General features: G+C 35.1%; 1 protein-coding gene across 6 annotated transcripts; it reads right to left on the reverse strand.

The window, feature by feature from the left end:
• Positions 1–1467: 1467 nt before the first annotated feature.
• Positions 1468–104104, reverse strand: TFPI (tissue factor pathway inhibitor). 6 transcript variants are annotated; one of them, XM_037849518.1, is made up of 10 exons: positions 103876–104104; positions 66451–66585; positions 54204–54329; positions 46137–46334; positions 35204–35242; positions 25288–25437; positions 17457–17633; positions 16046–16141; positions 2332–2511; positions 1468–1645 (listed from the first exon to the last, which is right to left on the reverse strand). In XM_037849518.1, exons 3-10 carry the CDS (start codon positions 54325–54327, stop codon positions 1533–1535), a joined length of 1077 nt encoding a protein of 358 aa, XP_037705446.1. In that variant the 5' UTR covers positions 54328–54329; positions 66451–66585; positions 103876–104104; the 3' UTR covers positions 1468–1532. The 6 variants fall into 6 exon arrangements, with proteins under 6 accessions (XP_037705446.1, XP_037705445.1, XP_037705451.1 ...); XM_037849517.1 differs by lacking the exon at positions 66451–66585; XM_037849523.1 differs by lacking the exons at positions 46137–46334; positions 66451–66585.
• Positions 104105–144179: the final 40075 nt, after the last annotated feature.

Genomic DNA, 144179 nt, shown 5'->3' on the forward strand with positions numbered 1-144179 from the left:
CTAAATTGAAGTATTCATGAAAGATAGTGGTGTGGGCAAGTCCAAAAATACATATCAAAATTAAATTCCAGGACAGGGGAGGATTTGAATACCTAGTAAAGAGTTCTTTAAAGATTTTGAATGGTGGAGAGATTTACTGAATTAATTCTGAGGAACTGACACAATACTGATGTGAAGGATAGCTTAGAGGGTAAAAAGCCTGGAAAAAAAGAAGCAGCAAGGTTTGGAGACTGATTAGATGTGGTACATGAGGGAAAACAAGCATTCAAAATCAAGTTCAACCTTTCAAGCCTAGGGGACAGGTGGAATTATAATACTATTGCTAGAGAGAAATCATGAAGGCAAACCAAATAAATGAGATAGTTTGTTGTTTTTAGATGACAAGTTCAGATTTTAATGTGAAATTTGAGGTAACCTCTAAAGAAACCGAAATGTCTGTTGAGATGCCAGACTGTACATGGCTCAACACGGAAGGAAAGATACAGATCTGAACAGAGAACTAACTCCAGGGAAATGTTAGCTGTAGCCCAAAGGGTAAATAGTGCATGCATTTTCTTGTCTACAAGAAACTATCTTGCTGATAATTTTCTCTTCTACAGAAATAATATACGTTTTTTTAAAGTATGAATCACTGATTACATTGTGTGCAAAGCTGAATGAGAAATGACTATCTTTCAGCATGTTTAAATAATCTTGCTATATTAAGTAATAGAAAATTTCATCAATCAAATTAGGAAGTACATAAACAGAATTTCCTTTTGATTGTCACTAAAAACTTCTCTTTTCCACAGATTTCTAAATTTCTTCTTATCACGGTCTCTATTTAATGCATAATAATTCAACCATCTTGACTGATATAATGGACTATAGTCAAACAAAGTAAAAGTCAAATCAGTCAAAGTCAGGCAGGTCCATCAGAGTTGACTGTTCTTTGTTCAGATGCAGCTTAACTCAAGACTGGTTGAGGCGCTGGTTAGTACAAAAGGAAAAACCTACATGGAGAAAAAAGCATATGATAGGATTGTATCATTACCACTCTTTCAAATGTAGAATTGAATGACCTTTAACAGAAGCAGATATTTGTCACCATTTTAGATGTGAAAGTAAATACTTGTTCTTTGTAAACTGTATTTCCTAATCTGGTCACAGGCTTAAAAGGAGATCATTGTATACACGATCAAAACAAAGAAATAAAATATCTCAAATACATGTTCACCAAATGGACAAAAGGACCAATTTGATGTAGCTAGTAGTGTGTATTTCGTAGTTAATAGCAGATAGTTATAAAGGAAAGGAAAGAATGACAAAATTCATAGTAGCTAGTTAAAAAATTACTGATTTGAATAGCAGTTTGATCATACTAGAAAAGGAAATCTGATGTAAATATTTTAATAGTGGTGTAACATTGATAGAAAATTACTTCCTGAAAATATTCATTAAAAGAATTCTAGAAAAGGAAAAAAAGAATAAAAATCAGAGTGAAAGCTTTATTCAAAATATTTAGGAGAAATAATTTTTCTAAAGTAACAAGTTTATATCTTTTCAACAAAAATGTCTTCTAGTACTATCTTCACTGGCTGCTTCTTTCTTTTTCTTCTGGTTTTAATTAATCCTCCTTTTGATAAAATCCTTCTTGGGATGAAACCTACAAGGGGAAGAACAACAGATTTATGTATGATAAAGTAAAATGATAGGAGACTATCAAATGTTCTCAACTTATCTTTTAGTGTTGACACCAAAGGATGTGATTGGCTTAAAAACCTTTAATTTGTCTCTTTGTGTAGAACAATCTATTTCTAAGGAAGTCACTTTGCACATACCGTGTTTGCAAAAATCGAGCGTTTTGTTGATTTTTATTATTAGTTCCTCTTCCATTAGAAATTCATGCTCATGTTATTTAAAATGTGGAAAATATGATCATATATGGTTGATGGAATTACAGATAACTTTTATTTACAATTTCATACTCTCTCTATTCTATTCATGCATCACTTTTATATTAAGAAAAATAATAAATATGTTTAAAATTTTGTACATTAAAGATATTTTAGTATACTTTAAGATGAATGCTCAGTATTTAAATATTCAAAGAATCAAATGTTTGATTTGTTTCAAGTTTATTCTTTTTTATATGAAGACACATTAAGTGTAATACAAAAAATATTATCTAAATGTAATAAATGGTATATTTTAGTAGCTAAATCATAATACTCTTTCTTATAATAAAGAGAACTAGTTTTGTATTTTCCATACATAAAAATCAATTCATAATTTCAATAACAACCATTATCCTAAAAACTAATGAATTAATCTGAAGAATATCTTCTGTACCTTTTTTACATGTTCTGTGACACGCTTTTTTAGAAGTAAAATTGTTTTCATTTCCCCCACATCCACTGTACTTAAATGGACGGCATTTCCCAATGATTGAATTGAAGTAGAATCTGTTCTCATTGGCATGACACAATCCTCTGTCTGCTGGAGTCAGACACCATGAGGGGCCATGAAATTCTAAGAAAATCAAGAGAACATGATAAACCATATATGATAGTGAATCATATTATATATTACATATTATTTATAGATTAGTCTTGTTCATGTCTATTTAAAACAGTAATCTGAATAAATTAGTATTACTTAAAAAATGAATGTATTTCAATTCCAGAAAAATGCTTAACCAATATCCAAGTATTGATTGTAATGCTCCCCTTTCTCCAATGAATAAAAAGATAACATTTGTTACAGGGAAGTGCTATGATTACTCTTTATATGAACATCATTCAACAATTTAGCTTCTAAAAATTTGTAATCATTTTTTTAAAAATTATCAAGTTGTATATATCATTTGTTCATGAAAGTTCAACTTTGGGGAAAAAAAATCCTGTTGAACAGACTTGATGAAGCTGAGGGTGTTTCTTCTTTTGATTAAAAAATAGTTCTGAATAATGTATTACAATCACAATTGAAAAAGTAGGAATTCAGGTTGTAGCAAGTTCTAACTTTAAGCTTCAGGGGACGAGCCCAGAAGAGATGGTTCGATATAGTAGTAATGTTTTATTCTTATGAAATGAAGCATCAGTTCTAGATGAGTTAGATTTTTGGCAAAGGAAGCAGTATCATTAAAGCCAGTAAAAAACAAAAAAACAAAAAACTCATCACTGGAAACAACTGCTTTTAAAAACACAAGGGAAAAAATGCAAGGTATAAAAACAATGATTCCCTAAAGGCAAAGCAGAGAAATAGTTTCAGTCTAATGGTAATTTTTAGCTCCTGTGAGAAGTCCTGTCAGTGAAGGGACGCTGGTACTCTTCAGTAGCACAGCTAGATCGCTTGATATTAATAAACTAGTGTTGCAGGTAAGTTGGTGAAATGGTGAGGAATCAATTTAAGAAAACTTTGGTGGCTTTGCAAGATGGTGAAGTGTAGCACAGCAAATGCAGACGAAGAGGATTTTGCTAAAATTTTCAACATTGGAAGAAAATAGACTGAGGAATCCAGTAGCCAAAAAATGCAAATGAGTTGTGTAGAAAGCAAGAGGCAGTCTGGTAGCAAGCAAATGCCAGGTGCATAGGCTGTAAAAGAAAGAAAGAAAAAATTAAACAATTTGAGAAAAAAAGAAACAATTCTTAAATTGATATACACATTTTACTACCGCCTGCCTTCTATACATGTAAATAAAGATTATAGTGTCTTGATATAATAGCTCATGTAATATCCAAAGTATTTCTGGAAAACATGAGAGGGAATGAATAGTATAGAAAAAATATATGAGAGGAAATTTTGGAAAGGTAATATTCTTCTGTGCCAAAATTAAAGAACTGTATTTGCATAAAGAATATCATTTTATTTAGGTCCTTGATTAGGTCTATAAACCTTGTGATGCGAAAAGAAACTCATAGGTTCTGTAAAACTAAAACATTATTGAAAATTATATAATTTCATTTGTGTTTTATCCCATCCCATGTCATGGATTATAGTGCACCATTATATGCCATCATAAATCATAATTAAAATGTATAAGGTGAAGAATGTGTGTTGACCTTTCTGGAAATTTTTGAAACCTCTTGTTACTAAGAATGGTTTATGTGAGAGGAATTTTCTAACAGTTCAGGATATGTGTGTGGCAATTGAGCCCTACTGTTGTGCAAAATTTCTAGTATGTGTGCTGTGTATTCTCATTATGCATTGCCTAGAATATGAGACGGTTATAACCACTTCCACCTCTATCTCCTTGAGCTTCCAAAGATATCACCTTTGTTCAGAACCAAAAGGAATAGACTGGAAACAATTAGCCTGATATAAGATACAGAGAAAAAGAAGGAAAACACTATTTTTTGTTTGTCTGTCTTCAGTAAATCCCTATAGATGCTTCATGGTAGATGTGTAAGATGACTTATACATCATTTTCACTTTGGCATTTTGTACACAAGATGTACTAACCCACAGTAAGTTGCAGTTCATATATTTGAATTTCACACTTTACAAATGTTAGTTATTGTGTCTTAACTGCAGTGTCCCAAGTTAAGCCTCTTGTGCTAGGATGCAAAGAGTTTTCTGATGATAGGGAGCAAACCCATCCATCTTTTTTTCTAACAAACAACTTCAGTAAACCCCTTAACAAAATCAAATATATTTCAAGGAGGGCAAGCTAGCCTGGTGCATCTGGGGCTGCACTCCCAAGTCAGGAGGAACAAAGGGAAGAGGCTATGATATCAGAAACCAGGAGCCTGGAACACCAGGGAAAATCTAGACCATAAAATCCCTCTCCAGTAGGAGCTGAAACCATGGCAGGTACGTTACAAATTTGGTGGGGAAGATGTACCCTGGCTTCCTTCTTTCTTTAGCCATCCAATCCTACACCAGCATTTGCCACTGACCATAACTACTCAAAAGCCAGAGGGAAAGTGTTCCCCATAATACTGGTCAGGGCAGGAGAAGGGCAGGGGATAGATCTGTGAGAAAAAGACAGTTAACCAGCACAGGTGCCATGTCAGAGTTTCAGTAGGTATTAAATTATTAAAGTCTTCAGATTGCCTCCACCTGAAACTCTGTAAATTATGAACCAGAACTGTTCTGGCATGCTGTCTCTGACAGCCTGGGATCTGGTGTCCAGACCTGACTTGCCCTTGGTATTAGATCTTATTCCTACTCAGGTAGTAGCTGCCCAAGACTAACCCCTTGTTAGCTGTTCGTCTGTATCATTTTGCTTGCTCTGAATGCAATAACTACCTAAACAGATAATAAAAAACAACTCAGCTTGGACCAGAATCTCTAGAGAAGTTCCTAACACAGAAACAGGAATATTTTGAGAGTGGATTAAAATTAGAAATTTGTCAGTAAGGGTGTTATATCAGATATTTAGCTTTTAAAAGTTTTTTAAAAATGCAATAAATTACCATCATTTGGGAAATCTTTATAAGGCTATTAAGAATCACAGCATGAATTATACCTACTATGGAAACTAATCCATTTCTCCTAAAACCATCTTAACCCTGATCAGTAAGACTAATATTGGACTACTATAGCATGAACCCCAGTAGAATTAAAGTAACAAAGCAGATGGTTTCTTAAGGCCAATTTTAGTAGCAAGATTTTTTGAATCCTTGATTATCGTCTAGTTAAATCTCCAAAGGGGAGGAAATGGAAATTGTTTTGAACCCTATGAGGAGATAAGCTTGACTGTTTTCAAATAAATTTATTTTAGATAAAATAGACACTCACCTACTCAAAATCTGGAATTTGGTATCTACAATGAAAAAAATACAAAGGTTTTGAAATAGTTGCACAATGTGACTTTTGTGTAGATTACAATTATTCACAGAAATTTAAGATAGATTAAAAAAGGTACTAACCTGATTTTTGCTCATTTCTGAAGTGAATTTAGCAGTCAAATTCATTCTGTCTTGACCCCATCATTAATAACAAGTTGTATAGCTTCCATCTAGAGGGTCTATAATAGGTTTCAGAATTCCGGATCCACGTTCTTTCTTACAGGAACTGCCATAATCTAGTATGACTGCTAAATTTTTAGTTAGTTCCACATGTAAGGTGGTTTATGTACATTTCCTTTGAAATCTATACAGTAATATTTGAATGTTATGAGCATGTTGATTCTTTGCTGTGATGTCTTTCTTATTCTCATTTGGCATGCTTATTTTAGACTTTCATTTTACCAACTATATTTGCTTTTATGAACCATTTCATAACTCATTGAGTAATTTTTTTGCCTTGTTATTTGGAAATTGAATAACAAATCATTCTTTTTTCCACAAAAAAATGTATTTTATTTTTTGATGAAAAATTATAGTTTTAAAACTTTGAAATAATACAAAAATATAACAAATATAAGACAGAAGTTCTTCATAATATGACTCTTCTCCCTTTTTAACTGCTATCATTTGTTTGGTGTACATCTTTCCCAAAATTGTTTGCTTAGATAAACCTATATTAGTATACTGCCCTGCCCCTTATTACTCTACTTGATAATATTTTATGGATTTTTTTCCATATTTTTTCATATAGTTATACCTTCTTTTTAATGAATATATTATATTTCATTGTATAAACTAACTCTAGTATAGTCAATCCATTATTTATAGATATTTAGATTATTTCAATTTATTTTTTATCAATTCCAAACAATAGTTCATGAAAATCCTTGTACATTTTTTCAGAAATTTCTAGGGGATATACTTTTAAAATTAGAATTGTGCAAAAGCCATATTCAGTTTATAATTTGTAGATGTTGTTGAATTTTCCACTAAAAGTTTATATAAATGAATGTTCCTACAATGGTATTTAAAAAGTGCCTAAACATTATTTAACAATAGACAATAACAACAAATGTTAAACACCATTTAACAATAACATTAATTATCTCTATGCATTTATTTACTATTCATCACTTTTCTCTCTTCTCACACCAACAAATTAGAAGGGTACTATGTGGGACAAGAAATTGCTTGTAGCTCCTCAAATGTTTAGCAAAATATCATTTATTTTAGAATCTAAGATGCCATTGATTTTAAGATGTACCTTTAGTTTATGTATTATTTATAAAGAAAGAAAAAACAATTACATTTTTTACATTATCTGTTACAAGCTTCATCATTACAACCATATAAAAATGTGAAAAATATGCATATTAGAACCAATGAAATAAGTTAATTTATCTTCTGTAATCAATATACCAAACTCATATGCATACATACATATTCAAATACACACAAATGGGAATAGAAATTATGTACTTTCCTTTGGGTAAGAAGTTGAGAGATTGTGCAGTCATTGGGGAAGATTATTACCATAAAGATAGTGTTATCAGGTAGTGAGCTTTGCTGTTTACTAAGTTGCAATTCTATAGAATAGATTCTTTTATACTGAGTTTATTCTATATATTCTATATGATATATATTCTATGTATTCTATATAATATTATTCTATAACATTATATATAAATGGCTCCTCAAGTAGTCATTTCCTGTCATACTTAATATACTTCAGGATGAGTGCGGAAGCAAAAATATCAAAGAACTATTGAAAGGAAATATGCTAGAATATTGACAGTAATTACCTCTAAGTAATGTGAATATGGCTCATTTTTATTTTTTCATTTTTTTCAAATTACCTATAATTATAACACTCAAATTATGTAAAGAATTTTTTTTTTTAGAGCAATCCTAGGGTCCTGGGGTCATAAATAAAGGGATGGAGAGTGGAATCTGTTTCTGATTAGGAGTGGATAGTAAATCTAACCTTCTCTATACTACAGGAAAAGCATGTATCTCCATTCATTAAGAAGGGAGAAGTGGTGTTGATTTAAATTGGCAGAAACTGACACTAATTATATATTAAAATAGCAAAAGAAATGGAGTTAATGTGTATTGACAGTAAGAAACCTTGCTGAGACAGGGAAGCTTCTGAAGCTTAAAAAGGAACAGAAATTGGGTAGAAGTTTGTTGGTCTGGAATTCTTTTCCTAGATACTGCCTAATCCATGGCTATAGTTCACAAAGTCAGGGATTTTTCTAAGTAAAGCCACAAAGATAGAAAATGAGAAAGTATGAGAATATTATGAGTATTGTTTATTTTGAGGTATTTTAAGATAATTATAATTCATAATACATTAGAAGAACTTTCTTCATGACATGCAAAATTCGAAATCCTAATAAATTTAATAAGAGGTGAAATTTTAATTTTTTTTAGCCTTTTGATCAGCTTTCAAGGAAGCATGGGATTTTAATAAGCAGAGAAGAAACAGGAGAGCCTTATGGGTGAAGAAAATTAAGGACACAAAGGATGGAATATTCCTAATTTTTTGGGTACTTTGAAAACTCCAGCCTATCTGAAGAATAAGAATATATAGAAGAGTACAAGATGCAAGCCTGAAAAAGTAGACTTAGTCAAATTAAGAAGATCCTTGAATACTAATATATTTGGATTTTATGATGTGCATGTTAATGAACCCCTGAAAGTATTAAAGGATGAAAGAGACAGGCTCTGATCTTTCTTGGTACAGGAAGCAAACTCAATCAGATATGTGTAGAAAGAATCCAGTAGGAGACTTTCAATAGTCCACAGAAGAGAAGATAAAATGACTGAATAAAGCAGTTAGTTGGAACAGCTAAAATGAAGCACCAGAATGAATGTGGGCCAGGAGAGAGTCTGATGTTTCTTATGTCTCTAGACTGGATGACTTGGAAGAAGGAAGGTTTTTCTAAAGTGTTATGAAACATTATTATCTTAAAATAAATTATATAATGGTTTCATAATTTATAACTTTACCATGGCTTTTTTTCACTTGGCTTTACCTAGAAAAATCAATGAAGATGGATTTGTGGACTATGCCTGTGGATTAGGCAGCATTTAGCCAAACAAATCCAAGATGGAAGGCAGAACCTAGGTTTTAAGGAGAAGACAGCACATTTTAATTTAGACATCATGTAACAGAAGTGCTTGTAGAATAGCCCATGTTGTGACTATGTCCTCCGATAACACTTTGTGTGGATCTCTGTCTTAGCCTGCAGACTTCTCCTGCCTCTCACTTGTCAGTCATGCCTATAAGGGATAAAATCACCCTCCTATTTATTATCCTCATTCTCCCAGTCCCCATGACATCTCCCACCAAGTAGGAGGCATTCGGTGTTTGTTGAAATGAACTGCTGTAATTAAAAAGTAAAACAGATATGTACCTTTGGTTATAAATTGAGGGTGGAAACACAGATTTTCAAACCCAAACACAGATTTTCAAACCCTTTGCTTAGATACACGAGTCAAAGGCACAAAAAACATATTTGCAATGTACAATTATGTTTCAGTTTTACAAGTTCTATATATTATTCCACATAATCAGGGTATAAGATACAACAAATGAAGAAACTTTGGCTCAAGGTTAGCGGCTTTAGTTATATTGTAAAAAATATCAATAAGAATAAAAAGTATATAAATTATACTTCTGATTATTTTAGTTTTTTTCCTGCTATAAACTGCAATTAATACTGGATAATCAACATCATTTTAATAATAAACAACTCTGAAATTAATATTTTTGAGTTTTTATCTTGTGCTAATCACTGGGTTAAAAATGTTATTCATAATTATAATCTTCACAAAAATTCTATGAAATATTACTCTGCACATGAAACAAATGGGGAACCTGAGGCCAAGAGAATATATGTGATTATTTTCAAGGCTACACAGAAAATGGCAGAACTGGAATTTAAACCCACATCTTTAAGTCCATAAAGCCAATCCTCTTCTATGATATGTCATTCTGAAAACTACCTAGAAGATACATGAAATAACTGGGCAAAGATAGTTTAATAATTTTATCAGAAATAAAGAGAAAGTTGTCACAACTTCTTTATATCTGATCCCCAGTTTTCCTCTTTTCTGAAGCAAATGTTCAAAATATGTCAGATGCTTCTTACCCACAGTTAAATCCATGGAGTTGAAGTTTATTAAGTTTGAAAGGAGAAAGATATCTAATCAAAATGGGTCACCAATTAAAGAGGCTTGAATCAAGTCTTGGAAGCAACAGTGCTGAGTTAAATAGCTTTCAGAGAGATACGTTTGAAGGCAAGGATTATTGGGTTGCTTTGTTCAACCTGGACTGATTCTAGAAATGACAGACCAAAGTCTGAAGCTTTTATGAGACCCTCAGTCAAATTTGCATGGGTTAATCATATTTATTTAACAGTGTTTGGATGTGATAGAGAACTAGAAACCTCACTTATCTGTGTCCCTAGAAATGGTAAACTGGAATTTTCTTAACCAACACATTTTATATCAATGCTTTTAATATTAATTTCTGCAAAGATCATGCAGTATCCAAAAAGAAAAATAGCAATCAGGGAATTTTACACAACATAGAGTAGCGCAGGCTTTTCTAACCTATTCCTACCTCATTCCTAACCAGCCCTATAACAAATACCAAATCCACATCACATTAGGGATATTTCTTTCTTTCTTTCTTTTTTTTAGCAAAACACATGTGTGTTAGAAAATTAGTGTTAATTTATTGGTTTGTTGATTCCTTTATGTTAACTTGTAAATTTGATTTGGTTACAGTTGTATAATGGTCATAAGCATTAGGAGTTTATATCTAATATTTTACTTGTCCATATGAAAGTAATGACTTTTGAATAATTTTGTTTACAACTTGGAAGTTTGATTTTTCCCTTTTCTAGGTATCTGATATTATCCAAGTTTGAAAAACACTGCTCTGGAGAACTCATGACTGGGCAGAATTTAGCTTTTTTAAGAGCAGAGATGGTCTAGGAAGAAAGGGATTAACAAAAGTAGGCAGTAGTCACCTAGGGTGACTGCTCTGGATGGCAGTAGTCTTGGCAGAAATGAAGTGCCACATTTTTTTCTTTCTCACTAGGGCTCCTGCCAGGAAATAGGAGGCCTGATGGATCTTTTCCATAAGTTATCTATTTTTGGAAAGCTAGCTTGCCATAAAATCAGCATAGGTAGTACAAGATTTACCATGCAGAAGTATTTGCATTATGAAAGAAGTTTCTATGCTTCTTGGCTGAGAACAGATTCTGAGAGAAGCTAGACTTCTTTGGGATGATGGAGTGGACTGCAGGTGAGGTGGGTTTCTTCAGAAATGTCCATAGTGCCAGTGATTGAACTGTGGTCTGCAGCTGAAAGTGTAGCTCTTTAGTTGATAGCAGGATATAGTCTTCCCAGAAAATTCCCATGGTTATGGCATTCCTTTATATATAGTCACATCTTCAACAAGAGAGCAAATGGGTGAGAACATTTTCTTACAGATCTGTGAGTCGGCTGTATCAGTGATGGTGTTGGGCTGTTGATCAGGTATTCGTGAGCATAATGCATTTTCCAGAAGGCCAATGATAACCCTCATTAAAAAAAAAATGTATGCTTTTATTTTACTCCCAGATTTTCACATATATATTGGATCTGGCTACTAGGCCATAAATTGAAGAGGTCAAGAGAGAGATAAAGGTTCAAGTAGCCAAATGGTCTTGAGGATTTTAACCCATTATTTGCCCTCGACCTGAAGGCTGGCAGAAATCAATCTGGGACTGGGTCAGTTATGTAGGTGTTCCTTTTATCCATCGGAAAGCAAGTCGCAGATTGGGTTGGCAGTAGGTTTTAAAAGTCTACCCGAAGATTATTTTTTTCAAAATATCATAAATGTGATGTAGTTCCAAGGAAGCTGTTAAAAATTGATGTACATAAGCAAAGGAGGCCATGAGAAGTGGGAAAATACCTGATTTTTCGCATGAATGGTTAAGATCCACTCAAAAGCCCCACAACCATTACAGACACTTAAGAACATTAGATTTACACTGCTGCTCAGACATTAGACTGTGAGATATAGTAAAGGAAATATATTCACTGAATGTGTGTAAATATTCAAACTTTATTAATAATATGCTATCAAATATATCACATCTATCATATCAATATTAAAGAAATGTCAAACAACTATTAACATATGCATAACACACTACCCAATCCTAAAATGAATATGGATGCATGAATGCAGAAGGCGTTGAGAAATACTTGGCAAGTATGATCAGCATTCTTCCAACCATCATTTGTTCTGTCTTTTGTAACTGTGGATCACAAAATTAATAAATTAAAAATGTGAGTCATCTGCCATGTGCTTAACACTGGGGCAAAAAGCTGGGAAAGGGGGTAGTCTACAAAATATATAATACTTGGTCTTTTCCATCAAAAAACTTGTAATCTAGTCAGTGAGGCAGAGCTAATAAGACATCAAATAATAAAGTCTTAAATTAATTATCAGAAACCAGGGAAAAGGGAGAGGAAGAAGGCTTCTTTATGAAAAACAGCTTAGATAAGAAGATGAGATGGACCAATTTTAGAAATAAAAATCATGTGGAATGAGAGTGGTTACTTTGTATTTATTGACAATGAAGAGAGCAGTCAGAATGGGTAGAAAAATTTCATGTTTTAGGGATATCTAGACATACTTCAGAATATGTAGAGGAGTAACTGATAATGTAGACAACTTCAACCCATGTGGATGAGGCTAAATTAATACAGAGAAAGAATGCACCCATTTAGGGTTTTTAATTTTTTTATTTTTCTATAATAGAGGAGATACATATCATACACCTGGTTAATTAAAGATAGCCTGACATAATGAAATGTATATATAGAAGTAATACAGTGATATAAAAAGATCATGTATAATTCATGTTATTTATGACTATAGATATATATACATATATTCATACATATATAGGTTCTATTTGATTGTATCTGATATCTTACCTCATATGTATGTATATATAATGTACAAACTTATAAATATATGTATTTGATCTTTCTCTCTCTCTCTCTCATCTATCGATCATGTCTATACAGCCTGGTTTGCCTGAGCCAGTACAAATAACAAGCTTATTGTTTCAGTATATCATGTGATTTTAGAAAAATGAAAATACTTTTTGAATAAAACAAATTTATAGATCTGCCAGTATGCTAAACCCAATTTTCTGTAAGGGACATGTTTACAAAACTTTAAAAAAATATCTCTGTAGGGACCAGTAAGTCTCAATATTTAATGTGATCTGCATTGCTTGTTAATACTGAAATATGAAACTAAAAACAGAAAAATAAAACCTCAATTGTACTTAATAAGTATTCAAATATCTTGAGGTATTGCCACACTAGAAAAAAATATATTCTTAAACCCATTTATAATATTCTGGTAGTTAAGAATGAATAACAATTTTAAGAAGAATTCACCAAGCCATTTTCTTGTAACACTGAGCAAAACTTTAAAAATGTTTTTCAAAACTTTAAGAATGTTTTTCTAATATAATCATGAAGAAAATATTAAAATTATATTCACTAATATTCTACTTCATGATAAAAATAATAGTCTAGCTAAATTTGTAGAATTTACAAATATCCTACATAATGACTGTTGTTCAATGCAAGCAATTCAGAAAGAATGTTATTCCATCTATGGTGTAGAGCAGATCATTAAACCTGTACACTGAATTATAACTTAAAGGATTTACATCATTCGGAAGAATCTGATACCCACAGAGAAGCTTACACCCTTGCTAAAGCCTTGAAAAACAAGTTTTTACATAAACATAGAATTGTAGTTTATTAAACTGCAATAGAATTTATTAATATAGTCACAAGCAATGACAAATGGAACTAGTTTTGAACTGGAATATCAAGGGGTGTCTTTATAGACTCAGCAACCCTCTTGGATGGGGCAAGGACAGTGTCGGGTAGCGTTCAGAAGGCTGGAGGCACAGCTGCGTTCCCACCCTGTGCATGGTAAAGCTCCCTTTAGTACCAAGTTTCTCATAAATTACTGAATATTGCTGCATGTTTTAAATTAGGAAGGTTACAAAATAAAAGAAAAAGAAAAGAATATTTTATGTTCCTATAAAAAGAGAGAAAAGGGTCAAATTTGTTAGAGGAATATAGATTTTGAGGCAAGTATATATACATAAAATAAAAAATAAAAGAAATTCTCCAGATGAATAAAGCAGACATTTGCCTGAATTTAAAATGCAGTTACTATCAAAACATTATCCCTTAAATATCTACTAAACAAAATCCTCTTATTGTTTTCTATCTTATAAGTCCATGTTGTCAATTTTTACAGTGACCTTAATCATTTATTCATAACAATTTATTTGTTACACTTTTCAATATGCATCTGCATAAAGACTAAAGAGGACATATTTTTGTACTTAAAATTCATTAATATTACTTTCTCACTTATTTTCTTTATTTCCTCCTTTCTAACTTTGTGGTATGCCTGCTGAAAATCATGAATAATATATTTCATAATACTTTAAGGCAAAATCCTCCCTTAAACTACTGTACTCATTTTAAAAACAAATGACTAAAGATCTCCATTTGAGTTGGTATCCAAACAAAACATAATGAAAACTGTTTTCCACGCATTCCTTTTATCTGTAGATATATTGTTTCACATGTGCCTTTAAACCTGTTAAGTTTGTCATTCAAAACTTTCACGTTTTCAACAGCAATAATACTTAATATGCCATTTAGCATGAGATATTTAACCGGATAAAACAAAATGCCATTGAAATACATACAGCTGGAAGGTCATAAATAAATTGTGTAACAAAACTACTTAATTTTACAGACGAAAAATCAGAACCACAAAGATGCTTATGTTACCCTTATTACAAAGAATTATTTAAACATTAGATTGAAATTCATCTGGCATTGAATTCATTGCTCTAAATATCAAATCTAAGGACCTTTAGGCATTTTGAATATACCATATTGTCCATCTCCACTGAAAGTTTGCATCCCTTTTATTACATCAAAAAGTGCTTTTAGAACACAGCTTGAATGCCTGCAATTCGGGGAACTCACTAATCCCTGAGGCAGTCACCCAGGTTTTGAAGATCTCAAATTAAAACAAAAACATGTTACAGAATGATTTTGCTCATTAATTCTGATGCTTAGACTGGGCCAAGGGTGGTAAAGAAGGGTGGGGATGTGGGGATTGAAATGAGGGGAGGCCTGAAGAGTGAAGCATATACAGAATTCAACCCTCCTTTTGTATGATAATGTTTCAAATACTGAGAAGATGCAATCTTCCCTCTAGTGTTCAGGTCTCTTTATACTTTCAAGTCCTGTAAAAATGTAAATATGTTTCCTACTCTTTTTGATATTTCTTAGGTGTGGCGCTCAGGGCTGAAGCAAGTCACACAGAATATGGTCAGGTCAGTGTGGGACTGGGCTGGACTTTCACATCCCTCATTGTAGATTAAGTCACAGTAACGTTTGCCATGCTTCAGATCCATCCGGGGGAGAGTTGCTTTCTGCCAGCTTGATAGTTTCTTGCTTTCTATAAAGAGAGATGCTCAAGGACATTCTGATTCTGAATCCCATTTGATTCTGAAACATAGCCAGGGTAGTGAACTCCTGGCCCAGACACTGTTTCCTTTTATCCTGAGGCTGCAATTTTAATAGCTACAGCACTCTCAACTCATGCCAAATTGAAACACTTTTGACACAGACTGTTTCTAAGTAAAATCTCCAATTCCTGTATGAGCACATATGATTTTTAAAGTTCAGGTAGGGCCTCACTTTTATCCTGTTAAAATCCAATGTTTCAGATTCTTTCTAACTGCCCAGTATTTGTGATTTCTGATTGTTTTCCAGTGTTTTCACTGTTTTTCTCAACTCTGCATTTTTGTAGGCATATCCTGGGTATATTTATTTAAATCTGATAAATCAGTTGACAGGATAGAATTATAAGATAAAGTTAGCAGAGAGTTAAATTTCATATAAAAGTTTTTCATGTGATTTGTAATCAAAACCCTCCTGCAAAGTGTACCTTAAAATAAATTATGAAAATTATCATTTTAATGGGATTGGATATCTCAAACACTTTGAACCTCAGTATTTTGCCACACCCATTATTAAATAACAAAACAACTACATATAATATAGCATACATGTAACATAAATTTCTGTTTTACTGCTGCCATGATACTATTTTTCTGACAGCAATAAAAAAATAAGATTCTTACCCCAAAAACTGGAACTTTTGGTAGGTTGGGGAGTCAGGGAGTTATTATTCATATCAACAAGCTGGGTTTTATAATCATCCACCTGGAATTCATTCACTGAAAAAAAAAACAGTCAATTAAAGTAGGAGAACATTGTCATAATCTCATATTTGTACATGTGAAGCAAAGCACAATTGTATTAAGATAAGTAGACTCCTAACAATTCTATCCAGATTGTGATGTTAAATTGGTGAGTACTGAATACCAAAATTAAATAATAAATAAATACCACAAGGAAATGATTCCATGAATAACCTGGTTATTCTTGATCAAAAATCATAACAATGTTTAATCATTCCCTTAGTGAATTTTATGTACAGATAAAACAGATTGATTTAGAGAGTAGGTTCCAAATAGTTATAGGCTCTCAAACTGTTATAAACAGTATCACCCCTGTGACAACATTATACTGTATTATTCTCAGAAAGGAAAATTAAATAATATAACCTAATATCTACATACAGTCAGATCTATGGAAACAGGTTCCACTATAGTTAAATTTCTTAATTGTCTATAATTTTCTTGGTTTTTAACAGTGACTAATTTCTTTCAGACCTAGTGAATGCAGATATATCTTCATTTGCATGACTTGAACAAAGTGTGGGTAAACCTGAACTTCATGTAAGGTGTCTTATTATCTATTTATTTATTTATTTTTATTAGAGAAGTTGTGGGTTTACAGAATAATCATGCATAAAATATGAGATTCCCATATATCACCCTAGTATTCACACTTTGCATCCATATGGTACATTTTTTGCAATTGATGAAAGCACATTTTTACAATTGCACTATTAATTAAATTCTGTGGTTTAATTTAGGACTCACTGTTTGTATACTGTACTCCCCTGGATTTTTTAAAATTTTTATTCTGTTACCATGTATACAACCTAACATTTCCTCTTTAAATACTCACATTCAGATATATATATATCTGATATCAGTGCTATTAATTATGTTCACAGTGCTGTGCCACTATCACCCCCATTTGTTACCAAAAACATTTCCATTGCTCCAAATAGAAACTCTGTACATTTTAAACCTAAAATCCCTATTCCCTTATCCTCATCTTGTCCCGTTAAACTACATTCTAGACTCTGACTCTGAGTGTGCTTATTCTAATTATTTCACATCAATGAGATCATACAATATCTATCCTTCTGTGTCTCCCTTATTTCACTCAACATAATGTCTTCAAGGTTCATTGATCTTGTTGCATGTATCAGAACTTCATTCCATTTTACTACTGAATAATCTTCCACTGTATGTATATACCACGTTTTGTTTGCCCACTCATTGGTTGATGGACAAATGACTTATTTTTCAAAGGCTGCTTACAAATGAAGTAAAATGAGGTGAAAGACAAACTTACATGTATCCTCACACGTGTTCTTGCATTCTTCCAATGAATCAAAGTTATTTAAATTGCCTAGGCACCCACCGTACTTGAAACGTTCACACTGTTTTGACTGATTGTAGTAGAAATATCTGGTAATGTAACCTCGACAAGGTCCAGCATCTTCTTCCAAAAAACAGAATTCTGGCTTTTCTAGAAATTAAAGTGTCAGAAAGCAATATTATTTTTTAAAAATGTTTAGTAATTTAAATTACCTTTATAAATACCTGGTTAATTTGAAGATATTTAAGGAGTACAAATGAGAAATTAAAGAGAAAAGGTTAAAATTTAACTTTATTAAAGCTATAGAATATTGAAATTATCTCCTATTTTTACGGTCATATTTACAATTAGGAAGATACTACTATTGTTATACATATTTTGTGATCAAAATTTCAAGCTCTAAGTATCTCATAGTTAATTAATAGAACATTAACTATCAGTTTCTTCATGAATGGAGAAAATAAAAGATACTGGGTTTTTCTGCCATGTACCACCAGTGCTTTGGAAGTTAAAAAAATGTATGGCAAAATTTTGATTTAATTATTTTCTTCTTGCTTTATTAGGCCTATGTCACTTCAATATTAGGCAAGGTACATTAATATTTCATGTTTTTGAGTTGTGGGTGTCTCATTAGGGAAAGCAGTATAGTGTTTTGCTTCACTAATGGTTTTAATAAAGATAAAATTTGAAGACTAAGTTTTGAGGGGACATGGAAGCTTCCATGGCTATTCTTAGAGGTTCCTGAATTCTTATGGTGGAATTAATATCTGTATATGATACGACTTCCTCCACTGCTATATGCTATGTTTTTTTGTTTGTTTGTTTTGTTTATTTTGTTTCAGGCATTGGAATGACCCCAAAAGTACACAGGCAGAAAGGAAATACATGTTCAGATATTAGAGAGGATTTGAACAGGTTTAATACCCATTCTTTGATGGTGCTCCAAACCAAGCTAAACACAGCTGCCCCCAGAGTTGTGGCACTGCAAGGAGCTCCATTCACATGTATACTCTGTGAAGAAGGGAACTGAGCTAATTTTCACAATCATTATGATCCCGACATTTTGAGCTTGAATTTGTGGGGGTGAAAGCTCTAATTTCCCCACTTTTTTTTTCTTTTTCTGTAAGTATATTACTACAGTGGCAAAACTTTACTCTTGTATCCTTTTACATTTCAAAGCAAATTGTTCTTCTGTATCAGGGAAGCAATACGAGTATATTACTATAAAAAGAATAAGTATGAATGATGTTAATGGGTTTCTGCAACAGCCAAAGATCTGCAGATCTCCTAGTATAAAAACTTCCCATTTTAAGTAGTTTTTAAAAATCTGTTTTCTATAACTTCTCAAAATTCCAGTGTGAGAGTTATTTTGTTTCTTGCCTCTTGTGTTTTCAAAGTGCTTGTTACCATGTTTTCACAGTAACAATTTGTAGTTAAGTGTAATATACAAGGAAAAAAAAAAACAATTCTTTTGAATTTTCATAATACCTTTTTTAAGGTTAAGAAAAATAACATTAAATTATGATCATTTTGTTTTTAGTCTTAATATGTAGTTCTTATAAAACTTTAAATAATCTTAAAAGTGGGTAGGAGAATTTTATAACAAAAGAGGGTGGGTAAAAAATGGTGAGTATAAAGAGCAGAAAACTATAACATAAATTATGCTGATAATCATGATTAAGAAATTGTACAACTGGAAATTACTATATGAGGCTCTATTCTAGGACAAAAATTTATTTAAGGACAAAGTAAAAAAACTGCACACATGTAAAATAATTCTTAAGCCTACAGTACAAAATATTTACAGTGTTATAAACTAAGAAATTAATGGCCCATATTCCTCATATAAATAAAGAAACCTTCTTATTGAGTCTGCATACACAATTCTTGCTCTAAATTTGTGCTCAGATAAAATTGAATAACATAGAAGGCAGACTTTTGGCTATATATCCACTTCCATATGCTTTAAGATTTTTACTATTAACTCTAGTTTGCAACTGCATACTTGGGGCTTGTCTTAGACCAAACTTTGTTTTACAGGTATCACAATGAATCTACACTGTCTTTGTAACTTTTTTGATGCTAGGGAGTATATCACAAAATTAACTTCAAAATGATATGTTTAGGAGGTGGGGCAGCACAGAGTGGTGAGGTGTAGGTTTTAGCTACTCCTCCAGGGCAGTAGGTAGAAAGCCAGGAACTGCGTGGACCAGACACCGCAGAGCAATTTGACTTTGGGCTTACAACACTCATGAATGCGTGGAACAGCTGAGATCAGCAAAACCTGTTAAGTTTTCGCGGCCAGGAGACCTGTACCTCTCCCTGCCAGGCTCAGGAGGAGGGGCCATCAGTGCTGGGAACAAGGAGGGAGAACTGCAGTTGTGGATCTCATTGAAAACTCATTCTACTGATCCAAACTCCAAACATAGATAGACCAGACTCTGGAGAATCCGGGAGCAGTCAGCCCAGCAGAGAGGAGATAGGGCTAGCAAAAACAGCAAGGAAAACCCAAAAATAAAAGTGGAGACTTTTTGGAGTTCTGGTGAACATAGAAGGGGGAAGGGCAGGGCTCCGGCAGAGTCAGGATCATATGCAAATCCAGAAGGCGAGTTTCTATGTCTGAAGAGCTGGTTTCTCTGCTCCCTTGATTATTCCTTAATGGCCCTAATCTCCTTGTCTCTTAGCATTTCAATAGCCCATTAGATCTGCAAGGAGGGCCCCTCCTTTTTTTTTTTTTTTTTTATCTTTTTCTAAAGCAATTACTTTAAGAAGCCCATTACAGAAAGCCTCAAAGACTTGTAATTTGGGCCCAGACAAAAGCAGAACTAAGAGAACTCAGACACAAGGCAATAAGTCCAGCGGCTGAGAAAATTCGCTAAACACTACAACTTCCCAAGAAAAGGGGGGTGTACCCTTACAGCCATCTTCCTGGTGGGCAGGGAATGCTCCTGCCCAGTGCCAGTTCCACAGCCCAGAGCTGCCTCAGACAATCCAGTGTGACAGGAAGTGTTTCCAACAACAAACGAACACACCACAAAATCAGGAGTGGACATGAGCCTTTCCCGCACCCTCAGCTAACTGTCCCAGAGTGGGGAAGGCAGAGCTGTGTGAAAAGGGGGAAATTAACACACCCTATTCAGCCATCCTTTCAGCAGACTGGGAATGCCCCTACATGGCCCAGCAGCCCAGAACTGCCCTGGGGGCACGGTGCTTACCTGTGACATAGCACAGTCATCCCTCAACAGAGGACCTAGGAGTGCACGGCTTGGAAGAGGAACCCACTCGCAAGTACCAGGGACCATATGCCAATACCAAGGACTTGTGGGTCAGAGGCAGAGACAAACTATGGCAAAACTGAACTGAAGGATTAGACTATTAAAACAGCTTTAAATCTCCAGGAACACCTGGGAGATTGGATTATTAAAGCCGCCCTCCCTCCCTAACCGCTCAGACACATGCCCCATATACAGGGCGGGCAACATCAACTATACACGCAAGCTTGGTGCACCAGTTGGACCCCACAAGACTCACACCCACACTCAACACAAAGACAAAGTGGGGGAGAACTGGCTTCAGGGGAATAGGTGGCTCGTAGATGCCACCTGCTGGTTAGTTAGAGAACGTGTACTCCACAAAGCTCTAGATCTGACAAATTAGAGATAAGGGTTTTAATTAGTCTACAAATCCTAAAAGAACCCAATCAAGTTAAGCAAATGCCAAGAGGCCAAAAGTGACAGACAAATTTAAAGCATGTGAAAAAATCAGATGATATGGATAACCCAAGCCCAAGCACCCAAATCAAAAACTCAGAGGAGACACAGTACTTGGAGAAATTAATCAAAGAACTGAAGATGAACAGCAAGAGCATGGCACAGGATATAAAGGACATGAAGAAGAGCATGGCACAGGATATAAAGGACATGAAAAAGACCGTAGAAGAGCATAAAGAAGAAATTGCAAGAGTAAATAAAAAAATAGGTGATCTTATGGAAATAAAAGAAACTGTAGACCAAATTAAAAAGATTCTGGACACCACAGTGACCTGGAGGATGACAGAATGGAAAATGAAAGAACAAAAGAAAGAGGGGAAAAAATTGAAAAAATTGAAATGGACCTCAGGGATATGATGGATATTATATAATGTCCAAATATAAGACTCATTGGTGTTCCAGAAGGGGAAGAAAAGGGTAAAGGTCTAGGAAGAGTATTCAAAGAAATTGCTGGGGAAAACTTCCCAAATCTTCTAAACACCATAAATACACAAATCATAAATGCCCAGCAAACTCCAAATAGAATAAATCCAAATAAACCCACTCTGAAGCATATTCTGATCACACTGTCAAATATGGTAGAGAAGGAGCAAGTTCTGAAAGCAGCAAGAGAAAAGCAATTCACAACATACAAAGAAAACAGCATAAGACTAAGTAATGACTACTCAGCAGCCACCATGGAGGCGAGAAGGCAGTGGCATGATGTATTTAAAATTCTGAGAGAGGAAAATTGCCAACCAAGAATTCTTTATTCAGCAAAGCTCTCCTTCAAATTTGAGGGAGAGCTTAAATTTTTTACAGACAAACAAATGCTGAGAGAATTTGCTAACAAGAGACCTGCCCTACTTGAGATAATAAATGGAGCCCTACAGACAGAGAAACAAAGAAAGGAGAGAGAGATACGGAGAAAGGTTCAGTACTAAAGAGATTCAGTATTGAGTACATTAAAGGACATTAAGAGAGAGGGGGCAAAAATATATCTGACAAACATGAACCAAAGGATAGGATGGCTGATTCAAGAAAGGCCTTCACAGTAATAACATTGAATGTAAATGGATTAAACTCCCCAATTAAAAGATATAGATTGGCAGAATGGATAAAAAAAAATGAACCATCAGTATGTTGCATGCAAGAGACTCATCTTAGACACAGGCACACAAAGAAATTGAAAGTGAAAGGATGGAAAAAATATTTCATGCAAGCTACAGCCAAAAGAAAGCAGGAGTAGCAATATTAATTTCAGATAAAATAGACATTAAATGCAAGGATGTTATGAGAGACAAAGAAGGCTGCTTCATACTAATAAAAGGGGCAAATCAACAAAAAGAAATAACAATCATAAATGTTTATGCACCGAATCAAGGTGCCACAAAATACATGAGACAAACACTGGCAAAACTAAAGGAAGCAATTGATATTTCCACAATAACTGTGGGAGACTTCAACACATCACTCTCTCCTATAGATAGATCAAACAGACAGAAGAACAATAAAGAAATTTAAAACCTAAATATGATAAATGAATTGGATTTAACAGACATATATAGAACATTACATCCCAAATCACCAGGATACACATTCTTCTCTAGTGCTCACAGAACTTTCCCCAGAATAGATCATATACTGGGACATAAAACAAGCCTCAATAAATTTAAAAAAATTGAAATTATTCAAAGCACATTCTCTAACCACAATGGGATAAATTAGAAGTCAATATCCATCAGAGACTTAGAAAATTCACAAATACCTGGAGGTTAAACAACATGCTCCTAAACAATCAGTGGGTTAAAGAAGAAATAGCAAGAGAAAGTGCTAAATATAAAGAGACAAATGAAAATGAAAACACAACATACCAAAACCTATGGGATGCAGCAAAAGTGGTACTGGGGGGGAAATTTATAGCACTAAATGCATATATTAAAAAGGAACAAAAAGAGCCCAAATCAAAGAACTAATGGATCAACTGAAGAAGCTAGAAAATGAACAGCAAACCAATCCTAAACCAAGTAGAAGAAAAGAAATAACAAGGATTAAAGCGGAAATAAATGACATAGAGTGTGGAGAGCCGCTTCCCGGGTTGGGGCCTAGTGGACAGGCCGCGACCTGCTCTAGAGTTAGGGCCTGTTGGACACGCCGAGACCTGCTCTCGAGTTACCCCCGCCCATCGAGTGAGCCAAGATGGCGCCTGCATCCCGTTTCCGCATATGACGCTTAGGGCGGCGGTTGCCTGCTAGCCTATTGTACACGCTTACGTAGTGCCTGCACATTGGTTGTAACTATCGTATATAAGAAAGTGCCCGCGCTAGCCTCGGAGAGACAGCCCACAGGGAGCCGTGCCTGACGGCCGCATAGAGGTTGTTCTCCCACGGGGTGTAAGGCCTCGCGTGGAATATGTAACAGAGAAAGTTTTCTTCCTGGCTCCAGTAAAAGGCTTGCATTTACTACCGCTGTGTGCCTCAAGTGTTGGTTTGTCTGTGTCTCTCCCTCTTTCCCTCTGTTCTCCTCGCCGGCCGGGGACAGGGCGTGTGGGACCGAGCGAGAGGGCGCCGGACAAGTGGTGGCCCGTACGGGGATTCGAACACTCGACCAAGCTCTGACCAGCTGAGCTGGTGGTGGACAGCGGACTTCCTGCGCCCGGCCAGCGCGAGAAGGTGAGTGCTCCTTTTACGTGAGAGTCAGGGCCCGTGGATTCTCAGGCGGTCCCGGGGACTCGGAAGAGCTCTCCGAGTGGTTGAAAGTACAGTGCCGACTGCAAGCATGGGGCAGTCTGAAAGTTTACCCTTGTTAGCTCCTTTAAAAGCCCTCCTGAAGCAGAGGGGTATTTCAGTTAGGAAAAGCTCCCTACAGAAGTTTCTTAATGATGTTGAAATTTTTGCCCCCTGGTTTCCCTCCTCCGGCAGCCTCGGTCTGCCTTCTTGGCTGAAGTTTGGTCACGATATAGATTGGGCGCGCCGGACTAACGTTTGTCTGAATCCACCTTTAGTCCCTATATGGGAGACCGTTCGCGCGATCCTTGAACTGGGGGTTGGCCGCGAGCCACCCGGGAGGCGGGATGGCGCTGCGCCATGCCAAGATGGCGAACTTCCTCCTTCTTCTCTCAAGGAAAGGAAATGCTCCGGCGATGACGTCAACCTTAAGCTGAGTCAGAAGCCGCATGCGCTTTACCCCGTCCTTTCGCAGGGCGGAGCTAGTCCGCCACCTTGTGGAGCTAGTCCGTCATCTTGTGTTTTAGACCCCACCCTTTCATAGGGCGGAGATGGTCCGCCATTTTGTATCTTGGCCACACCTACCGCGCCGCCATCTTAAGAACCCTTTTTTTTTGTATGCCAGGAATGCCCTGTTCCACTGAAGTTACAGCTCAATTGGGATTGCCGGAGAATTTTAACTTTACACTCAAATAACTTGGGTTAACACCATTATTCACTACCTAATATAGATCTCAGTTAGAATGGCAGTTCAATCACTTTAAAGTCCTGTTAAATGCTAAATTCTGCGTGGTAGAAATAGTTCAATTTCTGTATCATATATAAATATAAAGATACCAACTCTAACAAAAGGCAAAAATCTCTTACAATTTATTTAAAATATGGTAGTATTACTGAACAACAGAGAGTGAATCCATGAAAAGGTTAAATACTCTAAATTTATAGGCTTATTGGGGATGAGGTAGAGGAGAGCAAGATATTTTAGCAGCTGGGAAAACAGCTTGGGATAGAGATGACAGCTTGGTGCTGCATAACATCTAGTACAGTGCCTAGAGTAAAGGTTAGCAAAAATATATCTGGATGGTTATGGGATTTCGAGAGATCAAGGCATAGCCATATTCTTAATGAATAGAGAAAAAATAACTTGGGAAAGTAAGTGCTGGTGACCGTCAGCCGGTGGCAGGTGATGTTTGGTTTAGATTGTGAAAGATGTTCAGACCAGGATGGGCTGCGGGAAGGGGAGGCGAGAGTGTGTGCAGCGGTCCAAGCACTTAGAGGAAGAGAGAGCCGGCGAGAAAGGGTGGACTGGATGCAGATGGGAGCTCCCACCTGGGCAATGTTTCCTTGACATTGAGAGCACACTGCTGGGGGCAGCCACGTTCTTGGAGTTGTGTTCCGTGTGTTGCTTGGGAAACTCTCCTTTCTTACGGTGGGCATTTCGATGCTGTTGACTGGAATGGATGCATTCATGTTGTGGTGCTGCTTTGAGGAAAGACTACATAATTTTATTCTCAGGGAAACATAGTTCATGATGACAACCATATAGAAGAGGTGCTGAGTATATAAATTATATAAACAAAAATTTGATCTGGACAAAGGAGCCACGTCTTTCAGTTTGCTGTTGAATTGTACTATTAAGAAAATTTCCTATACTAGTAAATAAAACAGTATTTGTCTGCTCATACTTTTGACTCCATGTAAGACTGGTCGGGTGCGGTGGTGAGAAGGGGGGAGGGAGTGGAGCAGGGAGATCGGTCTGTGGCTGACTGTGAACAATCGATTGAGATAACTCACTGCCTTCGGACTGTCTATTTGCATAAGAGAAGGAAATGTCCTGATAAAGAGTTTGAGGTCTTGCTTTCCAGAGAGATGATTTAGAATTGTCTTTAAAACATAACATAAAACAAAACAAAAACCTCATTTTACTATCACAGTGTAAATCATTTCCATAACATGCACTGGAAAGTTTTTCCCTGATGGATTGTCTTTAGAGTTTAAAGGAATCTTATCATATAGCTGCATGCACTCTGTACTAAAATGGTGAACTCTTTTAATTTACAGATCTTTGTTTGCTGATAATTTTATTTTGCAGCGGCATAAAAATTTAAGATTGTGGATTAAAAGAAACTCTATAAGGTGGAAAAGGAAAAATTTGCTCTGAAATAATATTAATTTGATTTAGAAGCATTTAAAATCTTTAGGAGACATAACAATTCGAATCAGGGCTCTGGTTCAAATATGATTTTGATATAAAGCACATGGTGAGCTTTCTGTTTGAAAACAACCCTGTGTTGCTCCACCATTACTTAGGTTTTAAAGCTATAATTAAAGGCCTTAGCCATGCCCCAGATTTTACGCTGGCCATCTTGTAATTTCACAAGTATCCAAAATTAAGCTCCCCTTAATAATAACCTTTCCAGGGTAGAAGTCTCTCCCTGAGAAAAATGTTTTTCTTTTCTCTTCCAGCGCATCAATAACTCGTGCTATAACCCATCCGGAGACATCCAGTCCGCACACAACCGGAAGTGGAAAGCAGTCCTGCTTACAGGTTTATTCTATCACTAATCGTATGGAGTACCACTTAAATTACTTTTGGCTTTTCTTGATTGGTCTTCTGGCTTCGCTGTTTGCAGCCGGATTAGCAACAGTTGCCCCAAAAGATTGGAATCTGTTAGAAAGATCCCTGCTTGCTATAACATATTTGAGCATTGTAGGGCTTTTCACTTGGCTAGCTTGTCTCCCTTAACAGGGAAGAACCTATAGCCTCTAGTATGGCCTTGTTGTACCTACTGCCATTTAAAGTTGCCACCTTACATTTTCTCCTGCAAAGTATGCTTAGTGAGCCAAGTATCGCTATCTTTGATCCTAATCCCCACCAACCTTGGAAATGGACCTTGGCGCGGTGGGAGGATTCCACAGTTGTACAAACCCAAGTTACGGCAGGACGACCTTCCTTTCTTGTCAACGCAACTGATCTGTTTCCCACTCCTTCCGTACGCCCCACTGGTTGGAATCAAGCCCAATATTACATGTGCCCATCCTCACACTCTGGAAGATCTTACTGTAATTCTCCCAACCAATATTACTGTGCATACTGGGGATGTGAAACATTATCCACTCATTGGAAGCCCTCCGTCACTGATCATTACCTAACTCTAAAATGGGCCCCCTTGAACTGCAAACCACCTGAAGAACCCATTACCTGGGGTATCTATGGAGGCCATCACCACATTGCACCTACAGGTACCTGCTCACATTTAAATCTCAGTGTGCAACTTCCTAATGATCCCTCCTGGTTACTCGGTCGAACCTGGGGCTTTAGGATTTATTGGAAAGGAGTCGACCCAGGTTCCCTTATTCTTGTAAAAAAGGAGGCTGTACTAAAAAACCCCTCTGCCATTGGTCCCAATAAGGTCATTAACCAAAATTCACAGCCAACCACCCGCACCTCAGCTCCAACCACCCGTACCTCAGCTCGAGCCAGCCACGCCTCAGCCGCAAGCAACGCGACGCCAAAACCACCACCCAAACCTTTTCTGCCCCCCTCTCATTACTCCTCTCCCCTCTTCAGCCTTATCCAAGCAACCTTCACCTCGCTAAATGTCTCCTACCCCAATTTTACTTCCTCCTGTTGGCTCTGCCTCTCCACCACTTCCTCACTGTATGAGCCCATCGCCTCCAACTTCTCCTTTTCAGAAAGTGCAGAAGACAACCCCTCGGAATGCAATTGGAATACCTCAGTTATCCCCCTAACCTTTCATTCAGTCTCCTTTACAGGAAAGTGCATCCGCCCTCGTTCAAGTAACTCTCCCAATCTCACAGCCTGTGCCAGCTATTCGTCTCCCAGTAGCTCTGCCAAGTTTCTTATTCCCCACAACTCCTCCCAATGGCTCTGCTCCTCTACAGGACTTACCCCCTGTCTCAGCACGAATGTCATCAATGAATATAATGAAACTTGCCTCCTGATTGTCCTTATCCCTAGGGTCCTATACCACAGTGAGGAAGACTTCTTCCTCCGCCTGGAAACAACTGCAGTTCCTGCCAAGCTGCAAAAGCGAGAACCCATCACCGCCCTCACGGTTGCCACCCTCCTAGGTCTTGCAGGCGCTGGTACCGGGATTGCTGCATTAGCCAGTCACAGTCTCGCCCTAACTCATCTCCGGGCTGCTGTCGACGAAGACATCCGTCACCTACAAGACGCTATTTCCCATCTTAAAAATTCTATTAATTCCCTCTCTGAGGTGGTGCTCCAAAACCGCCGAGGCCTCGATCTTCTGCTCCTCAAAGAGGGAGGCCTCTGTGCCGCCCTAGGGGAAGAGTGTTGTGTGTATGCCAATACCACAGGTCTTGCAGAGAACAGTCTAAAGAAGGTCCGGGAAGGACTGGAAAAACGTAAAAGAGATCGTGAGGCTGCCAGTTATTGGTCCAGTTTCTTCGCTCTCGTCCTCCCATATATCCTTCCCTTTCTTGGCCCCCTAATAATAATTATTCTAGCTCTTGCTTTAGGACCATACATCATTCGCAGAATCGTCCAACTTGTGAGGAAGCAGACCGGTGCTATCTTTTACCAGCAACTCGCCACCTCTGATGACCACTGCTCCGGAGGACCAGCCAATCCTCCGCGACCCCGTCGCCATCGGTCGGCTCGACGGCCACGAGGCTTTTCTCGGTCGCAAAAGCATCGCACCGACGCCGCGCTCCGGCTTCTCTGAACTGTTGGACTTTGAACCTCCCTCCGCCTGTGACTCCTTCACCTAGCCCGCAGCAGCTAAGCCATCGACAATCGACAAAACGCCTTGTCACTGCTGAGCCCCCGACTCGCTGAACTATCGTTGATTCCCTTTACTCCTCCCTCATATTGAACAGCAGGCTCTCGACTGATCGATCCCCTTCGGGGTGGGGCACTCTGGGGCAGGGTTCGCGGCAGAGTCCATAGCCATATCCCGGATTTAGCTGATAGTTCCAGCAGTCTCAAATTTTGTCTCAGGCGAGTCTCGTAGGCGGGAGCCCGGTGACGGCCGCACGGGGCTCTGGCCATTGCACAGAGACGCCTAGTGACGCCTTTGACGCTGGATGCCACTCTCCTGTCCCAACTATCACTACCCAGTTACAAGGCAAAGTCCGGTAGGGAGAGTCACGTCGTTTCCAGCTCACGGGCTCTCCGGTCTCTATATGAGGTAAGCATTCTGGTCGGTGCCAGAGGTTCTGCCGTGAAATGGCAGGGGCCTAGTCCAGACTCCCCAAAGCACCAAAACATGTAGTGGGTCACTCAAGCCCACGGGAGTACACTCATCAATGGAGACACTGGGTGAAATATATAAAAAAGGGGGAGATGTGGAGAGCCGCTTCCCGGGTTGGGGCCTAGTGGACAGGCCGCGACCTGCTCTAGAGTTAGGGCCTGTTGGACACGCCGAGACCTGCTCTCGAGTTACCCCCGCCCATCGAGTGAGCCAAGATGGCGCCTGCATCCCGTTTCCGCATATGACGCTTAGGGCGGCGGTTGCCTGCTAGCCTATTGTACACGCTTACGTAGTGCCTGCACATTGGTTGTAACTATCGTATATAAGAAAGTGCCCGCGCTAGCCTCGGAGAGACAGCCCACAGGGAGCCGTGCCTGACGGCCGCATAGAGGTTGTTCTCCCACGGGGTGTAAGGCCTCGCGTGGAATATGTAACAGAGAAAGTTTTCTTCCTGGCTCCAGTAAAAGGCTTGCATTTACTACCGCTGTGTGCCTCAAGTGTTGGTTTGTCTGTGTCTCTCCCTCTTTCCCTCTGTTCTCCTCGCCGGCCGGGGACAGGGCGTGTGGGACCGAGCGAGAGGGCGCCGGACAATAGAGAACAAAAAAAAACAATAGAGAGGATAAATAACACCAAAAGTTGGTTCTTTGAGAAGATCAACAAGATTGACAAGCCCCTAGCTAGTATGACAAAATCAAAAAGAGAGAAGACTCATATAAACAAAATGAATGAGAAAGGTGAAATTACTGTGGCTCCCAAAGAAATTAAAAAAATTATAAGACAATACTATGGACAACTGTATGCCAACAAACTGGATAATGCAGAGGAAATGGACAATTTCTTGGAAACATATGAACAACCCGGACTGACCAGAGAAGAAACAGAAGACCTCAACCAACCCATCACAAGCAAAGAGATACAATCAGTCATCAAAAAGCTTCCCACAAATAAATGCCCAGGGCCAGATGGCTTCACAGGGGAATTCTACCAAACTTTCTAAAAAGAACTGACACCAATCTTATTTAAACTCTTTCAAAACACTGAAGAAAATGGAACACTACCTAACTCATTTTATGAAGCTAACATCAATCTAATAGCAAAACCTGGCAAAGATGCTACAAAAAATGAAAACTACAGGCCTATCTCCCTAATGAATATAGATGCAAAAATTCTCAACAAAATACTTGCAAATCAAATCCAAAGACATATTAAAAAAATCATACACCATGACCAAGTGGGGTTCTTCCAGGCATGCAAGGATGGTTCAACATAAGAAAATCAATGTATTGCAACACATTAAGAAATCAAAAGAGAAAAATCAAATGATCATCTCAATAGATGCTGAAAAAGCATTCGACAAAATCCAACATCACTTTGTGATAAAAAAAACTTCAAAAGGTAGGAATTGAGGGAAAATTCCTCAATATGATAAAGAGCATATATGAAAAACCCACAGCCAGCATAGTACTCAATGGTGAGAGACTGAAAGCCTTCCCTATAAGATCAGGAACAAGACAAGGATCCTGCTGTCACCACTGTTATTCAACATTGTGCTGGAAGTGCTAGCCAGGGCAGTCTGGCAAGACAAAGAAATAAAAGGCATCCAAATTGGAAAGGAAGAAGTAAAACTGTCACTGTTTGCAGATGATATGATCTTATATCTGGAAAACCCGGAGAAATCGATGACGCAGCTACTAGAGCTAATAAACAAATTTAGCAAAGTAACGGGATACAAGATTAATGCGCATAGGTCAGTAATGTTTCTATATGCTAGAAATTAAAAAACTTAAGAGACACTCAAGAAAAAGATACCATTTTCAATAGGAACTGAAAAAATCAAGTATCTAGGAATAAACTTAATGAAAGATGTAAAAGATCTATACAAAGAAAACTACATAACTCTACTAAAAGAAATAGAAGTGGACCTTAAAAGATGGAAAAATATTCCATGTTTATGAATAGGAAGACTAAAAGTTATTAAGATGTCAGTTCTACCCAAACTCATCTACAGATTCAATGCAATCCCAATCAAAATTCCAACAACCTACTTTGCAGACTTGGAAAAGATAGTAATCAAATTTATTTGGAAAGGGAAGATGCCTCCAATTGCTAAAGACACTCTAAAAAAGAAAAACAAAGTGGGAGGACTTGTACTCCCTGACTTTGAAGCTTATTCTAAAGCCACAGTTGTCAAAACAGCATGGTACTGGCACAAAGATAGACCTATAGATCAATGGAATCGAATTGAGAATTCGGAGATAGACCCCCAGATGTATAGCCAACTGATCTTTGATAAGGCCCCCAAAGTCACTGAACTGGGTCATAATGGTCTTTTCAACAAATGGGGCTGGGAGAGTTGGATATCCATATCCAAAAGAATGAAACAGGACCCCTACCTCACACCCTACACAAAAATTAACTCAAACTGGACCAAAGATCTCAATATAAAACTCCTAGAAGATAATGTAGGAAAACATCTTCAAGACCTTGTATTAGGCGGACACTTCCTAGACTTTATACCCAAAGCACAAGCAACAAAAGAAAAAATAGATAAATGGGAACTCCTCAAGCTTAGAAGTTTCTGTACCTCAAAGGAATTTGCCAAAAAGGTAAAGAGGCAGCCAACTCAATGGGAAAAAATTTTTGGAAACCATGTATCTGACAAAAGACTGATACCTTGCATATATGAAGAAATCCTACAACTCAATGACAGTAGTACAGACAGCCCAATTATAAAATGGGCAAAAGATATGAAAAGACAGTTCTCTGAAGAAGAAATACAAATGGCCAAGAAACACATGAAAAAATGTTCAGCTTCACTAGCTATTAGAGAGATGCAAATTAAGACCACAATGAGCTACCATCTCACATCAATTAGAATGGCTGCCATTAAACAAACAGGAAACTACAAATGCTGGAGGGGATGTGGAGAAATTGGAATTCTTATTCATTGTTGATGGAACTGTATAATGGTTCAGCCACTCTGGAAGTCAGTCTGGCAGTTCCTTAGAAAACTAGATATAGAGTTACCGTTCGATCCAGCGATTGCACTTCTCGGTATACACCCGGAAGATCGGAAAGCAGTGACACGAACAGATATCTGCACGCCAATGTTCATAGCAGCATTATTCACAATTGCCAAGAGATGGAAACAACCCAAATGTCCTTCAACAGATGAGTGGATAAATAAAATGTGGTATATACACACAATGGAATACTACATGGCCGTAAGAAGGAACGATCTCGTGAAACATATGACAACATGGATGAACCTTGAAGACATAATGCTGAGCGAAATAAGCCAGGTACAAAAAGAGAAATATTATATGCTACCACTAATGTGAACTTTGAAAAATGTAAAGCAAATGGTTTATAATTTAGAATGTAGGGGAACTATCAATTGAGAGCAATTAAGGAAGGGGGAACGATAATCCAAGAAGAACAGATAAGCTATCATGGGTAAATTTAACGTTCTGGGAATGCCCAGGAATGACTATGGTCTGTTAATTTCTGATGGGTATAGTAGGAACAAGTTCACAGAAATGTTGCTATATTAGGTAACTTTCTTGGGGTAGAGTAGGAACATGTTGGAAGTAAAGTAGTTATCTTAGGTTAGTTGTCTTTTTCTTACTCCCTTGTTATGGTCTCTTTGAAATGTTCTTTTATTGTATGTTTTTTTTTTAAATTATTTTTTTCATTTTTTTATTTTTCATACAGTTGATTTAAAAAAAAAAAAACAAGGAAAAAAATATGTAAAGCCCCCTTGAGGAGCCTGTGGAGAATGCAGGGGTATTGGCCTACCCCACCTCGATGGTTGCTAACATGACCACAGACATAGGGGACTGGTGGTTTGATGGGTTGAGTTCTCTACCACAGGATTTACCCTTGGGAAGACTGTTGCTGCAAAGGAGAGGCTAGGCCTCCCTATAACTGTGCCTAAGAGCCTCCTCCCAGATGCCTCTTTGTTGCTCAGATGCAGCCCTTTCTCTCTAGCTAAGCCAACTTGGCAGGTGAAATCACTGCCCTCCCCACTGCATAGGATCAGACACCCAGGGTAGTGAATCTCCCTGGCAACGTGGAATATGACTCCCACGGAGGAATCTAGACCCAGCATCGTGGGATGGAGAACATCTTCTTGACCAAAATGGGGAAATGAAAGGAAATGAAATAAGCTTCAGTAGCAGAGATTCCAAAAGGAGCTGAGAGGTCACGCTGGTGGGCACTCTTACATACAATATAGACAACCCTTTTTAGGTTCTAGTGAATTGGAGTAGCTAGCAGTAAATATCTGAAACTATCAAACTACAACCCAGAACCCCTGAATCTTGAAGACGATTGTATAAAAATGTAGCTTATGAGGGGTGACAATGTGATTGGGAAAGCCATATGGACCACACTCCCCTTTGTCTAGTTTATGGATGGATGAGTAGAAAAATGGGGGAAGGAAACAAACAAGCAAACAAACAAACAAACAAGGCATCCAGTGTTCTTTTTTACATTAATTGCTCTTTTTCACTTTAATTTTTATTCTTGTTATTTTTGTGTCTGTGGTAATGAAGGTGTCAGGGATTGACTTTGGTGATGAATGCATAACTATGTGGGGGTACTGTGAACAATTGAATGTATGCTTTGTTTTGTATGACTGCATGGTATGTGAACATATCTCAATAAAATGAATTAAAAAAATGGTATGTTTAGAGGTCTTCATTATGGATTGCTTTTAGCATCTAAACATTACTTGTGAATTGTATCAATATGTTTTTTCTCTAACTTTCACATATATATTAATTCAGAATGATTGAAATTTGAATCATTAAATATATATTTTATAAAATGGCATATTATTTGCATATAAAATTTTCTTTAATCCTACATTCTTGAAAAAAATGCTCTAGCATATTTATCTAGTAATATTTAAATGTTGCTCTTTTCTTTCATAAGAATATCAGTTTCCACTTAGTGGATCAAAAACTCTATTCATAAATATGCCATATTGTTTGTTGTTACAGATATTGAGAATTTCATTTAACTGAAGAATGGAACAATTTAGTAAGGATTGATTTAACGTTTACAGGGAGCTTTAAAAGAATTGTGAATTAATACATAAATTTAGTTTATGTTGTTTGTACAAACTTTGCCTTTGAATTTATTTTATAAATTTTGAATCAAATTTTGGTTAGTGAATTAAGTTTGAAGCTTATCATTGAGTTGTAGAAATTTTCAACCCTTTTCTACATAATTAAAATAAAGTCAGTAAATAAAATGCAATTTGAATTTTCTAGATCTTTCATGACCTGAATTAAAGATTTGATCTCTTTGTTAAAGATTTTCTCATTCAAATGCAAGTACCAAAAATGGTAATTGGACCAAATCCGTTTCTAGGCCTTTATCAAGTGTTACTTCCATGATCTAAGAACATTTATTCTTGTGTTGATAAAATATATAAACAAGAAGTGATAATATTTTATAATAAAAAATAAAATAATCGAAATCACAAAATCAAATATGTGTACATACATACTAACTTGTTGACAAAAGTACTTATTTATCATTAAATATCTCCACTTTGTTTTGCATATAAAACTGCTGACAACTCAAAGATACATCCATTCAAGGGACCATTAGATGAGCCTTGCTAAAGGCACACCATGTTGACATTATTAAGGGATTAGAGATTGGAGAACTAAAGTAAGACCAGCAACAACTAACTCACTATCGGTGAGATGTTAAAATAGCATGAGTGACTCTGGATTGTGAAAGATCTAATAATAAAGTATTATGCTGCATTAGAATGATATTAAATATGGTATTTAGGACCTACCCCCATAATCGTATATTGTTTCTAATTTTTCATTTATCCACTGAATAAAAAGAACAGAGAACATTGAATTGTTTTATTCCAAGGTTCTGTAATTTAGTGAAAGAGCCCCATATCAGAGAAACCTAAGAATTAAATTTCTAGGGGCCTTACATAAATGCTGCCAACTGGTACACAAATGAATGCTCACCTTTTTGCAATGTCTCTTTTGTAAACTTCTTTGGATAATCTGCAAGGAAAACAATGCATGTGTCAATTATTAAAATTCATAATATAATTATAGAAATTTCAACCCCACCTGCAAATAAGTTAGGAGAATTTATTCATTACCATTAAAATTATTCCTAAACAGAATGCTTTAGTTACTTACTTTATTTATTTATTTATTTATTTATTTATTTATTTATTTATTTATTTTCTCTGAAGATTAATCTAATGTTTGTAACTATGAACTCATCTGCATTTTAATATAAAATTAGATCTCAAAAACTATATTAAGTTTCTAACATATTTACAAATATAGAATTCATAGTGACTAAAGCGTTTTCTGTTCAACTTATTTGATTAAAATGATATTTGTTAGAATAAAGTAAAATATGAAAGTAATTCATACAGCCTAATTGGCATATAAAAACAGATCATTTCTACAGAGGTTTGGGAATAAAGGTAGAAAGGAGCCAGAATTGTCACCTTTCCTGATTCCTTCCCTTGCCTCATTGCCTCAACTCAATTACAAATTTCATTTTTATCAGATGCAAAGGAGAAATGAAGCAAAAGACACCTGGGAAATACTATCTGGTTTAATCTCATATAATTAATGTATTTACTGTCCTCAAGAGATAAAATGCTACTTATCTTTGGATTACCATACTTCAAGTATGAATTCTAAGTTCTGCATTAAATGAGAGATAATGAAATTCAAATTGATATGATAAACATGTGAAGTTTTAATTTGCTCAAGTAAACATTAGGAAGGTTGAAAGAAAGTATTTTTTTTGTTGTATGGTAATTTGTTTTCCAGGGAAAATCTTGGTTAGGGCAGTTTATAATTATTTCAATGTCCAGAGATAGAAGTAGAGATAGAGATAGAGAGCCAGGGAGTGAGGGACCTAGGGAGCCAGGGAACCAGGGGGCCAGGGAGCTAGATAGAGAGATAGATATGAGTTGGATCATCCTTTCTTCTTAAAGCAGTCAGGTTAACCACTGGAGGGCAAAATTTCCATGAAAAATAAGGCACTAAGGCAATCTCCTTTCTGAGTTTTACTATATTTTATTCAATGTTTTTTTCTTCCCCAGAGTTTAATGTATATAAATTTATTATCATTTTAATTATATGTTAAATATTTAAGGAAACCGGATATATTTTTGCAATGTGACTAATCAGCCCCTAATTAACTTTGTAAAAAAATTGGATAGTTGTCATAATCATTCAACTTTAAAATATTGTTATGTACAATTAATATATTTTTGTTTTAATTTCTAAGAGCATAGGGGAAATATGCACATTTTAATGATACATAATCCTAGTGTACAAAACAGTCATCTTACTCTGGTTTGCCTATTGACAATAGCCATACCATGGGAACATAGAAATGCTTGATTTTGATGTTCATATGATATTAAAGAAGGTGTCTACTGTGTTTGTCTCTGGTTTCAAACCAAGTTACATGAAATCAGCTGGTAAACACCCAAATTAACTGATAAAGTGTGTTTTAGTACATTGGAACTTTTAAGTGTATTTGTTATCAATGATTATCTTTGATAATCTTCTGGAAGTAACAACCAGGAACACCTTATTTTATTCCTTTTTATGCCAATAAAAGTGTGAAAGAATACATATTTAGATAAAGTTTGCAGCAAATTATTTTATTTTTAGTTTTAAAAAGAACATACCTTTCATTAATGATATCTTAGGGAATAATAAAGAGGATGTTTTATTACTTATTTCAGTAATTCACTGAACCCCAACTTTTGTGAGTTCACATTTTTTATATTTCATTATAACTATAACCTAATTAATAATAAACAAGTTGAATTTAACAAACTATTTTTATGACTCACTCGTGATCTAATGATTTATCATTTAGTTGAATAAAAAAGTTTTATTTCCTATTTATGTAATCATTCAAAATATTAGGATAAAGTACTAGGAAAACAAATTTTGTGTCACAGTTCAAGACAAGGTTTCTGATTTCATAAATCCCTGTGTTAACACAAAGCACAGTTAACACAAGATTGACAAATGAAAATAAATCTCAAAGTTCACATGATTCATAAATATTTGCAACTGATATTTGTTCCTCAAACCACCTTGCTGATTTTAGTTTCCAAATCCATCCAAATCTATACTTCACATAAATAAGGACATGTTCACCTGGTGTGCTAGGAGGAAGATAAATAAATTTTTTTAGCTTTCAATTTCTCATGGAAGCTATGCCATAGGATTAGTTAACCATTTGTCTCAACTACTATGTCCCTCAATTCTTTACAGAGTCAAAACAGAGCATCAATGATGTAGTAAATTTTTTATGAAAGACAAAATCAGAAATATTCTAAGAAAATGTATTCCACAAACAAGGAAGGCAAAAGCAGCTTAAGAGTTAGAATGTGATCATTTTTAGAAAAGGATTTCAAGGAAATAGCAAACTGATTTTAGTCCTTAAAAGACTTAAGATTCTGAAAATATGTCCCCAGTGAACTCAATTTAATCAATCATTCATAACTATCTGATGTATTTTGTTAATTGGAATCGTTCTTTTTCATCCTTGTTTAAAATCTTCTTTTGCCAATTTTTAATGTTTCTTATTTGCCAAAGTCAGCCTAGAAAAGAACTAAGCAGGTAGAAAACTGACTCATTAAGTAGAAGATTCTACTTAGTGAATAGGTCTCCACAATTCCAAACAAATAATCATAGCAGGAAATGACAAAGTGAAAAATAAAGAGAATGAAAAATATTTGAATGTTCTTTGATCCTCTGTAGAGATGAATTTGCTTATTCTAATGATTTCATATCAGTGGGAAGATACAGTATTTTTTCTTTTGTGTCTGACTTATTTCACTCAACATTATGTCTTTAAGGCTCATCCATATTGTCACAGGTATTAGAACTTCACTCCCTTTTGCAGCTGCATAATATCCCATTGTAAGTATTGCCACATTCTGTTCATGGACTCTTGGATGAACAAGAGTGATTATGAGTAATGTCATGAAGAACAGTGGTGTATGCATCCCTGCCTTCAGTTCTTTTGGGTATATACTTAGAAGTGAGATTGCCAGGTCATATGATCTATACTTTCTGATGAACTGCCAAAATGTTTTCCAGCATGCCTTCACCATTTTACATTCTCACCAGCAGTGAATGAGTGTTCCTATTTCTCCACATCCTCTTCAACCCTTGTTATTTTCCATTTTTTAAAAATAGTAGTGATTCTAGTAGTATGAAATGGTAACACATTATGGTTTGATTTGCATTTGCCCAATGGCTAATGATGTTGACCATCTTTTCATGTGCTTATTGGTCGTTTGTGTATCTTTTCAGAAAGGTCTACCAAGTCTTTTGCTCATCTGTTAATTGGGTTCTTTGTCTTTTTGCCGCTGAGTTGTAGAATTTCTTTGTATATTTTGGATATTAAATGATTATCAGATATGTGGTTTCCAAAACTCTCCATCATTCTGTAGGCTTTTTTACATTCCTGATGAAGTCCTTTGATGCATAAAAGCTTTTAATTTCAATGAGGTGTCATTTAACTACTTTTTCTTTTGTTAGCCATACTTTTGGTGTAAAGTCTAAGAAAACACTGTCTAACCTAAAGTCCTGAAGATATTTCCCTATGTTTTTTTATAGGAGTTTATACTAGTTTTGGTTCTTATATTTAAGTTTTTGATCCATTTGATTCCATTGGTCTATATTTCTGTCTTTGTGCCAGTATCATGCTGTTTTGATTACCGTAGCTTTGTAATAAGTTTTAAAATTTGGAAGTGTGAGTCCTCCAACTTTGTTCTTCATTTTCAAATGTTTTTGGATATTTATGGTCCTTATTCTTTGTGCCAGTTTGAATGTATTATGTCCCCCAAAACGCCATTATCTTTGATGTAATCTTGTGTGGGCAGATGTATCAGTGTTGATTAGATTGTAATTCTTTGAGTGTTTCCATGGAGATGCAACCCACTCAACTGTGGGTGCTGACTCTAATTGGATAGTTTCCTTGGAGGTGTGGCCCCGCCCATTCAGCATGGGCCTTGATCAGTTTACTATAGCACTATATAAGCTCAGACAGAAGGAGCGAGCTTGCTACAGCCAAGAGGGACACTTTGAGGAATGCACAGGAGATGAGAGAGGAGCTGCAGATGAGAGACAGCTTGAAGACAGCTGTTGAAAGCAGACTTTTGCTCCAGAGAAGCAAAGAGAGGACACACGCCCCAAGAGCAACTAAGAGTGACATTTTGGAGAGAAGCTGAAGCCTAGAGAGGAACATCCTGGGAGAAAGCCATTCTGAAACCAGAACTCTGGAGCAGATGCCAGCCACGTGCCTTAACAGCTAACAGAGGTTTTCCGGACACCATTGGCCACCCTCCAGTGAAGGTACCTGATTATTGATGCATTATCTTGGACACTTTATGGCCTTAAGACTGTAACTGTGTAACCAAATAACCCCCCTTTATAAAAGCCAATCCATTTCTGGTGTTTGGCATTCTGGCAGCATTAGCAAACTAGAACACTATTCCATATAAACTTGATGATTGATTTTTCCATTTCTGCAAAGAAGGCTGTTGGAATTTTGATTTTAGATTGCATTAAATCTGTGCATCATTTTGGGTAGAACTGACAGTTTAAGAATAGGCTTCTAATCCATGAACATGTAATATTCTTCCATTTATTTAGGTCTTCTTTGATTTCTTTTATCGATGTTTTGTAGTTTTCCATGTACAAATCCTTTATATCATTGTTAAATTTATTCCTAGATATTTGATTCTTTTAGTTGCTATTGTAAATGGAATTTTTTTCTGGATTATCTCCTAAGATTGTTCATTACTAGTGTATAGGCACATTATTGATTTTGCATGTTATTATTTTACTCCACAACTTTGCTAAATTTGTTTAATAGTTCTAGTAGCTTTGTTGTAGATATTTCAGTATCTTTTGTATATAGGAGCTTGACATCTGGAAATAGTGAAATTTTATTCTTCCTTTCCAATTTGGATGGCTTTTATTTCTTTTTCTTGCTTAGTTGCTCTGGAAAGAACAACCAGTACAATGTTGAATTTCAGTGGTGACAATGGCATGAATATCTTTTTCCTGATATAGGGGAGGCTTTCCGGCTTTCATCATTGAGTATGATATTACCTGTGGATTTCTTATATATGCCCTTTATCATGTTGAGGAAATTTCCTTCCATTTCTAGTTTTCTGAATGTTTTTATCAAGAAGGGGTGCTGGATTTTTCAAATGCCTTTTCTGTGACATTTGAGATGATCTTGTGTTTTTTTTCCACCTTTGTTCTTTAAATGTGTATTACATTAATTGATTTTCTTATCTTGCATGCTACTTGCATACCTGGGATAAATCCCACTTGATTGTAGTGTACAATTCCTTTAATTTCCTGTTGGATTCATTTTGCTAGTATTTTATCAAGGATTGTTGTATCTATATTCATAAGGTATATTGGCCTATAATTGGTAAATGGTCTATAATTTTCTTGTTTTATATTTATGTGGCTTTGGCATTAGGGTGATGTTGGCCTCATTGAATGAGTTAGGAAGTGTTCCCTCCTCTTCAATTTTTTGGAAGAATTTGAGCAAGATTGTTGTTGATTCTTCTTGGAATGTTTGAAAAAATTCATGATTGAAGCCATCTGATTCTGGGATTTTCTTTTTAGGTTTGTAAATTACTATTCAGTCTCTTTAGTTGTTATTGTTCTGTTGAGCTCTATTTCTTCATGAGTCAGTGTAGGTTGTTTGTTTCTAAGAATTTGTTCATTTTATGTAGTTTATCTAGTTTTTGGCATTCTCTTTTTTATAGTACCATATTATAATCCTTTTTATTTCTTAGGGTCAGTGATAATGCCCCCCCTTCATTTCTGATTTTAGTGATTTGTGTCCTTTCTTTTTTTCTTTGTTAGTCTAGCTAAAGGTCTGTTGATTTAATTGATTTTTTTGAAAGAACTTGGGGTTTTGTTGATTCTCTCTCTTGTATTTTTATTCTTTATTTTATTTATCTTCACTCAAATCTTTATTATTTCCTTCTGCTCATTTTGAATTTAGTTTGCCATTTTTTCGCTAGATCATCTGGTTATGAGGTTAGGTCTCTGATATGATGTATTTCTTCTCTTTTACTGTAAGCTTTTAGAGCTATAAATTTCCCTTCAGCACTACATTTGCCTTTGATATGTTTTCTATTTCATTCTTGTCAAGATATTTCCTAATTTCCCTTGTGATTTCTTTTTTGACCCATTTTTAAGAGTGTGTTGTTTAATTTCCATATATTTGTGAATTTTTCTTCCACTGTGGTCAGAGAAAATACATTGCATGACTTCAATATTCTACAATGCATTTAACCTACTTTTGTGATCTAAAATATAGGCAATCTGAAGAATGACTGATATGCTCTAGAGAAGAATGTGTTTTCTGATACTGTTGAGGGAAGTGTTCTATATATGTCTGTTAGGTCTAGGTGATTTATAATATTGTTCAGGTCTTCTGTTTCCTTACTGATCTTCCGTCTAGATGTTCTGTCCATTATTGAAAGAGATATCTTGAACTTGCCTCTTTATGCAGAACCATCTTTTCTCCCTTCAAATCTGATAATATTTACTTTATTTATTTTGTGACTGTGACATTAGGTATATATATATATTTATAATCTTTGTGTGTTCTTATTGTATTGATCCTTTTGTCAGCATATAGTGAACTTCTTTGTCCCTAGTAGGTGTTTTTGACTTAGAGTCTATTTTGTATGATATTAATATAGCAACCCCAGCTCTCCTTTGATAATTATCTTCATGGTATACATTTTTTCTCTTCCTTTCACTTTTGACTTACTTGTGTCTTTGAATTTACAGTGAATCTCTTATAAACAGGATATAGTTCAGGCATATTTTCTTAGCCAGTCTTCCAGTCTCTGTCTTTTGTCTGGAGAATTTAATCCATTTACATTTAAAGTAATTAGTGATAATGGAATACTTTCTTTAGCCATTTTTCTATTTGGTCTTTATTAGTCTTAAACTTTTGTGAATCTCAATTCTTCCATTAATGCCTACTTTCATATTTATTTGGTTTTTTGTAGTGTATCATTTTGAGCCACTTCTCACTTCTTTCTGCATGTATTTTTCAGTTATTTTCTTTGGGGCTTACTGTGGGACTTGAAGTTAGCACCCTAAATCTATAATAGTCATATTATAGCAATCATAGTTCTTTCTTCCATACTGTCACTTTTAAACTGTCTGTTCTTTATTTTCAAAGTACATTTCTGATGGGCAACATGTAGTTTTCATTTAAAAAAATATACAAATGATAATCTCTGCCCTTTAACTGGAGTAATTAGACCATTAAACTTTAATAAAATTACCATTATGGTTGAATATAAATATCCTTAGCTATTTTCTTTCTACTTTTTCATCTGTTCTTTGTTTCTATTTCCCTCTTCCTCTGCCTATTTTGTAGGATTAATTGAATATTTTATGACAATTTCATCTTCATGATTTGCCTGTTTGTTATATCTCTGTTTTGTTTTTTATTGGTTGTTCCAGGATTTATAATATGCATGTTTAATTTAGGGTGGTCTAGCCTCAAATAATTTATACCACTTTATCCTACAGTATTAGAACCTTATAATAATAAACTTTTATCTCCCTTTCTTGTCCTGAGTGCTCTAGTTTAAATTTTTAAATATTTCTTGCAGTGCATATCCATTAACAATAAACATTCTCACATTTTGTTTATATGAAATAGTGTTTATTTCACCCCCATATTTGAAGATTATTTTTATGACATATAGATTCCATGTGATAGTGTTTTCCATTCAGCTCTTTAAATAAGGTATTCCATTTTCTTTGGTCTTACATTGTTTCTGACAAAAAAAATTATGATTTGTTTTATCTCTCTTCCCAGATATATAATTTATCTTTCCCCAACTACTTTTAAGATTTACTTTTTATCTATGGTTTTCAGCAACAGTAGTTTCCTTTCTGTTGTGTTTACTGTTTGAAGTTTTTCAAGGTTCTTGAATCTATAAGTTATAGTTTAAATTTAGTGTGGTTAATTTTTGACCATTATTTCTTCACATATTTCTTCTGCCTCCATTCCCAGGACTCTAATCCACATTTTTTCAACCTCTTTGTGTGTCACAGGTTACTTCAGTTTTGTTCTTATTTTGTTTGTTTAACCTTTTGTTGTTCACTGCCCATCATTTTATACAGTTTTTATTTAAGTTCACTGGTCTTTTCTTTTGTAGAGTCAAATCTTCTGTCAAGTCCATCTTGTCAATTTTTAGTCTTAGGTAATATACTTTTCAGGTCTAGAAGTTCCACGTGATTCTCTTTTACAAACTATTTCATCTATCTCCTTATTATGTAGTTGGTTTCCTTTAAATTCTTTAGCACATTTATGATACCTATATGAAAGTCCTTGTCTGCTAATCCCATCCCTTTACCTTTCTACATCTGTTTTAATTGAATAAATTTCCTTCCAGCTGTCGATCCTTCTCCTATGTTTAATTTTTTAGGGTGAAAAGTTGTATGTATTTTTGAATATCATGCTGTCGGGTGCTGAATTGTATTGTTTTCCTTTAAAGAATGTTGAAAATTCTTTTAGCAAATAGATACTTGTGGATCAGCTGAATCTTTTAAGGTCTGTTTTTAAGCTTTTTTAGTGCAAGTCTAGAAAAGTTTTACTCTAGGACTAAGTTTGCCCTGGTGCTAAGGCCAAATGGAACTCAAATATTTCACAGTCATGTGGGAAATCTGGGAATTGTTCAGCTTATAAATCCTGATAAATAATTTTTCAAATGCATGGAATTTCACCAAATGTATCGAGTCTTATTATTCAGTGAAAAACTCAAAGGGATCTATATCCATATTTCTGAACTTTTTCATGGCATAAGTCCATCCTGTGCCATACACTGTTCCACAAACCCCAACAACCTCAGCATCCCTGATCTCCAATCTCCATCTCACTCAGTGAGACATCTGTGCTGTGCTTGACTTTTCCTCCTTCCTTGTGGTCCAGAAATGACTCTCTGCAGAAAGCTGGAAAAATTTTAAGGCTCACCTCATATGTTTCCTTTCTTTCAAAGATCACAATCCTATACAGCATCTTAGTCAATGTCTGTCAACAGATCTTCATATATTGTGTCCAGTTTTCTATTTGTTTATGTTGGGAGAGAAGTCCAGTTCCACAACTCTGTCATTGCTAAAGATGGATTTTTCTCCTTAGATTATATTTTAAAAGTCTAGTAGTACTTTTCTATATGTTATATCTTTTACAGTAACCTATTATATATATGTTCAGACATTCATGCAGTAATATCAAGTGGCTTTTGATGGATAATGAGATGAAGGCAAGAGGCATCTATATGCTAGTCAGTATTGATATTTTAGAAGATGCTATATTTCAAAGAACTAAAGATTAGTGTATCTCATGTACAATGTGAAATTGTGATTATAAAAATGAATGGAGTAGGTATTTCAGGGTCAAGACCAGTTGTTGAAAATCAGTAGGTTGCTAAATGAAAAAGTGAGGACTTGCAAAGAATGAGGCAGCCAAGCCCCTAGCCAAGGTTCCAAAGACTGAGAGTAATTTTCAACTCCACACAAAAGGATACTTGGCCCAACATGTATGGAAGAGTATGGGTATAGAAATCTGTGAAGAATAGAAAATGACCAGGCAATCCTACAAACCAAAGGCACCACTAGGGACTACTGAGCTGCCTAATCTGTGTTAGTAACATTTTTAGCACATCTATGGAAAGGAAAGAGGGGAACAAGATCTCTGAGCATGAATAAAATACATTCACATCAGTTCTTTTCTGTCAACTCTGAAGCGTACAACAAAGCATCTCACAGAGTCATGGAAGAGAGAAGTTCTCTCTTTTCACCACAGGCCAAGAGTTTCAAGACTGCCAAGGCTGTTTTGTAAAAGCTGTTTTGGAAAGCTTTAACAGGGTGAGAATGCAGAGCTGCCAAGCTTTACAAAAAAACAAGACACCTAGTGTTACTAACAAATGATATCATTTCCATAGCACTTCAATTAAATTCAAACAGCCCTGAGAACATGCTATGGAGAAAATATTGGGCCAGAAACTGGGGAGATAAAGATGACTCAGATTCTTCTATCCTTCAAGTTGCTCACAATTCAGAGGAACAAAACTGAGATTAAAACATTTAATATATTTAACCAGTAATTATTAGGAATTTATCACAATGATAATTCAGGAGAAGAGATTAAACTGCATGCAACATTGTAATGTTATTTTTAACAAGATTTAAGCAGAATAAAATTGTACAATAAAGTTTAATAACACCGTATATTATGAAACACTTTCAAATCTTGTAACAATACAATTAATACAGAAAGAAAAGTTGGATTCAATAAAGCCTACATGTGTCAGCAAAGAAGATGTTTTCTTTTCTCTAGTATTTTAAAGTTCTAAGGAGACTGACTTAAATTTCATATATTATCTTTCTACTCTTTGATGCAGCATAGAGTTTTCCAATTAGTAGCTACTGAGAGCTTCAAAGTGAATTCTCAGATCCATCATCTTAACAGAGGACTGCTATGAGACCATTTTGTTGAAAAAGGGAAGACAAAGTTGATGTGACTAACAATTTGTTTCCTGCCTACTGATAGCTTCCCAGGTAGACTGAATTACATTCAATTCATTGCAGGTACAAAACTTGTTCTGAAGACATGAGGTCCCCTCCCTGCCACCAACTTCATTATGGAAAAGAGCACAGGACAATAAATAAGGCTTAATATTTTTTATAATGACTGCTATGAAAAATGATAGTTGAACATAAAAGCTGAAAAATCTGAAAAACTTATTTCTTAGGATGTTAAAACAGTATTAAATTACTTTTTTCTCAAAATTGACAAATCTTTGATTAGACCTAAGAGTTTCCAGAAACCTACCTCTTACACATTTTTCTTTGCACTCTTCCAGACTTTCAAATCGATTCTGATTCCCTTTACATCCCCCATATATAAATTCTTCACACTGTTGAGTGTGAATATTGAAAAAAAATCTTTTTATCATTGCTTTACATGGGCCATCATCTGCCTTCAGTGCACAAAATGAATTTAGAAGTTTCAATGGTGGCAACTCAGTATCTACAAGGTAAAAAATAAAAGATATAACATGTAATCATTTATCAACACTGTAATAATGTTCTTTATTTCCTTTTTAATATATCCTAATTTTTAGAAACCATGAAAAATTATTCAGTTATCAAAAAGGTAGATAAAATAAATAAATTTGCCAAATGAGACATCTTAATACTAATGAACTATTGAAGGGAAAATGTAGAATAACTGTTCTAGAGTCTTGTTGATGGCATTGCTTAAATCTGCACAAGCTGACTGACATGGAATTGGTCAGTATTATCTGTTAAGCAATGCCATTCAAATGGATGTGTTGATGTTATAAATGGAGGCCTCTTCTATTAAATAAGCAGGTTTTACGAGCAGATGTCAAGGATAATTCTTTGAGTTCCTTTCCCTAATCCACAGTTGTGTCACTTTTTATACATAAAATAACTCCTTAAAAGCAATGGTATATTAGCATTCATTTGGCCACATAATGGTGAAACTACAATCAAAAGATTTCTAATTTGCTACTGTAACAGAAATATGCTTATTGGGATTTACCTGCGCATCAGAGACTGATAATTTCTGCTACCACTAATTGCAACTCCACTTACACTCTTTAAATTGTCAAAATGTTGTATGAGTTACATTTACATGTTTCAACAGTCAAAACTACATAAAATTCTACACACAGAGAAGTCTTACTTTCACCTGTGATCTCCGAAGCTGTTCTTCCTTCCTTATAGGTAAACATTTTTATTAGTTCTTATTTATCTTCCACTATTTCTTTATGCAAGTATATAAAGCACATGCAAAAATACATGTACGCACCCCCTTTCTTAAATAAAAAGTAACACACTATATACACTTGTACACTTTGCTCTTTCACTTAAAAAAATCCTAGTCATTTCTGCATGTGAGTAAATAGAGCTTTTCCCCATTATTTTGTAAACCAAGTTTATTCCAGAATGACCTCTTATTTGCAATCTTCTGTTATGACAAATAATGCTACTGTGAATAACACTGTCTATATGTCATTTCTTACTTTTGCAGGGGTATCTGTAGGTTAGATCCTTGGAAGATGGTTTGCTGGGTTAAAGGATAAGTCATCTGTGGTGGCACTGCTAAATTCTCCTCCATAGGAAAACTCCCATCCACACTGTAGGACTGCCTATTTCTCCATGGCTTCAATGTCTTTTTTATATGAGTTAAGGGTGTTTAGTACTTATTTTGCTGAGAATTGTCAATCATTGACCTTGGCTCATTTTTTTCTTGGTTTGTTGGTCTTTTTGTTTTCAATCTCTATTGGCTCCTTATATATTTTAGAAATGTACTTATTTTCTGTATTATGGGCTACAGATGGTTTTTCCAGTTTATCATTTGTCTTTTGACTTTATCTTTCATGTTCTTCTGCTACAGTTATTTTGTTTGCTTTTTTCTTTTTTGTTTAGAGAGACAATTTTATCTATTTTTCTTTTATGCTTCCAGATTTTCAGTTATTGTTAAAAAAAAACTTCTTCCTTATTCCAAGGTTATAGGGGAATTCACCCATGTGTGAAAAATTAATAATTATCAATTTATATATAAATACAATTTTTATTTTTTTAAAAAAGTACTTGCTTAACATTTTATGCCAATGAACTCAGAAATATGATTTTTGACATTAAAAGATTTAAGGTCTATTAAGATTTTTTGATACCAGAATATATGGATATTTTAGAGTAAAACTCAGAACTGTCATTTTCTTTAGATATATTTTAAATTTTTTCAGTTTTCCTAAGTTATGTACACAAGTAGTTTTTTTCTGTTTAAATTCATAAACTAAATGTAATAAGACTTTAGAGGGTTGCTGAAAATATTTTTCATTGGTAAATATTATCCGTAAACAAAAAATGACATGAAAAACTTGATTTCTTCCTACACTGAAGTTGTAATTGTTAATTTGGATTAAAAAATAACTGAAAGCATTTTCTGAGTGGTAAGTTATGAATAATTTTAAATGCAGTTTAGAGTCTCTTTTCTTAAGGATTTTAGAATGTCATTACTGACATTTTGAGTTGTTAAAAAGTTGTTAGAAGTTAGAAAGCTTTGCACAAAAGACCCTGTGGTTTAGAGCAGGCTTACATTATGTGTCATTGAATCAGCCTATGAGTTTGCACATTCTAGACATGTTTTCCTGGGACAGATAAAAATTTGACCTGTCATTCCTATAAATATCTAAGGGCACATCTCAGAATTCACATAAACAGTTGTGAGGAATGATTTAGGAATTAAAAATATTCTAACAGTTTGAATTATATTGCAGTACACCGTTATCTCTGAATTTCCCATGGCACTTTTCAAATAATATGATGGCCCTTATTGCCAAGTTAATGTTGCTTTAAAACTTTAGAGATGCCAAATGATGGAAATGATGCTTCAGATAAGTATCTTTAATGTAGATCTGTATCTGTAGAACACATGGTACTTGACATAAAACTACCTGAAACTCACCCTTGATTGGGCATATATATTCAGAAAAACTTTCTTATAAATCGATCATTTGCATCAAATTCTTGCTTATTGAAGATTCGTCTACCTTTTACTCTTAATATACTCAATAGTCCTTGTCATCACCCCCATTCTTTTATATTTTCATATTAGGAAGTTCAACTTCCTATTTAGCATCTTTGCCACCAGGTGGTGGTAGTACACCACAAAAATGAAAGATGGTAAGCAATATAGTAGTAGTCAATGCAGCATTGCCGTAGTAATGATAATAGTAATAATAAACAGACAATGTTGTTTACTGATTAATTACAATGCTCCAAAAACTTTATAATTAACCATTTAATTAACACAGCAACTCTCTGACTTAGGCATTATTATTATTCACATATTACAAATTAGTAAATGGTATTGCAGAGAGTCAAAAGAGATGGGTTTAGAATTGACCATCACATAGTTTTAAACCAGATCTTTCTGACATTCTTAATAATTGAGCAATATTGTCACAGATCTGTGTGACTGAGATTGCTCATTTGGTATTTGACTCATGCACAGATTTAATTATACAGTTTCCACTCAATTAAATTTTTTTCTAAAATTCACTTTATAAAAACTAAACATGGTTTCAATGATGAAAGTAGATGCTAATTTTAGAGCAGTTTTCTAAGGAGAATACTAAGTGTAAGTTTTATTACTTTTATTATTTAATTATTAACTTTTCTATTCACATTTTAACATATTTCTAATATGAATCCTCTATTAGAATAATCTTTTGTGCAGTGAGCTTTTGACCTGTGCCCACTCAAAGCCTCCCTAAAATGGGGATGTGGTCAGATGTGTTTTCACACACTCAGTGCCATGTCCTTCCACTCAACAGTGATTGGAGTTTGTCTTGGTTTCCATTTCGTGCTTTAGATAAACCTTATTGAATCTTAGCAATCATTTGTTGACTGTGTTAGCCATTGTGCTGCCACAGCAGATATGATAGTTAGGCAGCAGCAGCCTCTTTTTCATTCCAGCTAAAGAGCAGACATTAAAGAGTATTTATGTAAATAAATACTCAGGAAGTTCAGGATGCTGTGTGAGTGTACAATAAGGGCAGGGATTAAATTTCCTGAGACTTGAAATGAGACTCAAAAAAATGTGTTGACAGTGACAAGGATTAACTGCTTAAGGCCATGAGACTAGAAAACACATGCAGGGCAATATAACAGGAATTAAACCCGATGCAGCCAGAGAACTAGAACTATGGCTCATATTTATCATTTTTGCAATCCATTTCATGTATTTTATGTCTCAGTCTGAGAGTTACCATCTCACCTTCTCTTTGTCCTATCCTGAAGTGTTAGAGAGAATGCTCACTATAATATTTGGTGCCTGGGGACACATCATGCCCCTTGATTTTTAGGATCCTTATTCTCCTGGGCATCGTTTGTGGATCTAGTAACTTACTTTCCTGCTGCTCACCTTCCTGACTGAAGGATTTGATTTCTGTGCCAGGGAAAGTGTCAGATACTTTTATGAGGTCCACAAAACAACCATGTGAAAGTAGGTATTTTTATCACTTATTTACAGATTAGTATACTGAGAGTTTGAATAGCTCATTTAATTTCCAAAAGCCACTATCCAAACATGTAAACTTAGCTCTGCATGATTCCAAATTTAATGAAAGTTACCTGCCTTTCTATAAATGTCCCTGCTAATCTTCTCTCTCCCAGCTTAAAGGAATTAAACAAAACTTATCACCACTGTTTTCTTAATCTTCTTTTTTCTTGTCAGGAAGTTTCTTATATTTCAGCTCCCTGCTGCTTGGACTGATCAAAAATAGTCTACTACTGACTTGTGAAAAGAGCTATAAAGTCCTGTAGGTTTCTCCATAAAATTTCTTCAATGAAATGATACGTTTCTATAAAATGATGGCATGACCGTGGCATAATGTGATACATGGTATCTCCAAAATTGAATTGGTTTACATGTGGGAGCACACTGTTATATGATTACACAAATAAAAAACAAAAACAAAAGTAGGCAGGAGCATCGCAGGCTTTGCAGCCAGGACTTTGGCGATGGCTGCGGCTCCTTAGACACTAGGTTATATTTCGGGCTGCTATGAATATGACTGCCATGAACATCCCGATACAACTCACTGCGTGAACATAAAGTTTCAAATCTCCTGGCTAGAGTGGAGTAGGTGGGACATATGTTGTCTTTTTCTTTTTTCTTTTTCTTTTTCTTTCTCTCTTTTTTTTTTTCTCCTCTTCCTCTTTGTGGAAGATATGGAAATGTTCTCATGTAGATTGTGTTGGTGAATGCATAAATATGTGATTATACTGGGAACCTTTGATTGTTTACTTAGGAGGGAATGTATGGTATGTGAATAAAACTATTTTAAAAATAAACAGAAGGATATAAGTGCTGGAGAAAATGTGGAGAGAGGGATGTACCTAATTACTGTTGGTGGGTGTAGAATGTGCAGCCCACTGGAGGGCAGTGTGGTGGTTCCACAAGAAGCTGGGAATGAAGTTGCCATATGGTCCTGCAGCCTGTTATTGGGTATATACTTGGAAGGACTGAGGACGGGGACATGAATGGACATTTGCCCAGTGGGGTTGATTGTGTCAGTACTCACAATTTGCAGTGGTTGGAGGTGGTGCTAAAGGTACATCAGCTGATGAACAGAATGGCAAACTGGTATATACAAACAATGGAATATTGAGCAACTACAAGAAGGAATGAAGTTGTGAGGTATACAACCAGGTGAATGAACATGGAAGATAGTATGTTGAGTGAAATAAACCAGAAATGAAAAGACAAACAATATAACGCCTCACTAATATGGACTAACTGTAACGTGCAAACTCTGAGAATTGACTCTGAGAGCATAGGTTATCAGGGGAAGGGTTAGTGTGAAGCTTCCTAGATTGAAGCTCTTAAAGCAGTTACATCAATTCCTAAGTTGTAATGGATAATTCTACTGAGATGCTGAGCTGTTTGTGTATAACCTGGTCAGTCCCTGGAACTTCGGGTATCTTTGTGGCATGACACATGAGACTCAGAGCCCGGATTCGGCAGCTGTGAATGTTAGCATTACTCCATACAACAAATGTTTAAAAAGCTGAAAAAGAGTTCAGACTTCAGTTAGAGATATGACCAAAATGGACTTAGTTAAGACTGAGGTAAACCAGACTAAAGGGTAAAGGGCAATATTGATGATGTTTTAAAACTTAAACTTCTGTGTGACACCAAAGGAAGAGATTTTTATTTGGTGAAAAATCTGTATTTTCTGTAGCACACTATATAATTTAACTTGTATGGTCAGTTTATTCAAATACCACCATTACATGGAACTTTGACTAGGGAGTGAGATCTGGTTGGTTTGTGCAGGTTATTGTGAAGCCCTGATATATCCCAGAGTAATATGGGCAGAGAATAAAAATTTATTTGCAAAACCCCCGTGAGGGACTAGGGAAAAATGTGGAAATATTAAACATCCCCCCTGGAGAATTACTGATATTCTCACAAGCACTGGGGACTACCAATTTAGAAGGCTGAGATCCTTGGTCTTCGGGCTTGCCCTTATGAAGCTTGTTACTGCAAAGGAGAGGCTACGCCTACACTGTGTAACTATGTGATTGTGAAAACCTTGTGGCTCACCCTCCCTTTAGTCAGTGCATGGACAGATGAGTAGAAAAATGGGGACAAAAAGTAAATGAATAATAGGGAGGGATGGGGGGATGGGATGTTTTTGGTGTTCTTTTTTACTTTAATTTTTATTCTTATTCTTATTTTTTGCAATAATGAAAATGTTCAAAAATTAATTGTGAATGCAGAACTATATAATGGTACTGTGAACAATTGCTTGTACACTTTGGATGATTGTATGGTGAGTGAAAATATCTCAGTATAATTGAATTTTAAAAAGAAGTAGGCAAATCTGTGTAGGTAGTCAGCCAACAGATCTTTGAGTTCAGCCTTAAGAACAAAGTTCTTCCTTATCCAGCTAGGTATAAGAGCAAGCTGATAGTGATTTTAAATTATGGCTTAATTATTGATGGGATTATTTCTAGTTTCATGGTTGACTGGAGCAGCAGCAACAATTTCTTGTACCTCATGGTTAATTGGCTTGCATTGCCTCAGTCCAATTGAGGGGGACTGTACTGGGAGGATACTGGGAACACATACACCCATTCTTCATCTACTTCCGAAATTGAGGTTGCCTGCTTTTCCCCTGCTGGGCCTTACTTTATCTTTCATATCCCTTTTCTCCCCCACACCTTAGAAGTTTAGATATTTGGCCAACTCCATTTTGAGAAAAGAGCCAAATAAGGGACTTTTCATAGGGCACATTACAGTTTTTACTTTACTAAATAACAGTCCATCTCCAGGAAACTTTTCTTAACACCACTTCCCTATGCCAAGTTATCAGATCACCAAGATGAATGAGTCCCCTTCCTCTTTGCTCCAACAGCCATGCTCTGTGTGTGCCTCCATCACCTCATTTACCATATTATTCTGAAATAAACTGTCTATCCTTCAGTCTCCTCAATGAATCTGTGAAATTCTTGAGAGCCAGGTCTCAGTCAACCCTGCTTCCCCAGCACTACCACACTTTCAGACATATAAGATGTATTCATGAAATCTTTGTCAAAGGCAATTATACTGAACAAAATCACTTTAAAGTGTTGTTGGAGATAGTAAAAAAAGATATATTTTGGAAATCCTTTTTAAACCATAAACTGCTATACAAATAGAAGCTATCACTTTGTTAATATTCTCTTACTGTTATCGAAGACTTGAGATTTCTATCAATAACTTGCCAGAAAATGTAACTTTTAAGAAAGGTATCAATCTATAATAACAGCTTTCTCCTCTTACTATCTTTTTACTGTTAATGTCTTCATATCTAGATACAGAGTTTATGGCATTGGAACTAACTTCTGTTACCCAGATCCTTTAGTGCCCTACTTGTCTGGATCCTTACATCAGACCCATGGGAAGGTTCCTATTTCTGAACTACGATGGGAAGACTCTTGCTGAGGCCCAGAAGTTTCTAGTTCCCTTTTCCTTCTCACACTTCTCTGAGTCAGTGTAGTCTCAAGGTTCACAGAGATTTATTAGTTTAAAAGAGGGCTAAGGGATTTCTACAGAATTTTGCTCCTTGCTGTATGATATGCCCAGAGCTATTACAGTGTTTAATATTATATCCTAAAAAAAAAAAAGTCTTTCTTCATAATGTGACTTTTTTGGATTAATTTTTAGTACATCACATGTAAGAAGTTTCTTAAGGAAAAAGTAATTTCTAAGAAAATTAAATTTCCTACCCACTGGAGAAAAATATGTTAAATATTTGGATTTAAAATTAAGAGATATGAATAGTTTAAAAAATAAATGCTTCCAACATTTTACCTGGAATGCTTGTGTGCTCTTCTTCTCTGTCATCAGAAGCAGCGTTAAGAAGGGCAGGGGCACCAGTAAGCAGCAAACATATGGAAACACAAAAAATGTGTTTTTTCTTCATTGTATGAATCATCTCTGAAATACAGAACGCATAAATATATAATAAATAAAGTATTTATGTGGAATCATCCATAGACCAATAGGGATCTTACACATATTTCCAAATGCAAATTTCTATGACATTTAATATGCATTCTCATATAATTTTCCACATATTCCATGATTCATATTTAAACCATATGTGTGCAACATCCAAAATTATTGACAAACACAATAATGCATATATTCAAGTCCACAGGTCATATTATAACCTTCAAAATAGAAATTGAGAGGAGAAATTGAGAGACATGGGAAAATACTGATCAACATGGTTGCATGTGTATTAAGATCCATTTTCATATGCAACTCTATGTTCCAATCTTTATCTTGGCTATTCTTCTTTCTTAATTGGAACTAATTGCTATTTAATTTTTCTTGCATTTTCTATTATTTCTTTAATGTTACATTCCTGATTTCTCCTCCTCTTTGTTCTAATACTTTGTATTTTTGCTTTTTTTTCCCAAAAGGAACACATTTTCAGAATTTTCTTCTTTGTTTCTTTTAAAATATATTTTGGTTCTTGTATCCAGTTTCCTAACCAGGTTTTCTATGAGATAACAAGCAGGCAGAACTGCTGACAAAAGAAATGCCTAACATTCCTGCTAGTCCCTTTCCCCAGTTTTTCCTCCATCAACTTAGGGAGTTATCTGATTCAAAAGTATTTAAGAGGAAAGTGACTTTGGGTCATAAACCACCACTTCTGTGTATGAAGGGAAACATATTTCAGTGGCAGAATAAGAAACTTCCTGTTTCAAAGTGAGTTAAAAATCTGCAGCAAAAAATAATGGAAAAGTACATCTAAATTAAAAAAAAAAGATTTCTCCTTTGGATCCAATGAAGGAGGAAATGTGTAATGTTCAGGCAGCACAGGAAGAGAAAAAGAAGGGAACATAGGCTCATGTTCAGCCACTAATGCTTTAGAGACAGGAAGGCAAGTTGAATCTTATCAGTAAAAACTCTCAAATGCAGATGCAGATATTTAATCAAAAACTATATACATATATGTGTGTATGTGTATATATATATGTGTGTGTGTATGTGTGTATGTATATATATATGATTTTGAAGAGTCTATTAACCAAATATCTAGTTTTTATCTTATTTTGAAAGCTTATTGTGCTGTTTTGTGTCCCCCAAAACTCCATGTTCTTTGATGCAGTCTTGTGAGGACAGATGTATTTAGTCTTGATTAGGTTGGAAACTTTGGATTGGGTTGTTTCCTTGGAGATGTGACCTATCCAACTGTGCGTGACACCTTTGGTTAGGGTGTGACTTCTGATTGAATGTTTCCATGGAGGTGGGGCCCTGCGTGGGCCTTGATTGAGTGTTTCCATGGAGATGTGACTCACCCAACTGTGGGTGAGACCTTTGATTAAATTATTTCCATGGAGATGTGAAATAGATGCTGGATGGATCTTAATTATATCTGGAATCCTTTAAGAGAGCTCACAGAAATAAGGAACTCAGAGAAGCTAGAGAGACATTTTGGAGAGAAGCTAAGATATGTAATCCAGAGTTTTCCCCCAGGAGAAACTAAGAGCTGACACAGACCCAGACACCTGGAGATGAAGACAGAAAGATACTTGGAGATGGTAAGCTAAGAGATGAAGCCCAGAATTTGTCCGGGAGAAGCTAACAGAGGACCTCCAGATGCTTAGATGCACAGGAGCTGAAGAAGCTAAGAGAGACAGATGCCCAGAGACATTTTGGAGAAAGACATTTTGAAACACAACTCAGGAGTGAAGGACCAGCAGATGAGTCACATGCCTTCCCAGCTAACAGAGGTGTTCTGGACGCCATCGGCCATTCTTCAATGAAGTTTCCTCTTGCTGATGCCTTAGTTTGGACACTTTTACAGCCTTAGAACTGTAAATTTATAACTTAATAAATCCCCTTCATAAAAACCAATCCATTTTTGGTATTTTGCATAATGGCAGATTTCGCAAACCAGAACACTAAGTATTGACAATTCCTGGCAATATCATTGTTGGCGGGTTTAGAAATTAAGACAATCACTTTGGTTCTGTTTGCCATTATCTATTAAATCAAAACATATTTCTAGCCTATATCCGTGATTCCACTTCTGCTTATATATTTAAAAAATAGTGTCATTTCCATGAAAAGATATGTACAGGGATGCTCATAGAAACTTTATTCATGATAGCCAGAAACTGGAAACAACTCAGATGGCTATTGACATTGGAATGGATAAATAAGTTAATACTCATGCATTGAGGAAATATCTCTTTACATTATTTTAAAGCCAGACTCAGAAGTATATATACTGTATAGTTCCATGATAGATGTTAGATTAGTGGTTACTTCTGGGGTGATACATTGGCTGGGAAGGACTATAGGGAAATTTTCTGGGGTGCTGAAATGTTCTCTATTTTTAACTGGGTGAGCTACACAGTGATATACACATATTTCATCAGGCTGTACACTGAGATTTGTGAACAACTACTTTGTATAGATTGTATTTCAGTTTAACAAATATATGAGTACCATAGTAACAAAATAGAAATGTGTCAACTAGGAAAAACAAACATATGTATGTATGTGTGTGTGTGTGTGTGTGTGTGTGTGTGTGTGTGTATATATATATATACACATGTAATTTTAAAACTTAAGAAAATAAACTAAAGGCAAATAAAGGACAAATATTACAAGAGGAGTCAAATGTTCAAGGAAGCAGAGGAAACACTCATACAAATGTAATCGAAAAATTACAAACCACATGATTTACTTTTTAAAAAAGTGCTCAAGGGGGAGCTACAAAGGTGTACTGCATATAAGCAGAAAATGTTCATCAAATAAATAGAAGACACTAGAGAGATGAAAGCCACAGTCAATACAACTATAAGTAATAGAAGAAAAACAACAGTAAACACAGCTGTTGACATGAGGTACATTTCTGTTGACATCACAGAGAACAAATTAGAAAATAAACAATATACAAATGGATTATAGGAAAGATGATCTCCATGAAAGATAAAAAGGGAATTTAAATATTCATGTAATTGCTATATCTGGAGAGAAAAAAATAGGAACTATGTTTTCTATTATATTAAAATAAATATTGTTTTGAATTAAAGAAATACTTAAATAGGCAGACCAAAGGATTTACTATGTCTCAAGAACAATTCACAGATGATGACAAAACCAAAATATATCATGTAAGACGACTGGAATTGAGACAGAAATAATTAGATTAGAACCAAGTCAAAAACAATTATATACAGTGAGCAGAATTTTAAAAGGGAGTTGTCCATAAAATGCTTCCAAATAGCAATCAATGACAGGAGATTCTTGGAAGACTAATATCTTCAATGTTGTCAGTGATGAATATGTGACTAATTTTTATGTTGTTGCTAAACTATCTTTAAATAAAAACACATTATAGAGAAAGCAAGAACTTAGAAAATATAGTCCTCCATGCCTTTCTTGAAAAGTAAATAAAATAACATTTAAGAAGGTGTCGAATGATGTCATTGACATGGCAATGTACACAGCTGCTGAAAACTCCTCTCCAGAAAGTTAATGAAAAAAAGGACAATTCTGAATTGTTTGAAACTCTGGGGGAGGATATAGACTGGAGAAGGGCTCTGCAGATGCCAAACTGAAGAAAGAGAAGAAATATCAGGTAGGAATATTCTGTCCCAGACCAGCTGGTCCTCTACCCTCCCCCTCACTCAGTCTCCATGTGGGAAAGACATGGAATTAGCAGATGGGACTCCTCCCACTAGGACACAGATTTAAAAATCTCTCACAGCAGTGAGACATACCCCCACTGTTTGAAGACCTTGGGGACAGGGAAGGATATTTCAAGGCCCAGGTCAGTGAGGGACAAAGAGACTGAGAAAGCATGGACAGAAACTGTGTTTCCAGTCCTGAGTCTGAAAACCCTTCCCCACCCTGGAGGGAAGCAGCAGCCAGTAGCTGTTTCCTTGCTTTGGAGATGGCTGGAGTACTGGGTCAGCTGAGGGAGTGCTCTGCCACAGGTGTCACCCCATATTGAGCCAGATTTTGGCTGGCAAAGTGAGGGCATAGGAATCCCACTGTTTCAGCTTCCCTGTGGAGACACAGCCTGTGCTCAGAGAGGCAAAGCAGCCTCTGAAGACAATTAAGTTACTGAACAGCGCCATCTGCTTGACAGTCTGGAAAGTGCAAAGGAATTGCATCAATTTTAAAAAGATGCTCCAGACTCTTTATTAGGACTACAGGAGCTGATCTACCTGCCCTGCACAGGAAACCAGCCCCTTTTTGGCTGAGAAATATGGACAACCCAACAGTTAAAGCAGGGCTCAAAAACAAACCCAGATCTTGCTGGCTGGCAGAAAATAGCACCACTGGAAGCCAACAGATCCATATTACCACACACAGTAGGCTTGCTGGGGTGCCCAGTGCCTAACTCCCATCCCTGTGGCAAGCCACAGTGGGTGCCTGATTTGGGGGGGGGGTGGAAACTAGGGGACAGAGCCAATCTGACAACTTGCCAGTTAGAGAAACAAAGAAATACAGAGATCAAAGAAAACTGACAAGAAAACCCAAAGCCAAGGAGAAAAAGCAAACTCCAGAATAAACTAATCAAGAAAATCAGATGCCTAGATAGCAAAAAAAAAAAAAAAAAAAAACCACAAGCCACACCAGGAAACACAAAGATATGGCCCAGTAAAAGGAAGAAACTAACACCTCAACTAAGATTTAAGAGGTGAAACAACCAATTAAAGATGTTCAAACATATCTTCTAAATCAAATCAATGAGTTGAAGGAAAATGTGACATAAGAGATGAAGGATATAAAGAAGACACTGGGTGACCGTAAGGAAGAATTCATAAGCTTGAAAAAACAAATGGAAGAACTATGGGAATGAAAGGCACAATAGAAGAGATAAAAATCACAATGGAGACACAAAACAGCAGGCTTTGAGAGGCAGAAGAAAGGGTTAGTGAACTAGAGGAGAGGACATCTGAAATCCTACACACAAAAAGAACAGATAGGGAAAAGAATGGAAAAATATGATCAGGATCTCAGGGAAATGAATGACAACATGAAGTGTATGAACATATGTGTTATAAGTGTCCAGAAGGAGAAGAGAAGGGAAAGGGGGCAGAAAGAATAACAGAGGAAATAATGAAAATTTCCCAACTCTTAAGAAATACATAAAATTACAGGTCCAAGAAGTGCAGCATGCCCAAACAGAATTGATACAAATAGACCTAATGCAAGACACTTATTAATCAGATTGTCAAAAGTCAGAGACAAAGAGAGATTTCTGAAAGCAATAGGAGAAAAGTGATTCATCACATACAAGGAAAGCTTGACAAGACTAAGTGTGGATTTCTCAGTAGAAACCATGGAGGCAAGAAGGCAGTGGCATGATACATTCAAGATACTGAAAGAGAAAAACTGCCGATCAAGAATCCTATATCCAGTAAAACTGCCCTTGAAAAGTGAGGGAGAGTTTAAAATATTTACAGATAAACAGACACTGAGAGAGTTCATAAAAAGAAGACCTCCTCTACAAGAAATACTAAAGGGAGTCCTACAGACAGATAGGAAAAGACAGGAGAGAGAGGTTTGGAGAAGAGTGTAGAAATAAAGATTTCAGTAGGTAGAAAGAGGGTAAAGATCAGGCATTTGATGCTGAAGGAGTACAGAATGTCCAACAGGAATGATTGTATAGACCCAGAAATGAGTAATTGTAGCACAATACTTTAAGTATACTGAACAAAGATGATTATGAGAATGGTTAAAAGAGGAAGCTAGTTAGGGGCATGTAGTACACCAGAAGGAAAGATAGAAGATAAAGACTGGGATGGTATAACTTAGTGAAACCTGGAGTGATCAATGATTGTTATTAAATGTACAAATATAAGAATTTTTTACATGAGGGAGAACAAATGAATGTCAGGTTTGCAAGGTGTTGAAAAATGTATGGTATTGGGGAAAAATACAATCAATGCAAACTATAGTCTATGGTTAACAGTAACATGCAATAAGCTAAATATCTAAAAGAGGGGGATATAAGGGTGGGTATCAGATTCTTTGTGTTGGTGTTTTTGTCTGACCTTTTTATTGTGTTGTATTGCATTTTAATTTTATTTTTTCTTTTTTTGTCATCATTTTTTTCTTTTTCTCTTTTTCTTTTTTCACCTCTTTCTCTTTCTTTATGGAAGAAATAGAAATGCTCTCTTACAGATAGCCATAGTGAATGCATAACTATGTAATTATATACAGGGAACCATTGATTATTTACTTAGGAAGGAATGTATGGTGTGTGAATAAAGCTGTATAAAAAATAAACAGAGATACAGTGCTGAAGAAAATGTGGACAGAGGTTTGTACCTAATCACCATTGGTGGGGAAGTAGAATGGTGCAGCCCATCTGGAGGGCAGTGTGGTGTTTCCACAGGAAGCTAAGCATGGGGTTGCCATATGGTCCTGCAACCCTGTTATTGGGCATATACTTGGAAGAACTGAAAAGAGGGACACAAATGGACATTTGCACAGAGTGGTTTATGGTGTCTGTATTCATGATTCACAGTGAATGAGATTGCCTAAAGGCACATTGACTGATGAATGGAATGGCAAACTGTGGTGTATACAAACAATGGAATATTGAGTTGAAATGAGAAGGAATGAAGTTGTGAGGTATGCAACAAGGTGAATGGACATTGAGGACAGTATGTTGATTGAAATAAACCAGAAATGGTTTATAATGCCTCACTAATAAGAACTAACTATAATGTGCAAACTCTGAGAATTGAATCTGAGAGCATAGGTTATCAGGGGAAGGTTTATTGTAAAGGTTCCTACATTGAAGGTCTTACAGCAGTTACATCAATTCATGAGTTGTAATGGCTATTTCTAAATTTTGAGATGCTGGGCTCTTTGGATATAACCTGGTTGGTCTCTGGACCTTTGGGTATCTGTGTGAAACCTGAGACTCAGAGCCAGCATTCAGCAGCTATGAACGTCAGCATTATTCCATATAGCAAATGTTAAAGAGTCTGAAGAAGAGATTAGACTTCAATTAGAGATAAGAACAAAATGGGCTTGGTTAGGAATAAGGTAAATCAGGATAAAGGATAAAGCATGATACTTGACGGTGTTTTAAAACTTCAACTTCTATGTGAGAGTAAAGGGAGAGATGTTTATCAGGTGCAAAATCTACATTTTTTGTAACACACTATATAATTTAACTTGTATGGTCAGTTTATTCAAACACCATAATTACATGGAGCTTTGAATAGGGTGTGAAATCTGCTTGGTTTGTACAGGTTAATGTGAAGCCCTGATACATCCCAGAGGATTTTGTGCAGAGAATAAAAATGTATTTATGAAGCCTCCTTGAGGGACTGGGGGAAAATGTGGAAATATTAAATTTCTCCACCTAGGGAATTACTGATATTCTCACAAGCATTGGGGACTACTAATTTAGAAGGCTGCGGCCTCAATCTTGGGGCTTTTATGAAGCTTGTTACTGCAAAGGAGAGGCTAAACCTACTTATAATTATGCTGAAGAGTCACCCCCAGAGAACCTCTTTTGTTGCTCAGTGGCCTCTCTGTCTAAGCCAACTCTGCAGGTAAACTCACTGTCTGCCCCATACATGGGACATGAATCCCAGGGTTGTAAATGTCTCTGGCAATGTCGGACATGACTCACAGTGTTCTAGTTTGCTAATACTGCTGGAATGCAAAACACCAGAAATGGATTGGCTTTTATAAAGGGGGTTTATTTGGTTATGCAGTTACAGTCTGAAGGCCATAAAATGTCCAAGGTAAGTCATCAACAATTGGGTACCTTCACTGGAGGATGGCCAATGGTGTCCAGAAAACCTCTGTTAGCTGGGAAGGCACATGGCTGGCATCTGCTCCAGAGTTCTGGTTTCAAAATGGCTTTCTCCCAGGACGTTCCTCTCTAGGCTGCAATTCCTCAAAAATGTCACTCTTAGTTGCTCTTCCATCTCCAAAATGTCTCTGTAAGCTGAAGCTCCTCTCTCAGTTCCAGTACATTCTTCAAAGTGTCCCTCTTGGCTGTAGCTTCTCGTCAAAATGTCACTCTCAGCTGCAGGAGTCCCTTCTGTTTGCCAACTCATTTATATGGCTCCAGTGATTTAATTTAGACCCACCTCGAATGGGTGGGGTAACACCTCCATGGAAATTATCCAATCAGAGTCATCACCCACAGTTGGGTGGGGTGCATCTCCATGGAAACACTCAAAGAATTACAATGTAATCAACACTGATATGTCTGCCCCCACAAGATTGCATCAAAGAAAGTGGCATTTGGGGGAACATAATGCATTCAAACTGGCACACACGGAGATTAGCTGGGCTCTGGCATTGTGGGATTGAGAAAATCTTCTTGACCAAAAGAGGGAAGAGAAATGAAGCAAATATAGTTTCAGTGACTGAGAGATTTCAAATAAGAGTTGGAAGGTCATTGGGGAGGTTATTCTTTAGCACTTTATACACCTTTTCAGTTTCTAGTGTATTGGAGTAGCTAGAAGGAAATACCTGAAACTGTTGAATTGCAACCCAGTAGCCTTGATTCTTGTAGATTGTATAACTGTATAGCTTACACTTTGTGACCATGTGATTGTGAAAACCTGTGGCTCCTGCTCCCTTTATCCAGTGTATGGATAGATGAGTAGAAAAATGAGGACAAAAAGTAAATGAATAATAGGGAGTGATGGGAGGTATTGGATATTTGGGTGTTCTTTTTCACTTTAATTATTATTCTTATGCTTTTTTATGGTAATGAAAATGTTCAAAAATTGGTTGTGTTGTTGAATGCACAACTGTGTAATGTTACTGTGAACAACTGAGTGTACACTGTGGATGACTCTATGGTTTGTGAATATATCTCAATAAAGTATTTTAAAAAAGTTATTGAAAGTAAAATGACATGTTAAAAATAATTTTGGGTGAGCACTGACTACTGACATATAGAGATACAGATATATATATATAGAAAATACATATAGAGAGACATCTAGAGATACCTATAGAGATACAAAAATAGAATTTAAGAAGGTATTGAAAATAAAAAGCAGTGTTAAAAATAATTTTTGGTAAGCACTGCATCTACTGACATATAGAGATAAAAAAATACAACTGTTTGGGGGATTATGGTTACAAAGAATAAATCTTAAGAGAATTCTTTTAAGGAAATAACCTCTTTTGATGGAAAACATATTATCTGAAATTCCATTGTGAGATAGTGTTTTTCTTTTAACAGACTTTATTTTTTTAAAACAGATTCAGATTTATAGAAAATTGAGCAGGTAGTACAGAGAGTTTCCATATAAACTACACCCAGTTTCCCCTTTCTTATGTTATTATGATATATTTGTTGTATAATGGACTGATAATGATAGATTATTAACGAAAGTCCATAGTTGATTCAGATTTCCTTAGTTTTTGCCTAATGTCCTTTTCCTGTTCTAGGATCCCATCCAGGATAGAGCATTCCAGCTAGTTGTCATGTTTCCTTAGGCCCCTTTTAAATGTGCGAGTTTCTCAGTCTTTCCTTGTTTTTGATGATGTTGACAGTTTTGAGGAGTACTGGTTTTGTATTTTGTAGGATGACCCACTATTGAAATTTGTGTGTTGTTTTTCTCATGATTAGACTAGGGTTATGTGATTTGGGGAAGATCACATCACATGAAGGATACATTCTATCAACCTGATTTTAGACTGGTTGATGATGGCCTTGATCATCTGACATTGATAGGTTTTGTCACAATTTTTCATTATGAAGTTATTCTCATCCTGCCCCCCTCATTCTGTACTCTTTGGAAAGAAGTCACTATGCACAGCACACACCTAAGGTATGGTGCATTATCTACATAAATTTATTTTAATTTCTTATGCACAGGAGATTTGTCTACTCTCCCCATTTATTAATTTATTTAATAATTTATACAGTATGGATTCATGGATATTTATTTCATACTTTGATTATAATATCTTGCTGCTCAAATTGAAAGCTCTTTCAGTTGGCTTCAGTGTTCCTTTTACATTCCCCTATCAATTGTGGGGCTTTTTGCATGTGTTATTTTATTTTAATTTTTAATTTTTTTATTTTTTGAGCACTTCCTTTCTGGCACTAGAAGATCCTCCCTGGTCTGGAATCAGCCATTTCTCCAAGAAGACCTAGTTTCATTTACTGAAGAATGATATTAAAAGACAAGATCTGAGTGCTTATTGTTATTGTGGTGTCATGCCTTTTAGGCTTCTCAGCTGACAGGGCAAAGAAATATATATGTATATAAAACCTGAGTATATATACATCTATAATTATTTCTATATGAAACTAACTGTATATGCTCCAAACAAGGGTTATCACAGATGTATCCAACTCTAATCCATTTCTACATATATCTTTCTCCCCTTGTTGATCTGTAAATTCCCACTCCAACAGTTAGAAACCTGGCTCCCACCATCCACCACACATTTAATTAATTGTTCTATTCCTGTATACATGTATAGCAGTATCAGAATTGTTAACTTCTACCTTCATGGGAAACAACTTTATCAAGTAGAGTTTGTTGTATATGTGCAGTTCCCTTTGCCTTCAATCATACAGACTCCCCTAATTTCCAAAGTTCTTGTGTCAGCACCTTTTCCCTTCATTTCTCTCAGTGAGATTGTTTCATACATTCACAATTCAGTTAGGTCCCCTTGCCATAGTCTGCATTTCCTCCTGGCATTCCCCCAAACTCCTAAATGACTTTTAAAAATTTACATACATTAAAGCCCATGTGCCGTGAAATTCTGCAGGTTTTGACAAATGCTTAACATCATTTATCTGTAATTATAGTTTCACACTGGATACCATAAAATGCCATAAAAATTCCCTGAGCTTCACCTATTCATCCATCCCTCCTCCCATACCCCTGGCAATCACTGATCTTTTCACTGTCTATAGTTAACGCCTTTTTCCAGATTGTCATTCTATGTAGACTTTTCAGATTTGCTTCTTATACTTAGCAATATGCATTTAATATTTCTTTATATCTATTCATGGCTAGGGAGTTCATTTTTTTTAATTGCTGAATAATATTCCATTGCATGGATGTATTGCCATTTATTTATCCATTCAACTACTGAAAGATATCTTGGTTGCTTTCAGTTTTTGGCAATTATGAGCAAAGCTTCTATAAACATTTGTATGCAGATTTTTGCATGGGCATATCTTTTCAACCCATTTGAGTAAATATCTTGATGTGTGATTGCTGGATCATAGGTTAAGACTATGTTTAGCCTTGTAAGAAACTACCAAACTATCTTCAGTGTCTCATTTTTTTTTTAATTCACAATTTCCTGGTGACAAGTGAGTTAAACATCTTTTCATATGCTCATTTGCCATCCATAGATCTTCTCTGGTGAGGTGTCTATTCAGATCTTTTGCCTATTTTTAAATTTGGTTGTTTGTTTACATATTTTGAGTCTTCAGAGTAATTTTGGATGCAAGTCCTTTATCAATACATGGTTTGCAAATATATTCTCCAAGTCTGGGAACTGCTTCCTCCCCCTCCCCCACCAGTGACTTTCGTGATGATACCCAGCACTTGATGGCCTTTTTTCTTGTTGTCTTGCATCACATCATGCAGATATGCTTGGAAATATGCTGGCTTTGATGACCTCTATCTAGGTGTGTTAAAAAGGTCAATATCCCAGAATCAAAGAGTATAATTTGAAAAACTTTCCTTAATTTTTGAACTTACGTCTTCCTGCCCTCTTATTCACTGCATTGTTTTTAAACAGAAAATCTTAATATTTGAACAGTTTTACTTTCTTTCCATCTGGCTGTTACATTATCCAGACAAATGTAGCATCATATGCAAAGTATTCAATGTATTTTTTATACATTTTATTGAGATTTTATTGAATTGAAATTTCATTAAAATTCTATTTCAAATTATCATAATTTAATTTCAATAATTCTACTCTTTTAAAATAATTCATTTAAGCTTTCCTGGTATAGATTCCAGCTTCATGGAATTTATGACTAGTACCAACACTGATGATGAGTCAATGGCTGGGTACATTTAGAAAATCAGGTTTCTTAGCTTGTTAAACTTACCATAATCTTGCACCTGGTTTCAAACATCTTCCTCAAATATCATCTTTTGTGTGTGATTTGTCAAGATATGTTGTGGCAGCTCAGCTAAGAATGCTCTGGGCATTTATTTACATTTAGCCACTCTAGAAAATCAGTCTGTTTCAAAGAAAATTTAACAGAAGGAAACCGACTTAATATCTTCTTTGTAAATTGAAGCAAAAATACATTTTATGTTTCAATAATCTACTATTCAAAACCAAGCATAGTTTTTGCATGATGATAATTGATTGATCATATCAACTCTTTGGTTGGAAACTTCTTTTTGATGTGCTGGCTCCAGCCTTTTGCTAAATGTCTTTTAATGTGGAATCTGAAATAATTGTTCAAGCAAGAGTATACAATATAAATGTGTTAGTGGATAATAACATGTTAGACACTAAAGGAAATTAAAATTTAAAAATAGGCAAAGCCTTGACCTTTAAGGAATGTATACACTACCATTATGTTTGTTTTTAAGGTTATAGAATATTTCCTTTTGCTTTTATTTATAATTAAAGAAATATTACATATTTATTAACAAAATAAAAATGCATGATAGTGTGTAAGGTTACAAGCAAAAACCAAATTCCAGAGGTAACAACTATTAAGAATTTGACTTGTTGTCTTGGTATGCATCTGCCTCTAAAGAAATATATACACACACACACATATATAAGTAATATATACATATCCAGGTATATACACACACATATATCCAGTAGGACATGTTATGGTATAAATAGTTTTATTCTGTCTTGTCACTCCTTTAAACAAGTTTTATTCTCTCTGAGGAAGACCCTGTGGATATTTTTCCAAGCATTTTTTTTAATTCAGTTTTATTGAGATATATTCATATACCATACAATCATCCGTGGTGTACAATCAACTGTTCACAGTACCGTCATATAGTTGTGCATTCATCACCCCAATTTATTATATATATATATATATATATATATATATTTTTTTTTTAACTGAGATTGTTAGATACCATACAACTATCCAAAGATCCAAAGTGTATAATCAATTGCCCACAGCACTACCATACAGCTGTGCATCCAACACAATTATTTTTTTTTTCAATTTTTAGAACATTTTCACTACTCCAGAAAAGAAATAAAGGCAAAAAAAAGGAACCTCAGATCCTCCCATACCCCTAACCATGCCCTCCCCTCCATTATTGATTCATAGTTTTGGTATAGTACATTTGTTACTGTTGATGAAAGAATGTTAAAATACTACTAACTGTAGTATATAGTTTGCAAGAGGTATATATTTTTCCATTTATGCCTTTCTATTATTAATCTCTAGTTATAGTGACATACATTTGTTCCAGTTAGTGAGAGAGTTTTCTAATATTTGTAAAGTTAATCATGGACATTGTCCACCACAAGATTCACTGTTTTATACATTTCAATCTTTTAACTTCCAACTTTCCTTCTGGTGACATGCGTGACTCTGAGCTTACCCTTTCCACCACATTCACACACCTTTTAGCACTGTTAGTTATTCTCATTACATGGTACCATCACCCCTGTCCCTTTCCAAATATTTAAGTTCACCGTAGTTGAACATTCTGCTCATAATAAGCAACCGCTCCCCATTCTTTAGCCTCATTCTGTATCCTGGTAACTTATATTTCATGTCTATGAGTTTGCATATTGTAATTAGTTCGTATCAGTGAGACCCTGCAATATTTGCCTTTATGTGTCTGTCTTATTTCACTCAATATAGTGCCTTCAAGGTTTCTTCATCAACCCATTTCTTTTAAGATGGTTTTGTTCAAACACTATATATTCCATCCTAAGGAAACAATCATTGGTTCCCCATATAGTCACGTATTTATGTATTGAGCACCATCACCACTCTCTATATAAGGACATTTCTTCCACAAAGACGGAGAGGAAGAGTCGAAGAAGAAGGCAGAGAGGCAAAACAAAAGGCAAGAGAGAGAGAAAAACAACAACAAACAAAAAAACTTGATAGCTGGGAAAGCGCCAAAAGGAAAAGATAGCGTTAACCTAAAGTTAGACTAAAGAGTCAGACAACATACACCAATGCCAGGAGTCCCATACCCTTCCCCTATTCCCCACCCCCTCCATATGCATTAGCTTTGGTATATTGCTTTTGTTACATGAAAGAAGCAATATACATGTTTCTGTTAATTCTAGCTATCTAGTTTGAATTGATGTATTTTCCCCCCAACCCCAATCTATTTTTAACACCTTACAATGTTGACATTCATTTGTTCTACCTCATGTAAAAACATATTTGTACTTTTATTACAATTGTTGAGCATCCTAAGTTTCCCTGAGTTACAAAGCCCCAGTCTCTATTGTTCATCTTTTGTTCTGGTTTCCCACATGATCCCAGCTTTCCTCTTTCAGCCATATTCACAGTCATCTGTGTTCAGTGTACTTACATTGCTGTGCTACTATCTCCCAAAATTGTTTTCCAAACCTCTCACTCCTGTCTTTTCCTTTCCATTTTCAGTGCTTCCTTTAGTGTTTCCTGTAGAGCAGGTATCTTGTTCACAAACTTGGTCATTGTCTGTTTGTCAGAGATATTTTAAGCTTTCCCTCATATCTGAAGGATTAGTTTTGCCGGATATAGGATTCTTGGTGGTGGTTTTTCTCTTTCAATAACTTAATATATCACCCCCACTTCCTTCTGCCTACATGGTTTCTATTGAGAAATCCACACATAGCCCTTATCAAGCTTCCCTTTGTATGTGATAGATCACTTCTCTCTTGCTTGCTTTCAGGATTCTCTCTTTATCTTTGATGTTTGATATTCTGTTGGGGTACACTACGCTTCTTGGATCCATAATTTTGTGTCTTTCGTAAGAGATGGGAAATTTTCATTGATTATTTCCTCTATTATTGCTTCTGCCCCTTTTCCCTTCTCTTCTCCTTCTGGGACACCAATGACATGTAAATTCTTGCTTTTCATTTTTTCTTTAAGTTCCCGGAGACATTGCTCATATTTTTCCATTCTTTTCTCTATCCGTTCTTTTGTGTGTAGGCTTTCAGGTGCCTTGTTCTCCAGTTCCTGAGTGTTTTCTTCTGCCTCTTGAGATCTGCTGTTGTATGTTTCCATTGTATCTTTCATCTCTTGTGTTGTGCCTTTCATTTCCATAGATTCTGCCAGTTGGTTTTTTGAACTTTCAGTTTCTACCTTATGTATGTCCTGTGTTTTCATTATATGGTTCAGCTCTTTCACCATATCATCCCTAAACTTTTTGAATTGACTTATTATTAGTTGTTTCAATTCCTGCATCACAGTTGAAGTGCAAGTTTGTTTCCCTGACTGGGCCATAACCTCATTTTTCTTGGTGTAGGTTGTAGTTTTCTGTTGTCTAGGCATGGTTTCCTTGGTTACTCCAATCAGGCCTCCCCAGACCAGAATGGGCTCAGGTCCCAGAAGGAAGAAATATTCAGTATTCAGTTTCCCTGAGGGTGTGTCTTAGAAAATTAGTACACTGTCTGATGCCTCCAGTCACTGTGCTTTGCTGTCCATTCTTGACTGGTTGTAAGGATGGTATGATTGTTTTCCCCAGGCTCTAGGGTTTGGTTCTGAATGGAAGGCAGGTAGTAGAGCTGGGCCCCACCACTTTCCTCTTAGAGAAGATAGACCTTCTATGCAGAGGTCATTAGCATTTCAATGGTCTCTCTCTGCCTGTGCTATACCCTTGTCTGGGTTACAGAACTGGGAACTGAAAATGGCTGAGGCTTTCTCCATTGAGCTGAAAAAGGAACAGAGAGACCCCTTCAGAGCTAGTCCAAGGTGACCCTCCAGCTCTCCAAGGTCAATCATCACTCAAAGCCTCTGTCTGCTTGTTGGGGATTTGTACCTCGTAGTGAGCAGTTCACACTCGCTAATTAAAACCCCATTTGGAGCTCAGCTGAACTATATTCACTTGCTGGGAGAGAGCTTCTCTCTGGCACCACAAGGCTTTGCAGCTCAGGCTGTGGGGGGAGGGGTCTCCCGATTTGTATCTGCAGTTTTTACTTACAGATTTTATGCTGTGATCTCGGGCATTCCTCCCAATTCAGGTTGGTGTATGATGAGTGGACGGTCACATTTGTCCCCAACAATTATTCTGGATTATTTACTAGTTGTTTCTGTTTTTTTTTTTTTTTTGTTCCAGGGGGACTACTTAGCTTCCACTCTTCTCTATGCCACCGTCTTAGATCGAGCCTACCATTGAGTTTTTAAAAATGCAGTTATAAGTGCCAACATGAATTGTTAGGATATCCTTGCATGAACCAGCCATGTAGATATGGACAATAAATATATATCAAATTGTTGAACTTGAATAAAATTTGTATTTATATGTTGGAATAATAAACTGCAAATTCTAAGCCCAGCTTTGCCATCAGCCTGTTGGGTGGCCTTTGGCTAGAAATGTATGTTTCATGACATTGGCAAGATTGTCTTTAAATTTCTTTCCAGTTCTAAAAATCTACACATTTGTTTATTGTTTTGTCATTTAACCTACATGCTCTGTTCACATCAACATTAGTTTGCAGCAGCAATTTTATCCTTTTAGGTCAGTGTGTGTTCTTGGAATACAAGTTCAGCTAGATGTTAGTTAGTTGTCATATAAAAATGGTTCCTAGGTTAATACATAGGTTAATATTTATATCTGAGTTAAACAAATTTATATAGGTTTTTCAACCTTAGGAGATTTTTAGTCTTCAGTATGCTAATGTGCAATTGTATCTCCTGAGGGAGAATATAGTAAACACTATTTTCCCAGATTTATATGACAACGAACTATTTTCTCATAAAATAGTTCTTTGGAATATACCTTGTAAAATAATGCTATAGATAAGAGGAAGTCATTGGATTTTCTGAACCAGAAAAAACAAAAAGCATGATGTGATTTGTGTTCAGAAAATGCCAGGAGAGACGGTAAGGAGAAAAGATGATAAAATTGTAGAAAATACCAGCTAGACTATTGCAAGGAGTCAGACTGAAATTAAGAAGAGGGAATTGTGGGAATTGCAGAGCAAAGGACAGGTGTGAGAGATTTTTTTAGTTAAGAATTGATACAATTGAATGACTGAGAAGATGTAAGATAGGAAGGAGAGAGGATTCAAGGATATCCAAAGTGATTTTTTGTGCTCTTTATATGAGCAGGTAAATTACAATGAATGCACACTAGGGATGAATTCAGTTCTGGACAAATTGTGTTTGAATTTGTAAGTTTTCTAAGTGGACCTGTATAAGGCAGACACATAAGGCAGGAACTGAAAGATGTTTTGCTGTATCAATATGATTATCATAAGGCAGGATCATCTCACAGTGGAAAGTGTTCAGCAAATTATTTCCAGCTATACTTTCAACTTTATTTCCTAACACTCTATCCCGTACTTGCTCAGCTTCATGGGTACTGACTATTTAATCACTTAACTCCATTGAAACTACTGGGTCTTTAACACACCAAGCTCAATTTAGGTTTAGTACTTTGAAATTGTCATTTGTTCTCCTGGGACAGTCTTCTACAAGACACTGAAATAGCAGACTCCCTTATTTTATTCAGAATTCTGGTTAGCTGTCCTCTCCTTAAAAAACAAAACAGGGATGCAGGGCAAGATGGTGGCATAGGGAGGTGTGGAATTTAGTTAGCCCCCTAGAGCAACTAGTAAATAGCAAGAAACATCTAGAAACAACCAGAAACAATTAGAAAAGAGTCTGGAACAACTGATGGGTGAACATCCATGATTGGACAACATCATACACCAGTCAAGAATGGGTGGAATGGCTGAGAGCACAGCATAGAACTATAAGTAAAACTCTCCAAGCTGGGGAGCTGGTGCCCCAACCCCACCAGCATGGCAGGCTGAGTTGCAAAACTTCACTGTGGAAGAAAGAAGCAGTCCCTGCTGGAGCATGGGAAGTAGCTCAACCAAGCTTGAATTGTGGTTTTAATTTAGAGGTCTGGACCACTGAATACAGGCTATATGCACAGATAAACCCAGAACAAGCAGGAAAGGAACACAGAGGTTATCCTGGCAGAGAGGAAGTGGGGCTGATGGAAAAAAATACATAAATAATTTAAAAACCAAGGTTTTTGGAGTCTGCTGAGCTTGGAATACTGGAAAAGGGCTGTGTACCAAGAAAAGAGGCACACAGAACCAGGTACCAACTGCAGTTCTTGCCTGGTAAACTGGAAGTCTAGGGACTGGCTCTGAAAAGGGGCCTTCTTGCTTTTTTCCTTTTTTTTGTCTCTCACTCTAAGTAAGAGACAAGTAGAGAAAGTCTCAGGCATTTTAAGTTGTCAGCACTGACCCAGGCAAGTGTGGAGTTAAGATAGAGAGTCAAAGGAAAAACTCAAGGGGTGGCCCACCTCAAATGGCTGCCCTCCCTCAGAGAACTCAGACTCCAGTGCCTGGGGTGGGGGAGGGGGGGACAGAAACAGCTTAAGCTTGGATTCTCACACTCTTTCCCCTGGTCCAGACAGTGTCCACTGAGACTTAAAGACACTTTACCTCTTTACGATGGTGGGGAGCTATGAGCTGCTGAGTGACTCCAGCTGGGCAGGATAGGAAAAGCACAGTCTAGAGGCCTCACAGGAAAGTCTGACAATCTTCTGGGTCTTACCCTCAGGGAAACCTGATACTGTTTACAACTTCCTCCTGAAACCTGGGCATGTCTGGTCTGGGAAAATCTGATTGGGTAATCAAGGAAACCAGATGCCTAGACAACAGAGAATTACAGATCACACTAGGAAGAATGAAGATATGGCCCATTCAAATGAACAAACTTGGATTTCAACTGAGTTACAGGAATTGAAACAGCTGGTTGTTAATCAAACAAATCTCCCAAATCAATTCAAACATCAAATCAATGAGTTGAGGGAAGATACAGCAAAAGAGATGAAAGCTGTAAAGAAGACATTGGGCAAACAAAGAAGAACTTGAAAGTTTGAGAAAACAATTGGCAGAACTTATGGGAATGAAGGCACAACAGAAGAGATGAAAAACACAATGGAGACATATAATGGCAGATTTGAAGAGGCAGAAGAAAGGACTCATGAACTGGAGAACAGTACATCTGAAATCCTACACACAAAAGAACTGGCAGGGAAAAGAATGTAAAAATATGAGCAGGGTCCCAGGGAACTGAATGACAACATGAAGCACACACATATACATATCATGGGTGCTGCAAAAGGAGAAGAGAAGGGAAAAGGGGCAGAAAGAATAATGGAGGAAATAATCACTGAAAATTTCCCATCTCTTATGAAAGACACAAAATTACAGCTCCAAGAAGCACGGAGTACCCCAAACAGAATAGATCTGAGTAGACTGACTCCAGGATGCTTAATAATCAGATTATCAAATGTCAAAGATGATGAAAGAATTCTGAAAGCAGCAAGAGAAAAGCAATCCATCACATACAAAAGAACCTCAATAAGACTACGTGTAGATTTCTCAGTAGAAACCATGGAGGTGAGAAGGCAATGGTATGATATATTTAAGATACTGAAAGAGAAAACCTACCAACCAAGAATTCCATATTTGGCAAAACTGTCCTTCAAAAATGAGGGAGAGTTTAAAATATTTTCAGAAAGACAGTGAGAGAGTTTGTGAACAAGATACCTGCTCTACAAGAAATACTAAAGGAGCACTACAAGCAGATTGGAAAAGAAAGGAGAGAGAGGGTTGGAGAAGAGTGTAGAAATGAAGACTATCAGTAAGGGTAAAAAGAGAGAGGAAAAAATAAAAATAAAATAAGGTATGACATATAAGATCCAGAAGACAAAATGGTAGACAGTAGACATTACGTTGAGTGAAATTAGCAAGAAACAAAATGATGGATACTGTATGGTGTCACTAATGTGGACTTTTGATGTGTGAAATTTGAGTGCTGTGAACACAGGTTATCAGGAAATAGAAAGAGGTTAGAGATAGGGCATTCGACGATGAAGGAGTACAGAAGGTTCAACAAGATTGATTGTATAGATCCAGAAATGGACGGGATAGCATAATAGTATGTGATGGTAATACAATATTGTAAGTACTCTGAACAAAGATGAGTGTGAGTGTGGTTGAAAGAGGAAGGATAAGTCATGTATGACACCAGAAGGGAAGATAGAAGATAAAGACTTGGATTGTATAACTTGGTGAAACCAGGAGTGATCAATGATGGTGATTAAATGTAAAAATATAAGAATGTTTCTCAATGAGGGTGATTAAATGTAAAAATACAAGAATGTTTCTAAATGAGGGAGAACAAATGAATATCAACATTGAAAGGTGTGAAAATTGGATGGTATAGGGAAAAAATACAATCCATGCAAACTATAGTCTGTAGTTAATGGTAACATTGTAAGATTCTTCCGTTAATTGTAACGAAGGCAATATACCAAATTTTAAGAGGGAGATCTAAGGGAGTGATACAGGATTCTCAGTGGTGCTGATGTTGTCTGACCTTTTCATTGTGTTTTACGTTTATTTTTCTTCTATCTTTTGTATTTTTATTCTTCATTTTTTTTCCTTTTCCTCATATAAGAGATGGAAATGTCCTCATATAAGTTGTGGTGGTGAATAATTATGTGTTTATCCTGGGAATCATTGTTTACATAGGGCAGATTGTATGGTGTGTGAATAAAACTGTTGAAAAAGTAAACAGAGGTAAACAAGTGCTGGAGAAAATGTGGAGAGAGGGATGTACCTATTCTGTGTTGGTAGGGAAGTAGAATGGTGCAGCCCAGCTGGAGGGCAGTGTGGTGGTTCCACAGGTAGCTAACAATGGGGTTGCCATATGGTCCTACAACCCCATTATTGGGTACATAATTGGAAGAACTGAGAGCATGAACATGAGTGGACATTGTACACTGGTGTTTATGGCAGCCATATTCATGATTTGCAATGGATGGAGGTGGCCTAAGGGTATCTCAAGTGATAATTGGAATGTTGAACTGTGGTCTATACATACAATGGAATGCCAAGCAGTGTCAGGAAGAAATGAATTTGTGAGGTATACACCTAGGTGAATGGACCTTGTGGACAGTATGTTGAGTGAAATAAGCCAGAATCGAAAAGACAAACAGTATAACACCTCACTAATATGGACTAACTATAATGTGCAAACTCTGAGAATTGAATCTGAGAGCATAGGTTATCAGAGGAAGGCTTATGGTAAAGGTTCCCAGATTGTAAGCTCTGACAGTAGTCACATCTATTCATGAGTTGTAATGGTTATCTCCAAATTCTGAGATGCTGAGCTGTTTGTGTATAACCTGGTTGGTCCCTGTAACTTTGGGTATGTGTGTGAAACCTGAGACTCAGAGCCAGATTTCAGCAGCTATGAATGTCAGCAGTACCCCATACAGCAAATGTAAATAAAAAGCTGAAAAAGAGATTAGACTTCAATTAGAGATACGAATAAAATGGACTTGATTATAACTAAGGTAAACCAGACTAAAGGGTAAAGGATGATATTGACTGTCTTTTAAAACCTCAACTTCTGTAGCATGCTATATAGTTTAACTTGTAGGGTCACTTTATTCAAACAACATAATTACATGGAACTTTGAATATAGGTGAGAGCTGGTTGGTTTTTACAGGTTAGCAGGAAACCTCAATACAGCCCAGAGTAATTTGGGCAGAGAGTAAGTAGGATTTGCAAAACCCCCTTGAGGGCCTGGGGAAGAATGTGGAAGCATTAAACCTCCCTACCTGGGGAATTTCTGATATTCTCACAAGCATTGGGGACTACCATTTTAGTAGGCCAAGTCCTCAATCTTGGGGCTTGCCCTTTTGAAGCTTGTTACTGCAAAGGAGAGGCTAAGCCTACTTGTAATGGTGCTTAAGAGTGACCCCCAGAGAACCTCTTTCATTGCTCAGATGTGGCCCATTTCTAGGTCCACTCAGCAGGTGAACCCACTGCCCTCCCCCCCTACGTGGGACTTGACTCCCTGGGTATAAATCTCCCTTGCAACTTGGGGGATGACTCCCGGGACTGAGCCTGAATCTGACATTGTGGGATTCAGAAAGCTTTCCTGACCAAAATGGGGAAGAGAAATTAAACAATATAAAGTTTCAGTGGCTGAGAGATCTCAAATGGAGTTGAGAGGTCATTCTGGAGGTTATTCTTATGCATTAGATAGATTTGCCTTTTTAGTTTTAGTGTACTAGAATAACTAGAAGGAAATACCTGAAACAGTTAAACTGCAATCCAGTATCCTTGATTTTTTAAGGTGATCATATAACTATATAGCTTATACGGTGTGACTGTGTGATTGTGAAAACTTTGTGGCTCACATTCCCTTTATCCAGTTTATGGACAAATGAGTAGGAAAAAAGGAGGACAAAAAATAAATGAATAATGGGGGTGGGGGTAAGGAGTATGAAATGTTTTGGATATTCATTTTTACTTTTATTTTAATTTTTATTCTAATTCTTATTTTTTGGACTGATGTTAATGTTCAAAAACTTGATTGTGGTGATGAATGCACAACTATGTGGTGATACTGTGAACAAGTGATGTACGCTTTGGATGATTGTATGGTATGTGAATATATCTCACTAAAATTGCATTTTAAAAACCCCACATCTTGAGCACTGTATTTATAAAGGAACCACTACAGTTCCCCTGTCATTCTCTGTCCTTATAATCTGCTTTTTTTTTAAGGTTCTCTGTTTTTCTATTGTTGAGTTGAAGTTCTTTATATATTATGTATTTAAGTTCTTTGTCAAATATATTTACTATAAATATTTTATTTCAGTCTGTGGCTTGTCTTTTCATTTTATTAAAACTGTCTTAGGATGAGGACAAATTTTAATTTTGATAAACTCGATTTTTTTTTACAATTCTATAGTTTTTAATATATTCAGAGTTGTGTAGTCATTACCACAATCAGTTTTAAAATTAAGCCCCACATCATCACTCCCCATCACCTCATCCCCCCCACCATAACCACTAATCTACTTTCTGTCTCTCTGTATTTGAGTATATAAGACAGTTTAGTAAATGGTGTCATGCATTATTTAATTCTTCCTGAATGGTTTCTCTCACTTAGCATGTTTGCAAGTGTAGTCCAGGCTCTAGCATGTTTCAGTACTTTATTTATTTTAATGCTGAATACTATTCCATTGCATGTGTGCATATACCAGATTTTATTCATCCATTCATCAGTTGATGAACATTTAAGTTATTTCTATTTCTATCTTTTGGCTTATGAATAATACACATTCATGTGTAAGTTTTTATGTGGACCTATTTTCATTTATTTTGGGTATATATCTGGTAATGGAATTATTGGATCATTTGGTAGTTATGTTTAACCATTTCATCAACTGCCAGGATTTTTTTCAAAGCTACTGCGCCATTTTGCATTCACAATTCTGCCTTGTGTTTTGACTAGCACTATAGCATCTACTTGATGCTATTTCTTTGTTTACATGTGTGCTATTTGTCTCTACCACTAAAATTTCTTTCACTCTTAGTACAGACACTTTGTATAACTTATTTATAATTCTATCTCCAACACACAAAACTGATCTAAGTAATACTTGATGAATAAATGAATAAATTAGATAAACATAGTGAACTAAAATTAGGCTGCAGTATGCATCTATCATCCAAATGAAAGGAGGAAGACAAGAAGGATTACTGAAATTTAATTGAGAGATATGATAACTGTGTAGGAGGGATGACTAAGAAAGGTATATTTTAAAAAGTTATTAGTCATTATTTCACTATTTATTCATGGAATTAACATTCTTGAAGAGAGAATATGTTAAAGGAAGGGCACTGGTCCGTGTTGAACTAGTGAGGAGTCAGAGATGGAAAGGAAAAAATAACTGTGAGATTTAGACTTGTTGAGGATATAAGCTCCTCTATGAACTTCATGTGAACAGTACTATCCTTTAAGAAGTATTATACCCATCTTTAGAAAACTGCAGCTCAGAAAGGGAATATAACTTCCTCAAGTAGATTGAGACAGAGCTAGTATTTGCATCCATCACTCTATGACTCCGGAGTTCATGGTCACTGACTATAAAAAGCTGCTTTCCCAAGAATTGGTCAGTTTGTCTCCATCATTGTCTGGGGAGCACCCTGCTTCCAGCTGCTTATAGGGTTATTTTGTGTTGCTTGGCAGGTATATCACTGTAGTGGAAATGGTTATATCCCATATGGAAACCAAGAGCCATTAAATAAAAAATAACACCCCATGCTGTGATTCTCTCACCAGATAACCTTTTTCTTTCTTTCTTTTCCTTTTTCCCTTTTTTTCTTTGCTTTAAAAATATGTTTGCTTAGTGGTTAAGAGGAAAAGACTGAAGTTAGACTTATAGGCTTCAAATACCAGTTCTGTAACTTAACTAATTCTGTGATTTTGACAAAATATTTATCCTTTTTGTTCTGCATCTGTTTACTCATCTTTTAAATGAGGTCTTTACTAGAACCTACCTCATAGGTTTGCACAATTGAGTAAATGCTCAATAAATGTTAGCATTATTATTTTTATAAGTAACTCTTGTCACCATTTTGGGTGCACATAAAAACACACTCAGTATTCAGTGAACCTATTTTATGTTGAGAATGCCATCTCAGACATTGTGAAAGACTAAAAATAATTAAAAATACAGCAAAGATTCTGAAAGACTTTAGGGCCAAACTGAGAAACATTTTTTACTCTAATTTGGTTAGGTTTTGGAAGCTGGAAATGGCTAGGTTACAAGTTTTGAGGTGAGGTGGAACATATCAATATAAAATGAAAGTACTTCTAAGGATCCAAGCTTATTGGAGCTATAAATATTTGGCAGTTTGGCTTTGGCTCCAGGAAGGAAACATCTTGAAGGTAGTGGCAACGAATACTGATGTGGATGAGGAGTTGTGGGAGGATTCAAAGAGCAAAAAGTTCAAAGAGAATGGAAGAGACCGATAGGAAGCTGGAAATAACAGCATTAAATTCCTAGAATATCATTTTGGGAAAGGGATAACACAACTGGTAGGCAATAATTTATTCTATTGTAAATTTGGGATACACTCACATTATTTTCTTCTTTCAGTTCACTGGAAAAATTATGTTAGTGAATACATTACAAGAATGGTGCATATATAAACTTCCTAGTTTAGATTTTCTTTTATCATCACATATTGTTGAACATATCTTTTTAAAAATTTTACTATCAGTCTTTACACTCTGCGAGTACTTTGTCATGTGTAAAAGAAAGAAATTTCATTGTGGCTACTTCTTTTTTAAAGGTAATATTAAAAGTCAGGAGAGACAAAACCTGACAACCAGAAAAGGGGAAAAAAAGCCTTGAAGATTAATTCCAATTTTCTGCTCAGCAGTAGCTAATACCGTTATCCTCTTGGTGTTGATTGCTGCCATCCATATGACCGATCCCCAGGGGCTACCCTTCTGCCCACGAATCTGCCTGCCTATTTTACCTTTAACCATGTACTTTCTGGCTGTTTTATTTAGAGTGAGTTTGCAGCACACTAACACTAGGTGTAGTGAATGAAGAAAAGAAATAATAGACTAAAAGTTGGGAGAGAGGAAGACAAGAAACTCTACAGTAATTCTAATTGAAAAAGCAAATAATGGTGTTCTTTTTCTTTTTATAAATAGTAGTCTCAACCGAACATCCCCAAATATACAAAATGACCAGCATCTGGAGAGAGCTTTTTTTCAATACATTTTCCTACTAGACTTCCAACACTTGTTCCAGAAGGGAGTTATAGAACTTGCATAATCTTAGTGAGAGCCTTGGGAGCTGAAATTTTCTCAGGAAGAGTATTTTCTGAATAAATACATTGTGGGAATGCAAATGTTTGGGCAATTTCCCTAGGGAGGTCTAAGGCTGAGCAACTGCATATTTGCCACATTCCAAATTCTAACAAGTCATAACATAGCTTCCTTTATCTCTGTTAATTTCCCTCTTGGGTCCAATATTTCTGGAGCAATGACTCATCAATATAAGCATTATTTTGGCATCAATATTATTCACCAATGACCTAACATTAAAATCAAGATAAAACATAATAAGGTTCTGGCTATATACTATATATACCACATTTATTTTAAGAAATGATATTAGAAATGCAAAGATATATCATTAAAAAACATCAAGTTTTTGTATTGATTTATAATTTTTAAAGTGCTTTCTTAGGTCTTAGGTCACTGTGTCCTGACAAATTGCTGTATAGCTGTGAGGTAAAATGAATCAAGTCAGTAATGAAAAGAGATTTATTTTCCAATGTCATGTGTCTAGATGGCTAGTAAGTGACAGAGACAGGATTAGATCCTGGATTATATTATCCCATACTCACTTTAAAATGAACAAGATTTAATGAGAAAGAGAGAAAAATGTCTAATTCAAGAAAATAACAATTAACAAATATATTAATTAGTTATGTCTCTCTAGATTTCTTTTTAAAATTTACCTTTTTTGTGGCCCAAATAATGTGGTTAGGCAGTATCACCAAGGGAACTGAAGGATAAAAATTAGTTTCCCTGATTTTTTAATCCCACAAGTAAAATTCATTAGCCAATGTAAGTTTTTACTGTAGTCATTAAAATTTTTGATTCAGTGACTTGCCTAATTGTTTTTTTAAATGCAATTTTATTGAGATATATTCACATAACAGACAATCCTCCAAAGGCCTAACTGTTTTTTTATTCCTGCCTCAAACTCTTTACCTCAGTATTAAGTGATTATATTAATTACTGTAAAAATTTTCCTCACTATGTCTATATATTTATAGGAAGTTGGCATTTTGCCCAAATCTTAGTTAACCACATTAGAGAAGGGCATAGCTTATAAACCCAGGAAACCTAAGGGTTTGCCCCTTATGCTGGAGAATAGGAAATAGAATTTCACCTGGCAAAGCCTGATTAAATGATTAGAACGTCTAAACAAGGGCACATACAAATAGAGACTTAAAAATCTGTCAAGTACCATATTTTCTCTTTTTTCTCAATAACTTTAAAAGAAATAGAAACCACACACACACACAGAAATCTTGAATATAGTTGAAAAGAGCAAATTGCTATTTTATTTTAGCCTAATTTCAAACATATAATTATATGTTCTTATAGTCAGTTCTTGTATTATATGAGGTTAATTTTCATATTGTAGATTAAGTACTTCTTTAGATTTTCTCATTAAATGCCTGCTTTAAAGACATTTCATTACCAAAAGGGTGGTTAAATTATAATTTTTCATTTTAATTATAATCATAATGCAAATAATTTCAATTATTGAATGTCTACTATTATTCTATTTTCATATATTAAATCTCACAGCCTAAGAAAATGTTATCTGATCCCTATTTTATGAATGAAACTGATTCAAATGATAAAATAAATTGTCAAAAAAAAAATTGGGTGTAAATAGAATAGGTATACTTGACTCTGAAGAAAGTATCTTTAATTATTGTTCTATACTGTTAGAATTTTAAAAATACTGTTGCTGAAATAAAATGTAGATGTTAATGAGCAGAATTGGAGTAGTCTTAGGAAGAATTCTCCTGTGAAGCCGTCTGGTCCTGAGCTTTTCTATTTTGGGGAGGTTTTTGATGAATGATTCAATCTCTTTACTTGTAATGGTCTGCTGAGGTCTTCTATTTTTTTCTAGAATCAGGGTACGTTGCTTGTGTGTTTCTAGGAAATTGTCCATTTCATCTAGGTTGTGTAATTTGTTGGCAAACAATTGTTCATAGTATTTAAGACCCATTTTTTTTTCCTGTGGGGCCAGTAGTAATATCGTCCTATTCATTTCTGATTTTATTTATATGCATCTTCTCTGTTTTTTTCTTTTTCAGTCTGCTTAAAAGTTTGCAATTTTACTGATCTTATCAAAGAACCAACTTTTGGTTTTGTTGATTCTATTGTTTTGTGTTTATTTGTTTTCTATTTCATTTATCTCTGCTCTAATCTTTGTTATTTCCTTCGTTCTACTCACTTTGGGTTTAGTTTGCTCTAAACAAGAGAATACCATATTACCGGCATTTATAATTCCCCAAATGGTTACCTTTATCATAGTTCTTTATTTCTTCCTGCTGCTTTGAACCACTGTCTAGGGTCCTTTCCTTTCAGTCTGAAGAACTCCATTTAGCACTGATTGTAGAGCAGGTCTAGTGTTGATGAAGTCCCTCAGCTTTAGTTTATCTGAGAATGCATTAATATCACCTTCATTTTTGAGAGAGTCTTGCTGGATATAAAATCTACCACATGGTAGTTGTTTCTTTCAACACTTTTTAAAGTATTTTAACTCACTTCCTTCTTGCCTCCATGTTTTCTGATGAGAAATTAACACTCAATCTAACTGGGACTCCCTAGTGCATAACATGTTGCTTTTCTCTTGTGGTTTCCAGAACTCTTTCCTTGTCCTTTGCATTTGATAATGTGATAAATATATGGTGGATTGTATTTTTCTTCATGTTAATCCTGTCTGGTGTTCTCTGGGCTTTTGGATGTGCATATTCATGCTTTTACTAAGTTGGGGGAAGTTCTCTGTCACTATTTCTATAACTATTCTTTCTTCCACTTTCTCTCTTTCTTCTCCTTCTGGGACTTGCATAATGCATATATTGGTATGCCTGATAGTGTCCCAGAGGTTTCTTTGCCTATTTTCATTTTTATTATTTCTTTTTCCTTTCTGCTTCTTAGCCTGACACACTTCAAGTGACTTGTCTTCAAGTTCACTTATTCTTTCTTCTGCCAGCTCCATTCTGATCTTGAAACCCTCCTGGACATTTTTCATTGCATTTAAAGTGGTCTTCAACTCCAGTTGTTCTGTTTAGTTCCTTTTTAAAATTTCTGTCTCTTTACTTAGACTCTCATATTATTTATTCATTTTTTCCTGATATTCTTTACTTCTTTCAGTCTGTTTTTCTTCATCACTTTGAGCAGTTTTACAATCATGTTTTAAAGGCTTTATTCAGTATTCCACACTCCCTAAGTCATTATATGAGGCCAAAATCACCCTCATACCAAAGCCCGATAAAAGATTCCACAAGAAAAGAAAACTACAGGCCAATATCTGTTATGAAGATACATGCAGAAAGCCTCAACAAAATACAAGCAAACCAAATTGAAAAGCATATAAAAGATTTATACACCATTATCAGTGATTAATGTAATACACCACATAACAGAATGAAGGAGAAAAAAACACTTGATCATCTCAATTGATGCAGAAAAGGAATTTGACAAAATCCAACACCCTTTTTAATAAAAACACTTAGAATACTAGGAATAGAAGGAAACTTCCTCAACACAATAAAGGGCATATATAAAAAAGCCTATAGCTAACATCCTATTTGATGGTTAAAGACTAAAAAATTTCCTTCTAAGGTCACGAACCAGACAAGGATGCCCACTGTCACCACTGTCACCACTTTTATTCAACATTGTACTGGAAGTGATTGCCAGGGCATTTAGGCAAGAAAAATAAATAAAAGGCATCCAAACTAGAAAGGAAGAAATTAAACTTTCCTATTTGCAGATCACTTGCTTCTATACATAGAAAATAATTAAAAATCCACAACAAAGCTCCTTGAAGTAATAGATGACTTCAGGAAAAGTGGTGCAGCAAAACGGTGGGGCATATGATCAACACCACAAAATCAGTAGTGTTGCTATACACAAGCAATAATCAATCAGAAGAAGAAATCAAGGGAAAAAAATCCATCCACAATAGCAACTAAAAGAAGCAAATATCTAGCAATAAATCTAACCAAAAATGTAAAGGGCTTGCACAAAGAAAATGGCAAAATATTGCTAGAAGAAATCAAAGAAGACCTAAATAAATGGAAGGATATTCCATGTTCATGGCTTGAAAGACTAAATATCACTAAGATCTCAGTGCTACTCATTTGTAGATTCAATGCAATCCCAATCAAAATTAAAACAATGTTCTTTGCTGAAACAGAAAATCCAATCATCAAATTTATATGGGTGGGTAAGGGACTCCAAACAATTAAAGCCATCTTGAAAAAGAATAATGAAGTTGGAGGACTCACACCTCCTGATCTTAAAACTTATTACAAAATCACAGTAATCAAAACAGCATAGCACTGGCACAAGGACAGACAGACCAATGGAATCAAAGTGAGATCTCAGGTATCCACCCTCACATTTATGGCCAACTGATTTTTGACAAGGGAGGAAGCCACTCAATTGGGAAAGAATAGTCTCTTCAACAAATGGTGCTGGAAAAACTAGATCTCCATTTGCAAAAAAATGAGGGAAGACTCACACCATATACAAAAATTAACTCAAATGGACCAAAGACCTTAATACAAGAGCTAGAACTATCCACCTCCTAGAAGAAAATGTAGGGAAGCATCTTCAGGACCTTCAGTTATGCAATGGTTTCCTAGAATTTACTAAAAGCACAGCAACAAAAGAAAAAATTAGATAAATGGGTCTTCATAAAAATTAAAAACTTTTGCTCCTCAAAGGACTTTATCAAGAAAGTAAAATGACAACCTACACAATGGAAGAAAATATTTGGAAACCACCTATCTGATAAAGGATTAATATCTAGAATATATAAAGAAATCTTTCAACTTAACAACAAAAAGACAACCCATTTTAAAATGAGAAAAAGGCATGAATAGATACTGCTCCAAAGAAGATATACAAATGGCCAGAAAGCACAAGAAAAGATGGTCAATATCATTAGCCATCAGGGAAATGCAAATCAAAACCACAATGAGATACCATTTCACACCCATTAGAATGGCTACTGTTAAAAAAAGGAAAAATAATTGTCGGAAAGGTTGGGGTGAAATAGTTATTCTTTACTGATAGCAGTGTAAAATGGTGCATCTGATGTGGAAGACAGTTTACTGGGTTCTCAGAAAGCTAGGTATGTAACTATCATATGTCCTGGCAATCCCACTACTAGGTATATATCCAAAGAATTGAAAGCTGGGACTTGATTAGATTTTTGCACACTCATACTAATAGTGGCATTAGTCACAATTGCTAAAAGATGGAAGCAACTCAAGAGTCCATCAACTGATGAATGGATAAATAAAATGTGGTATATGTACACAATGGAATATTATTCAGCCATAAAAATGAATGAAGTCCTGATACATGCAAGAACGTGAATGAATCTTGAAGACATCATACTAGTAAAATAAGCCAAACACAAAAGGATAAATCTTGTATGCTTGCACTGATTTGAAACAATTAGAATAAGCAAACTCATAGAGTAAAAATCTAGAATATAGGTTACCAAGTGACTTGGTGGGGATAGGGAATGGGAAGTTAAGGCTTAAAATGTACAGGGTTCCTATTTGGAATGATGGAAATGTTTTGGTAATGGATGGTGGTGATGGTAGCACAACATTGTGAATGCAATTAACATCATTGAAAAATATGTCTGAGTATGATTAAAAGGGGAAATGTTAGATTGTATATATGAGAACAGAATAAAATTTTTAAAAATCCATAAAACTACACTACACAAACAGTGAACCCCAAGTTATACCATGGACTTTAATTAATAGTGCAGTTATAACAATGTGCTGTCATCAATTGTAACAAATGTTCCACATCAATACAAGTTGTTGTTGTTGAGGGTGGTATATGGAAATCCTGTGTTGTATGTATGATTATTCTGTAAACCTTCAGATTCTCTAATTAAGAAAACAAATGTTAAATTTTAATGCAAGATAAATGTGAACATTGATCTGTGTATTCATTAGTGTGATTTGTTATAAAAATTTTAAAGATTTGAAGAAGGCAGTGGAGAGCTGATAAAGGAAGTAATCAATTTACACTGAAATAGTTTCCAAACCATGATAGTAAGTCAGTTTTTTGGGCTTCTGTGCATACAATGTTATAATTGAAATTTATGCTGATAGTACAACTGGTAAAACTTAAAAAAAAATAATAATAAAGCCATCTTATCTTAACTGCTTAAGATAGGCGACCTTCAAAAAACTGGTCCATGTTAGAGGCCTGGAAAGATTGATGAATTTAGACCCAGCCCATGGTAGCTTTCCTTTGCAATCACTGCAAAAAAAGGGCAACAAGGCTTGAAATGGATGTTCACCGTGTAAGGATACATGTGTTTTGTGGATATAGCTCGCTTACGCTTCCCTATTTTCTCAAGGAAGTGCATCTAAACTTTGTTAGTATACTTGTCTCAGAACCCAGAATCACTGCCCTTATATCATCTGACTGGGCAGGGAAGGGGGGTGGGAGTGACTGAGATTCATGTGCACTAGTGTTTACTTACTAACATGTAAGCCAACTCCTCCAATTTAAAACTTGGAGATATTTTTTCATAATTTTGCATAACAGAGTTTGTATTATAAATTTTCCAAGGACTGGAAAGCTAAGTATGTAACATTTACCACAATACATGAAAATGAGCAGTCATTATCACTAATATGCAAAAGAGTGCCAGAGACATTACCAAATGCTTGGAGAGGAATTTCTAGGAGAAATCCTTCCTGCTCCTGGAATCAGGCCCTGGCTCAGTTACATGAATGCTATGGAAATGTTGCTTCTCCATCAAGTCTATCTTCTCCAATAGCCCTTCCTTGAGCATGCAAGACAAAATAGCTCCATGATTATGTTCTATTCCCTCCCATGCTTTTTTTAAAAAGTATTATACCAGTCCCTTCCTGACATATTATATACTTGTTTATTGTCAGTCTACTCACTATAACGTAAACTCCTTAAATGTAGAATTTATATCTGTTCCCTCTGGTACCTAATAGGAGTTCAACAAGTGTTTGAAGACAACAATAAATGGAACAAATGAGTGAATTAATGATTGAGTAAAAAGATAATATTTTATGGAAAGTAAAAAGTCACTTATGAAATTTGAAACAGTGTATAAACTTGAATGATTTGAAACTATAAATAGAAAATGAAAATATTAGACTACAATTACCAATTAATCCTCCATTAGAGAAAACAATAACTATTCAACTATTTATTTCTTCCTTTTCTCTACTCCCACTTTTTGGAAAACCTGCCCATATTCTGCACTCTCACAGTCTGTTCTCACAACTCCTGTTAAATCCTGTCCTATGACACTGAATCAGAGAGTGTTTTATTTTTATCACCACCTTCACTGACATAATAGTTGGTTTATTTTTACAGCTTATAGTAGGTTGAATTATGTAGCCCAGAGAAAGACATGTTTGTAATCTTAATTTGCATTTCCCCCTTAAAAAAATAAGCTGAAGTAGCATGCCACAAAGAGCTTTACTTTTAAACACATTGAGTTCGAATGTCTGTCAGAGCCACTTTGATAAGGAATGGTGAATTCAAAGAAACGAATGCTACTTTCTTCTGAAAAAAAGAAATTGTTACGAATTTAAAAAGAATAGGAAAAAAAAATTTCCACATACTTTATCTAAAAGAGTTTTAGTAGTATAGACAACAATATTTTTACAAGATGTTATTTTTAGTTAAGATGTGGCCCAACTGAATCAGAGTGGGCCTTAATCTGTATCACTGGAGTCCATTATAAACAGAAGAAATTCAGACACAGTTAGAGAAAGCCACACGGAGGAGCCAGAAGTCAGTGGAAACCTGAAATGCAGATACAGGGAGAGAGAAAGAGCGGAGTGAAGGGAAGCAGAAATGCAAGCCAAGAAAGGCCAAAGGCTGCAACAAGCTAACACCAGAGTGCTACGGATCTGGGGAAAAAAGCATGGTCTTGCTGATGCCTTGATTTTGGAAGTCTAGCCTCTGAAACTGTGAGACAATAAATCCCCATTCTTCAAGCCTAGCCATTGTGTGATATTTTTTATAGTAGCCAGGCAAACTAAGATAAAGTTATTATATATATATTTCAAAACATGTATAATAAATGTATCCACAGAATTTTTTTCTCTGTGCATTTTGCAGATGTTTGATGATAAATTATTTTCATAATACCAACTTAATTTTTCCATTCAAAAATATCCTCAATTTATTCCTCTTTTCAATAAAATTTCTAAGATTTTAATCAGCTTATAAATTCTAGGCCAACTAGGAATTTTATTAGTTCCCGATTCTACCAGAGGAAAAACAGAAACTTTTATCAATTCAATCATCTAGACACATTCTATTTTATTTGTGTTTGATGCCACTTAGAATGAAAAAGAGAGTTCAAATTTCATCTTGTTTACATTTCATCTAAGTGATATATCTTTATACATCTCAGTATTCTGCTTGGTATTGTTGATATAATAAGCATCATAGGCAAAATTTTACTATGTTTATGTATCACTAACTACAATACATTTAAATAAGTACTTTCATCCAAAGATGGAGAGAAGCACTGACAGACTGACAATCTTCTGACCAATTATTCTTTTTTAGAAATTAAATTTCACAGAAGCTTTCTTTCATAGATTAAATTTCATTTATTTCTTAACCATGGATTTAATTGCTGTATTCTTGTAATATTTTTAAAATTAAATTAGTTTAAATTGGTAAAGTAATTCATGATTACTTCCAAGAAATCAAGAAGCTTAAAGAAAAAAAACTAAGAAATATAGAGTAGCCATCAACCCACCCATCCAGAAACAACCACAATATTATATGATTTCATATGTATGTATATTTGCATGTGTCTGTATGTGATTATATTTATGTGAGAATATGTGAATAATCACAGCATATGTTATATAGTAACCTGCTTTGTCACAGAACATGATGATATAGATATCATTCCAAACTGACCCACAGAACCTCATTAAATAGCTACATAGTATTCTGTTTTGTGGATTTATAAGAATTTATTTTGTCATTCACATATTATTAGAAAATTAAGTAATTTCTATTTTTGCAATTACAAACATCAGTGCAGGAAATATATTTGTAACATTACCTTTCAAAATTTCCTTAATTGTCTATGCTAAATTCATATAAGAGAAAGTATTGGACCAAAAGCTGCTATATTTTTAACAGTATTGATATGCACTGAAGTAGTCATTCAGAGATGTAATGTCAATTTACCTTCCTTTCTTATATTCTTTTAAATTTTACCAATTGTTAATTTAGATTTCAATAAAAAAATTAAGTGGCTAACCCTGTGGACAGTATAATATCTGTGACCAAATTAAATAAATGTTTAAATTGTGAGACAGAGAAAAGAAAATTTACTGATGTTATTTCAAATGTAGGGTGTGCTGGTTTGGATGTATTATGTCCCCCAAAACTCCATGTTCTTCAATGCAATCTTGTGGGGGCAGATGTTTTACTGTTGATTAGGCTGGAACCTTTTAATTGAGTGTTTCCATGGAGATGTGACTCAATCAACTATGGGTGAGAGCTCTGATTGGATAATTTCCATGGAGATGTTACCCCACCCATTCAGGGTGTGTCTTAATTAAATCACTCGAGCCATATAAAACAGCTGACAAACAGAAGGAACTCAGAAGTGCAGCTGAGAGACACATTTTGCAGACAGCCATTGGAAGCTGACACTGACATTTTGCAGAAGCCATTGTGAAACCAGAACTCTGGAGCAGATGCCAGCCATGTGCCTTCCCAGCTAACAGAGGTTTTCCCAACACCAATGGCATCCTTCAGTGAAGGAATCCTGTTGTTAAGGCCTTACTTTGGACACTTTATGGCCTTAAGACTGTAACTTTGTAACCAAATAAACCCCCTTTATAAAAGCCAATCCATTTCTGGTATTTTGCAAAAAGGCAGCATTAGCAAACTGGAACATAGGGTAAGGCATCATGGTGAAGTGAAGAGATTGGACATTTTTGGAATAAAAAGACCCAAGTTTGAAGATTAGTTCAGCTGTTTTCTAGCTGGTAACTTTACAAAGTTTTGAACATTTATAAAATTCATATTAAATGAGGGTTTTATAACCTACTTGTGCTTATGATTAATAAAGATAAAATGTATAAAGTACACAGCAGGTAGAAAGTACCCTTGGTGCATTTTCCTCAGCAAAATTTAATTCACTCCTGCAAACTCCATCTGTGATTTTCTACAGACATAGCAAATGACACTAGACTCTAGAGTAGAGCCTGAAGTTTTGATGAGAGTAGTGTGAGAGCCAGAGGAAGTGATTGCAATTGTTTTCAGAATAATAAATGTCAGTGACCCAAACTTAGGCAACAGGAAAAAAATGTGGAGGCAGAGGCTAAGTGTATAAGCAAACAAACAAAGACTAGATATCCTCCAAATAAAAAGGCATGATTTGAATAAGTTATATTCAGAGAATTCATGAACATATTTAGTATCACCAACACCAAACCATCCTCATTACTCTCATCAATAATCTTTAACTCCTTAAGTTTAGTTTTATGCTACACAGAAGGAATTAGATGCAGACCCTTCTCGGTAGAAAAATTGCAAAATAAAATGGACGAATCCAATATGTCAATAAATAATACCACATGATCAAAATCAGAGGTTGAGTATTTCAAGGAATTGTCACAAGTCAACAATGCTTAAAGCACAGAAGGTCGAGTGACAAGGGCTAGAAAGGGCACATGGGTTTTAGTGACAAATGCATCGTCAGTAACCTCTTAAAGATTTGTTAGAGTGATGTGGTAGCAGGGCGTGATGTGGAGAAGGAATTGAAAAAGTGGTTGTGAAAACAGCAGTTCAGGGAATCACTTCATAAATTTGTGCTGAAAAGTGAGATCTTTGTGGGAGTGCAGTTTTCCATGGTTCTGACATTAGAGAGGGAGAGACAAATACAAAAAGAAAAATAAAACATAGAGGATGAGATTCTGGGCACAGGTGAAGAGGGTTTAACTTTGGTCTGAAGAAAAGATGTATCTTCCATCAAAATGGGAGTATTTTTTTCCTTTTTTTGGGGGGGAGGCCTACAGACAGATTTGCAGATGTTTGCAGTGTAGTGTGTGTATAGATCTGTGTATATGTTGTGGGGAGTTGTCTCAGGAAAGGATAGGAAGTTGAAGATTTTCCATTTTAATTCAATTTTTTATGTGAAGAAGAAGTTGAGATTGTTCAAAATGATGAGAATTAGTGAACTTAAATAATGTGAAGATCTGATGTGTACTCTAGGTAAAATTAAATGGGGAATTAATAATTTCTCAATGAAGGATTTCTGGGATATTGGGATCCAAAACCATAAATTCACAGTAATTTGTGCCTTCTAAATCTAACACCTCTTCCCTCCAGATACAGAAAGTAAACTTTTGAAGGAGTTAGTCAGCTTTTATCAACTGTTTGGAGATGAAGTACAAAAGAGGCAGACTATGAGGGGTGTTCTCAAGAGGAAATATATGTGGTTTATTATTTAATAATCAACTAGTAATTTTTCCATTTTTCCTGCATGTGTATTTTGTTCAGAAAGGTAAGTGATACTTTATACTAGTTATAGCATATTTGAAATTTTAAAAGTATGAAAATGTATAAAAGGATATTCATGTTCATTTTCGCATAGAAAAATAATATTAAAATTTTAAATATAGTTATCCATTATTATGAAGATTATTAAATATGGGTGTACATCCATCTACCAAATGTAATAATATACAAGATTAGATTGGAAATAATAAAGATGAGGATATAAAGTAGGAAATAATCATGGTAAAATGAATTTTAAAAGTTGTACACAAGAATGTAATGTATTTTAAGAACAACTAAGCAAAAATTGGTATTCTTGGAGAATACGATGGTATAATAAAAAATATATATGGGTCAGTGAGATTATGGATATATTTTCTAATTTTCCTTTAGCTTTTAAAAATGTTTGGTCATCTGTTTGTCTGTTTACATAACCATTTCCTACAAATTTTCCTTATTAGTAGACTCTCAAATATGTACATAATTCCAGCTCTCAGGAAAGGAATGCATCTTCATTAATCCACATTTAATAGGTGATTCCATTTCTCTTTCAGTGATTGGTTTAGATATTTCTGTGTTATAAAGTTCTGGTCAGTGAGATATGCGAAGAAGTATGCTGTTTTCCAGGGTTGGTGGATGAGATTCTTTTGGAAAAAAATCCTTACTATAAATAGGGTTTCATGGAAAGAGCCGCATGATATCTGCTTCCACACGTTGCATCTAATGCCTGTGTCTGAAGCAGCCATCTTGTAACATTGAGAAAAACTAACCTGAATTAAAGTCAACCTGCTGTGAATGATGGACATAAGAAGGTGGAAAGCACCCAGGTCTTTGTTGAATTAACCGGTCGTGAAGTATCCTACCTCTGGAATTTGCATAATATGAGATAACTGGCCTCATTTTTGAACTAGTTGTGCTGCGAGTTTTCCTACCAGTAGCCTAATGTATCCTAGCTGATAGAGTTATTTTACTGTTTATTCTTTCACAAACAGGCTTTAATCAATCTTTAAAACTTTTTTGATTGGAGGGTACTTGGGTAATGGGAAAATAATATTAGAATTACAAAGCCCAGGTCATTATTCCCCAGTTTTATCATTAGAACTTGGAGGAAACATCAAAATTTTGATTTTAAAACAGTGCCTCATGTTTTGCTATGAAAGAATCAACTTTTCAGATTATATTTTTATAAGGTTCACCCCAACTAAAGGTAAAATATGGAAAATAATGAAGCAAAACTTCCTGTATCTGGTGACTAAATTAATATTAGAAATACAGATGTAATTTAAAAGCAAAATGAAAACCCCCAAATACCTGCTGATTATTTTTTTAATCATGTTTGTTAGAAGACTGGCCAATCCACCAGGGATGCGTCTGTGGATTTAGTTCTTGAAACAGGAAGTCATACTTCTTTGGAGCATTACTCAGTATGAAAATCCCTAAGACCAGCTAATGGGTCAAATCACAATACTTATCTGTATTTTAGACTGTGGCAGATTCACTGATAAAAAAGCTGTTTTTCTCTCTCTTTCAGATAGACAGCAGTTGTCATATATGATTTTATAAATCAGGAGCGTTTACACTAGGAATAAGTTTCCTAAAAGCTGTACACAGTGTGAGCCTCAATTCTTTTAATTTATAGAATGAGAATTAAAAGTAAAAGAAAAAAAAAAAGTAAAAGTAAAAAATCCCCAAGAGAGGAAATAGTAGAAAGGTTGGATATCTTCATAATATAATCAAATAGCATGCAACAAAATTTGTTTAAACAAATTTTTTTAAAAAATTAAAAATGAAAATGGAAAATAAGGTCATACAGTACTTACTATTAGAGTTGAAAGAAACCATAGAAATAAGTCTCTGAAATGTCTTGTTTTTTCAAATGAGGAAACTGATGGTCAGAAACTGAATTTTTTTTCAGTCACATATTTGCTTGTTGGCAGAGCTTCAACCCAAACAGGAATCATGACCATTCAAGGAAAAGGCAACTGCAAGCCTCAGAAAGATCCACTATTCTCACAAATACCTTCTTTTTTTTTTTTTTTTTTTCCTTGAATGGACTTCAGATTATCTATAATTCTTAGAAATTAGCATAACTAGGAATGTTGTATTTTTTGTTTTGGGCCAAAGTCCTAGAATTAAAATCTATGTTAAGATGCTCATCAATTAAAACAATTATTGCTACTATTTTTGGTGTGTATAGTTTTTAAAGAGCAATAATAATCTCTTCCTAATTTATAATAGGGAATATTAATTCCTGTTCCAGTTAAAAGAGAAGAGTGAGAGACCTGGGAGGTAGAGAAGGAGAATAAAGAAGCAGTAGGAGAGAGAGAGAAACACTGAGCTAGAAAGAGACAGCGAGGGAGAAAGAGAATTAGAAAGAATAGAAGAAAATGCAAACATATAAAGATGAAGTGCAAAAAAGGGGCAAAGAAGTTTGCACATAAAAGACAGGGGCAGACAGACGTACACCCATGGAAAGAGAAAGCTCTATTTCGTACATAAACGGAAATTATCAAAGAAGTACAGAAAAGGCAGGTTTTCATGGAATAACAGGAGGCAAAGGAACCTATGTTGTTTTTGTACTTAATTCCCTTTGTCATTGCCATGAACACAGTAGGCTCTCAAAATATATTTGCTTATTTGTGTGGGATGGATGTGATAAACTTTAGCTAAATGCTATTAAATCTCTGTTTTGGATTTAAAATTTGTCAGTGAGGTCTGAATAGGATATATTATAGATCTTCCACTACTAAAAATGCAGTAAATAATAGGAAAAATAAAGTAGAAACACAAAAGGGGAATGATACCAAAATTTATTTCTTATAGTGATGAATATTCTTTTATTATGAATTTTTCACATATAGTTGTCTATGCTACTAAAACTCTTTTAGATAAAGTATGTGGAATTATTTTTCCATATTTTGTAATTAAATTCTTAAACATTATTTTTTTTCAGTAGAAACTATCATTTATTTCTTTGAATTCATCATTCCTCATCAAAGTGGCTCTGATAGACATTCAAACTCAATTTGTTTAAAAGCAAAGCTCTTTGTAGCACATTATTTCAGTTTCTTTTTTTTTTTTTATATCTAAGCCAAAATGGTGGTTTCCTAGAATACATTTCTGTTCACCTTTTAATGCTAGTACTACCAAATGGAAGGAAATGAAAAAAAAAATTGCAAATGTGGACAAGAAATTTGTAGTAAGTGGAGAAAGAAAAGAATTGAATATATTAAATGTGTCTGTCTCTATTATCATTACTATCCATACGAAGAATGGGCGTAATATAGAGATCTATCCATTTTGTAGTTCTTTTATCAGCTTTTTGTATCTACTCTTCTAATTACCATTATCATGGAAGATAGGCAAATGGTGTTTCAAGGACAAATCTGTCCATTTCTATTTCTAGAAAGATGGCATCTTTAATTATCTATCTACCTATCTCTTAATCAATTAACTATTATTTATAGTTAATTTATTAATTCATATTGAGTATGACGTCTATGTTCAGGAGTTATATGTACCTTGGAAAGACATGGAAAGGCAGTTGAGACCTTTCTAAGATGGTTTAAATCAGTACTTTGATTTATAGCTTATATAATTCTGGTTGATATTACCCTCTTTGTTTTTTTTTTTTGAAGGATCAATAGCTAAAGTTAGGTCAGTTTCTTCATTCCATCAGAAAGTCTGTCTCCATACCTGATTTTGTTTCTGCTTAGTAAAATATATTGGAGATTTTTCAATTTTCTGCTTCTGATTATTGCACCTTGTAATATGAGTAAAGGGGTGCAAAGCACTAGTCCAGGTATGGGAATTTCTATTAACATTTTTATTCTGTTCTCTACTCTTCTATTTCTATTGCTATATTATCTCCACTTGGAAAATAGAAGCAAAATTCATAATCAATATGTCTGAGGTTGGACATTTAGAACATTTTGGTTGCAGATATCTGATAACTCAGTTAACTTTCTTCCTGACTAGAAAAATGTTTTGTTCCTAATATCAGCTAAAACTTTCATCCTAAAGCAAGATAAACATGATGAATCAATAATGATCAATTTTCTCATTCCTCTCAGTAAGATTAACTTTGCTGGTAAAAATGAGCCTTAGGGTATAACCAAAAAACAAAAAAAAACTAAACCATGGATTTCTGATTGTGCTCTAAAGGAAAGTGTCTGGGGAGGAAGAGACTAGAAAGGTCTGAGCTTGGTTCACAATTGCCAGTGCAGCTGTTGGTGACTATGCCCATCTGTTTAGATGGCATTATGAGTTCAAGTTCTCTGAATCACCACTGTGAAGGAGCTGGGAGCTCCTCCAGGGAGCCATTAACATGCTCTTCAGTCAATTCCATTAAAACAGTAAAATTCCATATCCATGAAGGATCAGAACCATGGCCCAGAGAATGGCAGGCAGTTGGTGCCAGTAGTTTATCTATTCACAGCAGCCAGTAAATAGTTCTCTTTTCCTCTTAGTTCTTTACACTGAGTACCAACCTTGGCTTAACCAGATGGCATGATTAGAAATAATTGAGCTACATTATTTTTAATTATTCTAATTCAGAAGCATTTTTATAAGGTCAGTTATTTTATCTGAATTGCCTCTCCTTTCCTCCTATCCATATTCCATCTAACAATTATATAATCAGGAAACAGATAATGTTCTATTTAATTCCCTTGACTGTAGTTTTTTGAGAAAGGAGATCAGATATTTGATTTCTTTGTAAGCAACTTCAAGTCCTAATAATTAGATTAATTTATAAATTAATAAAATACAGCACATAATACAATTTTTGGATTCTGTAAGGGATCTAATATATGATGACATACAGTGAGTACTCAGTTTTGAAGATATTAAAAGTTGAGTGCATTATTCAAGTGTAATGATAAAACTTAAAGAGATCTTAAAATTATTTAATCTCTTCCTTGGCTTCTCAAAAAGAGAAACTTTCTTCTTTTCTTGAATATGACTTATTCTTAAGAAACCTTATTCATTTTCCGCTTCAATGTCAAGTATGACCTTGAACTATTTATCTCACCTTCTTCTTGACATAGTATTGATTGACTTTCTTTTTGATCCTAACTCTTTATACTCTTTTCCTTAGATACTTAATCATGTTCAGATAAAAATCTTTCACAGTGGTGTATAGTGTCCTGGGGGTTCTGACAAAAGTCATGGACTCCTTTACAATGTGCAAATACATACATACACATATTTTTTTCACATGCTTCCTTGTAAACCATCCATGGATGCCACTTGCCCATGTCTTTTACAGGCAAGTCTTCAGTGTCTATTAGAGGGGATTGATGGTTACTTGTATCTCTCTGACCTCTGAATAAGGAAGTAGTAATGTGGAATGAAGGTAAGCCGTGGCCAGAGAGTAAAGCTGACATAACATGCTATGGTGATCATAGGCGCTTCAGGAATTTTTCACTTTTTTGAGGGCTATGACTAATGATTGCAAATTTAAAAACATTTAAAGAGTTTTAGCCAGAGCTGGTCACACGTATACAGAAATGAGCTCCCATGGCATTTGAATTGAAGCTAATCTAAATTCTCCCCTGATTAAACATCTTTCCTCAATTAGTATATTCTTTATCAATTGCCTAAGAGAAAAAAATAAAAAGAGGTTAATCCTAGAAGTCTGGAACCAGAATAAATCACTGCACTGAAAAGAGGATGTGGAAGTTTCTAAGACAAATTGCCTATCTCCACATAGACTAGAGAGCTTTGCTAAATGAGATGAAGGCAACAGAACTTAAATCAGATGATTAAGAACTTGAATAATGTTCATATTTGACATGATTCTAAAACCGAATTCTAATGTTAAATTTAAATTTTGTCTATAATATTTGTCACTTGGGATTATCTGTTTGTCTCAATTGGCATAAATAATTGAGCAGGATGTACCTGAAACTATATATCCTTTTACTAAAAGAGAAAATTTGTAATCTGAGCTATTAACTTTCTCCAGCTTGCTAAAAGTGGAAGTAGAAAAGAAGAAGTGGAGGAAAGTAATCATGAGAAATTGTGATAAGAAAGTATCAGAAAAAGCAATCTTGAAATCCTTTTAAAGTTCTGGAGACTCTGGGTAAATTACACTGAGTTCTGGAAGTGTCTGCTGAGCATGTGACAACATGACTGGTTTTAAGCATGTGGAGCTCATTTTTCATCATAGAAGTGAGACATTAGCTGCCCACACAGCTATTGCTATCAGAAAAACATAATGAAACACCAAAACTGCTTGTCTGAGATGAAATAATTATTTTGTAGAAATAGCAAAATTTTAGTTCTTCATTGTATAAATGTGTAAATTTATATAAACATATTTACTCACCTAACGTATTTCCTGGGATATAGCAGGCAATAAATGTCTGTTTATCTCATCCAGATAAGCTAATGTTTTACAGGCTGTATGCTCTTAAAATTTCTCTTTGCCCTTATATTCATTTATTGCTTTTTAGGATGTCATTAAAATATAATTTAAAACAAAGAACCCTTTCTACTTCCAGCCATGAAGAATTAACAGGGACTGGATTTATACTCCCACCTGAAACAACTGAAGAAAAAAAAAAACAGATTAAAATATATGAAATGATGGATTTCAACTAATTAAATATTGGGCAGCAAAGAACAGTAATCCTGTAGAGATGGGAAACAAAAAAGAGAGCCTTACATTTGCTTCAGCATACTGGAGAGAGGGAGAGAGCTTCGACACCAAGGAGCTGGCAGAGAGGCACCCTGGAAGAGCCCCGAATTTTCCTTAAGTTTAAAAGATGAAGCAGGGAGTCTGGGGAGGTCACGGTGCCAGTGTATGCAGGCTGGAGTGCCAGAGAGTAGAGAGCTATACACAGAGAGGTCCAGAGATCTTCAGATGGCCCTCAAATCTTCAGCTCAGTACTGATCAGTGCACGCATGTGAGGAAACAATGAACCCTCTGAGAGGATTAGGGGGGACAACACTTGAAACACAGAGAGAGCTGGGACTACTTCCTGTTCCTGAGTGGCAAAATCTCAATTCATGGACCATCAAGTAGAGTATTCAGATGGTTGCTTGCCTTCAGCAGTGGGAAAAATTTAACTATAGAATAAGCAATGCTCTGATCTTGCCCAACAAAAGTTAACAGCAAGACAGTAGCTGAAAAATATTTATAGGAAAACAATATATTTACCCCCCCCCAAAAAAAAGTGAAATTATCCATATCAGGCATCCAAACCAAAATTATTAGGCTTGCAGAGAAGCAAGAAAATGCAACCCATAATTAGAAAATCAAACAATTAAAACTGACACAGAAATGATGCAGAAAATAGAATTAGTTGCAACGGTATTAAAACTATAATTTTAACTGTATTCTGTATGTTCAAGAGGAACACTAGAGGAAATACAGAGTGTGTTTAGTAGGAACATGGAAGAAAGAGACCCAAACCTAATTGCTAGAGATGAAAACTATAATATCTGAGATGAAAAATATGCTGGAGGAAATTATAAACAGAATAGATATTGAAGAGAAAATTAGTAAACTTGAAGACAGAATAATAGAAACTATGCAAACTGAAACACACAGAGGGGAAAAAAAAAGGCTAAAAGCCATGAACAGAGCATTACTGAGCTGTGAAGTAGCTTTAAGCAGCCTAATTAACATATGTGTAGCTGGAGTCCTGGCGGTGGGGGCGGGGGGAGGGGTTGCTGAAGAAGGAAAATGACAGCCAATGGAAATGTGGAGCTATACAAAGGAATAAGATGCCAGAAATGGTAACCACATGGGTACATATGAAATTTTAAATTTTAAAAAAATCAAAGCTCCTTAAAAGAAAATTGGCTAATAAATTGTGACAAATGTAACAAACTAATATAAGATGTTACTAACAGAGGAAACTGGATTTTATGTATATGGCAACTCTGGGTACTTTTCACAATTTTTCTGCAAATATAAATGGATCTTAAAATAAAAAGTTTATTAAAAAGGACAAATTGAATATTAAAAAAATAATAACACTTTAGTTTGTGGTATCATTTATAACACATGCAGAAACAAAACGTGGGACAACAGTAACACAAAACCAGGGAGGGAAAAATGGAAGTATACTGTTTTAAGTCCCTTATACTATAAGAGAAGTGGTTTAATATCACTTGAAGGTAGACTGGGATAAATTAACTATGGATATTGTAAAGCCCAAAGCAACCACTAAAATACTAAAACAAAGAATTTTAGTAATAAGCCAAGATGTAAAGTAGTATCATAAATAATATTTAATCAAAAAGGAGCATTAAAAAAGGAAACAAAAGAAAACAAAAACAGAAAGGACAAATAGACCACCAATAGCAAGTTTGTAGATTCAAACCAAAACATACACAATATTACATCAAATGTATGTCCTGAATTTAAAGGCAAGTATTATCTGACTGGATAAAAAGCAAGACCCAACATAGGTTGCTTAAAGAAACCTACTTTGTATATGAATACACAAATATGTTAAAAATATAAAAATGGAAAATACTATAGCAGGCTTATACTAATCAAAAGAAACCTGATAAAGATAGTTATTTCACAGCAATATGGGGGAAATTCATCAAGAGAACAAAACAATCCTAAATATAAATGCACCTAATAACAGCATTTTCAAATACATAAAGCAAAAACTGGCAAAACTGGAAATGAAAATGAAAAAATCCAGAATTTTAGTCAGAGTTTAAACAAAATAGAAAAGGTAGGCAAAAAAATTTTTTGTAAGGTATAGATTTTATCAGTGAAACAGGTTGACCTGGTTGACATTTAAAAAACATTATATTCCACAATAGCATGGTATGCATACATTCTAAGTGAATACAGAATATTTACCAAGCTAGTCCATAGTCAAGGAATTTCACAACCTTGGGAAATGAGGAATTAGGAAATCCTTAGAAATGAGTTTTTATGAGGGTCAAGGAAGGGATAGAAATAGCTGAGAATCAAGAATAGGAGGAGAGATAGAATGAAATTAGTGGCAGGAGGGGGATAGAATTCAAGAGTGTCAGTAGCAAATTATACTTAGAAATAAAATATACTATTTACATTTTATCAGTGTCATACTGATGGATCCTTTCACATCCCTAATATTAAAATAGCCTTATTATACCCTAACCGACAACATATAATATTCAGCATAGAGAGAATGCTAACATCACTTTTTGGTTGTGTAATTCCTTATAATAATTACAAGTCACCACAGCGATTTGTGATCCACTAGATGGAACAATCGGGATAGAAGTTTTACACCACTGGGGCTTCTACTATGGGCCATGTTCCTTTGATTCTTTTGTTTTTGAAAGGAAATTGTAAAATGTGTTTGTTCCAACTGTGAGAGAACATAGGATCCCAAAGGGAGGAACAACGAGCGTTGAAAACAGCAAATTTGACACAGGCCCAGTTATTTTCACTATTGTTGATTTGGAAAGAAGAAAAGTGAACATGTCTAGGTCAACCTGAGCTTTTAGGTAGTTGAATCTTAGGCTCTGATTCTATATGGCACCTGCCACTTGGAGAAGTGTACACAGGCAGAGGGTAAAGACGATACATCACACCAAGAAAGCAGTTTTTAAGGATCTCAGAGAGTCAAGAAAGATTAAACAAACTCTCTGCAGTGAACTTGCACCCCTTCTTCAGATTGAGGGGATATGATATCCAAAAACAAGGACTTCAGTAGGCATGCCATGTCTGCTGAATTCAAATTTTTCCTATTACTGATGGTAAACAATCAGAAAAATTGCAGTGTGGCTACATTTCTATTAAAGATTCAGATGCTACCTTTGATGCTAATATATTGAAACCTATTTTTGGTTTTAAAAAGTCAAGACTTCAAGTTAAATTCCCCAAAGGAGACAATGTTTGACATGGTAAACAATAAAAAGTGACCAGAGACTGCCTTTTTTGAGAATTGATGAGTTGAGTTATAACAGAATTCTTAGATCATGTCTATATAGCAAAAATAAACTGGTGATATAATTAATATATTTTAATCAATATTGGCATTCATCTTATTTAATTAATATAAATAAATACTGAAATAGGATCCTTTAAGATGCTTAATATTTTTCTTCACTTTTCAAATTTTCATTTCCTTTATTTGCAAAGATGTTTACTTTGCATTTTTCTTCTATCGTGTAGAGATCTCAGTTTGTCTGTCTTAAAAGTTTGTGACACTGTATTCAATCAACTAGTTCTAAAGAATCTATAGCACATCTACTATTTGGTTAGCATTATGCTAGTCATTCTGGGAATAAACGCCTTTTAAGCATGGCCTTAATCCTCCAGGAGTTTGACATCCTGCCTGATTGTCTTTTAATTTGAATCAAGTAGATAATGATGAGGAAATTAATTTATGAATGAGTAAATTAACGTTATGAAAACTGTATTTCAACACAAAACGAGTTTCCATTTATTTCACATATTATTGTTTTTAAATTTTACAATTATGTTTTACTGTATAATAAAAGATTCTAGTTGAAATAGGTTGACAATCATAAGCAGAGAAAACGTGGAGACTGACAATCAGATCAGCAACAATTTATGATATAATTCATTTGATCAGGAGCCACATTGCCAAAAGGGTTTTGATGTGGGCATTAAAGGTAAAAGTGATGTTTTATTGATAATCAGGTTGATATTAAAAAAAAAAAAAAGTCCAATTTAGCATACCTCATAAAGAGAGAAATTAAACAATAATTAAATATTATATCATTAAATTTCCCCAACTAGATTCTGTGGTCATCTGAAGAAGACAAACGTTCCCCAATATAACTACTCAAATTGCTAAAAGTCAGTATTTTAATGTTTTACCCTTAAGTCTATAGTGTTCATTGTACTTACATTCATATATTCATATTTTTCAATCTCTGTGATTCTTATGAACAGTTCATATCATTTTATTAGTCTTCAGTACCCAAATTAAAATTTCTTACTCTAAAATTTCAAAGAGACTACCCATGCTTTAGTTTAGGGATTAGATAAAATACGAATGATGTGCCTAGAAATAATCATGTACTAGAATGATAAATTTAAGAAAATCCTTAGAATATTCTGCAAAAAGATTTTGTTAGGTTCAAAAACTTTGCAATATCTCAAAATTGTCATAAGCTTTTCCCTCTGATGTAAAGACTATGTTTTTACACATAAAATATGACTCTCTGGGCTGTATGTTTCCTGCGTGGGTTGTGCCCTTTGTGTTATGTTATCACATATTATACAAAGTCATCTTGTGACTAATTTCCAGAGCACTGAGTCACAGTGTGGCTGTTGCTTATCTTTTCTTTTTTTCCCCAAGGCACTGGTTCTTAGCCCTTTTTGAAGTTCTTTTACACAAATGAACTTTTTCCATAATTAAATATTTGTTTGTCTCATTATAATTCTATTGTTGTACAATGTTATATTATGTGCTTTCATTTACCACTAGAAGCAAAGTTTAATATAGTGTCATAAACCAGAACAAGATAATACATCATATAGGTATATAGTCTATTGCTTTAATTTACATAATTGTACTACATATAGGGTTGAGCATCTGTATTCTTATTGAAGCATCCTAGAATATGAGCTTTATTCTTTGGAGACTTGTAAAATATTTCCTTAGAGAAATTAGTTAATCCTGGCATAAAATATTTAATTTAGATTACAAGACTTCTAATATTATACCTCATTCTAAATATCACTGACTAATGGCAATAAAATAATTTTCTTTCAACATAAAACCATCAGATGATCTCTTTATTGTATTTCTTTATATATTCCTAAAACATTTTTAAGTAAACCAAACCTTAAAAAAAGTTCCAGTCAACCAGGCACAGTTAGTAAGGGTAGCAACGAGCTTAAAACCATTTTAAAAAGCCACATTTCACCAACTTCTTACCATAAGGTTCATGGTCTTATATGCATAAACATGTATGCATATACATTTGTTTAAGAACTAAATGCAAAATGCTGAAAACTTAATTTTGCATTGCACTGGGAGTTTACTTTGTTTACAAGAAGGATCGATTTTCATTTTAGGGGAATAGACAATGGTCCTTGCCTCCCTATCTTTGCCTGTCAGCACCCTGCTTTCCCCCTAGAAAAAGAAATAAAGGTTATTTCTCATGAGTTGGAGAGTATATTGTCAAGTACTCACAAGTAAAATCTCTGGAGAAAGTTCTTGGAAAGATTTTTTTCAAAACGGAGTTGAGGTTATTTTGTTTTCCTTTCCAGGCATTGGAGACAGGATTTATCTTTTCTACTTCTTCTCTTAAAGAGATCAAGAAGCCGAGGAGTGAATAATAAAAGAAATGTAATCTGATCCTGCTAGCAGTGAAACGACGAGGTCAGAATTTGACGATTATTCAGCCTGCAGTCGCCCCTGCCTATTGGAGAAAAGAGCGAGCCTCAGTTTGTTTCAGAGATCACGGGCAGCTAGGAAGAGCTCTGCTTCCTGTTTAGGTCACTCCAGCTCACCCTATTTAGACTAATTTTTCCAGACTCTTTAAAAGCCTTTTCGGTTATGGAGGGAAAGGAGATAGCTTACACTAAGATCTCAGGCATTACCGGTTTTGAGTAAATATTTCTTTTACTTTCTAGAATTCTCTTGGTAATCAGTTAAAATGGAATACTTTTTCTTTGAGTTATGTGTGTGTGTTTTTTAACACTCCATATTTATCATTACATTATTACTTAATAAAGTTTTATTTTCTCCAAATTATTTCATCTACCCTATCAGTATATTTTTGAAAATATCCCTGATGGTTTCCAAAGGTTATTCTTACTAGAGAGGCAGTATAGTGTATGTATTGTCTAGTCTAGAATGCTAGGGTTTAAACTCTGTCTCAGCTATTTGCTAGCTTTGCAACTTTGGCCAAGTTACTTCTCTCTGCCTCAGGTTCTTTTTCCCTGAAATGGTGATAATAAAAGTTTCTAGGTTTGATATGAATACTAAAAGGATTAATAAATGTGTAGCATTTAGGCTAGGCTCCAGACTTAGTAAACCCTCACAAAATGCTAACTATCTTCACCATTACTCTTAATTTTATTGTTGATGTTTTATATAATATTTCCTTAAAGCTATCACTTAGCTTTGCTCTGTTCTAGGTCCCTACCATCAAGGTTAAGCTTCAGTATTTTCATAATGGAATTACTGTCATGTAGGAATAATTATGGTCTAGAGATTTAATAGCGTTTTAAGTGATTTAAAATCACTGGAGATTTTTTGGCCATGAAGGCTGAAGACATTTCAATAAATCCTTCTGTTTCTTGTTTCTCCATCTCAGAGTCTTTGTGCCTTTGCTGTTTTATTTTTCTTCTTCTACTTTCCTGTGACCTCTGTGTAAGTGAAAACTTTGACTCCTGTGTTTTTAATATTTACTGGATAATTTATAAGTGCTCGGCACATAAATTCTCTCATTTAGTTCTCACAACTACCTTATGAAGAAGATCCTCTCTGTATTCCCATTTCGCAGATGAGGAATCTGAGCTGTTAGGGAGGTTTGGTGCATTTGAGAAACTGCGATTCAAATCATGTTGCAGCACCTAGATGCTTAAACGCTCCTCTATGCTTCCTTCTCACTTATGCTCCATGTTAACTCCTAAACTTAGCTGCCTAATTTTTCCCTCACTTCCTGCAACTAAATTCCTGTTTTAGTTTGCTAAAGTTAGTGAAATGCAATATACCAGAAATAGGTTGGCTATTACAATAGGGATTTATTAACTTACAAGCTTACAGTTCTGAGGCTATGAAAATGTGCAAATCAAAGCATCAAGACAATTCCCGGACTCTGAAGACAGGCTGCATGATCCTTGGCTCCTCTGCTGCATGAAAAGCACATGACATGTCTGCTCATCTCTCCCCTCTGCTGGGTTTCGTTACTTTCAGCTTCTGGCTTCCCCATCTGTGGCTTTCTTTCTTAGCTTCTGTGTCTTTTCTCTGTGTCTTCTGTGTCTTTCTCAGCTTCTGGCTGCTTCTGTCTGTGTTTCATGCTCTTATAAAGGACTCCAGTAAGAGGATTAAGACTCACCTGGGTCATGCCTAACCAAAAGTTCCCATCCCCAATAGGTTTATACCCACAGGAATGCATTAGCTTTAAGAACATGCTCTTCTGGGTCCATAAAGCTTCAAACTACATTCAACGCTCCCTTCTTGCTCAAAATGTTAAGGAAAGTTACCTGCTGTTTTTACTGGAACAGATATTGACTAAGCATTTAGCCAATCCACAAGCTTTGCCCAGGTAGAGGTAAACTCAGCCAGTTTCCCTTGCTTGGAAACTTGATCTAAGGCCCATATGTGTGTAACTCTTACATATAGATAAATACAAAAATAAATATGTATATATATTTAAAGCAGACAGTAAGGGTCAGGCACTTGCCTCAAAAACTAAGATAAAGAAAGGGCTGGCAAAAATAAATAAATAAATAAAAATAAAAAAGGTCTGGCAGCCATGATGGATTATGTGCAAAATAATCATAAGGAGAAAACCAGCTGAGAGGAATGAAGAGTGAAGCAGACTAAAAGAATAAAAGAGTGAGACCTTGTAGCCTCCAAGAATGAAATAGGAAAAGAATGGTAGCAAGAGCAAAAGTGAGCAAGAGAAATGAGAGAGTGATGCCTAGGTTCTTCAGTGACAGTTCTTCTCTTCGCCTGGTTGTTTTAGTTTTCCTAAGTACTCAAGAACAGGCATCCTTGTAATAAACCCCCGGTTTCCTTAAAGTAATTTGAGAAATCTGTTTTCCATATTATATAAAGATCCCTGTCTGAGAGAGCCACAGCTAAACTGAATCTTTTCCCCAGGGATCACAGATTTCATATTTAAGCTGCACTTGGCGTCAATGAAAACTTTTCACCCTTTTGTTTCCACGTAATGAACACAAATTTGGGTATTCTTTTCCTGAAGAAAACCTGGGAACTTGGTGTTACCATATCTGGGTTGCGCCCTAAAGCTCTGTTATCAATTCTGTGAATTAAGCTTTTGTCTCCCTTTTTTTCTTCCTTTTTTTCCTCCCTTTTTTCCCTCCTGAGGCTTGCTTCAGATCTTCTTTGTCTTTGTCTTTCTAGCTTGCCATTTCATTGTGTATAACTCTACATCTAAATTATCTGGATAAAATAAGTTTTCTCACCAACAATTTGCTTATATGCCATTGCACCTTAATCATATCTAATCACTATCTGTATGTTTCAAATACCCACCTAATGCTACATACTCTATGTTCCATTCCTCCCATGTCAACAGGTACATATTTTCTTTCCAACTCACACACAATTCCAGTAACATTCTGGGTCCTTAACATGAGTTTTTAAAAAATTTCTTAACCAAGTTAAAAAATTAGATCTTTCCCCATTTGCTGTATATATCAGGAAATATTTCAATATTTCTTAATTTTATCCACTAATAATTCTGTCTATTAAAATATAGTTCATGTTTCAACATGTTCAGGTACAGCCAGGTGATTGAGATGTACTATAGAAGGAAGTCGGGACCTTATAAGCATTGTGAGAAGTTAGGAATTAACAAATTATTATGACTACTGAATCATTATATATATATATTTCTTTTTACTTCCTAATACATTAGAACAGCCAGAGGGAAATAACTAAAATTACTCAACTATAACTCAGCTGCCTCCATCTTAGATAATGATTGTATAACGATGTAATCTTTATCTTGAGATTATAAAAACCTTGTGACTGGCCCCACTTCTACACCCTAGTCCTGTTTTTCAACTTTAGAGTCTTATGATCACAATGTTTAGTAATGAAAGAACTTGCATAAGCCCAGAACTAAGCCATCCCATTTCCTAAACTATCTTGGTAGATGAAGCCAGATCTAACCAAAAATGGACCATCTGACATGGGCAGAAGCTTAAACTTTAACTTATAAGTGACCTATTTCTCATTATAATACTAAAGATCACACCCATCGTCATATTAAGGCTGCCATTTTCTTACATATGTTCTGTGACTAAGCATATAATCAATCTGTGCATGTTCAATAATTAGATCATGTCTGACTTTGTCATCTTGGGCCATTGTGCTCATTATCCTAAAACCTGCCCTTCTTTTGACACTATAAAACTATCAGAGTTACCACAGTTCAGAGAGGCAGATTTTAGGCCAATAGGCCATCTGATCTCCTGCTTCATGCTTAGCAATAAACTCTTTCTCCTTTTGAGACACTGGTGTCATAGATTGGTTGTTATGTGCATTGGGCAGAAAACTCCCCACTGTTGATTGGTATCAAGATAGAGCACATAAACCACTCTAGTCATAGTACAAAAATGGCTCAACTTTGCATGAGACCATGAGGTGCAAAGACAAGGATTAGAACAATGAGTTGAATTAGGAGACCAAGCTTCTTGGTCAAAGACGAGAAACTTGATGGACATGCAGGACCAGTGGAGTGAAAGGGAGAAGATGAACCTGAGGTGGAACCCTAGAAATGTGTATAAGCAGCAAGGTCTTGAGGAGATACTACAGGTCAGGAAATAGTCTATAGCACACAACCTGGTCAGCTCATCCAAGATGCCCAACATGCCATCTAATGCCTTGCATGCTGTGGTAGTGTACAGGTACCCAATAACCAAGACCCCTGCTTCTTGAGCCTGTATTCCTGAATGTTGCTTTTCATTAGCCAGTATCAGTGACCCAATACAACCCTTGGTTTTCTAGTACAATATTTCTCCTTGGATGGGGACAACAACCAGCCTTATTTAATATTGCATAAATATATAAATACCAGAAAATCCAGAGCACTGGTAGTGCATGCAGAAGTCTGCTTTCTCAAGGGAGCACTGGGCTTAACTGTCTTTTTTTTTTTTTTTTTTTTTTAATGCAGCTGTGAGACATTCTCATGCCATAGAACTCATCCAGGGTATACAGTCAATGGCTTTCAGTATAATCAGCATTGTGCATTCACCAACAACAAAAAAGAGCACATAGTTACAAGATAGAGAACATCAAAATTAGAAAGGACATTAACAACCTCAAATTAGAAGTTTTGATAAGCATCCCAAACAAAATTAAAACATTAAGCACTCATTTCATGCATTTATGCCTACTCAAAACTGTTTGAAAGATTAGATATTCCATTATTTCACAATTCAAACACTTTTTGCACAAAGTATGACTGTACAGTTCCCATAAGTGGATTAGGTGACAGATTAGTCTCTGAGCTTCACTCTGTCTCAGTCAGTGTGCTTATATCCAGAATTTAAATAATGTAATGTTGTGGTTCACTTTTCTCTAACCTGGAAACAAATTGAAACAATGCATATTTTTGGATTTCAGATGTAAAAAACAAATGGCATTGTTCTAGTTTGCTAATGCTGCTGGAATGCAAAACACCAGAGATGGACTGTCTTTTATAAAAGGGGGTTCATTTGGTTACACAGTTATAGTCTTAAGTCCATAAAGTGTCCAAGGTAATACATCAACAATCGGGTACCTTCACTGGAAGATGGCCAACGGTGTCCAGAAAACCTCTGTTAGCTGGGAAGGCATGTGGCTGGCATCTGTTCCAAAGTTCTGGTTTCAAAATGGCTTTCTCCCAGGATGTTCCTCTCTAGGCTTCAGTTTCTCAAAAATGTCACTCTTGGTTGCTCTTGGGTTGTTTGTCCTCTCTTAGCTTCTCTGGAGCAAGAGTCTGCTTTCAACGGCCTTCTTCGAACTGTCTCTCATCTGCAGCTGCTGTGCTTTCTTCAAAGTGTCCCTCTTGGCTGTAGCTCCTCTTCAAAAGTTCACTCTCAGCTGCACTGAGTTCCTTCTGTTTGTCAGCTCATTTATATGGCTCCACTGATCAAGGCCCACCCTGAATGGGTGGGGCCACACCTCCATGTAAATATGTCATCAGAGTTAGCACCTACAGTTGGGTGGGGCACATTTCCATGCAAACGACCTAATCCAAACATTCCAACTTAATCCCCACTAATATGTCTGCCCCACAAGATTGCATCAAAGAATATGGCTTTTTCTGGGGGACATAATACATTCAAACCAGCACAGGCATCTAGGCTTTATCAAATTGTATTGATTGAAATTCTGTGCAATAGGTATGACATATATAAACATAGATGGAAAATTGCCTCTGTATTTATTTCATCATTAATACAATCACCTTAGATCTCAAGTCCCTATTTTTGCTGATATGGAAAACGCAAACTTGCCTATTCCAGGTAATTTACAACTGACCCAACTACCAATTAAAATTTAGCCATTTTCAGATAAACCCAGTCAATTGAGATGTCTCCTGCTTTCTCTCCTTCCCTTCTCCCTGGGGCTCCTGAGCCCTTGGAAGTGTTTTGGGGAGGGCTGCCACCCCACTTGCTGCCCTCCAATCTGACTGTTTACTGCTGAGAGGTAGCTCAATTAGCCTCGTCTTGTCTATTAGAATTCAGTCAAGATTTTAGAATTAAAAATATGTTCTCACTTCAGATCTTACCTAGTTCTTGCAATCGGAAGCCCTGGCTATCGGGAATATCCTATCCCTGAAGGGTAGAAACATCTGTTCCACAGCTCACATGATGCTTCTGATCTTTTCTGTTAGTTTTATCTGCCCAGGATAAAGGGTAAGAGTAAATAAAATTGGAAAAACATATCACATAGTTTTAAATCAAAATACTTCCATCCACACATCCAGCTGCCTCATTTTTAGCCAAATTTAAGATTGTGCTCATTTTAACAATAGTTGCCTATAGTAGGTATTAAGCATGATTTTGAAGTCAGATGTAATATATGCACAATTAAAATTTCTCTTTAGACATTTTTTTTAATCATCCAGTGCCTCAATTTCCTTAGCTTCTAAATGGAGGTTAGAAAAAAATTCTCTTATAGGAACAACTAGGTATATGTAAGGGAGCAATGGCATGCCTAGCTTCTTTTCTTATTCTTCCCTGTGGTAGATTACATTATTTCTTCAAACATATTTGCTTCCTCTCCCTTTGGGTCCCTCTTTGGTAACCAGTGAGAAGAGTACATCTCCCCCATCCCACTTCCTACACACACTGATGTCAGGTTTTTCCATTGTACTAGCTTTGGCTAACAGAATGAGCAGAAAAAAGATATGAGTCACTGCTGAGTATAATTTTTATGAAGTAAAAACACTCCTAAATGTCTCAATATATATATATATTTACCATTCTTGGCAAGGTTTGTGAATTTTACCATACAGATGTCTCTCTCTGCCTGTGTCAGGCACACATGGCAAAAAATGCCTTCAGAATTTCCTTCTCAGAGAGGGCTCCTTTTTGTTGCCATTTTCTTTTTCTCTTGAGAAAATCAAACAAACAAGCTTCCTTTGGGGTGGGGCTACTTAATCTTAATAGACAAAAACATCGACTCTGTTAAAAGTTATGACAGTACTCTCAGTGTGCAGCCTTCATACTGCTTTAGGTCTTGCCACGTTAAATACAAATCTTGGAACAAATACTTTGCAGCAAAAGAGAAAAGTACACCAGAGAACTTAGTTTTCTCTATTTTCTGTGTGATGGAAAGTGCTTTTTCCTCTTTTATGAAGAATTGATAGGGATTAAGGGTGGCTAGGAGATAAGACCTGTGATCTCTTCTTCTCCTTCCCCAACTCTGTATGGAGATAAAAATCTAGACACCACAGACTTCTCCAGCTTGCATTTTCATCCTTCCTGGGAACTTTCCTAAGAGAGAAAAAAAGTCCAGATGAAATGGCAGACTCCTGTGAGACACAATTTGATAAGTAGTGAGAAAAATGTTCTAACGTTTGCCAAATCTCTTGTCCCAAGTTCTGCCCATGTATGGAATGCATCCAATAATGATGAGTACATCCATCTACTCACAGTATGTTCTTTTAAAGTTCAGGTTTCATTAGGAGATGTAATGTTTTATTTAACAACAAATTATACAGCCATTATGTGCCAGGAACTATTCTAAGTGATTTAAAAATGTTAACTAAATGGATTTATTTGATTTTGGTAACAACTCTATGAGATAGCACACAGAGTTTAAATAACATAGTATTAAGTCCAGCTCCAGAATCCTTGTACTACATGATGGCATGCTGCCTCACTACATTTTTTTGAACTAAGGTGTTTATAATTTAAAATCCCTTTGTTCTTCAAGGATGGGATCAGTAATGACCCATAGAAACCTTAGGCAGTTGAATACAGACAAAGAGAGAAGAGGCCAGGGAAAGGGGAAGCAAAATTGCTGAAAATAAATTCATAGTCCAGTTCCTGAAGGAGAATGACCCCTGCTGTGCTCTCCTCAGTTTCAGTATCTACTCTGTTTCTTTGGAATAGAGCATCCTGGAGACCCCCTTTGAAGAAAATTAAGCCCTAGAGAACAAAGGAAGGGCTTAATCTTGACATTTATGCTTTCCACTGTTCTCAAGACACTTTGTGCTTCTGCAATAGAATGTTAAACCTTGGAGTTTATACTTCTAACACTTGATTGCATTCTTTAATCTCCTATTCTTTAATTTTTTGCTTCTATTTATTTTCTGTCTTTTTAACAGAATATAGGCTTTTCCATTTCTTGCCCTTCTAAAATTATTTTGCTGTAACAATTTATTCTTAATCACTTTTCTAATTTGTTACATCCTATTTAGTTTTTCAATTTTTGTTTATCCCATCAAAATACTTTATTTTAAACAGTTTCATTACTTTTAATGTTATTTTAGTTCTAATTTTAATATTGTCTGTTTTAAATTGTCAATTGGTACTATATTAGTGTATATGTCATATATGGCATCCATCTCTGTGACTATAACAAGGTGTTGATACAACAACAACTCTCCTAGACCCCTACAGTAGACTATCCTCCCCTTAAACAAAATTGGACTCAATGAATCTAAGAGCACCACAATGAAAAAATTAATAGTCCCACAGATAGGCTTACCTGTCCTGTCAGGACAGACACTGACAAATTGCATGAAAAATCTATCTTCTCACATCACATGCTATTTTATTCTGGATTTTTAAAAAATAATGAAGATTTTATGTAAAGCATGGGTTAATTTTAGTCCAGCCTCCCATTACCAACATAAATTTATATTGATATACATCTCTTTGTGGATAGGGTTTTAGAGACAATTACTTATACCATAGGTCATCTCATCCCTTATTGACTAGGAATATTGAGAGAAGTTTGTCTTCAGAGAAACCTACTTCTATATTTCTGTTATTTTAGACTGGAGGCAGTGAGCAAATCCTTTGCTGGATCCTGGCCTCAAAGAATCTGGTTGATTAGATAACGAGATTCTGCCCAGTATATCAGAGCACCCAAGACCAGACAATCATCCTTATTCTTCCCTTGATTGAAAGCTCAGCCCTCTATAAAAGAATCAATTAAATTAAGAACCAGTTCCTAGACTCTTTGCTCATTTCTGCAATTGGGAACAGAATTTCATTTTTGGAATGTATGGATTTCTGCAAGATAAGTAAGGGCATACATGATTTAGACTTATTTCAACTTTCTTCATCTTTTTGGCCTTCCAGCAGTTAAGTTTTTTATTTCCCCAGGGTTTCTCAATCTTGGCACTATTGACATGTTGAGCTGTATGATTCTGTGTTGAAGAGGACTGCCCTGTGCATTGTAGGATATTTAGCAGCATCCCTGAGCCTATACTCCAGATGTCAGTAGAACACCCACTTCAACCTCAGTTATAGCCACAAAAATGTCTCCAGACATTGCTAAGTTCCCCTGAATGACAAAATCTTCCCAGTTTGAGAACAATTGTTCTACCCTTAACCCAACTCCATCAAACCTAATAGCATCTCAGGGTTCTAGTTGATTGTTTCCTGCACTGACTGACCATTTATCCCCCATTTTCACTCAGGGTCTGTTCTCCTGAAATTCTTCTCTGTGAGCTTGTGACTCCCAGAGGTGGTTTCTTACCAGAGGTCATTTATGTGAATATAGAATGGGTTATTCTTTCAACTAATTTTCATTTTAAATGAAATAAAATACCAGTATAATAAAATACATATTTAACTAAAGACCTGTTAATTATAGAAAATATGGAAAATATAGGAAAGAGCCAACTCAAACAATGCCTATTATTCATAATCCATTTCCTAAAAATATGAATAATAAAAAAGTATTCCATATATGCTTAGTTGGATAGATATATGAACAAATATGTATGTTATATGTTTCCTTTTACAAAAGCAAGACTATAGTGTATCTATCAGTGTGTGTTCTGTTTTTAATTACTTAACATCTTTTTCATGACATTGCATAGTCTTCTAATATATGATTTATAATCATTCCATATTACTTAATTGTAATGTTTTTGAACTTATTAAATCAACGTCTTTTTAGAAGAACTGCATTTTTAAAATGAGCCCAAATGATCTGAATTCCACAACCAGTATATTCTAGAAAGCCTGCAGTCTGCCACCACAAAAGAATTAGGCCCACTCTACTTCATAATTTCAACCAGGTTGTTGCCACAGATCCAAGAACTTTTATATTTTATTACATAAATGACTACATCTTCCCATAGAATGATACTAGTAGAAGACTTATCTTCTACTATTGTAAAAATAGCAGAAGACTTATCTCCCAGAGATTAAGATTCTTCTCCTGGCAAGTGGCAGGATGGATTTTAAACAAGAAGAGGTGCTTAGCTGGTTAATATTTCTTACAGGCGATTAAACATATCACAAAAAAGATTGTAAATGCACAGTAGGGTTGGTTGAGGATGAGATAGAGGGTAAAATGTGCAAGATTTTGGGAAGTCTATTTAAAAATAGGACATACACCCATTCTTCTAAGTAAGGGTTAGAATAAGTGCTATATATAATGTGTTCATACATACATTAAAATTTGTCTCTATTGCATTAGAGTCCCAAGATTATGTTTATAACTATATCTCAGGAAAGGTTTTTAAGTGGGTATCAGATTATAGGTTCAAAAGAAATTGAAAACTTAACCGGGGATCACTGTACCATCACTCTCTGTGAGGGGGAGAAGTGAGATTTGCAGAGGGTGCAGGTCCTGTGGCTCTGCTTCTGTGGGAAATGGCAAGATAATCAAAACCCATGTGTCTTTGGAACTTCCAGGGAAGATGGTGGAGTAGGGAGCACAAGGACTCACTCCTCTTCCAAAAACACTAGTGGACAGGCAGAAACTGTCTGAAACAACTGTTCTGTGGCTCTGAAGACCAGGGGAACATTGTGCAACATCCAGGGAAGGGTGGACAAAGAAGCAGAGAGACTGTGGTAAAGAGCTCTGAATAACTTACTCCACAGAGGATGCTAATGCCCATCCATCTCTCAAGGTAAGCTGACTTGGGTCCAGTCCCTGGCTGGCAACTGCAGATGGAGAGAGAAGTGGAAGCTCTCAACCAAAAGAAGGGGGAAGGGGCACAACTGAGTTCCATTCATAGCCTTTGATTGGTGAATTTAGATTGCTGGGTCCCAGATCTGAACCACTGTTTCGCCCACCCAGACAGGGATTGCCATGGCAATAGTTTCAGCCCCACCCCCAACAGGGGCAAAGGTGGTGGAAGTTCAAAGACACAGGGCCTCCTTTGGGCTGAGGAGAACAGTTTTCTGAAGAGTAACATCTGCTGGGTAGGCATGGAAAATGCCACTTTGGGGAGCCATCCAAAAGTTTTTTTTGGTGTCTTTCTTTGGAACTGGTCTGCAAACCCTTCATGGGGCCTGACCCTGTATAAGCTGGGAAATACTGACTTGGAAATCTTCTCTGGGATGACACTTCTCCCAGAATTTGTCCTCCAGGCAAAAGCAACTAAAGGCAACAAAAGGTGAGTAAAACAAGTATAGAGGTAAAACAATAACAAACAAAAGAGATCAAGATTCCTGGAGAAGGAACAAAGGAAAGGAAGCTTCCCCCTGGGGTTGAAGCAACTTCACAAATAGTGCAATCTTAAAAATTGTACTGCATATCTAGGATAAGAATCAGATGAATAAGATCTGAAAACTCAGAACAGTTAAACATGGACAATTCTTAAGTTCTTTTATAAGTTGAACCAAGTATAAAAAAAGAGCCTTAACACAAAGTCAGTCAACAATAAAATCCTAGGCAAAAGATAGAAACTGACCTTTAGAGTAAATGCATCGAGAACCAGATGCTAAGATATCAGCAAAAAGTTATAAGCCATAGGAAGATAAGGCTCAGTCAGAGAAGACACAAAATTTGGAACAATTAATTAAAGATGTTCAAACAAATCTCCTATATCCATTCAAGGAAATGAAGAAAGTATGACTAAAGGGATAAAGGATATTAAGAAGAAACTTGGAGAGCATAAAGAAGAATTTGAAAGTATGAGAAACATAACAGAATTTATGGGAATGAAAGTCACAGTAGAAGAAATTAAAAATACACTAGAGGCATACAACTGCAGATTTGAATAGGGAGAATAAAGAATCAGTGAACTAGAAGATAGGACAATCAAAACCTTACAGACAGAAGAACAGGTAGAAAAAAGAATGGAAAATATTGAGTAGGCTGTCAGGGAATTGAATGACACCTTGAAGCACACAAACATATCATCATGGGTGTTCCAGAAGGAGAAGAGAAGGGAAAAGGGCCAGAAAGAATATTTGAGGAAATAATAGCAGAAAATTCTCCAACTCTTATATAGCTCTTGGACATAAATATACATGTCCAAGAAGCACAACCTACTCCAAACAGAATAAATCCTAATAGACCTACTCAAACACATGTACTAATCAGAATGTCAAATGCCAAAGACAAAGAGAGAATCCTGAAACCAGCAAGAGAAAAACAATTCTTCACATACAAGGGAAATACGATAAGAGTAAGTTCTGATTTCTCATCAGAAACCAAGGAGGCAAGAAGACAGTGGTATGATATATTTAAAATATATGAAAGAGAAAAACTCCAGCCAAGAATTCTTTATTTGGCAAAACTGACCTTCAAAAACAAGGGTGAGTTTAAAATATTCAAAAATAAACAAACTGAGAAAGTCTGTCAACAAGTGACCTGCCCTACAAGGAATACTAAAGGGAATTCTTCAGGCTGAAAGGAAAAGACAGGATAGAGAAGCCTGGAGGAGAGTGTATAAATGAAGATAATCAGTAAGGGTAACTGAAAGCATAAAAAGAGAGACAAAAATAAAATATGACATATAAAAACCAAAGGATAAGTGGTTAAAGTAAGTACTGCCTTTATAGTAATAATAGTAAATGTTAATGGATTAAAGTCCCCAACCAGAAGACACAGATTGGCAAAATGAATAAAAAAGTATGATTCATTTAAATGCTGATTTACCTTAAACCCTTAGGTAAATCACCTTAAACCCAAGGACACAAATAGGTTGAAGATGAAAGGTTAGAAAAAGATATTCCACACAAACAGTAACCAAAAAAGAGCTGGGATACCTGTATTAATAATGTACAAAATAGACTTTAAGTCAAAAGCTGTATTAAGAGACAAGTCAGGACACTACACATTAGTGAAAGGGGCAATCCACCAAGAAAAAACAAACAAACATAAATATTCAGGCACCTAACTAGGGTGACATAAAATACATGAAGCAAACAATGGCAAAACTGAAGGGAGAAAGAGACATCTCTACATAACAGTTGGAGACTTGAAAACAACACTGTAAAGGGAAAAGGAAGAAACAAAACATAAACAAAGAAAACAAAACTCTCATCAAAAGATAGAACATCTAGACAGAGGATCAATAAGGAAACAGAGTACTTGAATAGTATGATAAGTGAACTAGACCTAACAGATATATAGAACATTGCACCCCGAAACAGCAGGATATACATTCTTCTGAAGTGCCCATGGATCATTGTCCAAGACAGACCACATTTTGGGTAGTAAAATGATTCAATAAATTTAAAAAGATTGAAATTATAGAAAGCACTTTCTCTGACCATAATAGAAAGAAGCTGGAAATCAGTGAAGGTGGACAACTGGAAAATTCACAATTATAGAGAGGGTAAACAACTCACTCTTAAACTATCAGTACATAAAAGAAGAAATTGGACGATAAATCAAGAAATATCTCATGACAAAAATGAAACACAGCATATCAAAACTCATGGGATGCAACATAGCAGTGCTGTAGGGCAATTTATAGCCTTAAATGCCTACATTAGAATAGAAAAAAAGAGCTAAAATTAAAGACCTACCTGCACACATGGAGGGACTAGGAAAAGAATAGTGAACTAATCTCACAGCAAGCAGAAGGAAAGAAATTACAAAGATTATAGCAGAAATAAATGAAATTGAGAATAAAAAAAACAATAGAGGGAAACAACAAAACCAAAAGTTTGTTCTTTGAGAGGATCAATAAAATTGACAAACCCTTAGCTGTAATGACAAAGGAAAAAAGAAGATGCAAATAAATAAAATGAGAAATGAGAGGGGGCATTACTGACCCCACAGAAATAAAAAAGATCTTAAGGGGTTGCTATAAACAACTGTATGCCAACAAAGTAGACAATTTCGATGAAATGGAAAATTTCCTAGAAGAACATGAACAACCTACACTGACTCTGGAAGAAAAAGAAGACCTCAACAGACCAATTACAAGTAAAGATATAGAATCAGTCATCAAAATCCTCCCAATGAAGAAAGCCCTGGACCACAGGGCTTCACAGGTGAATTCTACCAATTGTTTCAAGAAGATTTAATAACAATCTTGCTGAAACTCTTTCAAAAAATTAAAGGGAAAGAACACTACCCAATTCTATGAAGACAACATCACCCTAATGCCAAAGCCAGATAAAGATACTACTAAAAAGAAAATGCAGACCAATTTCTCTTATGATATAGGTGCAAAAATCCTCAACAAAACACTTGTAAATCAAACCCAACAGCATATTAAAAGAATTGTATACTATGATCAAGTAGGTTTTATCCCAGGTATGCAAGGGTGGTTCAAAACCAGAAAATCAATTAATGTAATACACCATATTGACAATCAAAGGGAAAAAATGACATGATTGTTTTGATTGATGCAGACCCTTTCTTGATAAAAATACTTTGAAACACAGGAATAGAGGGAAACATCCTCAACATGATGAAGGGCATGTAGCAGAAACCCAGAGCTAACATCATACTTACTGATAAAAGACTGAAAATTTCCCCTCTAAGAGCTGGAACAAGAAAAGGATGCCACCACTGTTACTCAATATTGTGTAGAAGTTCTAGCTAGAACTGTGAAACAGGAAAAAGAAATAAAAGCCACCCAAATCAGAAAAGGAAGAAGTAAAACGTTCACTATTTGCAGATGAAATGACCCTATATATAGAAGGTCCTGAAAATTCTACAACAAAGCTACTAGAGCTAATAAACAAGTTTAGCAAAATGGCAGAATACAAGATCAATATGCAAAAATCAGTGATGTTTCTATACACTAGTAATGAGAAAGCTGAGAAGGAAATCAAGTAAAAACTTCCATTTACAATAGTAACTAAAAGAATCAAATATCAAGGAATAAATCTAACCGAGGATGTAAAGGACTTGTACCCAGAAAACTACAAAACATTGTTGAGAGAAATAAAAGAAGCCTTAACTAAATGGAAGGACAGTCCATGTTCATGGATTGGAAGACTAAATATCATTAAGATGTCAAGTCTACCCAAATTGATTTACAGATTCAACACAATCCCAATCAAAATTCCTACAGCCTACTTTGCAGAAATGGAAAAGCTAATTATCCAATTTATTTGGAAGGGTAAGAGGTCACAAATAACCAGAAACCTCATGAAAAAAAAGTTGTTGGAGAACTCACATTTCCTGACTTTAAAGTATATTACAAAGATACAGTGGTCAAAACTACATGGTACTGGCATGAGGATAGATATATTGACCAGTGTAATAGAATTGAGAAATCAGAAATAGGTCCTCACATCTATGACCATTGATATTTGACAAGGCTGCAAAGTCCACTCAACTTAGGCAGAATAGTCTCTTCAACAAATGGTGCTGGGAGAACTGGATATCCATACGCAAAAAATGAGAGGACCCAGTCTCACCCTTTATACAAAATTAACTCAAAATGGATCAAAGACCTAAATATAAGAGCCAGGACCATAAAAATTCTAGGAGAAAATGTAGGGAAACATCTCTAAGATCTTGTAGTAGGTAATGGTTTATTAGGCTTTATATCCAAAGCACAAGCAATGAAAGAAAAAATAGATAATTGGGACCTTCTCAAAATTAAGAACTTTTGTGCTTCAAAGGAGTTTGTCAAGAAAGTGAAAAGGCAGCCTACTTAATGGGAGAAAAATATTTGGAAAACACATATCCAATAGGGGTTTAATATCCAGAATGTATAAAGAAATCCTATAACCCAACAAGAAAAAGATAACCCAATTAAAAAATGGGCAAAAGACTTGAATTGACATTTTTCTAAAGAGGAAATGCAAATGGCCAAAAAGCACATGAAAGGATTCTCAACAGCACTAGCTATTAGGGAAATGCAAATCAAAACCATAATGAAACATCATTTCACACCTACTGGAATTGCTACTATTAAAAAATCAGAAAATTACAAGTGTTGGAGAGGATGTGGTGAAATAGGAACACTCATTCACTGCTGGTGGGAATAAAAAATGGTACAGCCACTGTGGAGGACAATTTGGGAGTTCCTCAGGAACCTAAGCACAGAATTGCCAAATGATCTGGCAATCCTGCTGCTATGTATATACCCAGATGAACTGAAAGCAGGGACTGAAACATACATTGGCACATTGATGTTCATAGTGCCATTATTCACAATTACCAAAAGTTGGAAGCAACCCAAGTGCCCATCAACTGGTGAATGGATAAACATTCATTTGTGGTATATATATGTGGTATATACCTATAATGGGAAATTATTCAGCTGCAAGAAGGCATGAAGTCCTGATTCATACAACAACATGGATGTACCTTGAGGATATTATGTTGAGTGAAATAAGCCAAACCCAAAAGGACAAATATTGTATGATTTCACTTATAATTACTTTATAATAAGCACATTCATAGAGTTAGAATCTAGAATATAGGTTACCAGGAGATAGAATGGGGCTAGAGAATGGAGAGCTTATGCTTAATTTGTGCAGATTTTCGACTTAACTTTGATTGTAAATGTTTGGAAATGGATAGTGGTGACAGTAGCACATTATTTTGTGTGTAACCAGTAGTGCTGAATTATGTGTGTATCAATGTGATTGAAAGGGGAAGTTTTGGGTCATGTATATTACTAGAAGGAAAGTTAGAAGGTAAAATATGGGACAATGACTGTGGTTAATAGAACAAATATAAGAATGTTCTTTCATGAATTATAACAAGCATATGTCACTATTACAAGTTGTCAATAATAGGGCAGTATATGGGGAAAATATACTAATGCAAACTGTCAACTGTAGTTAACAGTAATATTTTAATATTCTTTCATCTATTATAACAAAGGTACCATACTAATGCAAAGTGTCAACATTAGGCAGGTATATGGGAACATTGTATTTTTTACTTGACTTTTAAGTAAACCTACCACATCTCTAATTTTAAAAAAAGTATTATACTATGTTAAAGAAACCAGACACAAAGTACTACAAATGATTCCATTTGTATAATATGTAAATATAAATAAATCTATACAGACAGAACTAGATTAGTGGTTATGTAGGGCTAGGGAAAGATAGAGGGACTGAGAGGTGACTGCTAAGAGATATGAGATTTTTCTTTTTGGAGGAATGTAAAGGCTCTAAAATTGATTGTTGTGATGAATGCACAACCCTGTGATTATACTAAAAGCCACTGATTGTAAAATTACTTTTTAAAAAAAGAAATTGAATATACTTTGCCTTTCTTATTTTATCCTGATTGCTTAAATTTCTGTCATTCATGAAGTAACTGAGTTAGTATCATGTTTTCATTTCAAAATTATCTTATTATCTCTTCATTAAGTATATATTTTTATTTTCATTAATCTTTTCTAAGAGGAACCAGAAAAAAAAAACAAATTTCAATGTCATTTGGAACTCTGAGAAAAATGACTCACTAATATGGTGGTTTTATGATTATGTATCTCCATAAGTCTAATGATACAAGAAACAGCCTACAAAAGCAAGAATGGTTGGCAACCAGAGGGTTTGACTGTGTACTATTGGTAAGAATCAGAAAAATATTGCTAACAGATAATATTTACTTTTGAAATTAAAAAATATTTCCTATAAATAAATTGTTATTAAAATATTTTTACTTACAAATTTCCTTGTAAAAATTTCAAAGTAAAAAGGTATAAAATACAATAACATATATTTACACCGCATGGATGTATTTATTGAGCACTGGACTATATGACAAACACTGTTCTGGTGTCTAAGGAAACAGCAAAGAACAAGACAGATAAAACCCATCTTCTTGGAACTTTGTTTTTGTGGAATAAGCTGAATCCTATTAATGAGCATAATTCTTATTCAGTAGACAAGGATTACAGCAAACTAAAGAAAGAATGCCTCATTTTTAAAAATGTCTTCTTTTAATGCTGCTTAGAAAGGAATTATTCCGTGAGGCTCGTGCACAAGTCTGTTTTTCTCTTCCCTCTAATATATACAAAATTGCATTGGTGTATCTTGTGGAGGTTTTCACAGATTATTTGATATTTGAAATATGAAACAAATCTTTGTTAATTTCACATCCTGATTAATTTCTTAAAAATTTTAGAGTAGAATTTCAAGTTAATAAATTGCATTTTTACATCAATTACTAAACACTTTTACTCCGTGGCATATAATAGTACCCATATACCAATTCCCTCAATGACACTTTACAATATTTTCCTCTCTTTTACAGACAAAACATGGCAAATTAGTTTTGTCTGAAGTTGAATGTTCATTTCCTTAGGGGACATTCTGATTTTTTTCCTTTTATTATTTATGTTCTTTGCCCATTTTCCTAGTTCCATTGCATGCTCTTTTTGTTGATTTATAAGATTTCTTATTCAGTATCCCAGATATTTCCTTTAGTTTTCTTTGGAAAAAGCTTAAAATTGAGATGAAAGTTGAAGTGGTCTTTGATTTTAATTAATTAAAACATGTATCAAGGTTCCAAAACATGGTTCAAGAAAACAAAATGTGAACCATTTTTTAATTAAAGAAATATATATTATGTATATATGTATATATATATGTAATGCATATTTTATGTATGTATGCTAATACATTTATATGTGTTAACATATATATTAAAAATAAAATGCGATATTCCTTCTATTATTAAACTCAACTTTTCTAAAACAAATCTGTATAATAGATAATGGTAACTAATAATAATACTATTAGCTATTATTATTATTATTATTATTATTATTGAGCTATTATAGACCTGGCACTATGCTATACTTTTTTCATAAATTATTTCTTTTAATCCTTAAAACAATACTCTTAAATAGCTATTGTACTATTTTAAATTAGAAAGCTTAATTAAATTGGCCAGGGTTTTAGCACTTACAAACAGTAAGTAGCTGAGCATGGTTTAAAACCCAAATCTGTCGAATTCCCTTGTCTGATATCTTTCTTGTGGGCACTATTGCATTACCATCCACTATGCAAGTATGAGAGACTGAGAGTAAGTGGTATTCTGAGTCCCTTTGACAAGGCCTCTCTATGATAATGAAATTCTCTTTATCAGCTCTCCCATGTCTTATGTTTCTCTCCTAACCCAAAGGGCTGAAGTTGTTTGAGACAAAGTTGTGTTTGGTTCTTTGCAGGGAGGGATGTGAGAAATTGGAATGTGATCAGAATTGTAGGGAATAGAGAGGAAATGGTGGTGCTCTGAATACTATCTTCCTTCAAATTGTATGAAAATGATTCATTTTTTGTGCATAGAGAACATGGGACTATTTGTGGTTAATCACTGCCCTCTGTTGACAACGTTATATAATAAATCTTGAATTATGCTTCAAAAATATGTAACGTTAGAGCCATAAGAAACCTCTTCTATAAAGATGAATAATTAAATCCCAAAGAATTGAAATGTCTTGTCCAGATAACCATAGCTAGTTAATGACAGGGACAGGATGAGACTGCAAGTGTCATGACTGGACTTGTGCTGACTAAATTTAAAGTGTTATTATTTGTTGCCTGACAGTATTTTCCCATTTCCTGAGACTCAAAAATAAAATTTCCAACAGTTAAATGAATTAAGGAAGTTATTTTATCTTTTAATATAAAATAAAATGTACGTTCAGGCAAAAAAAAAAAAAAAAAAAAAACCACAGAAAATTGGGGAAGTGGAAAAGAAACATTTTCCTCTCTCTTTGACCTGACCTCATTCTCAGAAATGGACTCCTATTATCTGCTTGGTGTTCATTCTGAAAATTATTTACATATGTAAGTAATTTTTTGAAATTGGGATACTAGTCTTCAATTCTTTTCTTTTAAACTTGAAACATGTGTATTAGAGTTTATTCAGTGTCAGCATGTAGAGGTTATTATTTTTAATACAGCTGCCTTGTGTTGACACTTTTGAGGATTACTGGCAAGTTTAGAGTGCCCTTATTTAGGTTTGTCTGATATTTCCTTATAATTAAATTCAGATTGTGCATCGCTGTTTTGTTCTCATTTCATTCTATCAGGGAGCACTTGATTTGGGTTTGTGCGATTTATGATGTAGGATGTTTGCTTTGATCTTTTGATCAGGTGGTGTATACCTGGTTTCTCCTTTGTTAGCTGTCCCATTTTTCTGCTTCTGCCCATGTGGAGAATTTGAGTGGCAGAAGTGCTCAGCCAAGATAAAAATAACAAATTAATTAACTTGTCAAATCCTCTCTCTCAAGTAGCAGTATGCAATAGATTATAGAATGCTAAGTATTCTTTTCCTAATATGCCAAGCATCCATTTTCTTGCTTCTTGTTTGATTCCAATTCCTCTTTCTGGGGTGTGCCAGTTTGTATATATTATGTCCCCCAGAAAAAGCCATGTTCTTTGATGCAATCTTGTGGGGCAGACATATTAGTGGGGATTAAGTTGGAACCAGTTTGGGTTAGTTTGTTTCCATGGAAATGTGCCCCACCCAACTGTGGGTGATAACTCTGATTAGATAGTTTCCATGGAGGTGTGGCCCCACCCATTCAGCATGGGCCTTGATTAGTTTACTAGAGCACTATATAAGCTCAGACGGAAGGAGCGAGCTTGCTAAAGCCAAGAGCGACACTTTGAAGAATGCAAGGGAGCTGAGAGAGGAGATGTAGATGAGAGACAGTTTGAAGATGGCTGTTGAAAGCAGACTCTTGCTCCAGAGAACCTAAGAGAGGACAAACACCCCAAGAGCAATGGAGAATGACATTTTGGAGAGAAGCTGAAGCCTAGAGAGGAATGTCCTGGGAGAAAGCCATTTTGAAACCAGAACTTGGAGCAGACACCAGCCACGTGCCTTCCTGGCTAACAGAGGTTTTCCGGACACCATTGGCCATCCTCCAGTGAAGGTACCCGATTACTGATACATTACCTTGGACACTTTATGGTCTTAAGACTGTAACTGTGTAACCAAATAAACCCCCTTTATAAAAGCCAATCCATTTCTGGTGTTTTGCATCCTGGCAGCATTAGCAAACTGGAATGTGGAGGAACAGAAATTATTGGGGTATTTATAAAAGTTGCACATGGGGGCTGAAGAGACTTTTGCCATATTAAACAATTCATATAACTGAAGTTTGTTAATATGTAGGTCCAAACATAATATGTATGACAACGATTCTTTCCATTGGCAACTAAATTAACTCTGAACACCAGAAAGACTGACAATTTTATTTTTCTTAAAACATTTAATAAATTTAGTTATAGTTTCAAAACATATTTTACATTTTCAGTCTCATATGATTTTTTATTTTAAACTCTGAATTCATATTTTAATAAATAATTTTGAATGCTTTGGAAGAAAAAAATGGAAACCATAAAATTTAACAACCACATTTTTGACAAAATAATTCAAATTGCATGCATGTAAATACAATTACATTTTAATTTTTAATCTTTTACATCATTGTAGTAGAACACAGATTATGAACAATCTTTATTTTAACATAATTATTTTTTTATGGAATGAAGGCAAGAAAGACCAATGCTATGGAATAAATATATAAATGCTTAGAAATTATTTATGTGCTTAGTTTATTATTCACCCAAGTGTCACTGACTAACAGACTACCTTAATGAGTATAATAAGAATTCAGTTAAGATGGCTTGATATATTGTCAACTTTCAACCACGTTTCACTTTCATATTTATGAAGTAAACTTGTCTAAGTAGGGTAGAAAATATTTTATTTAATAACTTTTTAGCTTTATTTATTACTTTTATTATTTAACATATGAAAACCAGAAAGCCTTGCTGCTTTCCACCTCACTGTGATACAAGCAGAGCATTTACTAAATCATTCATTCACCAATTATTTACTGACCACCTACTACAAGCCACTATGTACAGATGATAGCAGTAAACAAAACAGATAAACATTCTTGTTTTCTTGGAACTTACATTTTAGTGCATCTTTCATCAAAGGGGTCAGAGGACATACTCAGGTATATGACACTGCTTTTGTCCATATAAAAAAAGCAGAATGATAATTGGAAAAGTCTCAATAGTTAAGAGCAGAATAGTATTAGTATTGTGTCAGATCCATACATTACTGATTCATTAGACAGCTTAGAAAGTAGAATTTCTGCCCAAAACCCACCTGGACTAGGAAGAATATCTATTTTTACTGCTTTGAAAATGGTCATTTTTCTTTCTTTCAATGCAGAAGTCATTCAGAATCCAGGGGACATTCATTATAACCTAAAGTCAGACTAAATAAAGCAAGCAAAAAGACAGAACTCAGTTTGTATTCCTTCACAAACTTTTAGGAAATTAAATGCATAAATGACAAGATCAATCCAGTTTTTGTTTGTTTGTTTGTTTATATGAAAGTTAGAGAATGTCTGTATATTTCCTTTCACACATTTAAACAACAACTGACTAATACACTTTAGCATATTTTTTCAGGCCCTAAGCATGGAAATAACCTTTACGGTACATGGATTAGGGGGTGTTTTCCACCTTGGGTTTTTTCTTCTGATAATTGTTCATGCTTTTCACTAATTTTTTTCCCAGTTTACTACTTCATGGCATTTGCCACTCATAATCAATAAGGGCTCAAATTTGTTTTATTCTGTCTGAAGAAATTTAACTCCATTCTATTTCTCAGTCTTTCCCTGTCTTCCTCTTCAGAAGTAACCAATATCCAGAAGTAATGGTGAATTTTTCCAATATATGAATTTGTTGTCTGACAAAGTTTTATTTCTCCTTCACTTTTGAAGGATAGGGTCACTGGATACAGAATGCTAGATTGGTGTTTTTTTGCTTTCAATACTTTAAATATTTCACTCCAGTCTCTTCTTGCTTGCATGATTTCTTAAGAGGAGTCCAATATAATTCTTATCCTTGGTTGTCTATAGAGAAGATGATTTTCCCCCTGGCTCTTTTCAAGACTTTCTCTTTGTTTTTGATTTTTTGCAGATGGAATATCATATGTCTAAAATGTAGATTTTGAGGAATTTATCCTGCTTGGTGCTCTCTGAGCTTCCTGGACCTATGGTTTGGTATATGCCAATTTTGGATAATTCTCAGCCCTTATTACTTTAAGTATTTCTTTTTTTCTTTCTTTTCTCTTATCTTTGGGATTCCCATTACATGCATGTTACACATTTTGTAATTGTCCCACAGTTCTTGGATATTTTGTTCTGTCTTTTAAAATTATTTTTTTCTCTTTTCATTTAAGTTTTGGAAGTTTCTATTGGACATATCTTCAATTAGCTGATGGATTATTTCCTTCACCATGTTTAGACTACTGATGAAAACCATCAAAGCATTCTTCATTTCTGTTACAATCATTTTTGATTTCTAGTATTTCCTTTTGATTCTTTATCAGTTTTCTTATCTTTGGTTACATTACTGATGTGTTCTTGCTTGTTGTCCACTTTTTTTCCATTGGAATCTTTACTATTATAAATCATAGTAATTTTTAAATTCTCAGTCTGATAATGCTAACATTGCTGCCATATCTAAATCTGGTTCTGAGGCTTGTCCTGTCTCTTCAGACATGACATTATTTTTTTTGAAAGCCGGACATGATATATTGGGTAAAAGAAAGTGAGATTAATGGGCCTTTTTTGAGCTTCTAAGTTTAAATGGCTAGAAGTTAGGTTGTATTTACTGTTTGGTGTAGCACTAATTGTCAAAGTCTAAATTTCCTCTGATGCCCTTGTTTTGGTCTTCTCTGTTGTCTCTGGGCTTTAGAGACTCCATCCTAAATGGAGTCTTAAGATTTGCAGTTCTTTTCAGCTGTAATCCCATTAACATCTAGGAGTCCTATTGATGTGGTGGTAAGATGTGGGGGTAGAAGAAATGTTCTATAATCCTGTAATTAGGTGTCAAAGTTTTTAGTGAACTTGGGCTCTTGGGCTGTAACCTTCACCTGTGCATACTTCTCAGCTTTTTTTTTTTCTTCCCTAAGGTGAATCAGGAAAGCTGAAGCATCTGGAGTTGGGTATTTCCCCTCCCCCAGGCCTTTTAGACGCTGAAAAATAGTTTCATTTCAGGGCAAGCATTTGTTAAGGAGAACAGAAACTCTGGGCTTATTTCAAAATGATTACTTTTCCCTTTTCCCTGCCAGAAGTTTGGGGGAATTTTTCTCTGATCTTCACAATGGGAATCTGGTGGGGCTCCTGGAGGTAAAACCCATGAAAGTGTATGGGACTCCTAATGCTGGGACTCCAGGAGTTCTTTTCAAACTAGCCCACGCTCAGTCTCCAGCAACGTAAGTCTTCCTATGTGATACTAGGTCCTTTGTTGGTTTCTATTCCAGGTAAGTTGTGATTCTCTGTATCCGCCTAACTCTTTAGTTTCAGGGCAGGTAGTTTGTTTGCCCTGTGATCTCAATTCTTTGATGAATCTAAGAGTTGTTCATTTTTACTTTTTCAGTAAGGATGGGAGTAACAATATCTAAGCTCTTTACATGCTAGACTAGAAACCAAAAGTTTTTCTCCCATGTATGATTTTGTATGTTTGCTATGTATAGTATTCACTCCAACAATTTGCAGTATAATTTCTGTTTTAAAAGAACATAAATAGTATTATACTCTACTTATGCTTTTGCAACTTGCTTTTTCACATACCATTATATTTCTGAATTATGTATGTATACATACATATATATAACATGTAGATCTAGTTCTTTAACTATGACATAGCATTCCATTTTTTTAAAACTACAGTTCTTTTTTCCTTTTTCTGAGAGGCAGTTAGTTTTATTAGCTTGTTTACATGTATTTTTGCTTCAGTGAACATTATTACACATGATACCTTGTATACATGTGACCATATATCCAGGATACATATGTAAGAGTAGAATTGCTGGGTTGTAGATAAGCAGTTTTTCAATTATAGGAGGTGTTACTAAATGGCTTTACAAATTGGTTGCACTACAGCACTTTATAGAAGTACTTACTCCACAAGCTTGTCAAAAAGTGTTGTTACATCTTTTAATTTCTGACAAACTGATATTTGAAAAATGATGTCTTATTGTTGGCTTAATTTTAATTTCCCAGATTTCTTGTGAGGATATGTTCATGTTTATTGGTTTCTTCTCATATTTGCCAGTTCATGTTTCTACCCATTAAAAATTTTTTTTCGTTGTCTTGTCTGTATTATTCTTGTTTAAACAATGTATTTTTATAAATATATATTCTGGAATAAATCCTCTGTTGGTTATATGGATTGGTGATAAGTTCTTCAAATATGTGTCTGGTCTGTTTAGTTTGCTTAGGGTGTCTTTTGTCATATAGATGTTTTCAATATTGTTGTAATTTAATATATCAACATTTTTCTTAATGGTGTATGTTTTTTAAATCTTATTTAAAAAATTCTACCTGCCATAATATGAATGTTATTCTAAATTTTCTTATAAAATAACATATTCATGTTCTTTTTTGTCTTCTGATTCAAACATTTCAAAGTTTTTGGGGGACTATTCTTGGCCCTTACATCTTCTATATTAAGTTTAACATTGGTATGCCAATTGTTTTGACAAACATGAATATTTACTGGTATTGCATTGAATTTATAAATGAATTTATGAATTTGATGTCAAACTCAGTTGAAGGGTATGCTCATTAAATTACCAGGGGAAAATTTGTTTTCCTGTTCTACTCAGAGCAAAATAATTTATGATCTACTTATGTATAGATTTTTTCCCCTGGTTTTCATTTTCAGTAATTGCAAAACCCTTTCAAGTGTTTCAATTTTGTGCAGGTGCCTCAGTTCTAACTTCCAGCCTCATATAGACCCAAATCTTATTTCTTTTCCTCCTGGGTACATAAAACCAACTTAAAACTGATGCGCAAGATCAGTTTACTTTCTAAATTTCCTTTCATCTCTTTTTTTTTTTCTCCTGGTCTGGGGATTCCTCATTTTTTCCTATAAACTCAGCTATACATTGTTTCAGAAAAGTTATATGTTGTTTTTATTCATGACTTCCAAACATTTGTAGCAGATAAGTATTTTGTATTAACTTAGTCCACCATATTCCTGCAATTGGAATATTTTCTTAATCAAGTTCCATTAATTTAGGAATTTATATTGTCCCTTCAAATTATGAGTCCACAACTATTACAATAGAATATCATATAAAAATGAAAAGTAAGAGCATTTAAAACATATGAATATGAAATATATTTATTGCAGGTAGCATGAATGCAATATAAAACTAAACAAAATTGGAACAGTATGGATATCCATCAATAGATGAAATATTGATAAATCTTCTGACCTGAGAAAATGATCAGTGTGTTTATTAAGAGATTTTTTTAAAGTTTCAGTGTACCAGATATTGTTATCCATGTATTTGTAAAAGAACAAATGCCCTCTAGTTGTATACACATTTAATATAGTCATAATATAATCATATGAATAAGGAGAAAGTTATGATGAATATACAAAGGCTTTGGAAATTGTTGAAATCAGGGTTGTGGAAAAAGAAGTGTGAGGGGAGATTATAAAATTTTTCTTTTCACATTTTTGTGTTGTTTCAGTTGATACAATATGCACATATCAACTTTGTGATCAGAACATAAATCTTCATTTTAAATAATATAAAAAAGGTATTTTATGCATTTCTGAATCTCATACAGGGAGACATTGACTAATTTTTTTATTATGTTCATATTTGGTAATGAGCTGCAAAAAACTATGTTCCTATCTCAAGATTTCCATCATTTGATTTATTTTATGTCGCATAAAATAGTTTTGATTTGTAGTTATGTTTTCAATAAAATAAAATAAAATACATCAATAAAAATGCCTTATTGTTTTAATAATTCAATGAAATTCTGCATGTACGAGTCGTGTTACCCAGATGAAGATAGTTGAAATGTTTCTCTGAAATTTTCACCTATTGCTCATAGTTTTTACACAATACTAGTGTAAATTTTATCTCTTCAGTGAGACTTCAAATATTTGAAGGTAACTATTATTGATTATCAATGTAAATTTTATCTCTTCAGTGAGACTTCAAATATTTGAAGGTAACTATTATTGATTATCAATGCTTTTCTTTCTTAAATATCCTCAAGTTTCTTCAGCCTTCATATTACATATTTCACAACTCTTCACATGCATATTTAACCTCCTCTTAACAAAGTTTGCCTGTCAACGCCCATCTCAAAATGGGGCAGCAGGAAATGGGCACAAGATTCCTGGTGCAGACTGAGCAGGTGGAATTAACAGTTGGCTTATTTCCTCCCTTTATTTTGATACAATGTTTCTATTAACGCAATCTAAATAAAAACCTCTGTCATTAGTATTAGGTTATATTGAATCTGTGGTCAACTAAGAATCTCTATGATATTTATGTTTTTTTAATGTGAACTATTATCAAAATATATCTTCCTCATATTTTATATGAATTTCTCTGTGACATTTTTATGTTTATTCCTGCTCATTTCATGGTTGTTCAGTCATTTTTTACAGCCTATCAAGAATATATTAAATTGTGATTTTTGCTATTCATTGTATTACCCTTCCCATCATGCTTTTATAAGTAGTGAATTACAAGGTTAAGTTTTTGATAGTGTGTTGGTGTTAATAAAAATACTGAATAATGTGAAGACAGTGCCGTGCCTGTGGAGTCTGCTCCCACTCCAAAACTCACATGATACCCACAGCTACACATCCAGTATTTCATCTAGTATACATTCCTCAAATAATCAATAAGAGTTATGAATAATGCCATGAAATACTTGGTAAAGTTAAGATCCACCATTCAATGATGGACATTTTCAGATGCAGTCTAAAAATGTGGACTCCAGATTCAGTCTGACCAGCAGGAATTCTTTCGGTGAAAGATACTAATCTCATAAATGATAACATTGTTTTATTGTTTTTTTATTAATAGGCTTTATTTTTTAGATCAGTTTTTGTTTTGCAGAAAAAATGAGAAGATAGTATAGCGTTCCCATATCCCCCCCAACAAAACACCAGTTTTCCCTATTATTAACATCATGCATTAATGAGTTGTTTGTTACAATTGATGAATCAATTATTATTAACTAAAATCTGTAGTTTACATTAAGGTTCATGTTTGTATTGAACAGTTCTATAGGTTTTGACAAATGCATAATGTAATGTATGCACCATTACAGTATCCCACAGAATAGGTTCACAGCCCTGAATATACCCTGAGCTTCACCTATTCATCCCTCCTTCCTTTCCCCCAACTGATCTTTTTACTGTTCCTACAGTTTTGCCTTTTCTGTAATGTCATGTAGTTGGAATCATAATTTATGTAGTCTTTCAGACTGACTTCTTAAAGTTAGCAATATGCATTTAAAATTCCTCCAAGTCTTTTCATGGTTTGATAGCTCATTTGTTATTATTTATAAATTCCATTTTATTAATGTACCCCAGTTTATTTATCCATTCACCTATTGAAGGGCATCTTGGTTGCTTCCAGTTTTGGGTGATTATGAATAAAGCTAATATAAACATTTGCAGGCAGGTTTTTTTATGGACAACTCAATTAAGGAAATGAGCAGGAGAACGATTGCTGTATCCCATGATTAAACCATATTTAATTTTATAAGAAACTGACGATCTGTCTTCAAAATGTACTATTTTGCATACTTATCAGCAATGAAGGAGAATTCCTGTTGCTTTGTCAGCATTTGGTACTGCCTGTTTTTTTTGGCTTTTAGCCATTCTAGTAGGTTTGTAGTTATATCTCATTGTTTTAATTTTCAATTTTGCAATTTCTCTATACTATATGATGTTGAGCATCTTATGCTTGTTTACCATTTGTATATCTTCTTTGGTGAGGTGTACAGATCTTTTGCTGATTTTAAATTGTGTTTTTTTGATTTCTTACTGTTGCATTTTAAGAGTTCTTTGAATGTTTTGGATATAATCCTTTATTAGCTAAATTTTTTGCAAATATGTTTCTCAGTCTGGGGCTGATCTTTACATTCTCTTACTGATTGACTGCTTTTTTATTTTTAAGGCAATGATGTTGTTTATGACAATCTTACAACATTTAAAATAAGCAGGAAAAGCATGCAGTTGACTAATAACTCATTTTTCCTTTGCTTGTATGGCCCATCTAAATTGTATTCCATGAATAAATTCAAGTAGTCACTGGATGTCACTGTTGCTTTACCAAATATAACTTGCTCATAAAAATGACAGAATATTTTTCTAAATAAGCACTTCATTAAAGGAAGCAAACCCACATATTAAGTACCTATCAATTAGGTATAGCTCCATGCTACAGAGTATCTCAAGAATTTGAAAAACATTTTGTTGTTTACTTATATGATATGTTTCTTCCTAAGTGTGTAGGCATGCTTCAAATAGCACTCTGAATTCATTGAGAAGACCCTATAGAACCACAGAACCAAAAATATATTTGAAGAATGATCTTCTGTCTTAAAGAAAAGGATTAATGTTTAGACTACATATATTACATAAACAATATGCATTAAAAATTTTTTTAAAAGTATTTTATCACTCATAAAAAATTAAAATCATATATACATATATATAATTCAAATATTCAAACTTATATTCTTAATATAAAATTGGAATAAGTTCAACCCATGTACATTTTTTCCATTGAAATCTGATGTACTTACAGGAAATTTTATGTTTGAAATCTCTTTCTTTAGGCAAAAATACATGTTTGAAAGAAAGCCGTTTAACACAATGTCCAATAAAACTGCCTATACATATCAAGTTAAGTTACAAAGTGTCTTATACTAAAACTCTTTCTATACATTTTCTACTGTGCTTTGAACATACCCCACTCATCCACCACCCCATTTGCTGGCTACACTACTCATCATTGAGGTCTCACCTTAAGCATCTGTGATGGTTAGGTTCATGTGTCAACTTGGCCAGGTGACCCAGCTGTCTGGTCAAGCAAACACTGGCCTAACAATTGCTGTGAGGATGCTTGAGGCTGGTTAATAAACCAACAGGCTGGTTTATTAAATCATCAGTCAATTGACTGCAGCTGTGACTGATGACTCACCAAAGGGCGTGCCTTCCACAATGAGAGAATGCAATTGGCTGGATTTGATCCAATTAATCAGTTGAAGACTTGTAAGCAAGACAAATAGAGGACCTTCACTTCTTCGGCTCCCCAGTGAAGCATTTCCTGAGGAGTTCATCAAAGTTGCCAGTTCATTTCCTGAGGAGTTCATCGAACACGTTCGTCGAAGATCCCAGTTCATTTCCTGAGGAGTTCGTTGAAGTTGCTGGTTCGTTTCCTGAGGAGTTCATCGGACATCTTCCTTGGAGTTGACAGTTTGTTGACGGCTCTGCAGAATTTGGATACCCACAGTTGCATGAGTCACTTTTACAATTTGATAATCAGAGACACCTCTCATTGATTCTGTTTCCCTAGAGAACCCTAACTAATACAGCATCCTATTCCCAGAGACTTCTATACTGGATTAGAGCCTCTTACCTTACATTTCCTTAAATCTTCTTGTTAATTTTAACATTCACTACCCTGGTAGGTATTCATTAAATGTCTAATTACTTACTAGACAGTAAACTTCCTGAAGGTGGCACAAATCTGCTTTATTGATTGCTAATGTCCTTTAGCACAGAGAAGATTATTCATAAAAAAATACTAAATAGTGATACTTGCTTAAACAATAACCACTTTAACAATGTAAAATATTATACTGAAAGTGATTTATAACCATACAAAATACTACCTGAAAATTCATTGTTGGGAAAGGGATACAACTCAAAATTAAATATAAATTATAATTGGCAAATAAATAGTTTACTTAACTCTTCTCTTAATTGAAGGATATATGAATAATATTGGGAGATTTTCAGAATTCACGCTTTTATATATGCACCATGTCCCACTCTTTTCCACTTTGGAACATATCCTACATTTATCATCATTGAGAAAATGATAAAACACTGTGTATAAATACTTAATGATCCATATAAATATGATTTTTGATGCACAGTTTTTGGATTTTAAATATTATATTTTATATTTTCTTTTCTATGATCATTTTCCAGATTTCAGGCAAAAGCTATTCCAGGTTCATCTTTACCTTAACCCTGGAATTAGCTATTTGTTCAAGAAGTCCTGCCTGGGTCCTTTTATTGGAGTATGTCATTTAAAGAAAATATCTGCTCCCAGACAGTAGATAGAACTAGAGACTAGGTGTATTGATTCTACAGAGGGCAACTACCTCCTACAGGTTATTCAGTTGATTTCAAAGGACTCCAACCTTACTTGTCATGGCAAAAATGTGAATGCATGTCAATGATTTATTTTTTAAATGCAATTTTATTGAGAAATATTCACATACTATATAATCATCCAAAGTGGACAATAAGTGGCTCACAGGATCATCAGATTGTTGTGCATTCATCACCACCATCAATTTTTGAACATTTTCATTACTCCAAAAAAAGGAATAAAAATAAAAATAAAAAAGAACAACCAAAACATCCCATATCTCATATACCCCCTATTATTTATTCATTTTTTTGTCTTTATTTTCTTACTCATCTGCCATACACTGGATAAAGGGAATGTCAGTCACAAGGTTTTCAAAATTACACAGTCACATAGTTAGTTAGTTATACAATCATCTTCAAGACTTAAGGCTACTGGATTACAGTTCACTGGTTTCAGGTATTTACTTCTAGCTATTCCAATACGCAAAAAACTAAAAGGGGATATTTATAAAATGCGTAAGAATAACCTCCAGAATGACCTCTTGACTCTATTTAAAATCTCTCAGCCACTGACACTTTATTTTATTTTATTTCTTTCCCCCCATTGGTCCAACAAGTTTTTTCAATCCCAAAATGCCAGTGCCAGTCTCATACCCTTGAGTTGCCATGTTGCCAGGGAGATTTATACCCCTGGGAGTCACATCCCACATAAGGGGAGGATGATGAGTTTATCTGTGGCATTGGCTTAGAGAGAGAGGCACATCTGAGCAACAAAAGAGGTTCTCTGTGGGTGACCCTTAGGCATGATTATAAGTAGGCATAGCTTCTTCTTTGCAGGAATAGGTTTCATAAGGGCAAATACCAAGATCAATGGCTTAGCCTGTTAAATTGGTAATTCCCAATGCTTGCAAGAATATCAGGAATTCCTCAGGTGGGGAAGTTTAATATTTCCACATTGTCCCCCAGTCCCTCAGGGGGTTTCGCAAATACTTTTCTATGCTCTGCTCAAATTACTCTGGGATATCACAGCTTCACACTAACCTGTACAGACCAACAAGATCTCATTCCCTATTCAAGTTTCCATGTAATTATGGTGTTCGAATAAAATGACTATACAAGTTAAATTTGATAGTGTGCAACAGAAATATAAATTTTGCACCAAATAAACATCGCTTCTTTTGGTCTCACAAAGAAGTTGAAGTTTTACAACACAGTCAAACTGTCCTTTACCCTTTAGTCTGATTTGCCTTAGTCCTAACCAGATCACCTTCATTCATCTCTCTAATTGAAGTCTGATTTCTTTTTCAGATTTTTTAGCAGTAGCTTTATGGAGTAATACTGACTTTCATAGCTGCAGAACACGAGTCTCAGGTGTCATAGATACACGAAGTGCCAGGGAATGACCAGATTATACACAAATTGCTCAGCACCTCAGAACTGAGAAATAACCATAACAACTCAGGAATAGATATGTCTGCTGTAAGAGTGTCAATCTAGAAACCTTTAGAATGAGCCTTCCCCTGATAACCTATGCTCTCAAACTCAATTCTCAGAGTTTGCACATTTTAGTTAGTCCATATCAGTGAGGGATTACATTTGTCTTTTCATTTCTGGCTTAATTCACTCAACATACTGTCCTCAACTTTCATTCACCTAGTGAATAGTATTTCTTGTGGAGCAGGTCTTGTTCACAAACTCTCTTAGTATCTCTTTGTCTGAAAATATTTTAAACTTTCCCTCATTTTTGAAGGACAGTTTTGCCAGATATAGAAATCTTGGTTGGCAGGTTTTTGTCTTTTTTTTTTTTTTTTTTTTTTTTGAGGAGCAGGAGGACCTACCCAAATATGATCAACCCCAATCAGATTTTCCCAGACCTGTCAGGCCCAGGACTCAGGAGGAGGATGTTATCAGTATTAAGTTTCTCTGAGAATGAGATCCAGCAGGTTGTCAGACTTTCCTGTGAGGCCTGTAGACTCTGTGCTTTTCCTATCCTGCCCAGCAGGTGGTGCTTGTCAGCCCGAAGTTCTGCACAAGTGTTAAGAGGTGTGGTGCCTTTAATTATCATAAGACCCTGTCCCTTCCAGTGGAGGTAGAAGACAAGTTTAAGCTGTTTTTGTTCCCCTACCCCCACCCCTGGGGTCTGAATTCTCTGAGGGAGGGCCTCCACTTGAGCTGTGCCCTGCTCCCCTTTGCTTGGGGAGGATATACCCTTTAGGGAATTATCTTCTTCATTTGACCCTTTACTTTTTCTATCAGACTTATCTTAACTCCACCTTTGCCTGGGTTAGTACTGACAATTGAAAACACCCGAGGCTTTCTCTAATGAGCTACTGAATATTAAAGAAAAGAAAAAATTCCCTCTTCAAAGTCAGTTCCCAGCCCCCAAGTTTTGCCAGTCAAGAGCCAGAGTTGGTACCTGGCTCTATGTGCCCCTTTTCTTGGGGCACAGCCCTTTTCCAATATTCTGAGCTCAGCCAACTCCAAAAGCCTCTATTTTTATTTATTTATGTAATTTTATTTTATTAATTAATGTTCTTTTTTTTGGTCAGCCCTGCCTCCTCTCTGCAGGAAGAGACCTCAGGGTTTCTTTCCTGCTTGCTCTGGGTTTATCTGTACCGGTAGCTTGTATTCAGTAGTCCAACTTTGTTAATTAAAACTGCAGTTGGAGCTTGGTTGAGCAGCCTTCCCTTGCTCCTGGTAGAGACTGCTTCTTTTTCCCACAGAGTAGTGTTTTAACTCAGCCTGCTGTGCTAGTGGTGGAGGGGTGCCAGGCTCTGCAGTTTGGGGCTTTACTTACAGTAGTCTTGGCTCTTCCACCCATTCCAGATTGGTGTATGATGTGTATCCAGTCACTGGTGTCTCCCAAACAGTTGTTTCAGACAATTCCTGACTATTTATTAGCTGTTCTATAAGACTAACTAAATTCCACATCTCCCTACACTGCCATCTTGCCTCACTCTCCATGTCAGTGATATTAATAAGAGAAAGGGTAGTTAGAGATTTTGTCCTGCAAGTATCTGTAATTAATTTATTATTAGTAGAAAGAATATTTCCGTCAGTATAAGCTATTCACTAGCTAGGTAGAAAAAAAGATTATAACTTATCTCTTGAATTATAACAGTAGATAGAGGAAAGAAGTTGACTATATATTTGACAAACTTATCCTCACTAATATAGAGAAAATATAATAACATGCATAACAGAACTTTAATATGATAGAATAAAAGGTATAGTAATATTTATTTCAGAGTAGCAATAATAGAAAGATATATTTTGGTAGGTAAATACTAATTTTTTAAGTTCTTTGGAGCAACAACATGGGATAACATAAGTACAAAACTTGTATTTGGAATTTCAAGCACTTAATTTAAGGAATGGTTTGGTTTTGAAAAAGTTATCATCACCAAATAGCAACTAAAAAAACAAAATTAAGTACACAAAAAGTCTGTAAGACCAGAATGCTATTAGTGGAAAATCTGCATACTTACACAAGCATTGGCTAGAATAAATAAGGCAAAATTAATATAATTCAGCATGTATGTCCATGTAGCTGATATATACAATTACTACTCTAGTTCAGTCTTGACTACAGATTATAAAGTAGGAAGTCATTGGAAAATATATTGTGTTAGAATTGTGTCTTGAAATTCAATATACATTTTCTTTGTAGATTTATTTGTTTTCCTGTTTTAAGAAGGCCAGTGCTAAATCCACTGTGTTCCAGAAGCTAGTCATTGTTTGCCTCTCAACTCTCAAAATCAATCACTCCACCTTATAATGTATAAAAATTTTGTACATAAATGCATTATCTTGATAGCTCCATTGTAAATAGCATATATGTGTATATATGGATGTGGTTTGAGTGAGATGGAATAAAAGTGTCATCATTATGCTTACCAGGGAAGCACCTTGATTGGCTTGAAAAGCACTTCATATATCATTTATTAACTGCTATATAACAAACCACCCCAAAACATAGTGGCTTAATTAGGTATCAATGAACATTTTTGTAAAGGGCTATATAATAAATATTTTAGACTTTCTGGGCCACAAGCAGTCTCTGTTGTATATTAATATGATTATTATTATTTTGATTTAAAATGTAAAAAATATTCTTAGCTCAAGTTGTGTACATAAGCAAGTGACAAGCTGGATTTGGCCAGTCAATGGTAGTTTGCTGATCCTTGGCTTAAAGCAACCATTTTATTTACTCACAGTTCTGCAGACCATATATTTGAGCTGGGTTTCCCTGGATGGTTTTTCAGCTGGTCCCACCTGGCATTGCTCAGTGATAACTGTGGTCCATTTGCTCCTCGACCGGAACTGTATGGTCTAACATAGCCTCATTCACATGTCTGTGGTCAGTGCTGGATATAGTCTATTCTTCTTTCTCTACATGGTCTCTCCTCAAGGAGGTTGGGCCCAAGCAACTTCACATGGTTATTTTAGAATTCTGAGGTGAAAATGGAAGCTGCACGATTTTGAGGCTTAGGTTTGAAAGTCACACAACATTCTGCTTCATTTCACTGGTCAAAGCAAATCACAAACTAGGCGCTGATTCAAGGCATGGGGAAATAGATTCCACATCAGGATGGGAGACTGCAAAGCTATATTATAAAGGGGTGTGCTTACATAGATGAGAACAAATACAGCAACTATCTTTACAGTCTTCCACATTTATAAGAACTAATGTATTTTTATAATACCTGCTGCTAATAAGTTTTCCTGGAAAGGAGTCATATGACAAACTAAACTAGAATCTCAATTTATTAGTATTAATTTTTGATGGGATTTATGACTACCAAGTAGACCAGAATGCTTTGTCAAACAAAATATTTTTTTTCACTAAAAGAACCAACATGAGTGGCAAAATTTTACCTGAAGTTTGCATTGTAAGGAGAAATTGGAGAATCGAAGTATCTTTGGGATGGGTATAGTGAGGTGTGGGTAATGGGTAGTTAAATATTTAAGGGGTACTTTTCTTGGAACAGATGCTCTGACTTGGCTCATTAAGCTTGCATTCCGGCCTCCTGCAACCTACCAGTCTTTCTGTACTACAGACGCATGAACCATAAACATAGAGTTTGCCAAACTGCACCCAGCTAGATTTCTGGATGTGACTGAGGTTCTGTTGTGTAGTTGCCCCTCTACCAGAGTTGGAAGGAAAAAGAAAATGCAGGGCAGAAATCACATGTGAGGATGGCAACTTGTCTTCTAGCCACTGTAGAGACTAGGTTGGGGTCTTCTGAAAAATACCCAGAAAAGCTTCAGGTACTCAAACTATTCTATAAATGCAATACAATTAAAATTAAAATCCCAGAAGAACTTTTGTGGAACTTGGTCATTTGATTTAAAAATGTTAATATAAGAATAAAAGTCCATAGATGAACGTGAGGGTTTTAAAACAAAAATAGGGTATTAATACCAGATATTAAGAAATATTGCAAAGATAGAATAATAACCTCCTGATATGTCTATGTTAGCAGATAACTAGAACAATGTAACACATTGGTAAATAAAAAATGTCCCATGAGTATATGGGAACTTGGCATAACACTTAAATTTTATGGAAAGGATAGATTTTATAGGAGGTGGGATTGAGAAGGTGGCTTTTATGAGTGAAAAAAAGCTTTCCTGGACCTCACACCTATATGAAAGTTAGCATTAGATGGATCAATGTGAAATGTGAAAGGTAAAATACAGTGCTAATAGAACAACAACAAAAAAAGATGCTCTTTTGTTACCATGACATGAAGTATTGTTATTTAAGTCCCCAAAAGCATGAAATAGATGTATTTACATTTCTTTTCAATGATGAATACAACAAACAAAGTGAGGAAGTGAACTTCAGATGGTGAAAAGATGACTGAAACCAAAGATTAGAATTTAAAAATACAGGAAACTCTTTGCCCATTAATAAGAAAAAGATAGGAAACTATGGAGAAAAACATGTAATGGATATAAATAAGTATTTCTTAGGAAGATCTACCCAATGGCTTAGTATGCTTATGAGGCGATATTTGACTTCACTAATAATTAAAGAATTGCTAATTAAAACATCAATGATATTGGGTTACTGTTCGTCCTGCTTTGCCCAGAATGATCTGACTTTATGATTGATCCTTTTGTAGTAATTATGATCCCTCCTCTTAACTCTTAAATATTTCCCTGGTTTGGATAGATAACTTGTATGTTTTCTTAATAGCTTTACCTATATAAGCCTCAGATATGAAAAAAATTCTATAGCATTTCAGATAACAGCAAGTGTTGTTGAGAATGTAGTCAGTTGAGAACAGGTTTTTCCTTCTGATATGAGTGTAAAGTGGAGAAGCCAGTTTGGAGGGTGAACTATCAATCTTTGGAGGAATTGAGATTGTGTATTTCTTATGACTCTGCAATCCCACTTCTGAGTGAATGCTCCCAGGACATTCTCATTGTCCATTATTGCATTATTGTGGTAACAGGAAATTGGGGGAATCTAGGTGTCCATCAATAGGAAAATGGATAAATGAATTGTAATGGAATACTCTGCAGTTTGGACAAAGAACTAGATAAACATTCCACAAAGGTCTTAAAATATGGGGTGTTGAGTGAAAAAATTTGGAAATTATATTTATAGGTGAAAATTATAAGTGTATAAATTGCCTATATTAGTAGACAATTAATACAAATTAAAGGCATATACAGCAAATAACACCATTAAAAAAAAATAAGGGTACATTCTTATTAAAGACATATAGCAAACATGTTAGAGTGGCTAGCAAAGGGAGAAATAGAATGGGGGTAAAAACCAATGGTGAAGGGAAAACAATTACATATAATTCCAGGAAGAGCCCTGTATAGATGATGATATTGTTCCGTGAAATGAAGGGACAATTATTTCTATTGTCTCTCACTCTTTCTATATATATATGTAACAATGAATATATATATGACATTCATATATATATATATTCATTATTATATTGTTCACTATCATGCTGTGTAACATATTACTTCATTATTCCTTGATTTATTTCCTGCCTTGGTAATTGACTCTTACTTTTCACTTTTTTTGAGGTTTTATCTCTGAGACATGACTGTATGAACAGTTGCTTGTTTGTTTATTTATTTATTTTTGCTTCAATTATTGGAACTATTTCCCTAATCTGTAATTCTTCATTGGATATATAGGGATAAACAAATACAATTCTTTTAACATTCGTTTGAAACTCAAGTCCCCAAATTTTAAAGAAAAATATTAGTATGGATATATGCAGTCAAATCAATGAATCACAGTAACACTGATCAGTTACAATCAGCCACTTTTCAATTTATCTTTTGGCAACTAAATCAATTAATTGCTGACACAGCTAGCAATGACCTGTAGACTGATTCTTCAATATTTTAATTGGCTTGGCTATGTTTGCATTTGGCTTTTGTGGAAACAAAAAGCATAATAAAGAGAAGCAAAATTATATGAGTAAAAGTGAAAACAAGTTATTGACATTGGAAAATTTCTTCAACTCAGGATTCTGGCAAAGCATATAGAGTGTCTTAGACATTGTTCCAGCAATACTACTGATACGTTCTCAGAAAAAAAAATATGAAAATATAAATATAAATATATATACATGTACACACACACACACACACACACACACACACACATACTCAGGCAGTCAGATGATATTTTTATGAACCAGTTATTGAAATTATTGGAATTAACTTAAAGTATTTATGCATTCTTCATCTATTTAGTTGCCACTTTGTCTCATTATATACATTTATAATACATGTATAACTTCTAGCTATAAACATGTTGTGCCATTAAAGCTCTCATGAAACTTAATTTTTTTTTCTTTTAAAAAAAAAGATTTCTAGTTGGAGAAAAAATATATGAAAACTATTTGTTTTCAAAGGGGAAAGATTTTTTCAGATAAATAACAAAAGCTATAAAAATTGGCCAAAATTTCTGTTTTTCATATGTAGATGATTAATATGAAGTTGATAATTAAAATAACCTAGTTTCTAAACTAAACAATGTCTGGAACATCATATATTCTTAGTAATATCACAGGTTCTGTACTAAATAGCAATATTTAAGTATAAAAATATGTGATTTCCTAGCATTTACAAATATTTATGACTAGATTTTAGAAAGCAATTTTAAATATTAGGATATCACTATTTCCTAGTCATCCAAATCAGCAAAACAAATGCCTTGCATCCCTCTCTCCTCTGATCCCTCCTCAAAGAGCTCCTGGGAGGTTGAAGCCTCTAACACAGTTGGTCCTCTCTGCTCCCTTTCTCAAGTATTTCCTTTCTTCAAGTAATTCAAGTGAGAGTATCAAACCACAATATGATTTTGATTTGGAATCTTTAAACCCTGCATTTTTACCTAGTAACAATACTTCATCAAGACATCTGTAAAAATTACTAAAAAGTGAGTTCTTTCTATTACTAACACATCAAATTGATATTACTAATTTGTCTATTTCACTTGTAACTTTTGAAGGAGTCAATCTTATTTATTATTATCCATTTTTTGAAATTTAGAATATTAAATTTTTTTGAAATTTAGCATAAAACTTTATATAAAAATACAAAACTGTTGTAAGTTCTGTTCAAGTTTTTAAAATTAAGCTTTTGTATAATACAACTGACCTTTGAATTTTCTTGCTATCAGAAGAGTAATCTTTTGCTATTCCCAAGGTATGACAGAGGGAAAATATTTGGTTTAAGCTAAATTTTAGAAGTCCT

This window comes from Choloepus didactylus, chromosome 9 (genome assembly GCF_015220235.1).
Source record: "Choloepus didactylus isolate mChoDid1 chromosome 9, mChoDid1.pri, whole genome shotgun sequence".
Lineage (NCBI taxonomy): Eukaryota > Metazoa > Chordata > Mammalia > Pilosa > Megalonychidae > Choloepus > Choloepus didactylus.

Bases quoted from the DNA above. Each gene is read 5' to 3' on its own strand.
- TFPI (XM_037849517.1), bottom strand. From the start codon at position 54,327: ATGATTCATACAATGAAGAAAAAACACATTTTTTGTGTTTCCATATGT. The intron at 35,243-46,136 runs GTAGGTTTCTGG...TTTTCCTTGCAG, and splicing joins CAAAGAAAAATGTGTAAGAG to ATTATCCAAAGAAGTTTACA. The intron at 2,512-16,045 runs GTAAGAATCTTA...TGATTTTCTTAG, and splicing joins CAAAAGTTCCAGTTTTTGGG to AATTTCATGGCCCCTCATGG.